Source organism: Lolium perenne, chromosome 5 (genome assembly GCF_019359855.2).
Source record: "Lolium perenne isolate Kyuss_39 chromosome 5, Kyuss_2.0, whole genome shotgun sequence".
Classification (NCBI taxonomy): domain Eukaryota; kingdom Viridiplantae; phylum Streptophyta; class Magnoliopsida; order Poales; family Poaceae; genus Lolium; species Lolium perenne.
The window spans coordinates 6,398,598-6,542,776 of NC_067248.2; the positions used below are offsets into that span (position 1 = coordinate 6,398,598).

Below are 144,179 nucleotides of genomic sequence, written 5' to 3' on the forward strand. Positions count from 1 at the left end.
CCACTATTATCGGATGCGCCGAAAAATAGTGCCGCAGTTTTCTTGCAGTTGTAATCACTCCATATGCTAGCTTCTGGTACTGTGGGTACCGCTGTTTTGATGGCGATAAAACTTCACTGATGAAATATACCGGCCTCTGTACTCCATGGAGTTTTCCTTCTTCTTCTCTTTCGACTACAATTGCTGTGCTGACCACCTGAGGCGTAGCTGCGATGTACAACAATAAAGGTTCCTTCTCCTTAGGCGCCACCAGGATTGGTGGTGTCGAGATTGTGCGCTTGAGATCCTCGAAAGCTCTGTCTGCTTCTTCGTTCCATTGAAACTTCTCTCCTTGCTTGATCAAAGCGTAAAACGGCAACGCCTTTTCTCCCAACCTTGCGATGAATCTGCTTAAAGCTGCGACTCGCCCAGTTAACTGTTGTATTTCTTTCAACTTTGTTGGCTTCCTCATTGTTACGATAGCTTGAATTTTCTCTGGATTAGCTTCGATTCCTCTTGCCGAAACTAAGAACCCGAGAAGTTCTCCCGCAGGAACGCCAAAGGAGCACTTTGTCGGGTTCAGCTTTAGGCAAAACTTGTCGAGGTTGTCAAAAGTTTCCTTTAAGTCCTCGATCAATGTTGATCCTTCTTTTGTTGTTATGACGATATCGTCGATGTATACTTGTACATTTTTCCCAATCTGTGTTGCAAGACACTTCTGCATCATCCGCTGATATGTTGCTCCCGCGTTTTTCAAACCAAAGGGCATTGTTTTGTAGCAAAACACGCCATAAGGTGTTATGAATGCTGTCTTTACCTCATCCTCTTCTTTTAGTCTGATCTGGTTGTAACCAGAATATGCATCCAGGAAGGAAAGACGTTCACATCCTGCCGTGGAGTCGATAATTTGATCGATCCTTGGGAGGGGAAAGTGATCCTTTGGACAATGTTTATTGAGACACGTGAAGTCGACGCACATGCGAAGGACTTTCGTGTGTTTCTTCGGGACCAGCACTGGGTTAGCTACCCACGTGGCCTCTGTGTGCAGCTCTTTGATGAATCCAGCTTCTCTGAGTCGATTAATCTCTGACAGCATAGCTTTGCGGTTTGGTTCCGAAAAACGCCGCAAAGGTTGTTTAATTGGTCTCGCTATTGGATCCAGGCTTAGGTGGTGCTCGGCAAGTTCCCTGGGTACTCCTGGCATGTCAGCTGGACACCATGCGAAGATTTTCCAGTGCTCACGGAGGAACTCGACGAGCGCGCTTTCCTATGCGAGATCCATGTCTGCTGCGATGGACGTCGTTTTCTTTGGATCTGTCGGGTGAATCTGCACCTCCTTAGAATTCTTGGTAGTGTTAAAGGTTGGCTCCCTGTGTGGCCTTCCTACATCTGGTAACACATCATAATCAGTTGTTAGCTTTGACTCCATATATTCTGCCTGCATCCCGAAGGTTTCTGATAGTCGATGAAAATCCTTGTCGCATTTATCAGCTAACGCAAAACTGCCCTTGACTGTAATTGGTCCCTTAGGTCCAGGTAACCTCCATAATAAGTACGTGTAGTGTGGTACCGCCATAAACCTGGCGTATGCTGGTCGTCCCAATAAGGCGTGGTATTGCGACGGGAAATCCACAACTTCGAACTCCAGCTTTTCTATTCTGTAATTTTCTCGGGTTCCAAACTGAACGTCGAGATTGATCTTTCCCAACGGATAACTCGGCTTCTCTGGCGTGATACCATGGAAACGTGTGTCCGTAGATTTTAAGTTTGCCAAGGATATGTTCATCTTCCTTAATGTATCTGCATACATAAGATTTAGACTGCTGCCTCCATCTATGAACACTCGAGATACGTCGAATCCTGCGATTACTGCTGGTAAGATAAGTGCTGATTGCCCTGGTCGAGGAACTTGCTGCGGGTGGTCCGCTATTGTGAAGCCAATGTCCTGTCCCGACCAATTTAGGTACTCAATCGTTGGTGGAGGCATCTTCTCTGCCATGAACACTTGTCGCGAGATTACTTTCTGAGCCCTGTTAGACGGCCTAGCTTTCTGAATCATCGAGACCGCACCGTTGGAATTGGGGTCGACATACGGAGGTGGGTGTGGTGTTGCCGCTATTCTGAGCTGGTGCCGATTTTCGTCCGTAATTGCGGGAGGAGGTGGTAGGTGGATCTCACTCCTTGGTCCTTGAGGATTTCTACTTGCTGCTTGAGCATTGGCTTGTCCTGCGAACCTCAACATTGCTTGAAAATTTCGACAATCCTTCTGCAGGTGTCCTGACTGCCTCTTCCCGTTATTGTCAAGATAGAAATGCATCTGACATGGCCCGTTCATCATATCCTCGGGAGATATATATGGTCTCTGGAACCTCGGTCCACTATTTTGCCTGTTATTTCGGGAATCATCTCTGTTGTCGCCTCGTTGCTCGTTGCTTCTTTGATAGTCATCTCTATTGCTTCCTCCACTGTTTCCTCGAAAACCAGCCGATATTTGGCCAGGAGCATCATAACTCGAGAACTGTCGAGGAAAACGTCGTCTATTTTGAAAATTGCGACTACGGTCCTCCTCTGGTGACCTGTGCCGCTTATTGTGAACAGCATCCTCTCTGTCTGCCCACCTGTTTGCTATCTCCATTAATGCTGATACTGTCTTTGGGTTGGTTCTTCCCAAATCTTCGACGAAATCTCCACGTCGAATTCCTGCCACGAACGCATCTATTGCTCTCTCGTCAGATATGTTCTCTGCCGAGTTTTTAATGATGTTCCACCTCTGGATATACTTTCTCATTGATTCATCATGCTTTTGTCGACACGCCCTCAGCTCTTCTAGCGATGCGGGTTTTTTACAGGTGGATCAGAAATTCTTGACGAATACGTCTTCAAAGCTCTCCCAGCTGTCGATGGAACCCGAAGGAAGCTTCTTTATCCAAGATCGTGCGGCTCCACTCAGGTGTACTTGAATGCTTTGCATGGCCGTTGCTCTGGTGCCGCCTATCAGTTTCACCGTCTCGAGATAATCAACCAACCAATCCTCGGGATCTTGCAGACCATCGAATTTCTTGAAGTTATCGGGTAACTTAAACCCTGAGGGGACTCGAGTTTTCCGGACCCTCCTTGTAAAGCATGGTAACCCGCACATATCTTCGTCATCTATCTCCGGAGATTGTCGATGTTCCCTTCTATTTTGTCGTGCTCTGTCCACCCTTGCTTGTGCTGCTATGTCTCTTGCTCCGCTTGTCCTCTCTGGACCTGGTGCTGCCGCAGTAGGTCGTGGACTATTTTGCCTTGCTGATCCTTCGGGAGGCGAATTTATAAACGCCGTTCCCATGGCTCCAACTCCTGCCATGGCCATATTGTACAATGCTTCCCTTGGATCTCCGGGAGGTGGTTTGGATGCAAGGATAAAGGCTTGCGTCGCCATGTACCCAGCTTCTGGCGTCTTAGGGATAATGTTCCCCCTCGTGTCTATCGACATAAAGGACATGTCGAGGTTTTGAACTAAATTTTCCCTCTCAGCTTCAGGTATGTTGTTTAGTCGAGACCTTGCCCTGTTGCGAGCTTCCCTGTGATTACTTCCCGAAGTACCTGACTGTCGACTCAGCTCCGCTCTTCGCCTACTTGATGCTGATGCCGCTTCTTGCCTCCTGTCCAATGCAATCTTCTGTTTCTCGAGTTCTCGCCTGACACGTGCAAGCCTATATTGATACGCTTGTAACTCCTCAGGTGTCGCTATTACGGTCATAGGCTCTGTACCATTGATAGCTCTTTCGACTCGATCCCATACTACCTGCGGAAGTCGCACCATCTCTCGCGTCCCCGTGCCGATATATTTTGTTCCTAATCCTCGCGTGAGATCTGCAGGATCGACGTACGGATTTCCCGCATCGTCGAAGTTCTCTGATGTCTCCTGTTCGCGACTTGTTTCTCCAATGGCGTAGATCTGATGATATTTTGGACTCTGAACTTTGTCGGGTTTGGTGACACCATCATAGAGATTGGTGAAGACCTTTCCAACAATGGTAGATTCATCGATGAAGTTGAAGCTGCCTATGTTGCTCGAGTCATCGCTTATATCGGAGTCCGCGGATGACTCAAAGGACATGTCGCTGAAGATCTTGGCGAGTTTTTCGCTTGTCCTGGTGCTGATGAAGCGTGGCGATGAAGTTTCCTCATCGCCTGACTCGATTGATAATGTCGAGCTCGAAAAATCGGGATTGATCGTCGTTAATCCCGACGAGATCGGAATCTCGAGACGATATGCTCCTTCCTTCTCGACGCGGAAGTAGAACTTTCCGAACTTCATCTCCATGGGCTCCTCCAGATACGCATATGCATCCAAACGGGAGGGCGGGTGAGGAATAAAATCGACTAGACCAGTTTCGATCTGTTTACCTCTGTCCATCGCGTTGCTTGCAGTTGACGAAGTCGACGATCTTGAACGTGCCATCGAGATCAGCTCCTTGACACCTCTAATTCCCACAGACGGCGCCAATTGACAAGGGATTAACTTATCAATGCCTACAGATTGTAGACTAGGGTTTAGTTGGAAGTAGAGGGCAAGTAGATCTCGAAGGTTTCGGCCGAAAAGTACTCGACGACGTAAAAACTAGGGTTGCGTGAAACAATGAATCGATCCTTTCTTTGTCCCTCGACTCCCCCTTATATAGGAGGCGGAGCCGAGGGTTTCGTAATACACAAGTTACAGAGTCCGGGAGGGTTTCTAACCCGTCCCGTAAAATTACAAGTCTATATTTCCTAATACAACTCTAGCTTTCCTTAACACTATCTTGGGCTTCCGAACTTTATATTCTTCGAGTCATGGGCCTTCAGTAAACCCCGGGTACCACCTTTGGCAGGCCCATTGGGGATGCCTATGTCACCCGGGTAGGTCATGCATCGAATAGTGGAACCAAACTTTCATGACGAAGTTTCTCTTTGATGCTCGGTCGTATGTCAATGTCCCGTGATGCCACGAGTGGTGCAAATCATCCACAAGTGGTTGCATTAAGACACTCAAATTATTCCCTGGATATTCAGGCCCTGGAAGGATCATCGACAAGAATATGTTCTTCCTTTGCATTACGACTCTAGGAGGGAGATTGAGCGGAATAACAAACACGGGCCAGCAGCTGTACGAGGCAGTCGACATACCATATGGGTTGAATCCATCGGTTGCTATCGCAATTCTAACATTCCGAGCCTCACTGGCCTCATTTGGGTGCTTTTCATCGAAGTGCTTCCATGATTGACCATCAGATGGATGTACCATGGGTACCCGTTTGAACTCGTCCTCCAATCTTTTCCCGGTCTTATGCCATGTCATCTGTTTGGCAGTCTCCTCGAACATGTAAAGCCGCTGGATTCTTTTGATGAACGGGAGATAACGAAGAATCTTCATGGCTACTTTTGTCTGCCTCTTCTGACCATTGCCTACATCTACCTCATGATACCTAGAGGCCCCACACTTGGCACAGTACTTGTCATCCGCATAGTCTTTCCAAAACAGAAGGCAATGTTTTGGACAGACATCATACGTTACATAATCCATTTTCAGTGCTTTCAAGATTTTCTTCGTTTCGTACATGGTCTTAGGCAAGCAATGATCTTCAGGCAACATGTTACCTACTGTGTTTAGAGTCTTTTCAAAGGATGCTCGGGTACTCTCAAACATGCACTTGTCGGCTAGCAACTGCGTGATGCCATCAAGCTGAGACATTTTTGCACCTGGGTATAGAGGCCTCCTAGCTGAGGCCATCATATCAATGAAGGCCCTCGCGGTTGGCTCAGGTTCCTCCTCTGGAAGTTCCTCCGGTTCAGGCGGTTCCTCCTGTTCAGGCGGTTCCTTCGGTTCAGACTGTTCGTCCCATGGTAAATCTGGCATGTCAGCATCCCGAAGATCATCTAGCAAGTTTAACATCCCATCGTTATCATTGCCATCGATCCGCTGCTGCATCACCTCACCTCTGTCACGTTCGTGCCGAGAAAAGTCGACCGGCGGGTCGTAGTCACGCATATACCCATTCCACCAAAGGTGTTTAGTCATCTCTACCATGTCCTTAGGATGACGCCTCCTGCAGACACTGCAAGGGCAACGGGGACGAACGACCCCCTTCGAACCACGAGCTAACTCCTTCACTAAGAAATTGGTCTTCCATTTCCAGTCATCTATCACTTGAGTCGAACTAACACGGCCACTGTACATCCACTCATTATCAGCCATCCTGCTTTATTGCGAGACAAACAACAAATAGTAGCATGAAATTGAATGCATCATATTTTTATTTTTCTACCGGCGAAAACGCATGCATTAACCTACATCTCTACTAGGTGGGCTCCTAGCAGCCGCCGGACCCGTAGTTGGGTACGTTTTCCACGTTCTGCTCGGGTGCGAGACAGAATTTCGGCAGCACCTCCCCGCTGCTCTCCCGATACACGTCTCGGCAAAAAGCCGAGAGGATGTGCATCCGGAGAAAAACAGGGAGGCGCTGACGAAATCCTGTCTCGCACCCGAGCAGAACGTGGAAAACGTACCCAACTACGGGTCCGGCGACTGTCCCGTAAATGCCACAAGCGTTACGGTTCAAAATATGCTGACCACTAATGCATATTTATCCGCGTAACGCTTGCGGACGAGAATTGACACCTAGGTTACGCGACTTGACGGAGAAATTAAATCTAGTGACATAAAAAATGCGGAGGGGGAGTCGGTAATTCAGCTCACCCTCGGCTGTAGAGGAAGTAGTCGAACAACCGGCGATGTCGACGGCCGTAGAGATGCGCCACAAGATCCGGGGTTGTCACGCGGGGTGCTCACTTCAGGGCCTAGTTAAAATAATAAAAATTTGTCAATGCAAATTCATCAATTGATAAAACAAATGAATTTCTAATTCAATTTTCATTTCAATTTCATTAACATTTCAATTTACAAATTTATAAACCTAATTCCTACAACTAAAAAGCTAAAAAAAATGGAGCAAGCAGGGGGTTGGGGCGCTTACCATGGCGGGAGGAGGGCCGGCCGAGGGGCGAGGCAGCCGGCGGGTGAGGGAGGCCGGGGCGGCGAGGGGGCCGGCGGTTGAGGGAGGCGGGGCGGCGAGGGGGCCAGCGGGTGAGGGAGCTGCGGGGCGGGCGGCGCGCGCAGTGGCCGGGAGGGGGACGGCGCGCGGCGGCCGGGAGGGGTAGGTGCCGGCGGGCGACGCGGGTGGCGGCGGGTGCCGGGCGGCGCGGCGGCCGGGAGGGGGACGGCGGCGGCGCGGGGGGCAGGGCGCGGGCGCGGGATGTGGAGGAGATGTGGCGTGTGTGGAGGAGATGGGCCCGGTCGGCACAGTTATGTGGCGATACTGTGCCGACGGCCACGGCTGTGCCGACGGTGACCGTCGGTACAACTAGAATTTTTTTTATTTTTTTCATTTTTTAAAAATAAATATTGTCTCTATTTACTGCAAATAATAAGAATAGATTATCACACATGGAAATTTTTTTTAAGTTCTATATTCCCGCCCTTTCACCCTAACCCTAACCCTAAACTGTAACCCTAAGTGTAGGAACCCCATGTCCGAGAAGCCGGACACACCTGGGGGGGTAGCCTTGGTTATAAAACCATCTCAAATCAATTTTGTGCATGCCATGTGGACACACACAAGTTTTGGGGCCATTCCCACCCTCCGAGGGTCGATTTCTGACGAAACCCTAGTTGTGTTGACCACGCGGTCTACCCCTTTGACTGCATCCCAGCGGGGGTTCCCTGGTAGGCATATGCCTCCATTTGAGCTTGGTTAGGTCATAGGTACAAGTGGTGACAAGGATCATCCCATATGATCTCAAGTTTCTCTCCGGTTCACCTCCGAGGGAGTTCCCCCTATACATCCAGAATCTGCCTAAGTGTACGAACCCCATGTCCGAGAAGCCGGACACACCTGGGGGGGGGGGTTAGCCTTGGTTATAAAACCAGCTCAAATCAATTTTGTGCATGCCATGTGGACACACGCAAGTTTTGGGGCCATTCCCACCCTCCGAGGCTCGATTTCTAAAGAAACCCTAGTTCTGTTGACCGCGCAGTCTACCCCTTTGACTGCATCCCAGCGGGGGTCCCCCGATGGGCATATGCCTCCATTTGAGCTTGGTTAGGTCATAGGTACATGTGGTAACAAGGATCACCCCATATGATCTCAAGTTTCTCTCCGGTTCACCTCCGAGGGAGTTCCCCCTATACATCCAGAATCTGCCTAAGTGTAGGAACCCCATGTCCGATAAGCCGGACACACCTGGGGGGTAGCCTTGGATATAAAACCATCTCAAATCACTCTCCGATCCTCGATTTCTGGGAAAACCCTAGACCGGGGTCCCGGCGGGGGATCTATACCGCCCTTATACATATATAGGTTTCCCGCAAAGGGGTTCGCCAAAATAGCAGTGAGGAAGAAATAAACAAATAAAAATGATTGTGATTAACAATTATATGGGTAATAATTATCTTTGTACTAAAAGAATGTAAAAATAAAAAAGGTGCATAAGTTGTGCCGACGGCCATAGTTGTGCCGTGGGTAGCCGTCGGCACAACAGGAGAGGGGGCCCAGCAGTCAGTTGCTGTGCCGACGGTTGTAGTTGTGCCGTGGGCTACCGTCGGCACTGCCTGGACGGCGCCGTGACATCCTAACGGCTGGGCCCGCCTGTCAGTTCGTGTGCCGACGGTTTCCACTGTGCCGACGGTGGCCTTCGGGCTCCACCTAGCTGTGCCGACGGCCGCCTTTGCGCCGAGGGTGACCGTCGGTGTACCGTGCGTTGTGCCGACGGCCGTGCTGTGCCGACGGTGAGTTCCGTCGCCGGTAGTTGGAGGCCTCTGTGCTGACGGTCCCGACATTTGGCCGTCGGCACATCGTCTGGCCGTCGGCACACGCCGTCTCTCCCGTAGTGTGTGGCTATCAGTTTCCTGATTCGTAGACGCGCCCTATAGCTAGTAACTCCCCTTGAGGTTGAGTTTGTACCTGATCATAGATTTGCGCTGTCCGAGTACGGCGAGAACCCATGATGCTGATGACAGCGATGTTGTACCATAAATTGTAATGTTGCAACATGCCCATGGCATGTTGATTATCCGGAAGGCACACATAAATCTGCTATGATAAAACTCATGAGATCTAATCACCTGTTTCTTAATAAACAAGTAAATTACACTACCTCTGACCTTTAAGTTATCAGCAACCTTTGCTTGATCATCAGAATTTCTGACCAAACTCGCCGACGTCAGGACTCTTGTGGTCAACTCACTGCAGCCTATAACTATGCCTGTGCAAGCGAAAAACCTTTTATCTCCTACAAAAGAAAAATTGAGACCATTGTAGTTAGCCACGGAATATGAAAAAGAATACAGGTCAAGAAGTGATGATATTATATACTCGGTACCACTGAATGAAGCCAGTGCGACAACATTCTGAGACACATCCGAATCAACTTCTTCTGTGAGTTTACTCCAGACATCTTCATCAAATTCATCTTCAAAATTACACAGCAAACGCATGCCACCTGGTTACAGAAACAAGGTGCGGTAGTTAAGGCAGTGCTGGATATATAGAGTAGTGAACTGAAAGTGTGTGCAGCAAAATAAAGTAACCAGCACAAGGAGAATAAACAACTCACAATCATTCAAAATTGGGAAGGGATAACCTCTGGATCTTATCATATTCCTAGCAGCCTCCTTAGATACTGGTGCAACAAGGTGGATTGTTTGATCACCCATATTTATATGCGTAACTAATAGCAATCGGGAAAACTGAGAGCAGGGACTTACTGTCATCACCACCAGCCGGCCAACTAGGACCAGGGAATAAACGTCTGAAACGGTCTTCTGGGGCTGGTGCCACAAGGTAAAGCTATTAGTAACTACTCCATATATGTATTACCAGTGATAGATAAGTACAATTATAAGTGGTAGGTCCAACCTAATCGGCCTTCGGGATCACAGTAATGACATGCGGACTGTTTGTTCTTTTCCATCCTTGAGCTGCCTACAGTTGAAAAGACGAGAGAGAGAGAGAGAGAGAGGAGTAAGCAGAATTCAAAACAGTAAAAAGTGCTGTGCAGTACAGGACATGGTTATATTCCTAAATTGCATGTCCATGTATTTAGTATTAACAAACTAACACAGACCAATGCAACCATTAAACTAGTTAATTGTGCATCATCGGAAAACAAAAATACAAGCGTAAGTTGTAATTTTATCATTATGGTGATGGGTTTCCAGATAGTTCACAGTTTAGCAGTACTTCAGGAGTGAGTGTGCTCTTCTCACCTTTTAAACAGGACATATCAGATGGGGACCTTTTTTTCAACTTGATTGCTTTTCCTTTAATTTTATATCTTTTCATGGGGACCTCTAATGGCGAGAAAATTCTACGTGTACGATCAGCTGATCTAGCCCTCCTGCGGAATCCAGTGAACTCATATGAGTAAATCCAGAAAGTGTGCAAACTAAAATGATAAATAGGGACTGCCAAAGACAAAAAAAATAAAAATAAGAGGGTGGAGTCAGATACTAAATGTGTACTTGTGCCTCCTGTGCCAATAGTGAAAACGGGGTCAGGAAAATCACAGATGACATCACAAAAAGGCCTAATTAAATTAAAATTCCCTTTTCCTAAGCATTTTTTAGGCAACTTGAGACTATGTGTAGCCCATAAGTGCATGGAGTACGGAGGGCATACCTTTCGGCACATGCTTTCTGAAACTCAGCCACGAATTCCAGCATTGTACTCCTTGGTATAAAAGGAGAGTTTCCTTCTTTAGCATGACAGTTCAATCCAGCAAAGTTCCCAAGAGAATCAACGAGGAGTCCTTCAGCCTTTGTCTAGAAAAAGAATGAAGTCAGGCTCAGACAAGGGAGAAAAAAAACAGTGATGCTGAACGAGGTTTGCATAACTGAAGAAGGAGAGTAACGTTTGCTGCGACAAAATATGAATTTTGGTGCATAAAATGGTATACTGAGTCATTTATATCAATTATTTATTTGCACCATGTGTAGAAGTAAAAGAGAAATCAACAATGCACCATAGAAATTTCACATGTTGAGATCACAACCTCTTGGCCAAAAGCACCCAATGGATCGCCACCCAACATCATCCCAGCGGTGGCCATTAATTTTCCTGAGGTGAAGCAGCGCCCAATAGCAACCACTTGACTGCGAGGATCATTCTGCTGCTGGTGATCTAAACATGCTGCACGAACACAACCAGCTTCTGGCAAGACACTGACAACAGCAAGATTGTATGACGAGTCATGGGATATCAAAAGTCCATCGACAACCTGATTGTCTGGAAGACGCACTTTAATCTGCAATGACGAAGCGAGACAACACGTAGCGATCAGCTGAATGATTTAACATTAATCTTAAAATAGGCAATCGATAGATATTCCAGAAAATTTGGCGGTACCGACCGTCATGTTGTAATTGATCCTTCTACCAGCATCACCAGATCTAAACATGCTTAACGAAACCATTAGAAGTGCTCTACGGTTAGTGTGATCGAAAACTATGCCCGTGCACACAGGATGTACGGAACCACCTGCAGACAAGAAGGTAATCTCTATAAACATGGAGTATATATTTACACGGAGTGATGAGATAAAAGTAGCGCAGAAGGTAGCTCTAGATGTGTATAAGTAAGCACCCTCGTTGAACGGAGCAAGGGATACGACGCTTTTATCCCACTTTGAGGCGACTTGTTCATGACCAGAATCACTTGATGATAACTCCTCTTGTTGTTCTTCTTCTTCATCAGGGTTGGGCAGATGCAGATCTCCTAGTCCAGGGAGCATTGTACACAACACAAAGGCAGGCGGGGTTATAAAGATGTACAAATTGTGCAGGAAATTATCAGGGGAGAAGTGGCAGAAACAATGGCTCGCTCACCTCCATTATCTGTGCCGAGTTTCGGCTTTCTGTTCGGGGAAACACATCTCTCGGACTGCATCTCTGCAACCTAGGGCAAAAACAAACCAGTATGCACAAACTTAGCCGACTGAAGGCAGCGACGAACGAACCCAGAAACGGTGCGCGCGCAGAAGGAACAATCAGAAGCACACGGATTCGGACCATAAGCGCATACTGTAACCAGATCCGTACCTGATCCTGATGACGGCGGCTTCAGGGAAGGGTTTGGGAACAACGTACGTTTTCGTTTCCTGGTTTCCGACCTCACCGATCGGGACCAACAACTATTCCGCGGATCAATCGTCGCAGTCTCGCGGATCTTTTTTTTTCTTCTAAGAGGACTATTTCGTCTTTTCTCTTTCTTGTGTTTCTTGAAGGAGTTTCTTTTTTTTTATAAAAAGAAAATATTAATATGGTGAACATATCAATTGCACCTAGATTATGCAACAACGCAATATCCTAAAGGTAGCACAGATACACACACAGCCGAAAAAAGAAGGAAGAAACTAAAAAAGAAAAAGTTCTGCTATAGTGAACACAAACACCGGCATAGCAAACACCTGAATTTCAAGTTTACCAAAAGCGACGTCTCCAAAAAAAAAACAATGCACAAATACCGTCCGTCGTTCGATCAGAGATCTTAGGTTTTCACTCTGAAGCAAGTCTCCGCTCTTAAAACAATATCTTTAATAAAAGCATTGCCAAGCACAACCAGTTAAAGCCATGAAAGATAGGACATTGAACTTCTCCTGTGTTGATGCTCCCACTCGCATGCCGCTATGCAGCCCGAAACACCAAGCAAGTTCACCATCGACGCAAAACCTCGAACCACCATCACTATTCTTCAAAACTCGGCTTACATGCCATTATCCGCTTCTCACTTCGCCATAGAACCAAAAAAGACGTGTCCCACGATGACATCAGATAGCAGAGCTTCGCGCTACTCCCTCCTGAAACCAGGCTGCAAGAAAAAAAACATGGGAGCGCACGACCAAATCCAATCCGATCTAGCAATCTCCAGGAAGGAGTCGCCCAAGGGAGTTCGCCGGCGAAGTCTTGTGGAACTCAACATTCCAGCCAGATCAAGTAGGAGGAGCATCTAGTGGATCTTCGTGTTGGCGCGATTGGAACCCTAGGACCCCGTTCCTCCCGTGTTGACCCCCCTCTCCCATGTTGCTCCCGCGAACGACCGGGAGAGAACCCTAGCACCGCCGCCTAGACCCCCTTCCTCCGCTCTCCCCCCTCGCCACCGCCAAATGGCGCGACTGGGATAAGCCCGGCCGGCCTTGGCGGCGGCGGGGATTTCTCACCTCCTCAAGCGTCCGGGTCCAGCGTGGGTCGGCGTCATCTCTTTGGGGCATTGCGCGACCTCGACCTCCCATGGTGACGCGGGCAGAAGCAAGCAACATCGTGGGCTGCGCGACGGCGATGCGGCCCCTCCATGGTTGGCGGTGGCTGGCCTTGGCGGGAGGCGGGGGCCGGGGGCGGCCGCCTCTCCAACGCGGGTTGAGGTGGCCCGGCTAGGCTCGGCCAGTGGCGCGGTGCCCCGGTGGCTAGCGATGGTGAGCCTCGACTTGGCGGCGATCCGGCACATCCAGGTGACCATGGTGGCGAGGGGCTGCTGCTGGCAGCGGGGGTGCCGTGGTGGTTGAGTGCGGCCGGCGGCGCCGTCCCACCCAGATCTGGGCCCCTTGGGCGGGCCACCTCAACACGGTGGCGGCGTCCTTGGTGGATGGAGGAGCGGGTACTAATGCAGGGATGGCGGTCACAGTGGTGTGCCTGCTACAATGCGGCGGTGGGACTTTACGGGCCCAATTTTGGGCTCGACCGGGCTGGATGACCTGGTGTGTCCCCGCTGTTGCATTCGGTCGGCTACTGCCGTCGATGGTGGAGGTCGTTCCCTCCCGCGCGCTATTGTGCTGCCGCCCCTAGCTTGTGTTCCTTTTTCTCCGTCTTATCGGCCTCACAACGTGTGTCACGGCGAGATGACGATGGTGATTCTAATACCGTGGTGGCGTGTGCTGGTGGGTGGCAAGATTGGTGGAGCGCTCCAAATCGTTTGGGAGTGTGGTTTTTTGGGGTTCGGGAGAAATCCTTGCCGGCTTGGCACCGACTCGGTGGCGCTTGTGGGTATCGCAGTCCTTCCTGAAGGGCATTGGGCGTACCTCTTCCCACCTTCCGTTGCGTACCGGGGGGAACCCTAGGTCCTATCCAGGAAGCAACGTCGTCATCGTCGATTTCCTTCTTGGAGGTGCTGCTTGGTACGCAGCGCCTCGGAGTGCTAGGAGCGTGGTGGAAATCCTTTGAAGGGCGCAGGGGTTGCGAGTCATCTTTGTTTTCGTCGAACCACCAATGTCGGCTTTGCTTTGCTTTTCTCTTCATTTTCTTTTTTGTTTCGTTTGGGCGTGATGTGATGTTTGCACCAGCAGTGAACTCGATGTTGTTTCGGTCAGTTGCTATATTAATTTAGCGGAACGAAAGCCTGTTTCGAGGAGGAAACTAGGTTTTAGTTGCCTTCTCCTCAGTCGGTGGTGTTGGAAACTAGGTTGTGAACACTTGTTCTTTCTTTTGTTTCAGCTTTAATACTTTGTAAGTGTGTCGAGTTTTTAATTGGTCATACTTTCCATCTGTACTTGTCTGGAATACACTATGAGCCTACAAATAGTTCAAGAACCAATGCACACAAAAAGCGAGGACTAAAATAGAAAATAGTAGTGCGCCAAGGTTTTAATTGGTCATACTCCTTTTATTCGTAAATATTTGTGGAACCTTAAGATTCCTCTTAAAATTAAAATTTTCATGTAGTTCCTTAATAACAAGGTTCTTCTTACCAAAGACAATTTGGCTAAGCGTAATTGGAATGGGTGTCAAAACTGTTGCTTTTGTGATTCCAATGAAACAGTTGAACATCTTTTTCTTCATTGTCCTTTTGCTCAAATTGTTTGGCGCATGGTGTACTTCTCCTGTAATATTCCACCACCGTCTAATATTACCAATATGTTTGGTAATTGGTTGAATTGAGTAAATAAATTGGATAAAGCTAGGATTCGTATTAGCGTTTCTGCTTTATGTTAGGCTATTGGACAAGCAGGAATGATATTGTTTTTAACAAGTAAAAGGGAACTGATTTTTTGCAGGTTATTCGAAGGGCTACGCATTGGATCCAGCTTTGGGCTTTGCTCCTCCCGGAGGATCAGCGGGAGGATATGGCTACTGGATGCACTCGGCTGCTCATGGTTACTCAGGACTTCTTTTTCCAGGCTATGGGTGGCGTCATATTAATAGACTTGAGAATGTTTAGCTTCTTGTTGCTTCTCATTTTCTTCTGGTTGATTTTTGTCTCACCCTTAGCTGATTCGTGATTGTAATAAATGATTGATACTTTGGTACTTTTTAAATAAATGAAATAGCCGTGTGCATCTATTGATGCAGAGGTTCGGGTGCAGCTCCCATATAAAAAAACATAGTGGTGCATCATTGATAAAAAGTTTAGGACTTCTTTTGCATTGCACAATCTATTCATTTTCATCAGGAGGACTGGAGCTTGGGAGCTATAATAAGTTTATGTACACATGGGTGTAATTGGTATCTTCAAGATATTAATATATTTTCTTTGTCGAAAAATATGCTATCTTTTTCTGTTAGCATGCGCATCTCATTAATTGGAGCCAAGTATTCAACTGTGGGAACACTCAGAATCCAAATAAAAAATATCTACTTGATAAGGGATTGAAGAAGTGTTTATACAATCATGCACTTTTCTCCAACCGAGCAAAACCCTTATCCATTAATTGCTTAACGGAAATAATCAGCTCATTACAAAATAAAATAGTGGATATGAAAGAAATATATAATCATGTAATATAAGGGCATAGCTGTATACAAAATGTCGGGACTTGTCAATTCATATTTCAACCAATGAAGAAAACCTGGCACTTCTATATGTAGGTTCTGACAGAACTAAACCAAACCAAATACTGTATAACAAAAGGACCAACTCTCGTTGAACCACTGCTTTGATTATACTGAATAACTGAACTTTTATATCCATGTTATGATGGAACAAAACGAAAATTTATTTGAACATGTTAAACTTGTTGACTTCCACCCTCAGAACTGGCTTCATATGGGTGATGCCAAAACTTGTTCAGAACTGGCCAGGTAGCTTTACTCAGATCAACAATTCCATCTAGAGCTTTGCACACAAAAAAGCAAGGAGTAAAATAGAAAATAGTGGTGCACCAAAGCTTGTTTTTGCAACTCACAAAAAATTTCCTTTTTCCACACAAAAGTTGCAGGTGTATATAGTGTTGCACCATTGAATAAAAAAAAATGAACTTGTTTTGCACTGCACAATCTATTATTTTTCACTCAGGAGGACTAGAGCATGGGAAGTATTAAGGAGTTTTAGTACACATATATGCTTTTTTTTTCTATTACCATACGCATCTCATGAACTAAAGCCAAGTATCCAACTATGCAAACACTCAAATCCAAATAAGAGATCTACTTGATAAATGATTTAAGAAGTGTTTATAATCATGTACTGTAAGAGCTTAGACATATAAAAAAATGTCAGGACTCATATTTCAACCAAGTAAAAAATTGTTAATCTTATATCTAGGTTCTCATGGAACTAATGTAATAACAAGAGAAACTCTTGCTGAGCAGATACTTTGATTATACCCCATAACTGCACTTTTATATCCAAGTTCCGATTGAACAGAACTAAAATCTAGTTGAACATGTTAGCCTTGTTGACATCCACCCTCGGAACTGGCTCCATATTGGGTATCAGATAGATTTATTTGATTATCTGAATAAATCTATATGCCAAAACTTGTTCAGAACGTATCAGCTAGATTTATTCAGATCAGCAATTCCATCTAGAGCTTTGCTTATCAGTAGTTCAGTACACATCAATATACGCAACTGTTCTTTTCCCTTGCTAGTTCCATTGAGTAAGTTCTCAGTTGACAAACTGGTGTGATCCTGGCATATTGCTACTTCTTAGTGTAGGCAGCGGGCTTTCATTGGTCTTTCATTGATGTATTTCTTAAATATTTTTTCCCCAGGCGCGTACAGCATCAGCAGGCAACATAATCAGATCCATCAGTTTTCAAAATAAAATGCAAGACATATAAAGTTTGTAAGTCATGATTCATTGTTCCACAGGAGTATACAATAAGGTTGTATTAACAAACTTAAGGTATGGACTAATTTGGTAGTATACACCATTGTAACTTAGCAACCAAAAAGATGTTGAAAAAAAGTTTCTTCCCTTTATGTTATTATTCTTTCCATTTAACTCTTGCCAAATTATGGTGAAGTATTAATGTGCAAAGACACAATTACCCTGAGAAATGTTAATCTGTCTCCTTACCATACAGAATGTAATAGTTCATCCTAGCCATTCAATCAATATAAATGGACGATCAAGAATAATTTGGGAGCATCTTAAATTTCTCGTTTGTAAAACTACAGAATTTGTTGGGACCAAACACATCACAGTATTTAAAGCTACAGTTTATCAAATATCACAAAAAAACTTATTTGAGTAAAATACATCCAACATCTAGATACTGAAGAAATATCCAAGGAAAGAAATGCCTGCATTCTGAAAAACTGTACAACTTACTTGTTGATTTACTGGTTTTGGTAGGTGCTTCGCTTGAGGTGGGCAGTAGTCCATGGGATCCCAGCTCTTCTTTCCTGGAGGCACAAGTTTCTCATCCCATGTGACAAAGTAGAGATCCCCATCAAGATCACTTCCTGATGCTTCATTGGGATGTGGCCTCTCACCAGTTTTTGGGAAGACCAAGCAATCAACCAGGTGATGCAGCTCAGGCACGTCGACTGCTTCGAGGATCCGGACATCTCCTGGATGAAGGCATGGGTTCTTTGCTACTACCACCGTACCAACTACAATTTTCTGTTCGCTTTTGTTTGCTGAGGAGAATCTTGAGCCGTGCTTGACAAAACATTGATCAAGCGATGGAGCTGAGACCCGAATAAAGCACTGCCCTTGTTCAAGGACCCCAAGCTCATCAAGGCAGCCCATCAGCCACCTACTCTTTGGCACAAAGATCCTTGTTTTTTCTAGCAGATCCAGCAACTGTGCTGACCTTATAGCCAAAAGCATTGCTCTCAAGTGTGGCTCACTTTGAGGACCAAATCCAGCACTTAGCATCAGAGCCGCAGTGTTCCCATTTTCTGCACTAGAGGTTGTCACAACCTCAAAGGCAACATCGCTATCTGACAGAATCTTGTTGAGATTACAAAGCATAGACTCCTGAATTTGTGAAAAGATATCATCTGAGACATGCAAGGATGACAGCAACACTATAATCTGGCGGTTCAAGAATCCTGGCTGGAATTTTGTCCAGCCGACCACCTCCAAAACAGAATGGCTAGATTCAAACTTCCTCATACTTGGCCTTAGGGAAAGTCGTATCCCATCGCCTTGTCCTTGCCACACTGCTATAACACCCTTGAAGCCAGCATATCTTATCTGGTAAGCTGATGGGGAACTACCCGTGGTAAGAGAAGCCGTTGGGGCTCCCCGGTGGATGCAAATTTTAGCCTGGGGAGGCTCATTTTCCCAGCGGCGAGTCCAGGATGGATGAAAAATTTGGACAAATGCCGGCGAATTCAGGAAAACAAGACGAAATTCGTTCAAACATAGACGAAATTTAGAGATATTTAACATATATAGGCGAGTTCATACATATGAAGGCCGAATTCGTAATATATTTGAATTCGGCCACAGGGAAACAAAAACTAAAATTTAAAAACGGCGATCTACATGCCGAAATGGCGGTAGAAGGCCGTGTAGTCGCCGCCGTCATCGTTATCGCTGGAGTTGCCGGCGTCCTCGGGCGGCGGCGCCTCGTACCAACGGCTTGAACCCTGGCCAGGGTCGCCGCGTGGCGGCGTCGGCCGATAGAGCTCGTCGTCGCTGCTCTCCTCGAGCTTGATGAGCGGCACGGGCATGACGGTCGGTGTGGCGCGGACGGCGCAGCGCCGTGCGGCCGCCAGGTCCAGTAGGCGTCTCTGCTGCTCCGCCTCCTGCCGCTCCCAGTCCCGCCTGGACCAGTCGAGCGCGGCATCCATGGGGAGGGCTGTAAGCCCCAGGAGTAGGAAAACCCAGAGCGCGCAGGTACGAGGGGTTTATGTGCATGAGGTCACTACAAGGGACCGTGAGGTCGCCTCGCATTCCCAAGCTTATGGGTAGGCCAAGCAACAGCTCGACACGCCCATGCACACAACACCCACCTCATAGGCTCACGTTAGGCTTTCCAAGCCTGAGTGCTTCACCTTCCTGTGCACTTCACACATACACGCACGGTGCACAGGATACAAGGGTAGAATACAGATTCAATATCACAACATGACCATCTACGACACAAAAGATGGAAATAAAGTTCATATATAGCAACGCTCTACTGAGCAAGATCCAAATGACACTCAAAAGGGAAACATATCCCAACAGTACATCATACATAAAGATAGCAAATAGTCTGGGTACAGACAAGATCCAAATTGGACTAAGAGTCCTGAAGATAACCAAGCGGGATCCATAACCAACTAGCCACAGGCTGCTGCCTTAGGAACGATCCTGCTACGCAACGAAGTCGTCGTCCGTGAACTCGACAAAGTAGCCTCCTACGTACTGCTCATCATCTGTCGTACCTGTTTGTCGAAAAGCGGGTTCCGGAAAAAGAGAGAGAAAAACGAGGGTAAGTACCAAATGGCACGTACTTGCGAGACAAGACCAGCTATGCTTGCTGGGGGGCGGTATAAACTTCGCCCGGCTATATGTGGAGTTTAGCGGCAGCAAAGCAACTAACCAATAGAGACACGCTACAACATTCGTCTATCAGAGAAGATGAGAGAGCGCATAAGCTAGCAGTTCTATACTCTGCAAACATAACCCAGCCATTGCGATCCCTCTTAGCCAAGAGGTACTAACAAGGCACTCACACAGTTGACAATTTTATTCCATATCCGTTGTAGTAGTACTAACTTACTACGCAGATTATTAGCAAGTTATTAGCGGCAAGATTAGGTGTAAGTTGTTCTATGATCGAGTTAAACAGCTCCAAGTCGTCCATAACCGCGGACACGGCTTTCCGAAAAGATATACCCTGCAGGGGTGCACTACTGTTCCCATACACGCACGCTCTATCCTCCACCCAGGCGAAGGAAGGATATCACGACAAGACCGTTCCCAGTTCTGCAAGAAAGTCTAGGGGGGCCACCCAACTAAGCTACCCGTATCGAAGTCCGGCCATACTCCGAAGCGGACTCAGGGTTTGCGTCGGCGGCTAGGCGTGCAAACCACACGCTTCGCTAAACGTCCCGCAAGGTACAGTACAGAATATAAACACCCGAAGGCAACAGGAAGTAAACACCCGAAGGCAACAGTAAGTAAAACATGGCATACATGGCATAGGCAAATAAAACCAAGGTTGTGGCCCCCTTTTCAACAGACTTGAGAAAAGGTAATGGGTGATGGGGGATCCCGATAAAATCTCCCGCGAGTGGTTAGTGCGCTCAGCCTTAGAACAGATAACAAGAACTCGGGTCCTAGGGGACATTAGCGAGACAAATATCCGATGCTTTCGCAAAGGGGCTCACAGATGCCTCTGCAATATTATTATCCCTTATCAATTTTAGTTGTAGCAAAAGTTATCAACATCATTTTCAAAAGGTGTTACATGTGTCAACTTCCCAACAAGATATCCCGAACATTTCGAGACATCAACAAGACCCTAAACTCGCCTACAACTCGCAAAGCTGGCAAACAACAAACAATAGGTAGGGCGAGGAGGTGTAACTCGGATATATAGGTAACATGTGGAATAGGACACGTGACACAACAGAATCGCAACATAGGGATAGCAATAGATCAATAGAGCATGAAAATGTAAAATAGGTGAAGAGGTGGGCTCGCCTGTCAGATCAGGGGTAGCAGCACAGGCACGATCCTCCTGGGGGTGCTCGTACTCCTGCTCGTACTGCTCTGCGTCGGCGTCTACTCGAGAAGAACCAAATAACACATACAAGGAAGATATAGCACAAATCAATACAAGTAGATGCAATGCGCAATATGATGCATGATGACATGGCAAGATGATACGTGCAAGCCAAATTTAAGTGGGGTGCTCATAATTCGCATGAAATGATAAACACCCTCACATAACAACTTAGTTCATATTGCAATTTTACTTTGGACAATTCAGAGATGATGCCAATGATGCATGGTGATGCAAGGTTTGAATTCCTCTCACTTTTCTGATGCATTTAGACATAAAATTTGCCAAAATTGGAGTTATAGATTTTGAGTTATGAATTATGCATAAATTAGCAATTTGGTTTCAGATTTTAAATATGTCCAAATTTTAATTATTCAAAACCCAAAACAAACTTCATATTTGGAAAGTACATAATTTGCTGATCAATTTGGATATATAGTTTGTCAGATTTGGAATTCAAAAAGTGCCTAAATAAAAGGTTTGAAATATAGGCAGATTGCATTTCATAAAATAGCAAAAGGAATTGAATTTTTGAAATCTGGAAAGATTTTGGGTGGGAGAAGTTTTTCACACGGGTGGAGCTAGCCACTGACGCTTACAGGTGGGACCCTGACCACGTCAGCGTGCCTGCGTGGCGAAGGCAAAAAGGTTTGGTTTAAACGCGCGCGGGGGATCGAACCTTGGCGGCGCGGAAGAGGGACGTTGCTTGCTGCCACTGAGCTGCTGATCGAGTTTTGTCAGAAAACAGGCTTCACGTAAGATATGGTGTATCGCGGAGTTTAACTGAATATTGACACTCGAAACTGAAATTTGACAGTTGCAGTTACTGTTGAATGATTTCTGCACAGATTTTAAAGCAACGAGATCGAGGAAACTGAGCAGATCTAGATGATGTTCTTGGCAGGTTGAGAAAGATGGATGTGCCAAGTTTCGTAAGAGACAGGTTTGAGGGGTTCTGGTGCACCGTGGCGACGGAGGGAGCTCGCCGGATTTGTGTCAACGAAACGGAGAAAACTGACAGAAACTGGAAAACATGCTCTGGTGTCATCTTTGGAAGACGATGGCGAGGTCGTTACTACTCGGTTTGGGACGATACAAGGATCAACAGAAAGCTCAAGACATGGTGCATCTGGAGGTACAAAGATCTCGTGCTGGAACGGCTTGTGTCGCCGGTGATACGCCGGAGAAAAAGGTACCGCGGCGGTGACGGGGTGGCGAGATCTGCTCACGACACGACCTTGTCTCGACGTGGGCGTCGCGTGCAAGCTTCGTCTTGAGATGGTGTCAACCGCAAAGATGTAGCCCGCAGTGCCGTGCATCGACTGAAGCCAGTAGATGGTGATGAGGTGGACTGTGGCGCCGTCGAGGTTCGTCGGAAACCGGTGACCGTGACACAGACTAAAAAGGATCCCTTTTCCTTCGTTTTCATCCCGATCTCGCTGGATCTCTTCTCACGTACAACGATGCAGGGCATGTAAGGATGAGGTGATAAGGTGTGCTCACCCTGTGGCTCGTCGAGGAGGAAAAGAAGCAGAGGGGGTCGCCGGCGTAGAGGAAGAAGAGGAGGCCGGGGTAGTCGACGGCGCAGACGTGGATGGAGAAGAGCAGATCTTGGCGATCCAGCCACAGTGAAGTAGACGTCGAGGAAGAGGAGGTCACGAGGGTTCCGTTCCATGCCTCAGGTTACCTCGATGGAGTTCATGGCGGCGGCGGCGACGAGGTGTAGACGGCGGTGATGGCTCGGTAGGTTTTGTGGAGGAGCTAAGAGGGTGGCGGCGCTGCTGTTTTGGAAGGAGGGAGAAGGGCTAGGGTTGGAGCAGGTGGCTCGGTGCTTTAAGGGGAAGAGGAGGACCATGGGATGGAGAAGGTGGCGACGTGGAGGTCAGAGCGTCGCCATGCCCGATATGTGCAAGGTCTCCGACGTGGAAAGAGAGAGGGCGTGGTTCACGCATGCCGCTTCGGTGAGAAGGGGAAGTGGGCTCTGGTGGGCTGCCGCGGTGGAGAAAGAAGTTGGGCCAGCAGGTGGGCTGCTGCGGGGCTTAGGAGGGGAAAAAGAAGATGGGCTCCGGCTAGATTTAGTTAGGTTAGGGTTTTAGATTAGGTTTCTTTTATTTTTCTTTCTCTCTTCTTTTTATTTTATGTTTTTAACCAATTCAAAATAGTTTGAGAGAAGAGAGGAAACAAAAAGAAGTATTTGAAAAAGAGGAGATTTACAAGATGAAACAAAACTATGTCACAAGAAATGACAATGAAAAGAAGTAGTAAATAAAAGAGGAGAAAATAGGCATAGAGCTTTAAGAGGAAGAAAATTGCATTATTTCATGTGCAAAAGCCATTTGGTGTAATCTTAACAAAATTAATCCAACCATTTGATAAGGAGCATCTCCAACTCAAATTAGATTGGCCTTGCAAGATAGAAGAGGTCTGAGAGATCTAGGGTTGACTCCAATTTTAGAAAATTTGGCCATGACCCTTTTGTATTGTGTTATTAGAGGGAGATGGTTGGCTTGTGCCTTTCTTGGAACATCACAAGAGGGAGAAGGATGAACCAAGATAGAGGAAGAGATGAAGAACAACAAGCAAACAAAAGAAAACCAAGAATCAAATGCAATACATAAAAGCCAAGGTGGTTATATGCATGAATGCAACATGATGACATGAACAAAAGCAAGAAAAGGTAAAAAGGAACTAGGTATTACTCTTGGGATGTTACAAACGCCCCCCCTTGAAGGAATCACGCCCCGAGATTCTCAGGAAGAAGAGAAAAAGGACGGGTACTCGGAACGGAGTTGATCTTCCCGCTCCCAAGTTGCTTCTTTATCGGAATGGTGCGACCACTGCACCTTGAGGAACTTGACAGAGTTGTTGCGAGTTCGACGTTCAGCTTCATCAAGAATCCGAACGGGATGCTCTTTGTAGGAGAGGTCTTCTTGGAGGTCGATGGACTCGTGATCAATTGCACGGCCCGGATCCTTGAAGCACTTCTTGAGCTGTGACACGTGGAAGACATCGTGCACTTTTGAGAGCTTCTCAGGAAGTTCAAGGAGGTAAGCGACTTCACCACGCTTTGCTAGAACTTTGAAGGGTCCAATGTATCTTGGTGCCAGCTTGCCTTTGATACCAAAACGATGTGTGCCCCTCATTGGAGTAACACGGAGGTAAGCTTGATCTCCAGGTTGATAGATCATATCACGGTGCTTGCTGTCATAATAGCTTTTCTGCCGAGATTGTGCTATCTTCAGATTGTCACGAATGATTCGCACCTTTTCTTCAGCCTCGTTGATAACATCGGGGCCAAAGATTTGCCTTTCACCAGTCTCAGACCAGTTTAGAGGTGTTCTGCATTTGCGACCATAGAGAGCTTCGAAAGGTGCCATGCCCAAACTGGCTTGATAGCTGTTGTTGTAAGAGAACTCAGCGAATGGAAGGCATTCTTCCCATTTCATGCCGAAGGAGATAACACAGGCACGGAGCATGTCCTCAAGAATCTGATTGACTCTTTCGACTTGCCCACTCGTTTGTGGATGGTAAGCTGTGCTGAAGAGCAGATTAGTTCCCATAGCTTTTTGAAAGCTTGCCCAAAACCTGGAAGTGAAGATACTTCCGCGATCAGAGCTTATTTCCAAGGGAACACCATGAAGAGAAACAATCTTTGCTGTGTAGAGCTCAGCCAACTGACTAGCAGATATTGTCTCTTTGACAGGAAGGAAATGAGCAACCTTGGAAAGACGGTCGATCACCACGAAGATAGCGTCATTGCCTTTGCGAGTCTTTGGAAAACCAGTTACGAAGTCCATCTCAATCTTATCCCATTTCCACTCAGGAATTTTCAGTGGTTGGAGGACACCGGCAAGTCTCTGATGTTCTGCTTTGACACGGCGACAGACATCACATTCTGCCACGTAACGAGCAACATCCCTTTTCATCCTAGTCCACCAATAGGTATACTTGATATCGAGATACATCTTTGTGCTTCCAGGATGTATAGAAAGAGAGTGTCGTGAGCTTCTTTGAGAATGAGGTTTCTCAGATCTGGGTCGTTCGGAACAACAAAACGACCTTGGAAGAACAGACTCCTTGATCGTCGATAGAGAAGGACTTGTACTTGGGCTTGTGCATATTCTCTTTGATGTTCTTGCTGCAAATATCTCGCAACTGTCCTTTTCGGATCTTATCTTCAAGAGTCTGCGTGATCACCAAGTTTGCAAGGTAGCCTTGGGGAACGAGCTCAACATTCAATTTCCTGAATTCTTCATAAAGAGCAGGTTGACTTTCTTGAATCATGAGGTTGTTGCAATAGGATTTGCGACTAAGGGCGACAGCCATGACATTAGCTTTGCCTGGAGTGTAGCTGATAGACAGATCAAAGTCCTTGATGGTTTCCATCCATCTCGTTTGACGGAGGTTCAAGTTGGGTTGTGTGAAGATGTATTTGAGACTCTTGTGGTCGGTGAAGATCTCACATTTGTTGCCCAACAAGTATTGGCGCCATGTTATTAAAGCATGTAACACGGCTGCAAGCTCGAGATCATGTGTGGGATAGTTGAGTTCATGCTTTTTCAACTGACGAGAAGCATACACCACAACTTGACGTTCTTGCATGAGGACATCACCCAGTCCATGAAGAGAGGCATCACAGAATATCTGGAAAGGTTTAGAAGTATCTGGAAGAACAAGGATAGGTGTGGAAGTGAGCTTCTGCTTGAGGAGGTCAAAGCTTTCTTGACATTGAGGAGACCAAAGGAACTTCTTGTCTTTCTTCAGGAGATCGGTAAGAGGTTTGGCGATCTTGGAGAAATTCTCAACGAAGCGGCGGCAGTAACTTGCCAAACCGAGGAAACTTCTCACTTGCTTGACATTCTTCGGAGGAAGCCATTCAACGATCACCTTGACGGTTTCAGGATTGACAGCGATGCCTTTTCCGGAAATGACATGGCCAAGATAGACGACTTGAGGAAGCCAGAATTCACATTTGGAGAACTTGGCATAAAGACGATGTTCACGAAGCTTCATGAGGATGAGGCGAAGATGCTCTTCATGCTCCTCATTGGACTTGGAGTAGACAAGGATATCATCGAGATAGACTACCACAAACTTGTCGAGGTATTCCATGAAAATGTAGTTCATCAACCGAGAGAAAGTGGCAGGAGCATTAGTGAGGCCAAAAGACATGACGGTGTATTCATAGAGACCATAACGAGTTTTGAAGGCTGTCTTGGGTACATCCTCTTTGCGGATTTTGATTTGGTGATAACCGCTTCTCAAATCCATCTTAGAGAACACAGTTGCACCCGCAAGCTGATCAAAGAGCTCATTAATGCGAGGAAGAGGATATGTATTCTTGATCGTTTTCTCATTGAGAGGGCGGTAGTCAACCACCAATCGATCAGTTTTATCCTTTTTCTTCACGAAGATGGTAGGACATTGACATAGGCATCCCCAATGGGCCTGCCGAAGATGGTACCCGGGGTTTACTGAAGGCCCACGACTCGAAGAATATAAAGATCGGAAGCCCAAGATAGTATTAAGGAAAGCTAGAGTTGTATTATGAAAAACATACTTGTAATCTTGCGGGACGAGTTAGAAACCTTCCCGGACTCTGTAACTTGTGTATTACGAATCCCTCGGCTCCACCTCCTATATAAGGGGGAGTCGAGGGACAAAGAGAGGATCGATTCATTGTTTCACGTAACCCTAGTTTTCATAATCGTCGAGTACTTTTCGGCTGAAACCTTCGAGATCTACTTGCCCTCTACTTCCAACTAAACCCTAGTCTACAATCCGTAGGCATTGATAAGTTAATCCCTTGTCAATTGGCGCCGTCTGTGGGAATTAGAGGTGTCAAGGAGCTGATCTCGATGGCACGTTCAAGATCGTCGACTTCGTCAACTGCAAGCAACGCGATGAACAGAGGTAAACAGATCGAAACTGGTTTAGTCCATTTTATTCCTCACCCGCCCTCCCGTTTGGATGCATATGCGTATCTGGAGGAGCCCATGGAGATGACGTTCGGAAAGTTCTACTTCCGCGTCGAGAAGGAAGGAGCATATCGTCTCGAAATTCCGATCTCATCGGGATTAGCAGCGGTCGATCCCGATTTTTCGAGCTCGACATTGTCAATCGAGTCAGGCGACGAGGAAACTTCATCGCCACGCTTCATCAGCACCAGGGCAAGCGAAAAACTCACCAAGATCTTCAGCGACATGTCCTTTGAGTCATCCGCGGACTCCGATATAAGCGATGACTCGAGCAACATAGGCAGCTTCAACTTCATCGACGAATCCACCATTGTTGGAAAGGTCTTCACCAATCTCTATGATGGTGTCACCAAACCCGACAAAATTCAGAGTCCAAAATATCATCAGATCTACGCTATTGGAGAAACAAGTCGCGAACAGGAGACATCAGAGAACTTCGACGATGCGGGAAATCCGTACGTCGATCCTGCAGATCTCACGCGAGGTCTAGGAACAAAATATATCGGCACGGGGACACGAGAGATGGTACGATTTCCGCAGGCAGTATGGGATCGAGTCGCAAGAGCTATTAATGGTACAGAGCCGATAACCATAACAGCGACACCTGAGGAGTTACAAGCGTATCAATATAGGCTTGCACGTACTGTAGAGCTTGAGAAACAAAAGATCGAGCTGGACAGAGACAGAAGCAGCTTCTGCATCAAGCAGGCGAAGAGCGGAGCTGAGTCGACAATCAGGCACTCCGGGAAGCAATCACAGGGAAGCTCGCAACAGGGCAAGATCTCGACTGCAAAATATACCTGAGGCAGATAGGGAGAATCTGGTTCAAAATCTCGACATGTCCTTTATGTCGATAGACACGAGGGGTAATATTATCCCTAAGACACCAGAAGCTGGGTACATGGCGACGCAAGCTTTCATTCTTGCATCCAAGCCACCTCCCGGAGATCCAAGAGAAGCATTGTACAATATGGCCATGGCAGGAGTTGGAGCCATGGGGACGGCGTTTATAAATTCGCCTCCCGAAGGACCCGCAAGGCAAAATAGTCCACGACCCACTGCAGTAGTACAAGGTCCCGAAAGAACGAGTGGAGCACGAGACACAGCAGCACAAGCACGGGTGGATAGAGCACGACAAAATAGAAGGGAACATCGACATTACCCAGAGATAGATGACGAGGATATGTGCGGGTTACCGTGCTTCACAAGGAGGGTCCGGAAGACTCGAGTTCCTTCAGGGTTTAAGTTACCCGATAATTTCAAAAAATTCGATGGCTTGCAAGATCCCGAGGATTGGTTAGTTGATTACCTCGAGACGGTGAAGCTGATAGGCGGAACCAGAGCAACAGCCATGTAGAGCATTCAAGTACACCTGAGCGGAGCCGCAAGATCTTGGATAAAGAAGCTTCCTCCGGGTTCCATCGACAGCTGGGAAAGCTTTGAGGATGTTTTCGTCAAGAATTTCCAATCCACCTGCAAAAAACCGGCGTCGTTAGAAGAGCTGAGGGCGTGTAGACAAAGGCATGATGAATCAATGAGAAAATACATCCAGAGGTGGAACATCATTAAAAACTCGGCAGAGAACATATCTGACGAGAGAGCAATAGACGCGTTCGTGGCAGGAATTCGACGAGGAGATTTTGTCGAAGACTTGGGGAGAACCAACCCGAGGACAGTATCAGCATTAATGGAGATAGCAAACAGGTGGGCAGATGGAGAAGATGCTGTTCACAATAAACGGCACAGGTCACCAGAGGAGGACCGTAGTCGAAATTTTCAAAATATGCGACGTTTTCCTCGGCAGTATTCAAGTTATGATGCTCCTGGCCAAATATCGGCTGGTTTTCGAGGAAATACTGGAGGAAACAATAGAGATGAATACCAAAGGAGCAGCGAGCAGCGAGGCGACAATAGAGATGATTCCCGAAATAACAGGCAAAATAGTGGACCAAGGTTCCAGAGACCATATGTATCTCCTGAGGATATGATGAACGGGCCATGTCAGATGCATTTCTATCTCGACAATAATGGGAAGAGGCAATCAGGACATCTGCAGAAGGATTGTCGGAACTTTCAAGCAATGTTGAGGTTTGCAGGGCAAGCCAATGCTCAGGCAGCAAGTAGGAATCCCCAGGGACCTAGGAGTGAGATCCACCTACCACCTCCTCCCGCAATTACGGACGAAAATCGGCACCAGCTCAGAATAGCGGCAGCACCACACCCACCTCCATATGTCGACCCCAACTCCAACGGTGCGGTCTCGATGATTCAGAAAGCTAGGCCATCTAACAGGGCTCAGAAAGTAATCTCGCGACAAGTGTTCATGGCAGAGAAGATGCCTCCACCAACGATTGAGTACCTAAATTGGTCCGGACAGGACATTGGCTTCACAATAGCGGATCACCCGCAGCAAGTTCCTCGACCAGGGCAATCAGCACTTATCTTACCAGCAGTAATCGCAGGATTCGACGTATCTCGAGTATTCATAGATGGAGGCAGTAGTCTAAACCTTATGTATGCAGATACATTAAGGAAGATGAACATATCCCTGGCAAACTTAAAACCTACGGACACACGTTTCCATGGTATCACGCCAGAGAAGCCGAGTTATCCGCTGGGGAAGATCAATCTCGACGTTCAGTTTGGAACCCGAGAAAATTACAGAATAGAAAGGCTGGAGTTCGAAGTTGTGGATTTCCCGTCGCAATACCACGCCTTATTGGGACGACCAGCATATGCCAGGTTTATGGCGGTACCACACTACACGTACTTATTATGGAGGTTACCTGGACCTAAGGGACCAATTACAGTCAAAGGCAGTTTTGCGTTAGCTGATAAATGCGACAAGGATTTTCATCGACTATCAGAAACCTTCGGGATGCAGGCAGAATATATGGAGTCAAAGCTAACAACTGATTATGATGTGTTACCAGATGTAGGAAGGCCACTCAGGGAGCCAACCTTTAACACTACCAAGAATTCTAAGGAGGTGCAGATTCACCCGACAGATCCAATGAAAACGACGTCCATTGCAACAGACATGGATCTCGCATAGGAAAGCGCGCTCGTCGAGTTCCTCCGTGAGCACTGGAAAATCTTCGCATGGTGCCAGCTGACATGCCAGGAGTACCCAGGGAACTCGCCGAGCACCACCTAAGCTTGGATCCAATAGCGAGACCAATTAAACAACCTTTACGGCGTTTTTCGGAACCAAACCGCAAAGCTATGCTGTCAGAAATTAATCGACTCAGAGAAGCGGGATTCATCAAAGAGCTGCATACAGAGGCCACGTGGGTAGCTAACCCAGTGTTGGTCCCGAAGAAAAACACGAAAGTCCTTCGCATGTGCGTCGACTTCACGTGTCTCAATAAACATTGTCCAAAGGATCACTTTCCCCTCCCAAGGATCGATCAAATTATCGACTCCACGGCAGGATGTGAACGTCTTTCCTTCCTGGATGCATATTCTGGTTATAACCAGATCAGACTAAAAGAAGAGGATGAGGTCAAGACAGCGTTCATAACACCTTATGGCGTGTTTTGCTACAAAACAATGCCCTTTGGTTTGAAAAACGCGGGAGCAACATATTAGCGGATGATGCAGAAGTGTCTCGCAACACAGATTGGGAAAAACGTACAAGTATACATCGACGATATCGTCATAAAAAACAAAAGAGGGATCAACATTGATCGAGTACTTAAAGGAAACTTTTGACAACCTCGACAAGTTTTGCCTCAAGCTGAACCCGACAAAGTGCTCCTTTGGCGTTCCTGCGGGAGAACTTCTCGGGTTCTTAGTTTCAGCAAGAGGAATCGAAGCCAATCCAGAGAAAATTCAAGCTATTGTAACAATGAGGAAGCCAACAAAGTTGAAAGAAATACAACAATTAACTGGGCGAGTCGCAGCTTTAAGCAGATTCGTCGCCAGGCAGGGAGAAAAGGCGTTGCCGTTTTACGCTTTGATCAAGCAAGGAGAGAAGTTTCAATGGAACGAAGAGGCAGACAGAGCTTTCGAGGATCTCAAGCGCACAATCTCGACACCACCAATCCTAGTGGCGCCTAAGGAGAAGGAACCTTTATTGTTGTACATCGCAGCTACGCCTCAGGTGGTCAGCACAGCACTTGTAGTCGAAAGAGAAGAAGAAGGAAAACTCCATGGAGTACAGAGGCCGGTATATTTCATCAGTGAAGTTTTATCGCCATCAAAACAGCGGTACCCACAGTACCAGAAGCTAGCATATGGAGTGTTTACAACCGCAAGAAAACTGCGGCACTATTTTTCGGCGCATCCGATAATAGTGGTCAATGAGGCGCCCTTATCCAATATATTAAACAATCCAGAAGCTACGGGTCGTGTCTCCCTTTGGGGAATAGAACTTTCCCCTCGGGACATCACGTACGAAAAAAGAAAAGCAATAAAGTCGCAAATTTTACCAGACTTCATCGCAGAGTGGATGGAGTTACAAAATACGGGACCCCCGGATTTATCGAGAACTTGGACTATGAACTTCGACGGGTCCAAGAGATTGGAAGGAGCTGGAGCAGGCGTGATACTAATATCACCTGAAGGCGACAAATTAAAATATGTCTTACGGATGACGTTCCCAAACGCGTCTAACAATGAGGCAGAATACGAAGCTCTTATACACGGGATGAAGATGGTGAAGGCTTGTGGCGCAACTCGACTAAAAATATTCGGTGACTCGCAATTGGTGGCTCAGCAAGTCATGAATCAATGTGATGCAGTCAATGATAGTATGATAGCATACAAAGAAGTATACAACGAGCTAGAGAAGCTGTTTGATGGATGCGAGGTAAATCACATCAGCAGGCTGAGCAATGATGAAGCCGATGTTCTTGCAAACATCGGGTCGCAGTGTCTCGCGATTCCACCAGGCGTATTCTGGGAGGAGATAACTGAGAGATCTACAAAGTCGAAGAAGCCAAAAAAGAAGGAGAAGGACAAGAAACCCTCGGGGGCTACAAAAGAAGCACCAGAAGAAGAAGAGGAACAGGACCTAGTAATGATGGTACAAATTCCATGGATGCAAGCGTATATATCATACATCCTACGAAAAGAAATACCCGACGATCCAGTTGAAGCAAGGCGAGTTATCAGACGTTCTAAAGCCTTTACTGTGGTCAAAGGGGAGCTGTACAAACGAAGTATTTCGGGAGTGTTACAAAGGTGCGTCACACCCGAAGAAGGAAGGATGATCCTGAAGGATGTACATGAAGGAATATGTGGTCATCATGCCAGCAGTTGGGCTATAGCAGCCAAGGTTTTCAGGGCAGGATTTTATTGGTTGACAGCAATCGAGGACGCAAAAGAAATAGTTCGTACTTGCGACGCGTGCCAGAGATTTGCCGCAAAACCTCACTCTCCGGCAGCAGAATTGATGCCAATACCGTTGTCTTGGCCCTTTGCTCAGTGGGGTCTCGATATGGTGGGAAAATTACACAAAGCTTCGCCAGGAGGATACGAGTACATGCTCGTCGCTGTCGACAAATTCACAAAGTGGATAGAAGCGAAGCCGATAAATTCGCCGGACGGAGCGTCTGTCGTTAAGTTCGTGAAAAGTATCGTTTTCAGATTTGGAGTACCTCATAGCATCGTCACGGACAATGGTAGTAACTTCACATCCAAGGAATTCAAGGCATATTGTGCAGAGGTAGGCATCAAACTACACTTTGCATCAGTTGCGCACCCGCAGACCAATGGACAAGTCGAGAAAGCCAATGGTATCATCTGTAATGGTATCAAGAAGCGTCTGTTAGCACCATTGGAGAAAGCTAGACATGCTTGGCCAGACGAGTTGCCCAGTGTGTTATGGAGTATTCGAACAACACCAAATACAGCGACACAGGAAACTCCGTTTTTCCTGGTCCATGGAGCTGAGGCAGTATTGCCAATAGAAATAGAGCACGATTCTCCAAGAGTAACGGAATATGACGAAGAAGCTTCAAGACAAGCACTGGAGGATGATGTCGATGCACTTGATGAAGCTCGAGATGAAGTGTTATCACGGGTCACCAAGTATCAGCAAGACCTGAAAAACTACCACAGTCGACGTTTGCGACCAAGATCCTTTCAGGTGGGCGACTTAGTTCTTCGGCTCACACAAAAAAGCCATGAAAAACTCGAGTCGCCATGGCTTGGCCCTTACATCGTCACAGAAGTAATCGAAGGAGGAGCATACAGGATAAAGGACAAGAAGACAGGGGTTGCTGAGCAAAACCCCTGGAACGTGGCGCAACTCAGGCGGTTCTACGCTTAGAGTCGAAATATAGTTCCTCCTTTGTAAAAATACAATGTACTGAAACGCCCGCGAGCTTTCAGACGCACTCTTTTCCTTTTCAGGGCACCGAGTGGGGCTGGAAAGGTTTTTAATGAGGCGGGCTCGCGGTGCTGCAATATAGTAAAGATAGTGGAGATACACCCTTTTTCTTCGACAAGCTCGGGGGCTCGCGCCCAGAAGTTACAATATATATATATATACATTGCTGAAAAGTACAACTCGCAAAAAATATTTTGCCTTGGTGCAAAGCACCTCGCAAATCAATGAAGATACAAAATAGTGATCAACAAAAAGCTCGGGGGCTCATACCAGCAAATACAATATACTCAGTAAAAAAATATTTGCCTTGGTTTAACCTCGCAAACACAATAAAGAAAATCGCCACCGAAACACTCGGGGGCTGGGAAAAATATATATATCTTTGTTTTACAACATATATACAGCAAGTTACAGCTCCTTTCGACAAAGAAGTTATCTACCGAAGAAATAAATTTAGTCATGTCCTAATAGATCGTCAATGTTGATTTTGTCTTCTTCGGCAGAGGCACCCAGAAAATCGGCATAATGGCCGTCTGCAAAAAAGTCGGCATCCATTCGAAGAAGATCACCAATTATTTCTTCAGCCACTGGTGTAACTACTGCATCAATTCTATCGACACCTACCCTCCGTCGCCTCAGCCTGGTATGAACTTTTTCAACCACCTTGGTCATATCAAGTTTTGAGTGGCAGATCTGAAGCATGATAAGGGCAAACCTGGCACCAGCTATTAGTTGAGCTCTTACAAAACCATGGATTTTGTGCGAGTCCTTAAACTTGTCCATCAGCTCAGGAAGGGTCTTAGGCTGAATATTACGGGGAAACATGGAGTTGTAAATCATGGACAACGTCTTGGTACAGAATTCGAGGAATTCACGAACTTGGCATGAGCGGTCTTGAAATCTGACGATTTGTCGGGTGCGTTCAGGAGTAGCCCAAAAAAGTACGCCATGGTCAAGTCCCAGGTTAATAAGATAATTTGATCTTGTGTCAACTCGTTGATCTTCGGCATCAGCGTCTAAAAAGGGACCTATTTGGCGACAGTACACCAGTTAAAGGCAGAAAACAGGCAAAGAAAAAAGAGGAAGGTTAAGTTTGAGGAACATACCCGCCATTTCCAGGCTTGCTTCAGACATCAGTTCAAGCATATGATTCTCTCGGCGCGTAGCTTCAGCAGCCTCAGCAATTGCAGTTTCCTTCAACGCTATGGCTTCTTGAGTTTGTTGAACAGCTCGTTTTTCATTCTCAGATGATTTTCGAGACTGTTCCATTATCGCGAGAACTTGTTTTTTCGTCGACTGTAGTTGTTGATGGAGATCGTCCAAGTCTTCATTATGTGCAGCACTCGAAGAACCTCCAATAAATTCGACAGCGGAGGACCTTTTCGAGCAAGACACAGCAGGCAAAGCAGCCGAGGAAGGCACCGCGGTATAGTTGTCAAAAATTAACTGGAGAGAAATATTTCGATATCAATAACTCGACAACATAGCTTTTCATTAAATAAAGACATATATTTGCATGGCTGTTACAAAGAAAAGTTCCTATTGAACTAATGGGGTAGTTGTCGCCAAAGCTATTGTGGCGACAGCATCAAAAGAAAAGCAAAACAAAAAAGAAAGACAAGGTGGTCTACTTGACCTCCGGCTTCGATGAACTAGGAGCCGGAGTTGGCTTGAATCCAAGGAAAGAAAGGATTTTCTTCGAGTTTGGCTTGGCAGCCTTGATCAAAGATTGCCATCTCTTCGTCTCCATCTTCTGCACATCGCCAACTTTGGCCCAGTCGACGTCTTGTTGACTGTCAGCAACCAAGGCGATGGTGCCTTCAACGCCAATCTTCAAACCTTCTTGTCGAAGACCGTGCCCAAGATCTTCTTGAGAATTGAAGCACTTGGCCAGAGCAGCAAATGTTTTGGGTTCTTCTTTCTTCGAGAAGAAGTATGGAAAAAGCCGCGACATGCCCGAGTCAGCATCAGCAATGCCTTGGCGTGCCTCATCTCCATGAATCTCGAGGAGGGAGAGCGCGTCGAGAAGGCGATCACCTTCAGGATTGTCGAGCTCATAATCTTGATGCGTCCTCCCTGATAACTCAACATACAGCTTGTCAAAAAAGCACGCCAAGAAAAGCGTGGGTACTCGAAGAACAAGAAATGGTTAGAGCACTTACTAACAAAACGTCGACTCTGTGACTCTAAGTGAGAGATAATCTCTTCCTCGCGGGTGGTTTGCTGAGTGATGTTTTCACTCAAAGAGGTTTCCGCGTTGTGAAGTCTTTTTCGAAGATCTTCAACAACGGCGGCATTTGATTCAGCCTTCTTGCGAGCTTTTTCGCTTTGCTCCAATTTAAGAGCAAGAGCATCAGCGAGTTTGTTGGCTTCCGCAAGATTGGCTGGAAAAACAACCGACAGTAACAACTGTCATGACAAAAAATATGATGGAGAGTATTCAACCAAAGAAAGCAGCAAAAATAGTATCTTCAAGTTTGTTCGCATGATCACGGTACCCGACAAATTGGGTACCAAGACGGATAAACTCCTTCATCAAAGGCTGAAGAGAGAGCCAAAGAAAGAAAAATCAATATAGTGCGCGAAAGTTCGACAGCGACAAGCGAAAAGGATGCAAAACACAAAAGCGATCCGAAAAATATCGGAACAAAAAAGTAGAAAGGGAAACTTACATCATCCAGTGAAGGAGTCGTGGAATCACCAATTACTTGGGTGGGTTCCTTGGCTGGCTCAATCCTAGCTCTCTTCGGCGAAGAGGCACGGGGGCTCACAACTGGAGCAGTGAGCTCGATGTCTTGATGATGAGTCGAGGTTTTATCCCCATCAGATTGAGCCTCAGAGATAACCAAAGTACGAGACGTACTCGTTCGAGCAGTCACGTCAATGGGGGGATTTTCATCCTCATCACCACTACAATAAACAGGCAATAATATAAGAGACAACATAGACAAAATATCGGGAGCAAACAACAACGAGCAACAGAGAACTTACGAGCTGACAAGGGCATCCTCGTAAGGGTTGAAATTTGTCCTTTCTTCAGTAGGAACAACTTCTTCGGCAGGAGGTGCGTCGGCTTTGGAGGTGCCAGAATCGACAATTTCATCCCTTTTTCTTTTGTTCCCTGGAGAAACAGCAGAAGGAAGGGAACGAGTCGACTCGCTGGCTTCAGATTCAACTTCTCTTTCAGAGGAAGCCGCAGATTTGTGAGAATCCGCGACTTCATTTTCAGGGCGAGAAGTACCCTGGTTGTCGTCAGTGACAACAGCCTGTTCTTCGACTTCTCCATCTTCAGGAAGAGGAGGAAGAGAAGCTAGAATTGGATGATTCTACAAAGGCAAGAAATGTCGACAAGAAAGTTATGCAGGGGACATCAGCAAAAATAGCAGTCGACAAATAGTAAAATAATCGGGAAGACAAAAAAGTCGAGAGGACAAAATACTAGTTGGAGAAAATACCTTGGGGAGAGGGTTGGAGACACTATATGGCTCCACACGGCAGGAAGATGGAATAGGATCTTTCTTGCTGAGCGATGAAATTCTTCGGATAAGTTTCTCCAAGTCCTTTATAGAAAGGTCTTTGGAGAGCCTGTTAGCATCTTTTTCGCCAGCATACGTCCAAAGGGGATTTTTGCGAGCCTGCAGAGGCTGCACCCTAATCCTAAGGAAATAAGCTGTGATTTGGATACCCGACAATTCCTTGCCGCGGGTATTCTGAAGCTCATGGATACGAGACATTAGCGCCTCTGTCGCTGTTTTCTCTTCTTCGGTAGCTTCAGCGTCCCAGGAACGGCGGCGAAGAATCTTGGCGCTTCCATCAAAAGGAGCTATGTTGTACTCCACCGAGTTAGCGCTTTCTTCGCGCACATAGAGCCATCTTTTGCGCCACCCTTGGACGGAGTCGGGGAATTTGACGTCAAAGTACTCGACGTCAGGGCGAACGCAAATAACAACACCACCTATGTTGTAGGCGATGTTGTGGGAGCCATTACGGCGGAGGCAGAAGATGCGCTTCCACAGAGCCCAGTTAGGAGGGACTCCGAGGAAGCATTCACAAAGAGTAATGAAAATTGCGACATGGAGGATGGAGTTGGGAGTCAGCTGATGCAGCTGCACCCCATAAACAAAGAGAAGACCGCGGAGGAAATCGTGAATGGGGGTAGAAAGGCCGCGAATGAGGTGGTCGACGAAACTGACCCGATACTCGATCGGAGGCGAGGGATAGCTTTCTTCGCTGGGGAAGCGCAGCGCGTCCTTCGTCTTCATGAGCCCGAGCTTCTTCATCAAGTTCAGGTCTTGGTTGGAGATTTTGGATCTCTCCCACTCCAGATCTTCCGCCGCCATCTTCGATTCAGGAGTGTTGTGGCGAGTGAGCCGCGCGCGTGGTGGCATTAACAATGGCGAAAGCACAACGTGCGAGTGTGGCTGAGCTCAGGAAGTATTGGGCGCAATGGGGATTTTTGCAGAGGAGAAGCAGAGGTGCGGCACAGGCGAAAGTATGAACGGAGGAAGAAGAAGACCTTATATAGAGAATTGGCGAAGCAGCGCACCGTTGGATGAAGTAATTTTGCGGTGGATGTGGCACACGTGGCTAAGGGGTAAAAGAGTATTTTGACTATAAGGGAACGGAACAGATGCCACAGTGCGTGCGCCAGGAAAAGCGGAGGACGTGGGTCCCCCACTTGCACGATGTGTTAAATTGATGAGGATTCTGGGCCCGCAAGACAGAGAGGGAGCAGTACTCGCGTTTTCCCGATACAGTGGTCGTGGCTATCGTCAGTAGTGACGTCACATTGATTAAAGGAAAAATCTCGGCAGTGAAGATTAAGGAAATTGGCGGCAGGAAAAAATTATCGATTATTTCGAGAGCCTTTGATCAAATACAAGTTTTTGCCCAAATGCTCGGGGGCTACTTTGGAAAAAAGAAAAATTCGAGTATGACAAAATAGAAATTGCGAGAGCCTATGATCAAACGCAAGCATTTGTTCATAGCCTCGGGGGCTACTCCCATCGGGAGCGCTGGTCGCGCACCCGATAGATGTGAAAAGCTCGAGAAAGAATGACAATATAGCGGCATAAAGCGTTGAGCCTACAACCAAGCACAAGTCCTTGGCTGTAGCCTCGGGGGCTACTCCCATCGGGAACGCTTTTCGCGTGCCCGATGAAATTATAAAAAGAAGTGAGCATATTTCGAGTTATGCAAATAACTCTGCATATACTCCCATCGGGAAGGCAAGATAAGTCATCCGTGACTCGATAAAATGTGCTATTCCAACAGCCGAAAAAGCACTCGGCAATATATTCTCAGAGCGCCAAAGTCGCGAATAAATCTCTGAATGCCGCAAAACTTTGCGAAGGTAAGACCCCAGATCCATTCTGAGCGGCGTGGCACCGTCTCTGACGTCGGTTCGCTACTTTTTTCCGTATCAACAGATACGAAGAAAAATCCTAACGGACGCGTTAGGTACCCGATAAAATATGACTGGGGCTCGACAGAATGGTAAGACCTTAAGCGGCGCCTGTCGAGTTAACACCAGTATCCCGAGATCATGTCCAGGGACGTGATCTTGAAGTAGGTTTTTGCGGATTGCCACTAGAGCAGTTAACTAGTACCTGATCCGTCAGATGAACTAGCCCCAACTACCATTATCCCTGTACAATATAAAATTGCGTATCCAGAGATATGTGATAAGCTTGGCAAAGATATCGAATGCTTATAAAATTGGAGATTTTTCCTGATTCTTCGATTCAAGCAAAATCTCGGGGGCTACTGACATAGGCATCCCCAATGGGCCTGCCGAAGATGGTACCCGGGGTTTACTGAAGGCCCGCGACTCGAAGAATATAAAGATCGGAAGCCCAAGATAGTATTAAGGAAAGCTAGAGTTGTATTATGAAAAACATACTTGTAATCTTGCGGGACGAGTTAGAAACCTTCCCGGACTCTGTAACTTGTGTATTACGAATCCCTCGGCTCCACCTCCTATATAAGGGGGAGTCGAGGGACAAAGAGAGGATCGATTCATTGTTTCACGTAACCCTAGTTTTCATAATCGTCGAGTACTTTTCGGCTGAAACCTTCGAGATCTACTTGCCCTCTACTTCCAACTAAACCCTAGTCTACAATCCGTAGGCATTGATAAGTTAATCCCTTGTCAGACATCCCCATGGAGAAGTGCTTGGCTGAATGAAACCAAGTTTTTGCAACTCATCAAGCTGCTTCTTGAGTTCAGCCAACTCATTTGGACCCATTTTGTATGGCCGCTTTGAGATAGGAGCTGTTCCAGGTTCTAGTTCAATGACGAACTCAACAGCCCTGTCAGGTGGCATACCTGGAAGTTCTTCAGGAAAGACATCAGGAAAGTCGCAAACCACCGGTATAGACTCAAGCTCCGGAAGAGAACTATGATTCAAAGCAAAGAGCTGAACGGAAGGAGTTTGAGAAGGTGTGTATGTCAAGGTTCCTGACGAAGTAGGAAGAGAAACTGAATGTTCGGCGCAATCAATGACAACTTTGTTGGCCTTCAACCAATCCATGCCAAGGATAACATTGATCTCTGAATTTACAAGAACTATCAAGGAGGCGAGAAAGATATGGCTTCCAATTTGAATTTGGTTACCATGGCTTATCTTCAAAGATATCATTTGTCCTCCGGGAGAGTGAACCAAGAGATTTGATGGTAAGATTTCCATAGGAAACTCGTTGCTTTGAGCAAAACTATCAGATACAAAAGATAGAGAAGCTCCTGTATCGAACAGTACTTTTGCAGGAATAGAGTTAACGAGCAAAGTACCAAGCACGACGTCGGTAGCTTGTTCAGCTTGCTCGATGTTGAGGTTGTTGACGCGAGCAGCCCTCGGACCTTGCCTGGTGTTGTTGTTGAAGGCACGGCCCGGAGCTGGTGCACGAACCATCGCTTGTGTCGGAGTAGAGCGAGGTGGTGGTGGAGGCAGCTTCTGAGGGCAGAAGGTAGATATGTGCCCTGCCTGGCCACACTTGTAGCACGTGGGGTCGGCACGTGGACCCATCGGCCTTGGTCCACCATATGCAGGCCTTGGCGGAGGTTGGTAGGTCCTCTGCGTTAGCTGCGGGGTGGGAGGGCGGGGAGCATACCCAGCGTGTGCGGCGCGGGGAGCATACCCAGCTTGTGCAGCTTGTCTTGGCGGTGCGGGATAAGGAACCCACAGCCTGCGCTTCTGAGGTGGCGCTGATGAAGAAGCACCAACCTCTCGAGTATGCTTGCGCGACTCCTCGAACGCAAGCCTACCCGACTCTTCCTTGACAGCAGTGTTGACAAGCTTGTCGAAGGTTTCCACCGTGACATGAGTGAGCGCGTACTTGAGTGCCGGCTTGAGGCCATTACGGAACCTCTTCTACTTCTTGGCATCAGTAGACACTTCTTCACCACCATAGCGAGCCAGCTTAGCGAACTCGATGCTATACGCCATCACGTCTTTGTTGCCTTGAACGAGACTAAGGAATTTCTCCTTCATCCTGTCCATGAGCCCTTCAGGAATGTGGTGGCTCCTGAAAGCTTCCCTGAATTCTTCCCATGTGACATCAGGCGCATTGGCGGGACGCATCTCAAGAAAGTTCTCCCACCATGCGGCGGACCCTCCTGTCAGTAGGTGAGTCGCAAACCGCACCTTGTCTTCTGGGGCGACTCCCGCTGTGTTGAGCATGCGGTTGACATCGCGCACCCAATCATCTGCATCCAGCGGTTCAGGAGTAGAGTCGAATGATCGCGGGTTCAGCTGCAGGAAGTCCCGGATCATCACTCGGCCATAGCCTTGACGAGCTTGATCGAAGTTGTGCTGGGTTTGCTGCATCTGACCCAACAGCTGAGTCATATGCAACAGGGTTGGTCCCAGCTCAGGGGGTGGTGGAGGTCTAACCATCCTGTTGAGGGAAAACATTAAGACGGTTGAAACAACATATGACAACATAGCTTAACAACAAGGATTCAAGACCAGATAACACATCGATCCATAGAATTCATCAAGGTACACCATACATGGTTCAAGTACACATGAGATCCATACAACCGGATACAATGATGGAACAACTACAACCAACACAAGGATACAAAGATAGCAAATCTAACACATCCACTCAACCCATGGGTTGGTAGTCACCACGATGCCTGTTGGTACGGCGGCGACCACGACTGTGCTGATCCACGGGAAGATGGAGCCTCGGAGTGTACAAAGAGTGAGCCTCAGGACCCTGCTCTCCGTACAGAAGTGGCCCTCGGTGGTGTGGGTCGACCGAGAGAAGCTGCCCACGGTCAGGAACGTACCCTCCAACATCTGAAGGAGCACAACTGGGAGGAAACTGCACACTCTGCGGGTAGGAGGGGTGCGACGGCTGAGGAGTGGTATAAGCTGCCAAGTGCTGTCGTGTGCACCAGAGCTGCTCAGTGACGAAGTCCAGCTCGTGGAGAAGAGCCTGAGTAAAACGGTCCTGGCACTGCACGAACTGAGCTGTCATGAACAGGCGGCTGTTCTCTTGCTCCGGGTCAGCGTACCCACCAGTGTGGTACCTCGCCTGCGTAACACGAACCCCAGACAGAACGTAGCAGTACGGAGACCTCTCGAAGCAAGTGTAGGTGGAGCGCATCATAATGACCATGCAGTACGCTGCTCTCTGCACAGCCATCTCGACAGAGCTCGCTGTGGCCTCAGCAAAGTGCTCCGGGAAGTAGCGGAGGTCATCAGCAGGCACGTGGACCTCAGCTCTGTAGCGGTGCTGCTGGTCTTCCCGAGGAATCTCGGTCACTCGATACTCAGGGTACCAGACGTAGCCCAAGTAGCTGAGCATCTCGCGTAGTAGCACCGGAAAACCACGGGTGTCCTCGCACTGGGTCATACAGACGATCTGTTGATACGCCATCTGCATGAGGATATCGGAAAGAAGTCAGGCACCGGAACAAGGAAGTGGTCAAGATATCAACAGAACAACAGAGAGAAGACATGTTAGCATGAAAATACCAACATGGCAAAGGAACAGATTATATGTGGAGATTGACAACGGATGATAATGAAGCAACCATAGTACAAGAACATTTTCAAAAACACTTTTCCCTATGGCACTACGGTTACCCAGAACACGTCCAAACCTAGGTGAAACAAGATAAGAACAGAGTAAAACCGTTACACTTCCTTACCAGAGGGAGGGTGGGTGGGGTAAGAAATAAAAGCAGAATTCCTACTCTCGCGCATAAAGTTTTCCTATATAGTTACCAAAATATGAGTTTCTAGACACAACTTCGTCCGCTGCAAGGGCTCCTAAAGGCAGTCCTGCTCTGATACCAAGTCTGTAAGCCCCAGGAGTAGGAAAACCCAGAGCGCGCAGGTACGAGGGGTTTATGTGCATGAGGTCACTACAAGGGACCGTGAGGTCGCCTCGCATTCCCAAGCTTATGGGTAGGCCAAGCAACAGCTCGACACGCCCATGCACACAACACCCACCTCATAGGCTCACGTTAGGCTTTCCAAGCCTGAGTGCTTCACCTTCCTGTGCACTTCACACATACACGCATGGTGCACAGGATACAAGGGTAGAATACAGATTCAATATCACAACATGACCATCTACGACACAAAAGATGGAAATAAAGTTCATATATAGCAACGCTCTACTGAGCAAGATCCAAATGACACTCAAAAGGGAAACATATCCCAACAGTACATCATACATAAAGATAGCAAATAGTGCGAGTACGTACAAGATCCAAATTGGACTAAGAGTCCTGAAGATAACCAAGCGGGATCCATAACCAACAAGCCACAGGCTGCTGCCTTAGGAACGATCCTGCTACGCAACGAAGTCGTCGTCCGTGAACTCGACAAAGTAGCGTCCTGCGTACTGCTCATCATCTGTCGTACCTGTTTGTCGAAAAGCGGGTTCCGGAAAAAGAGAGAGAAAAATGAGGGTAAGTACCAAATGGCACGTACTTGCGAGACAAGATCAGCTATGCTTGCTGGGGGGCGGTATAAACTTCGCCCGGCTATATGTGGAGTTTAGCGGTAGCAAAGCAACTAACCAATAGAGACACGCTACAACATTCGTCTATCAGAGAAGATGAGAGAGCGCATAAGCTAGCAGTTCTATACTCTGCAAACATAACCCAGCCATTGCGATCCCCCTTAGCCAAGAGGTACTAACAAGGCACTCACACAGTTGACAATTTTATTCCATATCCGTTGTAGTAGTACTAACTTACTACGCAGATTATTAGCAAGTTATTAGCGGCAAGATTAGGTGTAAGTTGTTCTATGATCGAGTTAAACAGCTCCAAGTCGTCCATAACCGCGGACACGGCTTTCCGAAAAGATATACCCTGCAGGGGTGCACTACTGTTCCCATACACGCACGCTCTATCCTCCAACCAGGCGAAGGAAGGATATCACGACAAGACCGTTCCCAGTTCTGCAAGAAAGTCTAGGGGGGCCACCCAACTAAGCTACCCGTATCGAAGTCCAGCCGTACTCCGAAGCGGACTCAGGGTTTGCGTCGGCGGCTAGGCGTGCAAACCACACGCTTCGCTAAACGTCCCGCAAGGTACAGTACAGAATATAAACACCCGAAGGCAACAGGAAGTAAACACCCGAAGGCAACAGTAAGTAAAACATGGCATACATGACATAGGCAAATAAAACCAAGGTTGTGGCCCCCTTTTCAACAGACTTGAGAAAAGGTAATGGGTGATGGGGGATCCCGATAAAATCTCCCGCGAGTGGTTAGTGCGCTCAGCCTTAGAACAGATAACAAGAACTCGGGTCCTAGGGGACATTAGCGAGACAAAAATCCGATGCTTTCGCAAAGGGGCTCACAGATGCCTCTGCAATATTATTATCCCTTATCAATTTTAGTTGTAGCAAAAGTTATCAACATCATTTTCAAAAGGTGTTACATGTGTCAACTTCCCAACAAGATATCCCGAACATTTCAAGACATCAACAAGACCCTAAACTCGCCTACGACTCGCAAAGCTGGCAAACAACAAACAATAGGTAGGGCGAGGAGGTGTAACTCGGATATATAGGTAACAGGTGGAATAGGACACGTGACACAACAGAATCGCAACATAGGGATAGCAATAGATCAATAGAGCATGAAAATGTAAAATAGGTGAAGAGGTGGGCTCGCCTGTCAGATCAGGGGTAGCAGCACATGCACGATCCTCCTGGGGGTGCTCGTACTCCTGCTCGTACTGCTCTGCGTCGGCGTCTACTCGAGAAGAACCAAATAACACATACAAGGAAGATATAGCACAAATCAATACAAGTAGATGCAATGCGCAATATGATGCATGATGACATGGCAAGATGATACGTGCAAGCCAAATTTAAGTGGGGTGCTCATAATTCGCATGAAATGATAAACACCCTCACATAACAACTTAGTTCATATTGCAATTTTACTTTGGACAATTCAGAGATGATGCCAATGATGCATGGTGATGCAAGGTTTGAATTCCTCTCACTTTTCTGATGCATTTAGACATAAAATTTGCCAAAATTGGAGTTATAGATTTTGAGTTATGAATTATGCATAAATTAGCAATTTGGTTTCAGATTTTAAATATGTCCAAATTTTAATTATTCAAAACCCAAAACAAACTTCATATTTGGAAAGTACATAATTTGCTGATCATTGGATATATAGTTTGTCAGATTTGGAATTCAAAAAGTGCCTAAATAAAAGGTTTGAAATATAGGCAGATTGCATTTCATAAAATAGCAAAAGGAATTGAATTTTTGAAATCTGGAAAGATTTTGGGCGGGAGAAGTTTTTCACACGGGTGGAGCTAGCCACTGACGCTTACAGGTGGGACCCTGGCCACGTCAGCGTGCCTGCGTGGCGAAGGCAAAAAGGTTTGGTTTAAACGCGCGCGGGGGATCGAACCTTGGCGGCGCGGAAGAGGGACGTTGCTTGCTGCCACTGAGCTGCTGATCGAGTTTTGTCTGAAAACAGGCTTCACGTAAGATATGGTGTATCGCGGAGTTTAACTGAATATTGACACTCGAAACTGAAATTTGACAGTTGCAGTTACTGTTGAATGATTTCTGCACAGATTTTAAAGCAACGAGATCGAGGAAACTGAGCAGATCTAGATGATGTTCTTGGCAGGTTGAGAAAAACGCCGCAAAGGTTGTTTAATTGGTCTCGCTATTGGATCCAGGCTTAGGTGGTGCTCGGCAAGTTCCCTGGGTACTCCTGGCATGTCAGCTGGACACCATGCGAAGATTTTCCAGTGCTCACGGAGGAACTCGACGAGCGCGCTTTCCTATGCGAGATCCATGTCTGCTGCGATGGACGTCGTTTTCTTTGGATCTGTCGGGTGAATCTGCACCTCCTTAGAATTCTTGGTAGTGTTAAAGGTTGGCTCCCTGTGTGGCCTTCCTACATCTGGTAACACATCATAATCAGTTGTTAGCTTTGACTCCATATATTCTGCCTGCATCCCGAAGGTTTCTGATAGTCGATGAAAATCCTTGTCGCATTTATCAGCTAACGCAAAACTGCCCTTGACTGTAATTGGTCCCTTAGGTCCAGGTAACCTCCATAATAAGTACGTGTAGTGTGGTACCGCCATAAACCTGACGTATGCTGGTCGTCCCAATAAGGCGTGGTATTGCGACGGGAAATCCACAACTTCGAACTCCAGATTTTCTATTCTGTAATTTTCTCGGGTTCCAAACTGAACGTCGAGATTGATCTTTCCCAACGGATAACTCGGCTTCTCTGGCGTGATACCATGGAAACGTGTGTCCGTAGGTTTTAAGTTTGCCAAGGATATGTTCATCTTCCTTAATGTATCTGCATACATAAGATTTAGACTGCTGCCTCCATCTATGAACACTCGAGATACGTCGAATCCTGCGATTACTGCTGGTAAGATAAGTGCTGATTGCCCTGGTCGAGGAACTTGCTGCGGGTGGTCCGCTATTGTGAAGCCAATGTCCTGTCCCGACCAATTTAGGTACTCAATCGTTGGTGGAGGCATCTTCTCTGCCATGAACACTTGTCGCGAGATTACTTTCTGAGCCCTGTTAGACGGCCTAGCTTTCTGAATCATCGAGACCGCACCGTTGGAATTGGGGTCGACATACGGAGGTGGGTGTGGTGCTGCCGCTATTCTGAGCTGGTGCCGATTTTCGTCCGTAATTGCGGGAGGAGGTGGTAGGTGGATCTCAGTCCTTGGTCCTTGAGGATTTCTACTTGCTGCTTGAGCATTGGCTTGCCCTGCGAACCTCAACATTGCTTGAAAATTTCGACAATCCTTCTGCAGGTGTCCTGACTGCCTCTTCCCGTTATTGTCAAGATAGAAATGCATCTGACATGGCCCGTTCATCATATCCTCGGGAGATATATATGGTCTCTGGAACCTCGGTCCACTATTTTGCCTGTTATTTCGGGAATCATCTCTGTTGTCGCCTCGTTGCTCGTTGCTTCTTTGATAGTCATCTCTATTGCTTCCTCCACTGTTTCCTCGAAAACCAGCCGATATTTGGCCAGGAGCATCATAACTCGAGAACTGTCGAGGAAAACGTCGTCTATTTTGAAAATTGCGACTACGGTCCTCCTCTGGTGACCTGTGCCGCTTATTGTGAACAGCATCCTCTCTGTCTGCCCACCTGTTTGCTATCTCCATTAATGCTGATACTGTCTTTGGGTTGGTTCTTCCCAAATCTTCGACGAAATCTCCACGTCGAATTCCTGCCACGAACGCATCTATTGCTCTCTCGTCAGATATGTTCTCTGCCGAGTTTTTAATGATGTTCCACCTCTGGATATACTTTCTCATTGATTCATCATGCTTTTTTCGACACGCCCTCAGCTCTTCTAGCGATGCGGGTTTTTTACAGGTGGATCAGAAATTCTTGACGAATACGTCTTCAAAGCTCTCCCAGCTGTCGATGGAACCCGAAGGAAGCTTCTTTATCCAAGATCGTGCGGCTCCACTCAGGTGTACTTGAATGCTTTGCATGGCCGTTGCTCTGGTGCCGCCTATCAGTTTCACCGTCTCGAGATAATCAACCAACCAATCCTCGGGATCTTGCAGACCATCGAATTTCTTGAAGTTATCGGGTAACTTAAACCCTGAGGGGACTCGAGTTTTCCGGACCCTCCTTGTAAAGCATGGTAACCCGCACATATCTTCGTCATCTATCTCCGGAGATTGTCGATGTTCCCTTCTATTTTGTCGTGCTCTGTCCACCCTTGCTTGTGCTGCTATGTCTCTTGCTCCGCTTGTCCTCTCTGGACCTGGTGCTGCCGCAGTAGGTCGTGGACTATTTTGCCTTGCTGATCCTTCGGGAGGCGAATTTATAAACGCCGTTCCCATGGCTCCAACTCCTGCCATGGCCATATTGTACAATGCTTCCCTTGGATCTCCGGGAGGTGGTTTGGATGCGAGGATAAAGGCTTGCGTCGCCATGTACCCAGCTTCTGGCGTCTTAGGGATAATGTTCCCCCTCGTGTCTATCGACATAAAGGACATGTCGAGGTTTTGAACTAAATTTTCCCTCTCAGCTTCAGGTATGTTGTTTAGTCGAGACCTTGCCCTGTTGCGAGCTTCCCTGTGATTACTTCCCGAAGTACCTGACTGTCGACTCAGCTCCGCTCTTCGCCTACTTGATGCTGATGCCGCATCTTGCCTCCTGTCCAATGCAATCTTCTGTTTCTCGAGTTCTCGCCTGACACGTGCAAGCCTATATTGATACGCTTGTAACTCCTCAGGTGTCGCTATTATGGTCATAGGCTCTGTACCATTGATAGCTCTTTCGACTCGATCCCATACTACCTGCGGAAGTCGCACCATCTCTCGCGTCCCCGTGCCGATATATTTTGTTCCTAATCCTCGCGTGAGATCTGCAGGATCGACGTACGGATTTCCCGCATCGTCGAAGTTCTCTGATGTCTCCTGTTCGCGACTTGTTTCTCCAATGGCGTAGATCTGATGATATTTTGGACTCTGAACTTTGTCGGGTTTGGTGACACCATCATAGAGATTGGTGAAGACCTTTCCAACAATGGTAGATTCGTCGATGAAGTTGAAGCTGCCTATGTTGCTCGAGTCATCGCTTATATCGGAGTCCGCGGATGACTCAAAGGACATGTCGCTGAAGATCTTGGCGAGTTTTTCGCTTGTCCTGGTGCTGATGAAGCGTGGCGATGAAGTTTCCTCATCGCCTGACTCGATTGATAATGTCGAGCTCGAAAAATCGGGATTGACTGCTGCTAATCCCGACGAGATCGGAATCTCGAGACGATATGCTCCTTCCTTCTCGACGCGGAAGTAGAACTTTCCGAACTTCATCTCCATGGGCTCCTCCAGATACGCATATGCATCCAAACGGGAGGGCGGGTGAGGAATAAAATCGACTAGACCAGTTTCGATCTGTTTACCTCTGTCCATCGCGTTGCTTGCAGTTGACGAAGTCGACGATCTTGAACGTGCCATCGAGATCAGCTCCTTGACACCTCTAATTCCCACAGACGGCGCCAATTGACAAGGGATTAACTTATCAATGCCTACAGATTGTAGACTAGGGTTTAGTTGGAAGTAGAGGGCAAGTAGATCTCGAAGGTTTCGGCCGAAAAGTACTCGACGACGTAAAAACTAGGGTTGCGTGAAACAATGAATCGATCCTTTCTTTGTCCCTCGACTCCCCCTTATATAGGAGGCGGAGCCGAGGGTTTCGTAATACACAAGTTACAGAGTCCGGGAGGGTTTCTAACCCGTCCCGTAAAATTACAAGTCTATATTTCCTAATACAACTCTAGCTTTCCTTAACACTATCTTGGGCTTCCGAACTTTATATTCTTCGAGTCATGGGCCTTCAGTAAACCCCGGGTACCACCTTTGGCAGGCCCATTGGGGATGCCTATGTCACCCGGGTAGGTCATGCATCGAATAGTGGAACCAAACTTTCATGACGAAGTTTCTCTTTGATGCTCGGTCGTATGTCAATGTCCCGTGATGCCACGAGTGGTGCAAATCATCCACAAGTGGTTGCATTAAGACACTCAAATTATTCCCTGGATATTCAGGCCCTGGAAGGATCATCGACAAGAATATGTTCTTCCTTTGCATTACGACTCTAGGAGGGAGATTGAGCGGAATAACAAACACGGGCCAGCAGCTGTACGAGGCAGTCGACATACCATATGGGTTGAATCCATCGGTTGCTATCGCAATTCTAACATTCCGAGCCTCACTGGCCTCATTTGGGTGCTTTTCATCGAAGTGCTTCCATGATTGACCATCAGATGGATGTACCATGGGTACCCGTTTGAACTCGTCCTCCAATCTTTTCCCGGTCTTATGCCATGTCATCTGTTTGGCAGTCTCCTCGAACATGTAAAGCCGCTGGATTCTTTTGATGAACGGGAGATAACGAAGAATCTTCATGGCTACTTTTGTCTGCCTCTTCTGACCATTGCCTACATCTACCTCATGATACCTAGAGGCCCCACACTTGGCACAGTACTTGTCATCCGCATAGTCTTTCCAAAACAGAAGGCAATGTTTTGGACAGACATCATACGTTACATAATCCATTTTCAGTGCTTTCAAGATTTTCTTCGTTTCGTACATGGTCTTAGGCAAGCAATGATCTTCAGGCAACATGTTACCTACTGTGTTTAGAGTCTTTTCAAAGGATGCTCGGGTACTCTCAAACATGCACTTGTCGGCTAGCAACTGCGTGATGCCATCAAGCTGAGACATTTTTGCACCTGGGTATAGAGGCCTCCTAGCTGAGGCCATCATATCAATGAAGGCCCTCGCGGTTGGCTCAGGTTCCTCCTCTGGAAGTTCCTCCGGTTCAGGCGGTTCCTCCTGTTCAGGCGGTTCCTTCGGTTCAGACTGTTCGTCCCATGGTAAATCTGGCATGTCAGCATCCCGAAGATCATCTAGCAAGTTTAACATCCCATCGTTATCATTGCCATCGATCCGCTGCTGCATCACCTCACCTCTGTCACGTTCGTGCCGAGAAAAGTCGACCGGCGGGTCGTAGTCACGCATATACCCATTCCACCAAAGGTGTTTAGTCATCTCTACCATGTCCTTAGGATGACGCCTCCTGCAGACACTGCAAGGGCAACGGGGACGAACGACCCCCTTCGAACCACGAGCTAACTCCTTCACTAAGAAATTGGTCTTCCATTTCCAGTCATCTATCACTTGAGTCGAACTAACACGGCCACTGTACATCCACTCATTATCAGCCATCCTGCTTTATTGCGAGACAAACAACAAATAGTAGCATGAAATTGAATGCATCATATTTTTATTTTTCTACCGGTGAACGCATGCATTAACCTACATCTCTACTAGGTGGGCTCCTAGCAGCCGCCGGACCCGTAGTTGGGTACGTTTTCCACGTTCTGCTCGGGTGCGAGACAGAATTTCGGCAGCACCTCCCCGCTGCTCTCCCGATACACGTCTCGGCAAAAAGCCGAGAGGATGTGCATCCGGAGAAAAACAGGGAGGCGCTGACGAAATCCTGTCTCGCACCCGAGCAGAACGTGGAAAACGTACCCAACTACGGGGTCCGGCGACTGTCCCGTAAATGCCACAAGCGTTACGGTTCAAAATATGCTGACCACTAATGCATATTTATCCGCGTAACGCTTGCGGACGAGAATTGACACCTAGGTTACGCGACTTGACGGAGAAATTAAATCTAGTGACATAAAAAATGCGGAGGGGGAGTCGGTAATTCAGCTCACCCTCGGCTGTAGAGGAAGTAGTCGAACAACCGGCGATGTCGACGGCCGTAGAGATGCGCCACAAGATCCGGGGTTGTCACGCGGGGTGCTCACTTCAGGGCCTAGTTAAAATAATAAAAATTTGTCAATGCAAATTCATCAATTGATAAAACAAATGAATTTCTAATTCAATTTTCATTTCAATTTCATTAACATTTCAATTTACAAATTTATAAACCTAATTCCTACAACTAAAAAGCTAAAAAAAATGGAGCAAGCAGGGGGTTGGGGCGCTTACCATGGCGGGAGGAGGGCCGGCCGAGGGGCGAGGCAGCCGGCGGGTGAGGGAGGCCGGGGCGGCGAGGGGGCCGGCGGTTGAGGGAGGCGGGGCGGCGAGGGGGCCAGCGGGTGAGGAGCTGCGGGGCGGGGCGGCGCGCGATGGCCGGGAGGGGACGGCGGCGCGCGGCCGGGAGAGGTAGGTGCTGGCGGGCGACGCGGGTGGCGGCGGAGTCTTTGGCGCGGCGGCCGGGAGGGGACGACGGCGGCGCGGGGGGCAGGGCGCGGGCGCGGGATGTGGAGGAGATGTGGCGTGTGTGGAGGAGATGGGCCCGGTCGGCACAGTTATGTGGCGATACTGTGCCGACGGCCACGGCTGTGCCGACGGTGACCGTCGGTACAACTAGAATTTTTTTTATTTTTTTCATTTTTTAAAAATAAATATTGTCTCTATTTACTGCAAATAATAAGAATAGATTATCACACATGGAAAATTTTTTTAAGTTCTATATTCCCGCCCTTTCACCCTAACCCTAACCCTAAACTGTAACCCTAAGTGTAGGAACCCCATGTCCGAGAAGCCGGACACACCTGGGGGGTAGCCTTGGTTATAAAACCATCTCAAATCAATTTTGTGCATGCCATGTGGACACACACAAGTTTTGGGGCCATTCCCACCCTCCGAGGGTCGATTTCTGACGAAACCCTAGTTGTGTTGACCACGCGGTCTACCCCTTTGACTGCATCCCAGCGGGGGTCCCCTGGTAGGCATATGCCTCCATTTGAGCTTGGTTAGGTCATAGGTACAAGTGGTGACAAGGATCATCCCATATGATCTCAAGTTTCTCTCCGGTTCACCTCCGAGGGAGTTCCCCCTATACATCCAGAATCTGCCTAAGTGTACGAACCCCATGTCCGAGAAGCCGGACACACCTGGGGGGGGGGGTTAGCCTTGGTTATAAAACCAGCTCAAATCAATTTTGTGCATGCCATGTGGACACACGCAAGTTTTGGGGCCATTCCCACCCTCCGAGGCTCGATTTCTAAAGAAACCCTAGTTCTGTTGACCGCGCAGTCTACCCCTTTGACTGCATCCCAGCGGGGGTCCCCCGATGGGCATATGCCTCCATTTGAGCTTGGTTAGGTCATAGGTACATGTGGTAACAAGGATCACCCCATATGATCTCAAGTTTCTCTCCGGTTCACCTCCGAGGGAGTTCCCCCTATACATCCAGAATCTGCCTAAGTGTAGGAACCCCATGTCCGATAAGCCGGACACACCTGGGGGGTAGCCTTGGATATAAAACCATCTCAAATCACTCTCCGATCCTCGATTTCTGGGAAAACCCTAGACCGGGGTCCCGGCGGGGGATCTATACCGCCCTTATACATATATAGGTTTCCCGCAAAGGGGTTCGCCAAAATAGCAGTGAGGAAGAAATAAACAAATAAAAATGATTGTGATTAACAATTATATGGGTAATAATTATCTTTGTACTAAAAGAATGTAAAAATAAAAAAGGTGCATAAGTTGTGCCGACGGCCATAGTTGTGCCGTGGGTAGCCGTCGGCACAACAGGAGAGGGGGCCCAGCAGTCAGTTGCTGTGCCGACGGTTGTAGTTGTGCCGTGGGCTACCGTCGGCACTGCCTGGACGGCGCCGTGACATCCTAACGGCTGGGCCCGCCTGTCAGTTCGTGTGCCGACGGTTTCACTGTGCCGACGGTGGCCTTCGGGCTCCACCTAGCTGTGCCGACGGCCGCCTTTGCGCCGAGGGTGACCGTCGGTGTACCGTGCGTTGTGCCGACGGCCGTGCTGTGCCGACGGTGAGTTCCGTCGCCGGTAGTTGGAGGCCTCTGTGCTGACGGTCCCGACATTTGGCCGTCGGCACATCGTCTGGCCGTCGGCACACGCCGTCTCTCCTGTAGTGTGTGGCTATCAGTTTCCTGATTCGTAGACGCGCCCTATAGCTAGTAACTCCCCTTGAGGTTGAGTTTGTACCTGATCATAGATTTGCGCTGTCCGAGTACGGCGAGAACCCATGATGCTGATGACAGCGATGTTGTACCATAAATTGTAATGTTGCAACATGCCCATGGCATGTTGATTATCCGGAAGGCACACATAAATCTGCTATGATAAAACTCATGAGATCTAATCACCTGTTTCTTAATAAACAAGTAAATTACACTACCTCTGACCTTTAAGTTATCAGCAACCTTTGCTTGATCATCAGAATTTCTGACCAAACTCGCCGACGTCAGGACTCTTGTGGTCAACTCACTGCAGCCTATAACTATGCCTGTGCAAGCGAAAAACCTTTTATCTCCTACAAAAGAAAAATTGAGACCATTGTAGTTAGCCACGGAATATGAAAAAGAATACAGGTCAAGAAGTGATGATATTATATACTCGGTACCACTGAATGAAGCCAGTGCGACAACATTCTGAGACACATCCGAATCAACTTCTTCTGTGAGTTTACTCCAGACATCTTCATCAAATTCATCTTCAAAATTACACAGCAAACGCATGCCACCTGGTTACAGAAACAAGGTGCGGTAGTTAAGGCAGTGCTGGATATATAGAGTAGTGAACTGAAAGTGTGTGCAGCAAAATAAAGTAACCAGCACAAGGAGAATAAACAACTCACAATCATTCAAAATTGGGAAGGGATAACCTCTGGATCTTATCATATTCCTAGCAGCCTCCTTAGATACTGGTGCAACAAGGTGGATTGTTTGATCACCCATATTTATATGCGTAACTAATAGCAATCGGGAAAACTGAGAGCAGGGACTTACTGTCATCACCACCAGCCGGCCAACTAGGACCAGGGAATAAACGTCTGAAACGGTCTTCTGGGGCTGGTGCCACAAGGTAAAGCTATTAGTAACTACTCCATATATGTATTACCAGTGATAGATAAGTACAATTATAAGTGGTAGGTCCAACCTAATCGGCCTTCGGGATCACAGTAATGACATGCGGACTGTTTGTTCTTTTCCATCCTTGAGCTGCCTACAGTTGAAAAGACGAGAGAGAGAGAGAGAGAGGAGTAAGCAGAATTCAAAACAGTAAAAAGTGCTGTGCAGTACAGGACATGGTTATATTCCTAAATTGCATGTCCATGTATTTAGTATTAACAAACTAACACAGACCAATGCAACCATTAAACTAGTTAATTGTGCATCATCGGAAAACAAAAATACAAGCGTAAGTTGTAATTTTATCATTATGGTGATGGGTTTCCAGATAGTTCACAGTTTAGCAGTACTTCAGGAGTGAGTGTGCTCTTCTCACCTTTTAAACAGGACATATCAGATGGGGACCTTTTTTTCAACTTGATTGCTTTTCCTTTAATTTTATATCTTTTCATGGGGACCTCTAATGGCGAGAAAATTCTACGTGTACGATCAGCTGATCTAGCCCTCCTGCGGAATCCAGTGAACTCATATGAGTAAATCCAGAAAGTGTGCAAACTAAAATGATAAATAGGGACTGCCAAAGACAAAAAAAATAAAAATAAGAGGGTGGAGTCAGATACTAAATGTGTACTTGTGCCTCCTGTGCCAATAGTGAAAACGGGGTCAGGAAAATCACAGATGACATCACAAAAAGGCCTAATTAAATTAAAATTCCCTTTTCCTAAGCATTTTTTAGGCAACTTGAGACTATGTGTAGCCCATAAGTGCATGGAGTACGGAGGGCATACCTTTCGGCACATGCTTTCTGAAACTCAGCCACGAATTCCAGCATTGTACTCCTTGGTATAAAAGGAGAGTTTCCTTCTTTAGCATGACAGTTCAATCCAGCAAAGTTCCCAAGAGAATCAACGAGGAGTCCTTCAGCCTTTGTCTAGAAAAAGAATGAAGTCAGGCTCAGACAAGGGAGAAAAAAAACAGTGATGCTGAACGAGGTTTGCATAACTGAAGAAGGAGAGTAACGTTTGCTGCGACAAAATATGAATTTTGGTGCATAAAATGGTATACTGAGTCATTTATATCAATTATTTATTTGCACCATGTGTAGAAGTAAAAGAGAAATCAACAATGCACCATAGAAATTTCACATGTTGAGATCACAACCTCTTGGCCAAAAGCACCCAATGGATCGCCACCCAACATCATCCCAGCGGTGGCCATTAATTTTCCTGAGGTGAAGCAGCGCCCAATAGCAACCACTTGACTGCGAGGATCATTCTGCTGCTGGTGATCTAAACATGCTGCACGAACACAACCAGCTTCTGGCAAGACACTGACAACAGCAAGATTGTATGACGAGTCATGGGATATCAAAAGTCCATCGACAACCTGATTGTCTGGAAGACGCACTTTAATCTGCAATGACGAAGCGAGACAACACGTAGCGATCAGCTGAATGATTTAACATTAATCTTAAAATAGGCAATCGATAGATATTCCAGAAAATTTGGCGGTACCGACCGTCATGTTGTAATTGATCCTTCTACCAGCATCACCAGATCTAAACATGCTTAACGAAACCATTAGAAGTGCTCTACGGTTAGTGTGATCGAAAACTATGCCCGTGCACACAGGATGTACGGAACCACCTGCAGACAAGAAGGTAATCTCTATAAACATGGAGTATATATTTACACGGAGTGATGAGATAAAAGTAGCGCAGAAGGTAGCTCTAGATGTGTATAAGTAAGCACCCTCGTTGAACGGAGCAAGGGATACGACGCTTTTATCCCACTTTGAGGCGACTTGTTCATGACCAGAATCACTTGATGATAACTCCTCTTGTTGTTCTTCTTCTTCATCAGGGTTGGGCAGATGCAGATCTCCTAGTCCAGGGAGCATTGTACACAACACAAAGGCAGGCGGGGTTATAAAGATGTACAAATTGTGCAGGAAATTATCAGGGGAGAAGTGGCAGAAACAATGGCTCGCTCACCTCCATTATCTGTGCCGAGTTTCGGCTTTCTGTTCGGGGAAACACATCTCTCGGACTGCATCTCTGCAACCTAGGGCAAAAACAAACCAGTATGCACAAACTTAGCCGACTGAAGGCAGCGACGAACGAACCCAGAAACGGTGCGCGCGCAGAAGGAACAATCAGAAGCACACGGATTCGGACCATAAGCGCATACTGTAACCAGATCCGTACCTGATCCTGATGACGGCGGCTTCAGGGAAGGGTTTGGGAACAACGTACGTTTTCGTTTCCTGGTTTCCGACCTCACCGATCGGGACCAACAACTATTCCGCGGATCAATCGTCGCAGTCTCGCGGATCTTTTTTTTTCTTCTAAGAGGACTATTTCGTCTTTTCTCTTTCTTGTGTTTCTTGAAGGAGTTTCTTTTTTTTTATAAAAAGAAAATATTAATATGGTGAACATATCAATTGCACCTAGATTATGCAACAACGCAATATCCTAAAGGTAGCACAGATACACACACAGCCGAAAAAAGAAGGAAGAAACTAAAAAAGAAAAAGTTCTGCTATAGTGAACACAAACACCGGCATAGCAAACACCTGAATTTCAAGTTTACCAAAAGCGACGTCTCCAAAAAAAAAAACAATGCACAAATACCGTCCGTCGTTCGATCAGAGATCTTAGGTTTTCACTCTGAAGCAAGTCTCCGCTCTTAAAACAATATCTTTAATAAAAGCATTGCCAAGCACAACCAGTTAAAGCCATGAAAGATAGGACATTGAACTTCTCCTGTGTTGATGCTCCCACTCGCATGCCGCTATGCAGCCCGAAACACCAAGCAAGTTCACCATCGACGCAAAACCTCGAACCACCATCACTATTCTTCAAAACTCGGCTTACATGCCATTATCCGCTTCTCACTTCGCCATAGAACCAAAAAAGACGTGTCCCACGATGACATCAGATAGCAGAGCTTCGCGCTACTCCCTCCTGAAACCAGGCTGCAAGAAAAAAAACATGGGAGCGCACGACCAAATCCAATCCGATCTAGCAATCTCCAGGAAGGAGTCGCCCAAGGGAGTTCGCCGGCGAAGTCTTGTGGAACTCAACATTCCAGCCAGATCAAGTAGGAGGAGCATCTAGTGGATCTTCGTGTTGGCGCGATTGGAACCCTAGGACCCCGTTCCTCCCGTGTTGACCCCCCTCTCCCATGTTGCTCCCGCGAACGACCGGGAGAGAACCCTAGCACCGCCGCCTAGACCCCCTTCCTCCGCTCTCCCCCCTCGCCACCGCCAAATGGCGCGACTGGGATAAGCCCGGCCGGCCTTGGCGGCGGCGGGGATTTCTCACCTCCTCAAGCGTCCGGGTCCAGCGTGGGTCGGCGTCATCTCTTTGGGGCATTGCGCGACCTCGACCTCCCATGGTGACGCGGGCAGAAGCAAGCAACATCGTGGGCTGCGCGACGGCGATGCGGCCCCTCCATGGTTGGCGGTGGCTGGCCTTGGCGGGAGGCGGGGGCCGGGGGCGGCCGCCTCTCCAACGCGGGTTGAGGTGGCCCGGCTAGGCTCGGCCAGTGGCGCGGTGCCCCGGTGGCTAGCGATGGTGAGCCTCGACTTGGCGGCAGTCCGGCACATCCAGGTGACCATGGTGGCGAGGGGCTGCTGCTTGGCAGCGGGGGTGCCGTGGTGGTTGAGTGCGGCCGGCGGCGCCGTCCCACCCCAGATCTGGGCCCCTTGGGCGGGCCACCTCAACACGGTGGCGGCGTCCCTTGGTGGATGGAGGAGCGGGTACTAATGCAGGGATGGCGGTCACAGTGGTGTGCCTGCTACAATGCGGCGGTGGGACTTTACGGGCCCAATTTTGGGCTCGACCGGGCTGGATGACCTGGTGTGTCCCCGCTGTTGCATTCGGTCGGCTACTGCCGTCGATGGTGGAGGTCGTTCCCTCCCGCGCGCTATTGTGCTGCCGCCCCTAGCTTGTGTTCCTTTTTCTCCGTCTTATCGGCCTCACAACGTGTGTCACGGCGAGATGACGATGGTGATTCTAATACCGTGGTGGCGTGTGCTGGTGGGTGGCAAGATTGGTGGAGCGCTCCAAATCGTTTGGGAGTGTGGTTTTTTGGGGTTCAGGAGAAATCCTTGCCGGCTTGGCACCGACTCGGTGGCGCTTGTGGGTATCGCAGTCCTTCCTGAAGGGCATTGGGCGTACCTCTTCCCACCTTCCGTTGCGTACCGGGGGGAACCCTAGGTCCTATCCAGGAAGCAACGTCGTCATCGTCGATTTCCTTCTTGGAGGTGCTGCTTGGTACGCAGCGCCTCGGAGTGCTAGGAGCGTGGTGGAAATCCTTTGAAGGGCGCAGGGGTTGCGAGTCATCTTTGTTTTCGTCGAACCACCAATGTCGGCTTTGCTTTGCTTTTCTCTTCATTTTCTTTTTTGTTTCGTTTGGGCGTGATGTGATGTTTGCACCAGCAGTGAACTCGATGTTGTTTCGGTCAGTTGCTATATTAATTTAGCGGAACGAAAGCCTGTTTCGAGGAGGAAACTAGGTTTTAGTTGCCTTCTCCTCAGTCGGTGGTGTTGGAAACTAGGTTGTGAACACTTGTTCTTTCTTTTGTTTCAGCTTTAATACTTTGTAAGTGTGTCGAGTTTTTAATTGGTCATACTTTCCATCTGTACTTGTCTGGAATACACTATGAGCCTACAAATAGTTCAAGAACCAATGCACACAAAAAGCGAGGACTAAAATAGAAAATAGTAGTGCGCCAAGGTTTTAATTGGTCATACTCCTTTTATTCGTAAATATTTGTGGAACCTTAAGATTCCTCTTAAAATTAAAATTTTCATGTAGTTCCTTAATAACAAGGTTCTTCTTACCAAAGACAATTTGGCTAAGCGTAATTGGAATGGGTGTCAAAACTGTTGCTTTTGTGATTCCAATGAAACAGTTGAACATCTTTTTCTTCATTGTCCTTTTGCTCAAATTGTTTGGCGCATGGTGTACTTCTCCTGTAATATTCCACCACCGTCTAATATTACCAATATGTTTGGTAATTGGTTGAATTGAGTAAATAAATTGGATAAAGCTAGGATTCGTATTAGCGTTTCTGCTTTATGTTAGGCTATTGGACAAGCAGGAATGATATTGTTTTTAACAAGTAAAAGGGAACTGATTTTTTGCAGGTTATTCGAAGGGCTACGCATTGGATCCAGCTTTGGGCTTTGCTCCTCCCGGAGGATCAGCGGGAGGATATGGCTACTGGATGCACTCGGCTGCTCATGGTTACTCAGGACTTCTTTTTCCAGGCTATGGGTGGCGTCATATTAATAGACTTGAGAATGTTTAGCTTCTTGTTGCTTCTCATTTTCTTCTGGTTGATTTTTGTCTCACCCTTAGCTGATTCGTGATTGTAATAAATGATTGATACTTTGGTACTTTTTAAATAAATGAAATAGCCGTGTGCATCTATTGATGCAGAGGTTCGGGTGCAGCTCCCATATAAAAAAACATAGTGGTGCATCATTGATAAAAAGTTTAGGACTTCTTTTGCATTGCACAATCTATTCATTTTCATCAGGAGGACTGGAGCTTGGGAGCTATAATAAGTTTATGTACACATGGGTGTAATTGGTATCTTCAAGATATTAATATATTTTCTTTGTCGAAAAATATGCTATCTTTTTCTGTTAGCATGCGCATCTCATTAATTGGAGCCAAGTATTCAACTGTGGGAACACTCAGAATCCAAATAAAAAATATCTACTTGATAAGGGATTGAAGAAGTGTTTATACAATCATGCACTTTTCTCCAACCGAGCAAAACCCTTATCCATTAATTGCTTAACGGAAATAATCAGCTCATTACAAAATAAAATAGTGGATATGAAAGAAATATATAATCATGTAATATAAGGGCATAGCTGTATACAAAATGTCAGGACTTGTCAATTCATATTTCAACCAATGAAGAAAACCTGGCACTTCTATATGTAGGTTCTGACAGAACTAAACCAAACCAAATACTGTATAACAAAAGGACCAACTCTCGTTGAACCACTGCTTTGATTATACTGAATAACTGAACTTTTATATCCATGTTATGATGGAACAAAACGAAAATTTATTTGAACATGTTAAACTTGTTGACTTCCACCCTCAGAACTGGCTTCATATGGGTGATGCCAAAACTTGTTCAGAACTGGCCAGGTAGCTTTACTCAGATCAACAATTCCATCTAGAGCTTTGCACACAAAAAAGCAAGGAGTAAAATAGAAAATAGTGGTGCACCAAAGCTTGTTTTTGCAACTCACAAAAATTTCCTTTTTCCACACAAAAGTTGCAGGTGTATATAGTGTTGCACCATTGAATAAAAAAAAATGAACTTGTTTTGCACTGCACAATCTATTATTTTTCACTCAGGAGGACTAGAGCATGGGAAGTATTAAGGAGTTTTAGTACACATATATGCTTTTTTTTTCTATTACCATACGCATCTCATGAACTAAAGCCAAGTATCCAACTATGCAAACACTCAAATCCAAATAAGAGATCTACTTGATAAAGGATTTAAGAAGTGTTTATAATCATGTACTGTAAGAGCTTAGACATATAAAAAAATGTCAGGACTCATATTTCAACCAAGTAAAAAATTGTTAATCTTATATCTAGGTTCTCATGGAACTAATGTAATAACAAGAGAAACTCTTGCTGAGCAGATACTTTGATTATACCCCATAACTGCACTTTTATATCCAAGTTCCGATTGAACAGAACTAAAATCTAGTTGAACATGTTAGCCTTGTTGACATCCACCCTCGGAACTGGCTCCATATTGGGTATCAGATAGATTTATTTGATTATCTGAATAAATCTATATGCCAAAACTTGTTCAGAACGTATCAGCTAGATTTATTCAGATCAGCAATTCCATCTAGAGCTTTGCTTATCAGTAGTTCAGTACACATCAATATACGCAACTGTTCTTTTCCCTTGCTAGTTCCATTGAGTAAGTTCTCAGTTGACAAACTGGTGTGATCCTGGCATATTGCTACTTCTTAGTGTAGGCAGCGGGCTTTCATTGGTCTTTCATTGATGTATTTCTTAAATATTTTTTCCCCAGGCGCGTACAGCATCAGCAGGCAACATAATCAGATCCATCAGTTTTCAAAATAAAATGCAAGACATATAAAGTTTGTAAGTCATGATTCATTGTTCCACAGGAGTATACAATAAGGTTGTATTAACAAACTTAAGGTATGGACTAATTTGGTAGTATACACCATTGTAACTTAGCAACCAAAAAGATGTTGAAAAAAAGTTTCTTCCCTTTATGTTATTATTCTTTCCATTTAACTCTTGCCAAATTATGGTGAAGTATTAATGTGCAAAGACACAATTACCCTGAGAAATGTTAATCTGTCTCCTTACCATACAGAATGTAATAGTTCATCCTAGCCATTCAATCAATATAAATGGACGATCAAGAATAATTTGGGAGCATCTTAAATTTCTCGTTTGTAAAACTACAGAATTTGTTGGGACCAAACACATCACAGTATTTAAAGCTACAGTTTATCAAATATCACAAAAAAACTTATTTGAGTAAAATACATCCAACATCTAGATACTGAAGAAATATCCAAGGAAAGAAATGCCTGCATTCTGAAAAACTGTACAACTTACTTGTTGATTTACTGGTTTTGGTAGGTGCTTCGCTTGAGGTGGGCAGTAGTCCATGGGATCCCAGCTCTTCTTTCCTGGAGGCACAAGTTTCTCATCCCATGTGACAAAGTAGAGATCCCCATCAAGATCACTTCCTGATGCTTCATTGGGATGTGGCCTCTCACCAGTTTTTGGGAAGACCAAGCAATCAACCAGGTGATGCAGCTCAGGCACGTCGACTGCTTCGAGGATCCGGACATCTCCTGGATGAAGGCATGGGTTCTTTGCTACTACCACCGTACCAACTACAATTTTCTGTTCGCTTTTGTTTGCTGAGGAGAATCTTGAGCCGTGCTTGACAAAACATTGATCAAGCGATGGAGCTGAGACCCGAATAAAGCACTGCCCTTGTTCAAGGACCCCAAGCTCATCAAGGCAGCCCATCAGCCACCTACTCTTTGGCACAAAGATCCTTGTTTTTTCTAGCAGATCCAGCAACTGTGCTGACCTTATAGCCAAAAGCATTGCTCTCAAGTGTGGCTCACTTTGAGGACCAAATCCAGCACTTAGCATCAGAGCCGCAGTGTTCCCATTTTCTGCACTAGAGGTTGTCACAACCTCAAAGGCAACATCGCTATCTGACAGAATCTTGTTGAGATTACAAAGCATAGACTCCTGAATTTGTGAAAAGATATCATCTGAGACATGCAAGGATGACAGCAACACTATAATCTGGCGGTTCAAGAATCCTGGCTGGAATTTTGTCCAGCCGACCACCTCCAAAACAGAATGGCTAGATTCAAACTTCCTCATACTTGGCCTTAGGGAAAGTCGTATCCCATCGCCTTGTCCTTGCCACACTGCTATAACACCCTTGAAGCCAGCATATCTTATCTGGTAAGCTGATGGGGAACTACCCGTGGTAAGAGAAGCCGTTGGGGCTCCCCGGTGGATGCAAATTTTAGCCTGGGGAGGCTCATTTTCCCAGCGGCGAGTCCAGGATGGATGAAAAATTTGGACAAATGCCGGCGAATTCAGGAAAACAAGACGAAATTCGTTCAAACATAGACGAAATTTAGAGATATTTAACATATATAGGCGAGTTCATACATATGAAGGCCGAATTCGTAATATATTTGAATTCGGCCACAGGGAAACAAAAACTAAAATTTAAAAACGGCGATCTACATGCCGAAATGGCGGTAGAAGGCCGTGTAGTCGCCGCCGTCATCGTTATCGCTGGAGTTGCCGGCGTCCTCGGGCGGCGGCGCCTCGTACCAACGGCTTGAACCCTGGCCAGGGTCGCCGCGTGGCGGCGTCGGCCGATAGAGCTCGTCGTCGCTGCTCTCCTCGAGCTTGATGAGCGGCACGGGCATGACGGTCGGTGCGGTGGTCGGTGCGGCGGTCGGTGTGGCGCGGACGACGCAGCGCCGTGCGGCCGCCAGGTCCAGTAGGCGTCTCTGCTGCTCCGCCTCCTGCCGCTCCCAGTCCCGCCTGGACCAGTCGAGCGCGGCATCCATGGGGAGGGCTGTAAGCCCCAGGAGTAGGAAAACCCAGAGCGCGCAGGTACGAGGGGTTTATGTGCATGAGGTCACTACAAGGGACCGTGAGGTCGCCTCGCATTCCCAAGCTTATGGGTAGGCCAAGCAACAGCTCGACACGCCCATGCACACAACACCCACCTCATAGGCTCACGTTAGGCTTTCCAAGCCTGAGTGCTTCACCTTCCTGTGCACTTCACACATACACGCACGGTGCACAGGATACAAGGGTAGAATACAGATTCAATATCACAACATGACCATCTACGACACAAAAGATGGAAATAAAGTTCATATATAGCAACGCTCTACTGAGCAAGATCCAAATGACACTCAAAAGGGAAACATATCCCAACAGTACATCATACATAAGGATAGCAAATAGTCTGGGTACAGACAAGATCCAAATTGGACTAAGAGTCCTGAAGATAACCAAGCGGGATCCATAACCAACTAGCCACAGGCTGCTGCCTTAGGAACGATCCTGCTACGCAACGAAGTCGTCGTCCGTGAACTCGACAAAGTAGCCTCCTACGTACTGCTCATCATCTGTCGTACCTGTTTGTCGAAAAGCGGGTTCCGGAAAAAGAGAGAGAAAAACGAGGGTAAGTACCAAATGGCACGTACTTGCGAGACAAGACCAGCTATGCTTGCTGGGGGGCGGTATAAACTTCGCCCGGCTATATGTGGAGTTTAGCGGCAGCAAAGCAACTAACCAATAGAGACACGCTACAACATTCGTCTATCAGAGAAGATGAGAGAGCGCATAAGCTAGCAGTTCTATACTCTGCAAACATAACCCAGCCATTGCGATCCCTCTTAGCCAAGAGGTACTAACAAGGCACTCACACAGTTGACAATTTTATTCCATATCCGTTGTAGTAGTACTAACTTACTACGCAGATTATTAGCAAGTTATTAGCGGCAAGATTAGGTGTAAGTTGTTCTATGATCGAGTTAAACAGCTCCAAGTCGTCCATAACCGCGGACACGGCTTTCCGAAAAGATATACCCTGCAGGGGTGCACTACTGTTCCCATACACGCACGCTCTATCCTCCAACCAGGCGAAGGAAGGATATCATGACAAGACCGTTCCCAGTTCTGCAAGAAAGTCTAGGGGGGCCACCCAACTAAGCTACCCGTATCGAAGTCCGGCCATACTCCGAAGCGGACTCAGGGTTTGCGTCGGCGGCTAGGCGTGCAAACCACACGCTTCGCTAAACGTCCCGCAAGGTACAGTACAGAATATAAACACCCGAAGGCAACAGGAAGTAAACACCCGAAGGCAACAGTAAGTAAAACATGGCATACATGGCATAGGCAAATAAAACCAAGGTTGTGGCCCCCTTTTCAACAGACTTGAGAAAAGGTAATGGGTGATGGGGGATCCCGATAAAATCTCCCGCGAGTGGTTAGTGCGCTCAGCCTTAGAACAGATAACAAGAACTCGGGTCCTAGGGGACATTAGCGAGACAAATATCCGATGCTTTCGCAAAGGGGCTCACAGATGCCTCTGCAATATTATTATCCCTTATCAATTTTAGTTGTAGCAAAAGTTATCAACATCATTTTCAAAAGGTGTTACATGTGTCAACTTCCCAACAAGATATCCCGAACATTTCGAGACATCAACAAGACCCTAAACTCGCCTACAACTCGCAAAGCTGGCAAACAACAAACAATAGGTAGGGCGAGGAGGTGTAACTCGGATATATAGGTAACATGTGGAATAGGACACGTGACACAATAGAATCGCAACATAGGGATAGCAATAGATCAATAGAGCATGAAAATGTAAAATAGGTGAAGAGGTGGGCTCGCCTGTCAGATCAGGGGTAGCAGCACAGGCACGATCCTCCTGGGGGTGCTCGTACTCCTGCTCGTACTGCTCTGCGTCGGCGTCTACTCGAGAAGAACCAAATAACACATACAAGGAAGATATAGCACAAATCAATACAAGTAGATGCAATGCGCAATATGATGCATGATGACATGGCAAGATGATACGTGCAAGCCAAATTTAAGTGGGGTGCTCATAATTCGCATGAAATGATAAACACCCTCACATAACAACTTAGTTCATATTGCAATTTTACTTTGGACAATTCAGAGATGATGCCAATGATGCATGGTGATGCAAGGTTTGAATTCCTCTCACTTTTCTGATGCATTTAGACATAAAATTTGCCAAAATTGGAGTTATAGATTTTGAGTTATGAATTATGCATAAATTAGCAATTTGGTTTCAGATTTTAAATATGTCCAAATTTTAATTATTCAAAACCCAAAACAAACTTCATATTTGGAAAGTACATAATTTGCTGATCAATTTGGATATATAGTTTGTCAGATTTGGAATTCAAAAAGTGCCTAAATAAAAGGTTTGAAATATAGGCAGATTGCATTTCATAAAATAGCAAAAGGAATTGAATTTTTGAAATCTGGAAAGATTTTGGGTGGGAGAAGTTTTTCACACGGGTGGAGCTAGCCACTGACGCTTACAGGTGGGACCCTGACCACGTCAGCGTGCCTGCGTGGCGAAGGCAAAAAGGTTTGGTTTAAACGCGCGCGCGGGGGATCGAACCTTGGCGGCGCGGAAGAGGGACGTTGCTTGCTGCCACTGAGCTGCTGATCGAGTTTTGTCAGAAAACAGGCTTCACGTAAGATATGGTGTATCGCGGAGTTTAACTGAATATTGACACTCGAAACTGAAATTTGACAGTTGCAGTTACTGTTGAATGATTTCTGCACAGATTTTAAAGCAACGAGATCGAGGAAACTGAGCAGATCTAGATGATGTTCTTGGCAGGTTGAGAAAGATGGATGTGCCAAGTTTCGTAAGAGACAGGTTTGAGGGGTTCTGGTGCACCGTGGCGACGGAGGGAGCTCGCCGGATTTGTGTCAACGAAACGGAGAAAACTGACAGAAACTGGAAAACATGCTCTGGTGTCATCTTTGGAAGACGATGGCGAGGTCGTTACTACTCGGTTTGGGACGATACAAGGATCAACAGAAAGCTCAAGACATGGTGCATCTGGAGGTACAAAGATCTCGTGCTGGAACGGCTTGTGTCGCCGGTGATACGCCGGAGAAAAAGGTACCGCGGCGGTGACGGGGTGGCGAGATCTGCTCACGACACGACCTTGTCTCGACGTGGGCGTCGCGTGCAAGCTTCGTCTTGAGATGGTGTCAACCGCAAAGATGTAGCCCGCAGTGCCGTGCATCGACTGAAGCCAGTAGATGGTGATGAGGTGGACTGTGGCGCCGTCGAGGTTCGTCGGAAACCGGTGACCGTGACACAGACTAAAAAGGATCCCTTTTCCTTCGTTTTCATCCCGATCTCGCTGGATCTCTTCTCACGTACAACGATGCAGGGCATGTAAGGATGAGGTGATAAGGTGTGCTCACCCTGTGGCTCGTCGAGGAGGAAAAGAAGCAGAGGGGGTCGCCGGCGTAGAGGAAGAAGAGGAGGCCGGGAGTGATCGACGGCGCAGACGTGGATGGAGAAGAGCAGATCTTGGCGATCCAGCCACAGTGAAGTAGACGTCGAGGAAGAGGAGGTCACGAGGGTTCCGTTCCATGCCTCAGGTTACCTCGATGGAGTTCATGGCGGCGGCGGCGACGAGGTGTAGACGGCGGTGATGGCTCGGTAGGTTTTGTGGAGGAGCTAAGAGGGTGGCGGCGCTGCTGTTTTGGAAGGAGGGAGAAGGGCTAGGGTTGGAGTAGGTGGCTCGGTGCTTTAAGGGGAAGAGGAGGACCATGGGATGGAGAAGGTGGCGACGTGGAGGTCAGAGCGTCGCCATGCCCGATATGTGCAAGGTCTCCGACGTGGAAAGAGAGAGGGCGTGGTTCACGCATGCCGCTTCGGTGAGAAGGGGAAGTGGGCTCTGGTGGGCTGCCGCGGTGGAGAAAGAAGTTGGGCCAGCAGGTGGGCTGCTGCGGGGCTTAGGAGGGGAAAAAGAAGATGGGCTCCGGCTAGATTTAGTTAGGTTAGGGTTTTAGATTAGGTTTCTTTTATTTTTCTTTCTCTCTTCTTTTTATTTTATGTTTTTAACCAATTCAAAATAGTTTGAGAGAAGAGAGGAAACAAAAAGAAGTATTTGAAAAAGAGGAGATTTACAAGATGAAACAAAACTATGTCACAAGAAATGACAATGAAAAGAAGTAGTAAATAAAAGAGGAGAAAATAGGCATAGAGCTTTAAGAGGAAGAAAATTGCATTATTTCATGTGCAAAAGCCATTTGGTGTAATCTTAACAAAATTAATCCAACCATTTGATAAGGAGCATCTCCAACTCAAATTAGATTGGCCTTGCAAGATAGAAGAGGTCTGAGAGATCTAGGGTTGACTCCAATTTTAGAAAATTTGGCCATGACCCTTTTGTATTGTGTTATTAGAGGGAGATGGTTGGCTTGTGCCTTTCTTGGAACATCACAAGAGGGAGAAGGATGAACCAAGATAGAGGAAGAGATGAAGAACAACAAGCAAACAAAAGAAAACCAAGAATCAAATGCAATACATAAAAGCCAAGGTGGTTATATGCATGAATGCAACATGATGACATGAACAAAAGCAAGAAAAGGTAAAAAGGAACTAGGTATTACTCTTGGGATGTTACAAACGCCCCCCCTTGAAGGAATCACGCCCCGAGATTCTCAGGAAGAAGAGAAAAAGGACGGGTACTCGGAACGGAGTTGATCTTCCCGCTCCCAAGTTGCTTCTTTATCGGAATGGTGCGACCACTGCACCTTGAGGAACTTGACAGAGTTGTTGCGAGTTCGACGTTCAGCTTCATCAAGAATCCGAACGGGATGCTCTTTGTAGGAGAGGTCTTCTTGGAGGTCGATGGACTCGTGATCAACTGCACGGCCCGGATCCTTGAAGCACTTCTTGAGCTGTGACACGTGGAAGACATCGTGCACTTTTGAGAGCTTCTCAGGAAGTTCAAGGAGGTAAGCGACTTCACCACGCTTTGCTAGAACTTTGAAGGGTCCAATGTATCTTGGTGCCAGCTTGCCTTTGATACCAAAACGATGTGTGCCCCTCATTGGAGTAACACGGAGGTAAGCTTGATCTCCAGGTTGATAGATCATATCACGGTGCTTGCTGTCATAATAGCTTTTCTGCCGAGATTGTGCTATCTTCAGATTGTCACGAATGATTCGCACCTTTTCTTCAGCCTCGTTGATAACATCGGGGCCAAAGATTTGCCTTTCACCAGTCTCAGACCAGTTTAGAGGTGTTCTGCATTTGCGACCATAGAGAGCTTCGAAAGGTGCCATGCCCAAACTGGCTTGATAGCTGTTGTTGTAAGAGAACTCAGCGAATGGAAGGCATTCTTCCCATTTCATGCCGAAGGAGATAACACAAGGCACGGAGCATGTCCTCAAGAATCTGATTGACTCTTTCGACTTGCCCACTCGTTTGTGGATGGTAAGCTGTGCTGAAGAGCAGATTAGTTCCCATAGCTTTTTGAAAGCTTGCCCAAAACCTGGAAGTGAAGATACTTCCGCGATCAGAGCTTATTTCCAAGGGAACACCATGAAGAGAAACAATCTTTGCTGTGTAGAGCTCAGCCAACTGACTAGCAGATATTGTCTCTTTGACAGGAAGGAAATGAGCAACCTTGGAAAGACGGTCGATCACCACGAAGATAGCGTCATTGCCTTTGCGAGTCTTTGGAAAACCAGTTCTGAAGTCCATCTCAATCTTATCCCATTTCCACTCAGGAATTTTCAGTGGTTGGAGGACACCGGCAAGTCTCTGATGTTCTGCTTTGACACGGCGACAGACATCACATTCTGCCACGTAACGAGCAACATCCCTTTTCATCCTAGTCCACCAATAGGTAGACTTGATATCGAGATACATCTTTGTGCTTCCAGGATGTATAGAAAGAGAGTGTCGTGAGCTTCTTTGAGAATGAGGTTTCTCAGATCTGGGTCGTTCGGAACAACAAAACGACCTTGGAAGAACAGACTCCTTGATCGTCGATAGAGAAGGACTTGTACTTGGGCTTGTGCATATTCTCTTTGATGTTCTTGCTGCAAATATCTCGCAACTGTCCTTTTCGGATCTTATCTTCAAGAGTCTGCGTGATCACCAAGTTTGCAAGGTAGCCTTGGGGAACGAGCTCAACATTCAATTTCCTGAATTCTTCATAAAGAGCAGGTTGACTTTCTTGAATCATGAGGTTGTTGCAATAGGATTTGCGACTAAGGGCGCTTGACCATGACATTAGCTTTGCCTGGAGTGTAGCTGATAGACAGATCAAAGTCCTTGATGGTTTCCATCCATCTCGTTTGACGGAGGTTCAAGTTGGGTTGTGTGAAGATGTATTTGAGACTCTTGTGGTCGGTGAAGATCTCACATTTGTTGCCCAACAAGTATTGGCGCCATGTTATTAAAGCATGTAACACGGCTGCAAGCTCGAGATCATGTGTGGGATAGTTGAGTTCATGCTTTTTCAACTGACGAGAAGCATACACCACAACTTGACGTTCTTGCATGAGGACATCACCCAGTCCATGAAGAGAGGCATCACAGAATATCTGGAAAGGTTTAGAAGTATCTGGAAGAACAAGGATAGGTGTGGAAGTGAGCTTCTGCTTGAGGAGGTCAAAGCTTTCTTGACATTGAGGAGACCAAAGGAACTTCTTGTCTTTCTTCAGGAGATCGGTAAGAGGTTTGGCGATCTTGGAGAAATTCTCAACGAAGCGGCGGCAGTAACTTGCCAAACCGAGGAAACTTCTCACTTGCTTGACATTCTTCGGAGGAAGCCATTCAACGATCACCTTGACGGTTTCAGGATTGACAGCGATGCCTTTTCCGGAAATGACATGGCCAAGATAGACGACTTGAGGAAGCCAGAATTCACATTTGGAGAACTTGGCATAAAGACGATGTTCACGAAGCTTCATGAGGATGAGGCGAAGATGCTCTTCATGCTCCTCATTGGACTTGGAGTAGACAAGGATATCATCGAGATAGACTACCACAAACTTGTCGAGGTATTCCATGAAAATGTAGTTCATCAACCGAGAGAAAGTGGCAGGAGCATTAGTGAGGCCAAAAGACATGACGGTGTATTCATAGAGACCATAACGAGTTTTGAAGGCTGTCTTGGGTACATCCTCTTTGCGGATTTTGATTTGGTGATAACCGCTTCTCAAATCCATCTTAGAGAACACAGTTGCACCCGCAAGCTGATCAAAGAGCTCATTAATGCGAGGAAGAGGATATGTATTCTTGATCGTTTTCTCATTGAGAGGGCGGTAGTCAACCACCAATCGATCAGTTTTATCCTTTTTCTTCACGAAGATGGTAGGACATTGACATAGGCATCCCCAATGGGCCTGCCGAAGATGGTACCCGGGGTTTACTGAAGGCCCACGACTCGAAGAATATAAAGATCGGAAGCCCAAGATAGTATTAAGGAAAGCTAGAGTTGTATTATGAAAAACATACTTGTAATCTTGCGGGACGAGTTAGAAACCTTCCCGGACTCTGTAACTTGTGTATTACGAATCCCTCGGCTCCACCTCCTATATAAGGGGGAGTCGAGGGACAAAGAGAGGATCGATTCATTGTTTCACGTAACCCTAGTTTTCATAATCGTCGAGTACTTTTCGGCTGAAACCTTCGAGATCTACTTGCCCTCTACTTCCAACTAAACCCTAGTCTACAATCCGTAGGCATTGATAAGTTAATCCCTTGTCAATTGGCGCCGTCTGTGGGAATTAGAGGTGTCAAGGAGCTGATCTCGATGGCACGTTCAAGATCGTCGACTTCGTCAACTGCAAGCAACGCGATGAACAGAGGTAAACAGATCGAAACTGGTTTAGTCCATTTTATTCCTCACCCGCCCTCCCGTTTGGATGCATATGCGTATCTGGAGGAGCCCATGGAGATGACGTTCGGAAAGTTCTACTTCCGCGTCGAGAAGGAAGGAGCATATCGTCTCGAAATTCCGATCTCATCGGGATTAGCAGCGGTCGATCCCGATTTTTCGAGCTCGACATTGTCAATCGAGTCAGGCGACGAGGAAACTTCATCGCCACGCTTCATCAGCACCAGGGCAAGCGAAAAACTCACCAAGATCTTCAGCGACATGTCCTTTGAGTCATCCGCGGACTCCGATATAAGCGATGACTCGAGCAACATAGGCAGCTTCAACTTCATCGACGAATCCACCATTGTTGGAAAGGTCTTCACCAATCTCTATGATGGTGTCACCAAACCCGACAAAATTCAGAGTCCAAAATATCATCAGATCTACGCTATTGGAGAAACAAGTCGCGAACAGGAGACATCAGAGAACTTCGACGATGCGGGAAATCCGTACGTCGATCCTGCAGATCTCACGCGAGGTCTAGGAACAAAATATATCGGCACGGGGACACGAGAGATGGTACGATTTCCGCGAGCGGTATGGGATCGAGTCGCAAGAGCTATTAATGGTACAGAGCCGATAACCATAACAGCGACACCTGAGGAGTTACAAGCGTATCAATATAGGCTTGCACGTACCAGGCGAGAGCTTGAGAAACAAAAGATCGAGCTGGACAGGAGACAGGAAGCAGCTTCTGCATCAAGCAGGCGAAGAGCGGAGCTGAGTCGACAATCAGGCACTCCGGGAAGCAATCACAGGGAAGCTCGCAACAGGGCAAGATCTCGACTGCAAAATATACCTGAGGCAGATAGGGAGAATCTGGTTCAAAATCTCGACATGTCCTTTATGTCGATAGACACGAGGGGTAATATTATCCCTAAGACACCAGAAGCTGGGTACATGGCGACGCAAGCTTTCATTCTTGCATCCAAGCCACCTCCCGGAGATCCAAGAGAAGCATTGTACAATATGGCCATGGCAGGAGTTGGAGCCATGGGGACGGCGTTTATAAATTCGCCTCCCGAAGGACCCGCAAGGCAAAATAGTCCACGACCCACTGCAGTAGTACAAGGTCCCGAAAGAACGAGTGGAGCACGAGACACAGCAGCACAAGCACGGGTGGATAGAGCACGACAAAATAGAAGGGAACATCGACATTACCCAGAGATAGATGACGAGGATATGTGCGGGTTACCGTGCTTCACAAGGAGGGTCCGGAAGACTCGAGTTCCTTCAGGGTTTAAGTTACCCGATAATTTCAAAAAATTCGATGGCTTGCAAGATCCCGAGGATTGGTTAGTTGATTACCTCGAGACGGTGAAGCTGATAGGCGGAACCAGAGCAACAGCCATGTAGAGCATTCAAGTACACCTGAGCGGAGCCGCAAGATCTTGGATAAAGAAGCTTCCTCCGGGTTCCATCGACAGCTGGGAAAGCTTTGAGGATGTTTTCGTCAAGAATTTCCAATCCACCTGCAAAAAACCGGCGTCGTTAGAAGAGCTGAGGGCGTGTAGACAAAAGCATGATGAATCAATGAGAAAATACATCCAGAGGTGGAACATCATTAAAAACTCGGCAGAGAACATATCTGACGAGAGAGCAATAGACGCGTTCGTGGTAGGAATTCGACGAGGAGATTTTGTCGAAGACTTGGGGAGAACCAACCCGAGGACAGTATCAGCATTAATGGAGATAGCAAACAGGTGGGCAGATGGAGAAGATGCTGTTCACAATAAACGGCACAGGTCACCAGAGGAGGACCGTAGTCGAAATTTTCAAAATATGCGACGTTTTCCTCGGCAGTATTCAAGTTATGATGCTCCTGGCCAAATATCGGCTGGTTTTCGAGGAAATACTGGAGGAAACAATAGAGATGAATACCAAAGGAGCAGCGAGCAGCGAGGCGACAATAGAGATGATTCCCGAAATAACAGGCAAAATAGTGGACCAAGGTTCCAGAGACCATATGTATCTCCTGAGGATATGATGAACGGGCCATGTCAGATGCATTTCTATCTCGACAATAATGGGAAGAGGCAATCAGGACATCTGCAGAAGGATTGTCGGAACTTTCAAGCAATGTTGAGGTTTGCAGGGCAAGCCAATGCTCAGGCAGCAAGTAGGAATCCCCAGGGACCTAGGAGTGAGATCCACCTACCACCTCCTCCCGCAATTACGGACGAAAATCGGCACCAGCTCAGAATAGCGGCAGCACCACACCCACCTCCATATGTCGACCCCAACTCCAACGGTGCGGTCTCGATGATTCAGAAAGCTAGGCCATCTAACAGGGCTCAGAAAGTAATCTCGCGACAAGTGTTCATGGCAGAGAAGATGCCTCCACCAACGATTGAGTACCTAAATTGGTCCGGACAGGACATTGGCTTCACAATAGCGGATCACCCGCAGCAAGTTCCTCGACCAGGGCAATCAGCACTTATCTTACCAGCAGTAATCGCAGGATTCGACGTATCTCGAGTATTCATAGATGGAGGCGATAGTCTAAACCTTATGTATGCGGATACATTAAGGAAGATGAACATATCCCTGGCAAACTTAAAACCTACGGACACACGTTTCCATGGTATCACGCCGAGAGAAGCCGAGTTATCCGGCCAGGGAAGATCAATCTCGACGTTCAGTTTGGAACCCGAGAAAATTACAGAATAGAAAGGCTGGAGTTCGAAGTTGTGGATTTCCCGTCGCAATACCACGCCTTATTGGGACGACCAGCATATGCCAGGTTTATGGCGGTACCACACTACACGTACTTATTATGGAGGTTACCTGGACCTAAGGGACCAATTACGATCAAAAGCGTTTTGCGTTAGGCGATAAATGCGACAAGGATTTTCATCGACTATCAGAAACCTTCGGGATGCGGGCGAGAATATATGGAGTCAAAGCTAACAACTGATTATGATGTGTTACCAGATGTAGGAAGGCCACTCAGGGAGCCAACCTTTAACACTACCAAGAATTCTAAGGAGGTGCAGATTCACCCGACAGATCCAAAGAAAACGACGTCCATTGCAACAGACATGGATCTCGCATAGGAAAGCGCGCTCGTCGAGTTCCTCCGTGAGCACTGGAAAATCTTCGCATGGTGCCAGCTGACATGCCAGGAGTACCCAGGGAACTCGCCGAGCACCACCTAAGCTTGGATCCAATAGCGAGACCAATTAAACAACCTTTACGGCGTTTTTCGGAACCAAACCGCAAAGCTATCTTTGTCGAAATTAATCGACTCAGAGAAGCGGGATTCATCAAAGAGCTGCATACAGAGGCCACGTGGGTAGCTAACCCAGTGTTGGTCCCGAAGAAAAACACGAAAGTCCTTCGCATGTGCGTCGACTTCACGTGTCTCAATAAACATTGTCCAAAGGATCACTTTCCCCTCCCAAGGATCGATCAAATTATCGACTCCACGGCAGGATGTGAACGTCTTTCCTTCCTGGATGCATATTCTGGTTATAACCAGATCAGACTAAAAGAAGAGGATGAGGTCAAGACAGCGTTCATAACACCTTATGGCGTGTTTTGCTACAAAACAATGCCCTTTGGTTTGAAAAACGCGGGAGCAACATATTAGCGGATGATGCAGAAGTGTCTCGCAACACAGATTGGGAAAAACGTACAAGTATACATCGACGATATCGTCATAACAACAAAAGAGGGATCAACATTGATCGAGTACTTAAAGGAAACTTTTGACAACCTCGACAAGTTTTGCCTCAAGCTGAACCCGACAAAGTGCTCCTTTGGCGTTCCTGCGGGAGAACTTCTCGGGTTCTTAGTTTCAGCAAGAGGAATCGAAGCCAATCCAGAGAAAATTCAAGCTATTGTAACAATGAGGAAGCCAACAAAGTTGAAAGAAATACAACAATTAAGCGGGCGAGTCGCAGCTTTAAGCAGATTCGTCGCGGGCGAGGAGAAAAGGCGTTGCCGTTTTACGCTTTGATCAAGCAAGGAGAGAAGTTTCAATGGAACGAAGAGGCAGACAGAGCTTTCGAGGATCTCAAGCGCACAATCTCGACACCACCAATCCTAGTGGCGCCTAAGGAGAAGGAACCTTTATTGTTGTACATCGCAGCTACGCCTCAGGTGGTCGACAAGACTTGTAGTCGAAAGAGAAGAAGAAGGAAAACTCCATGGAGTACAGAGGCCGGTATATTTCATCAATGAAGTTTTATCGCCATCAAAACAGCGGTACCCACAGTACCAGAAGCTAGCATATGGAGTGTTTACAACCGCAAGAAAACTGCGGCACTATTTTTCGGCGCATCCGATAATAGTGGTCAATGAGGCGCCCTTATCCAATATATTAAACAATCCAGAAGCTACGGGTCGTGTCTCCCTTTGGGGAATAGAACTTTCCCCTCGGGACATCACGTACGAAAAAAGAAAAGCAATAAAGTCGCAAATTTTACCAGACTTCATCGCAGAGTGGATGGAGTTACAAAATACGGGACCCCCGGATTTATCGAGAACTTGGACTATGAACTTCGACGGGTCCAAGAGATTGGAAGGAGCTGGAGCAGGCGTGATACTAATATCACCTGAAGGCGACAAATTAAAATATGTCTTACGGATGACGTTCCCAAACGCGTCTAACAATGAGGCAGAATACGAAGCTCTTATACACGGGATGAAGATGGTGAAGGCTTGTGGCGCAACTCGACTAAAAATATTCGGTGACTCGCAATTGGTGGCTCAGCAAGTCATGAATCAATGTGATGCAGTCAATGATAGTATGATAGCATACAAAGAAGTATACAACGAGCTAGAGAAGGCTGTTTGATGGATGCGAGGTAAATCACATCAGCGGTGAGCAATGATGAAGCCGATGTTCTTGCAAACATCGGGTCGCAGTGTCTCGCGATTCCACCAGGCGTATTCTGGGAGGAGATAACTGAGAGATCTACAAAGTCGAAGAAGCCAAAAAAGAAGGAGAAGGACAAGAAACCCTCGGGGGCTACAAAAGAAGCACCAGAAGAAGAAGAGGAACAGGACCTAGTAATGATGGTACAAATTCCATGGATGCAAGCGTATATATCATACATCCTACGAAAAGAAATACCCGACGATCCAGTTGAAGCAAGGCGAGTTATCAGACGTTCTAAAGCCTTTTTGTGGTCAAAGGGGAGCTGTACAAACGAAGTATTTGGAGTGTTACAAAGGTGCGTCACCCGAAGAAGGAAGGATGATCCTGAAGGATGTACATGAAGGAATATGTGGTCATCATGCCAGCAGTCGGGCTATAGCAGCCAAGGTTTTCAGGGCAGGATTTTATTGGTTGACAGCAATCGAGGACGCAAAAGAAATAGTTCGTACTTGCGACGCGTGCCAGAGATTTGCCGCAAAACCTCACTCTCCGGCGGCGGGAATTGATGCCAATACCGTTGTCTTGGCCCTTTGCTCGGTGGGGTCTCGATATGGTGGGAAAATTACACAAAGCTTCGCCAGGAGGATACGAGTACATGCTCGTCGCTGTCGACAAATTCACAAAGTGGATAGAAGCGAAGCCGATAAATTCGCCGGACGGAGCGTACGTCGTTAAGTTCGTGAAAAGTATCGTTTTCAGATTTGGAGTACCTCATAGCATCGTCACGGACAATGGTAGTAACTTCACATCCAAGGAATTCAAGGCATATTGTGCGAGAGGTAGGCATCAAACTACACTTTGCATCAGTTGCGCACCCGCAGACCAATGGACAAGTCGAGAAAGCCAATGGTATCATCTGTAATGGTATCAAGAAGCGTCTGTTAGCACCATTGGAGAAAGCTAGACATGCTTGGCCAGACGAGTTGCCCAGTGTGTTATGGAGTATTCGAACAACACCAAATACAGCGACACAGGAAACTCCGTTTTTCCTGGTCCATGGAGCTGAGGCAGTATTGCCAATAGAAATAGAGCACGATTCTCCAAGAGTAACGGAATATGACGAAGAAGCTTCAAGACAAGCACTGGAGGATGATGTCGATGCACTTGATGAAGCTCGAGATGAAGTGTTATCACGGGTCACCAAGTATCGACAAGACACGAAAAACTACCACGGTCGACGTTTGCGACCAAGATCCTTTCAGTGGGCGACTTAGTTCTTCGGCTCACACAAAAAAGCCATGAAAAACTCGAAGTCGCCATGGCTTGGCCCTTACATCGTCACGAAGTAATCGAAGGAGGAGCATACGGGATAAAGGACAAGAAGACAGGGGTTGCTGAGCAAAACCCCTGGAACGTGGCGCAACTCAGGCGGTTCTACGCTTAGAGTCGAAATATAGTTCCTCCTTTGTAAAAATACAATGTACTGAAACGCCCGCGAGCTTTCAGACGCACTCTTTTCCTTTTCAGGGCACCGAGTGGGGCTGGAAAGGTTTTTAATGAGGCGGGCTCGTGGTCTTTACAATATAGTAAAGATAGTGGAGATACACCCTTTTTCTTCGACAAGCTCGGGGCTCGCGCCCGAAGTTACAATATATATATATATACATTGCTGAAAAGTACAACTCGCAAAAAATATTTTGCCTTGGTGCAAAGCACCTCGCAAATCAATGAAGATACAAAATAGTGATCAACAAAAAGCTCGGGGGCTCATACCAGCAAATACAATATACTCAGTAAAAAAATATTTGCCTTGGTTTAACCTCGCAAACACAATAAAGAAAATCGCCACCGAAACACTCGGGGGCTGGGAAAAATATATATATCTTTGTTTTACAACATATATACAGCAAGTTACAGCTCCTTTCGACAAAGAAGTTATCTACCGAAGAAATAAATTTAGTCATGTCCTAATAGATCGTCAATGTTGATTTTGTCTTCTTCGGCAGAGGCACCCAGAAAATCGGCATAATGGCCGTCTGCAAAAAAGTCGGCATCCATTCGAAGAAGATCACCAATTATTTCTTCAGCCACTGGTGTAACTACTGCATCAATTCTATCGACACCTACCCTCCGTCGCCTCAGCCTGGTATGAACTTTTTCAACCACCTTGGTCATATCAAGTTTTGAGTGGCAGATCTGAAGCATGATAAGGGCAAACCTGGCACCAGCTATTAGTTGAGCTCTTACAAAACCATGGATTTTGTGCGAGTCCTTAAACTTGTCCATCAGCTCAGGAAGGGTCTTAGGCTGAATATTACGGGGAAACATGGAGTTGTAAATCATGGACAACGTCTTGGTACAGAATTCGAGGAATTCACGAACTTGGCATGAGCGGTCTTGAAATCTGACGATTTGTCGGGTGCGTTCAGGAGTAGCCCAAAAAAGTACGCCATGGTCAAGTCCCAGGTTAATAAGATAATTTGATCTTGTGTCAACTCGTTGATCTTCGGCATCAGCGTCTAAAAAGGGACCTATTTGGCGACAGTACACCAGTTAAAGGCAGAAAACAGGCAAAGAAAAAAGAGGAAGGTTAAGTTTGAGGAACATACCCGCCATTTCCAGGCTTGCTTCAGACATCAGTTCAAGCATATGATTCTCTCGGCGCGTAGCTTCAGCAGCCTCAGCAATTGCAGTTTCCTTCAACGCTATGGCTTCTTGAGTTTGTTGAACAACTCGTTTTTCATTCTCAGATGATTTTCGAGACTGTTCCATTATCGCGAGAACTTGTTTTTAAAGTTAGAAATTTGTAGTTGTTGATGGAGATCGTCCAAGTCTTCATTATGTGCAAGACTCGAAGAACCTCCAATAAATTCGACAGCGGAGGACCTTTTCGAGCAAGACACAGCAGGCAAAGCAGCCGAGGAAGGCACCGCGGTATAGTTGTCAAAAATTAACTGGAGAGAAATATTTCGATATCAATAACTCGACAACATAGCTTTTCATTAAATAAAGACATATATTTGCATGGCTGTTACAAAGAAAAGTTCCTATTGAACTAATGGGGTAGTTGTCGCCAAAGCTATTGTGGCGACAGCATCAAAAGAAAAGCAAAACAAAAAAGAAAGACAAGGTGGTCTACTTGACCTCCGGCTTCGATGAACTAGGAGCCGGAGTTGGCTTGAATCCAAGGAAAGAAAGGATTTTCTTCGAGTTTGGCTTGGCAGCCTTGATCAAAGATTGCCATCTCTTCGTCTCCATCTTCTGCACATCGCCAACTTTGGCCCAGTCGACGTCTTGTTGACTGTCAGCAACCAAGGCGATGGTGCCTTCAACGCCAATCTTCAAACCTTCTTGTCGAAGACCGTGCCCAAGATCTTCTTGAGAATTGAAGCACTTGGCCAGAGCAGCAAATGTTTTGGGTTCTTCTTTCTTCGAGAAGAAGTATGGAAAAAGCCGCGACATGCCCGAGTCAGCATCAGCAATGCCTTGGCGTGCCTCATCTCCATGAATCTCGAGGAGGAGAGAGCGCGTCGAGAAGGCGATCACCTTCAGGATTGTCGAGCTCATAATCTTGATGCGTCCTCCCTGATAACTCAACATACAGCTTGTCAAAAAAGCACGCCAAGAAAAGCGTGGGTACTCGAAGAACAAGAAATGGTTAGAGCACTTACTAACAAAACGTCGACTCTGTGACTCTAAGTGAGAGATAATCTCTTCCTCGCGGGTGGTTTGCTGAGTGATGTTTTCACTCAAAGAGGTTTCCGCGTTGTGAAGTCTTTTTCGAAGATCTTCAACAACGGCGGCATTTGATTCAGCCTTCTTGCGAGCTTTTTCGCTTTGCTCCAATTTAAGAGCAAGAGCATCAGCGAGTTTGTTGGCTTCCGCAAGATTGGCTGGAAAAACCGACAGTAACAACTGTCATGACAAAAAATATGATGGAGAGTATTCAACCAAAGAAAGCAGCAAAAATAGTATCTTCAAGTTTGTTCGCATGATCACGGTACCCGACAAATTGGGTACCAAGACGGATAAACTCCTTCATCAAAGGCTGAAGAGAGAGCCAAAGAAAGAAAAATCAATATAGTGCGCGAAAGTTCGACAGCGACAAGCGAAAAGGATGCAAAACACAAAAGCGATCCGAAAAATATCGGAACAAAAAAGTAGAAAGGGAAACTTACATCATCCAGTGAAGGAGTCGTGGAATCACCAATTACTTGGGTGGGTTCCTTGGCTGGCTCAATCCTAGCTCTCTTCGGCGAAGAGGCACGGGGGCTCACAACTGGAGCAGTGAGCTCGATGTCTTGATGATGAGTCGAGGTTTTATCCCCATCAGATTGAGCCTCAGAGATAACCAAAGTACGAGGCATTGCTACGTTCGAAAGCAGATCACGTCAATGGGGGGATTTTCATCCTCATCACCACTACAATAAACAGGCAATAATATAAGAGACAACATAGACAAAATATCGGGAGCAAACAACAACGAGCAACAGAGAACTTACGAGCTGACAAGGGCATCCTCGTAAGGGTTGAAATTTGTCCTTTCTTCAGTAGGAACAACTTCTTCGGCAGGAGGTGCGTCGGCTTTGGAGGTGCCAGAATCGACAATTTCATCCCTTTTTCTTTTGTTCCCTGGAGAAACAGCAGAAGGAAGGGAACGAGTCGACTCGCTGGCTTCAGATTCAACTTCTCTTTCAGAGGAAGCCGCAGATTTGTGAGAATCCGCGACTTCATTTTCAGGGCGAGAAGTACCCTGGTTGTCGTCAGTGACAACAGCCTGTTCTTCGACTTCTCCATCTTCAGGAAGAGGAGGAAGAGAAGCTAGAATTGGATGATTCTACAAAGGCAAGAAATGTCGACAAGAAAGTTATGCAGGGGACATCAGCAAAAATAGCAGTCGACAAATAGTAAAATAATCGGGAAGACAAAAAGTCGAGAGGACAAAATACTAGTTGGAGAAAATACCTTGGGGAGAGGGTTGGAGACACTATATGGCTCCACACGGCAGGAAGATGGAATAGGATCTTTCTTGCTGAGCGATGAAATTCTTCGGATAAGTTTCTCCAAGTCCTTTATAGAAAGGTCTTTGGAGAGCCTGTTAGCATCTTTTTCGCCAAAGATACGTCCAAAGGGGATTTTTGCGAGCTGCGCAGAGGCTGCACCCTAATCCTAAGGAAATAAGCTGTGATTTGGATACCCGACAATTCCTTGCCGCGGGTATTCTGAAGCTCATGGATACGAGACATTAGCGCCTCTGTCGCTGTTTTCTCTTCTTCGGTAGCTTCAGCGTCCCAGGAACGGCGGCGAAGAATCTTGGCGCTTCCATCAAAAGGAGCTATGTTGTACTCCACCGAGTTAGCGCTTTCTTCGCGCACATAGAGCCATCTTTTGCGCCACCCTTGGACGGAGTCGGGAATTTGACGTCAAAGTACTCGACGTCGGGGCGAGCAAATAACAACACCACCTATGTTGTAGGCGATGTTGTGGGAGCCATTACGGCGGAGGCGGAAGATGCGCTTCCACAGAGCCCAGTTAGGAGGGACTCCGAGGAAGCATTCACAAAGAGTAATGAAAATTGCGACATGGAGGATGGAGTTGGGAGTCAGCTGATGCAGCTGCACCCCATAAACAAAGAGAAGACCGCGGAGGAAATCGTGAATGGGGGTAGAAAGGCCGCGAATGAGGTGGTCGACGAAACTGACCCGATACTCGATCGGAGGCGAGGGATAGCTTTCTTCTCGGCGGGGAAGCGCAGCGCGTCCTTCGTCTTCATGAGCCCGAGCTTCTTCATCAAGTTCAGGTCTTGGTTGGAGATTTTGGATCTCTCCCACTCCTGCATCTTCCGCCGCCATCTTCGATTCAGGAGTGTTGTGGCGAGTGAGCCGCGCGCGTGGTGGCATTAACAATGGCGAAAGCACAACGTGCGAGTGTGGCTGAGCTCAGGAAGTATTGGGCGCAATGGGGATTTTTGCAGAGGAGAAGCAGAGGTGCGGCACAGGCGAAAGTATGAACGGAGGAAGAAGAAGACCTTATATAGAGAATTGGCGAAGCAGCGCACCGTTGGATGAAGTAATTTTGCGGTGGATGTGGCACACGTGGCTAAGGGGTAAAAGAGTATTTTGACTATAAGGGAACGGAACAGATGCCACAGTGCGTGCGCCAGGAAAAGCGGAGGACGTGGGTCCCCCACTTGCACGATGTGTTAAATTGATGAGGATTACAGGCCCGCAAGACGAGAGAGGAGCGATGCTCGCGTTTTCCCGATACAGTGGTCGTGGCTATCGTCAGTAGTGACGTCACATTGATTAAAGGAAAAATCTCGGCAGTGAAGATTAAGGAAATTGGCGGCAGGAAAAAATTATCGATTATTTCGAGAGCCTTTGATCAAATACAAGTTTTTGCCCAAATGCTCGGGGGCTACTTTGGAAAAAAGAAAAATTCGAGTATGACAAAATAGAAATTGCGAGAGCCTATGATCAAACGCAAGCATTTGTTCATAGCCTCGGGGGCTACTCCCATCGGGAGCGCTGGTCGCGCACCCGATAGATGTGAAAAGCTCGAGAAAGAATGACAATATAGCGGCATAAAGCGTTGAGCCTACAACCAAGCACAAGTCCTTGGCTGTAGCCTCGGGGGCTACTCCCATCGGGAACGCTTTTCGCGTGCCCGATGAAATTATAAAAAGAAGTGAGCATATTTCGAGTTATGCAAATAACTCTGCATATACTCCCATCGGGAAGGCAAGATAAGTCATCCGTGACTCGATAAAATGTGCTATTCCAACAGCCGAAAAAGCACTCGACAATATATTCTCAGAGCGCCAAAGTCGCGAATAAATCTCTGAATGCCGCAAAACTTTGCGAAGGTAAGACCCCAGATCCATTCTGAGCGGCGTGGCACCGTCTCTGACGTCGGTTCGCTACTTTTTTCCGTATCAACAGATACGAAGAAAAATCCTAACGGACGCGTTAGGTACCCGATAAAAATATATGACCGGGCTCGACGAATGGTAAGACCTTAAGCGGCGCCTGTCGAGTTAACACCAGTATCCCGAGATCATGTCCGGGGACGTGATCTTGAAGTAGGTTTTTGCGGATTGCCACTAGAGCAGTTAACTAGTACCTGATCCGTCAGATGAACTAGCCCCAACTACCATTATCCCTGTACAATATAAAATTGCGTATCCAGAGATATGTGATAAGCTTGGCAAAGATATCGAATGCTTATAAAATTGGAGATTTTTCCTGATTCTTCGATTCAAGCAAAATCTCGGGGGCTACTGACATAGGCATCCCCAATGGGCCTGCCGAAGATGGTACCCGGGGTTTACTGAAGGCCCGCGACTCGAAGAATATAAAGATCGGAAGCCCAAGATAGTATTAAGGAAAGCTAGAGTTGTATTATGAAAAACATACTTGTAATCTTGCGGGACGAGTTAGAAACCTTCCCGGACTCTGTAACTTGTGTATTACGAATCCCTCGGCTCCACCTCCTATATAAGGGGGAGTCGAGGGACAAAGAGAGGATCGATTCATTGTTTCACGTAACCCTAGTTTTCATAATCGTCGAGTACTTTTCGGCTGAAACCTTCGAGATCTACTTGCCCTCTACTTCCAACTAAACCCTAGTCTACAATCCGTAGGCATTGATAAGTTAATCCCTTGTCAGACATCCCCATGGAGAAGTGCTTGGCTGAATGAAACCAAGTTTTTGCAACTCATCAAGCTGCTTCTTGAGTTCAGCCAACTCATTTGGACCCATTTTGTATGGCCGCTTTGAGATAGGAGCTGTTCCAGGTTCTAGTTCAATGACGAACTCAACAGCCCTGTCAGGTGGCATACCTGGAAGTTCTTCAGGAAAGACATCAGGAAAGTCGCAAACCACCGGTATAGACTCAAGCTCCGGAAGAGAACTAGGATTCAAAGCAAAGAGCTGAACGGAAGGAGTTTGAGAAGGTGTGTATGTCAAGGTTCCTGACGAAGTAGGAAGAGAAACTGAATGTTCGGCGCAATCAATGACAACTTTGTTGGCCTTCAACCAATCCATGCCAAGGATAACATTGATCTCTGAATTTACAAGAACTATCAAGGAGGCGAGAAAGATATGGCTTCCAATTTGAATTTGGTTACCATGGCTTATCTTCAAAGATATCATTTGTCCTCCGGGAGAGTGAACCAAGAGATTTGATGGTAAGATTTCCATAGGAAACTCGTTGCTTTGAGCAAAACTATCAGATACAAAAGATAGAGAAGCTCCTGTATCGAACAGTACTTTTGCAGGAATAGAGTTAACGAGCAAAGTACCAAGCACGACGTCGGTAGCTTGTTCAGCTTGCTCGATGTTGAGGTTGTTGACGCGAGCAGCCCTCGGACCTTGCCTGGTGTTGTTGTTGAAGGCACGGCCCGGAGCTGGTGCACGAACCATCGCTTGTGTCGGAGTAGAGCGAGGTGGTGGTGGAGGCAGCTTCTGAGGGCAGAAGGTAGATATGTGCCCTGCCTGGCCACACTTGTAGCACGTGGGGTCGGCACGTGGACCCATCGGCCTTGGTCCACCATATGCAGGCCTTGGCGGAGGTTGGTAGGTCCTCTGCGTTAGCTGCGGGGTGGAGGGCGGGCAGCATACCCAGCGTGTGCGGCGCGGGGAGCATACCCAGCTTGTGCAGCTTGTCTTGGCGGTGCGGGATAAGGAACCCACAGCCTGCGCTTCTGAGGTGGCGCTGATGAAGAAGCACCAACCTCTCGAGTATGCTTGCGCGACTCCTCGAACGCAAGCCTACCCGACTCTTCCTTGATGGCAGTGTTGACAAGCTTGTCGAAGGTTTCCACCGTGACATGAGTGAGCGCGTACTTGAGTGCCGGCTTGAGGCCATTACGGAACCTCTTCTACTTCTTGGCATCAGTAGACACTTCTTCACCACCATAGCGAGCCAGCTTAGCGAACTCGATGCTATACGCCATCACGTCTTTGTTGCCTTGAACGAGACTAAGGAATTTCTCCTTCATCCTGTCCATGAGCCCTTCAGGAATGTGGTGGCTCCTGAAAGCTTCCCTGAATTCTTCCCATGTGACATCAGGCGCATTGGCGGGACGCATCTCAAGAAAGTTCTCCCACCATGCGGCGGACCCTCCTGTCAGTAGGTGAGTCGCAAACCGCACCTTGTCTTCTGGGGCGACTCCCGCTGTGTTGAGCATGCGGTTGACATCGCGCACCCAATCATCTGCATCCAGCGGTTCAGGAGTAGAGTCGAATGATCGCGGGTTCAGCTGCAGGAAGTCCCGGATCATCACTCGGCCATAGCCTTGACGAGCTTGATCGAAGTTGTCTTGGGTTTGTCTTGCATCGACCCAACAGCTGAGTCATATGCAACAGGGTTGGTCCCAGCTCAGGGGGTGGTGGAGGTCTAACCATCCTGTTGAGGGAAAACATTAAGACGGTTGAAACAACATATGACAACATAGCTTAACAACAAGGATTCAAGACCAGATAACACATCGATCCATAGAATTCATCAAGGTACACCATACATGGTTCAAGTACACATGAGATCCATACAACCGGATACAATGATGGAACAACTACAACCAACACAAGGATACAAAGATAGCAAATCTAACACATCCACTCAACCCATGGGTTGGTAGTCACCACGATGCCTGTTGGTACGGCGGCGACCACGACTGTGCTGATCCACGGGAAGATGGAGCCTCGGAGTGTACAAAGAGTGAGCCTCAGGACCCTGCTCTCCGTACAGAAGTGGCCCTCGGTGGTGTGGGTCGACCGAGAGAAGCTGCCCACGGTCAGGAACGTACCCTCCAACATCTGAAGGAGCACAACTGGGAGGAAACTGCACACTCTGCGGGTAGGAGGGGTGCGACGGCTGAGGAGTGGTATAAGCTGCCAAGTGCTTTGTCGTGTGCACCAGCTGCTCAGTGACGAAGTCCAGCTCGTGGAGAAGAGCCTGAGTAAAACGGTCCTGGCACTGCACGAACTGAGCTGTCATGAACAGGCGGCTGTTCTCTTGCTCCGGGTCAGCGTACCCACCAGTGTGGTACCTCGCCTGCGTAACACGAACCCCAGACGGAACGTAGCAGTACGGAGACCTCTCGAAGCAAGTGTAGGTGGAGCGCATCATAATGACCATGCAGTACGCTGCTCTCTGCACAGCCATCTCGACAGAGCTCGCTGTGGCCTCAGCAAAGTGCTCCGGGAAGTAGCGGAGGTCATCAGCAGGCACGTGGACCTCAGCTCTGTAGCGGTGCTGCTGGTCTTCCCGAGGAATCTCGGTCACTCGATACTCAGGGTACCAGACGTAGCCCAAGTAGCTGAGCATCTCGCGTAGTAGCACCGGAAAACCATGGGTGTCCTCGCACTGGGTCATACTGAGACGATCCGTTGATACGCCATCTGCATGAGGATATCGGAAAGAAGTCAGGCACCGGAACAAGGAAGTGGTCAAGATATCAACAGAACAACAGAGAGAAGACATGTTAGCATGAAAATACCAACATGGCAAAGGAACAGATTATATGTGGAGATTGACAACGGATGATAATGAAGCAACCATAGTACAAGAACATTTTCAAAAACACTTTTCCCTATGGCACTACGGTTACCCAGAACACGTCCAAACCTAGGTGAAACAAGATAAGAACAGAGTAAAACCGTTACACTTCCTTACCAGAGGGAGGGTGGGTGGGGTAAGAAATAAAAGCAGAATTCCTACTCTCGCGCATAAAGTTTTCCTATATAGTTACCAAAATATGAGTTTCTAGACACAACTTCGTCCGCTGCAAGGGCTCCTAAAGGCAGTCCTGCTCTGATACCAAGTCTGTAAGCCCCAGGAGTAGGAAAACCCAGAGCGCGCAGGTACGAGGGGTTTATGTGCATGAGGTCACTACAAGGGACCGTGAGGTCGCCTCGCATTCCCAAGCTTATGGGTAGGCCAAGCAACAGCTCGACACGCCCATGCACACAACACCCACCTCATAGGCTCACGTTAGGCTTTCCAAGCCTGAGTGCTTCACCTTCCTGTGCACTTCACACATACACGCATGGTGCACAGGATACAAGGGTAGAATACAGATTCAATATCACAACATGACCATCTACGACACAAAAGATGGAAATAAAGTTCATATATAGCAACGCTCTACTGAGCAAGATCCAAATGACACTCAAAAGGGAAACATATCCCAACAGTACATCATACATAAAGATAGCAAATAGTCTGGGTACAGACAAGATCCAAATTGGACTAAGAGTCCTGAAGATAACCAAGCGGGGTCCATAACCAACAAGCCACAGGCTGCTGCCTTAGGAACGATCCTGCTACGCAACGAAGTCGTCGTCCGTGAACTCGACAAAGTAGCGTCCTGCGTACTGCTCATCATCTGTCGTACCTGTTTGTCGAAAAGCGGGTTCCGGAAAAAGAGAGAGAAAAACGAGGGTAAGTACCAAATGGCACGTACTTGCGAGACAAGATCAGCTATGCTTGCTGGGGGGCGGTATAAACTTCGCCCGGCTATATGTGGAGTTTAGCGGTAGCAAAGCAACTAACCAATAGAGACACGCTACAACATTCGTCTATCAGAGAAGATGAGAGAGCGCATAAGCTAGCAGTTCTATACTCTGCAAACATAACCCAGCCATTGCGATCCCCCTTAGCCAAGAGGTACTAACAAGGCACTCACACAGTTGACAATTTTATTCCATATCCGTTGTAGTAGTACTAACTTACTACGCAGATTATTAGCAAGTTATTAGCGGCAAGATTAGGTGTAAGTTGTTCTATGATCGAGTTAAACAGCTCCAAGTCGTCCATAACCGCGGACACGGCTTTCCGAAAAGATATACCCTGCAGGGGTGCACTACTGTTCCCATACACGCACGCTCTATCCTCCAACCAGGCGAAGGAAGGATATCACGACAAGACCGTTCCCAGTTCTGCAAGAAAGTCTAGGGGGGCCACCCAACTAAGCTACCCGTATCGAAGTCCAGCCGTACTCCGAAGCGGACTCAGGGTTTGCGTCGGCGGCTAGGCGTGCAAACCACACGCTTCGCTAAACGTCCCGCAAGGTACGGTCTGAATATAAACACCCGAAGGCAACAGGAAGTAAACACCCGAAGGCAACAGTAAGTAAAACATGGCATACATGACATAGGCAAATAAAACCAAGGTTGTGGCCCCCTTTTCAACAGACTTGAGAAAAGGTAATGGGTGATGGGGGATCCCGATAAAATCTCCCGCGAGTGGTTAGTGCGCTCAGCCTTAGAGCAGAGATAACAAGAACTCGGGTCCTAGGGGACATTAGCGAGACAAAAATCCGATGCTTTCGCAAAGGCTCACAGATGCCTCTGCAATATTATTATCCCTTATCAATTTTAGTTGTAGCAAAAGTTATCAACATCATTTTCAAAAGGTGTTACATGTGTCAACTTCCCAACAAGATATCCCGAACATTTCAAGACATCAACAAGACCCTAAACTCGCCTACGACTCGCAAAGCTGGCAAACAACAAACAATAGGTAGGGCGAGGAGGTGTAACTCGGATATATAGGTAACAGGTGGAATAGGACACGTGACACAACAGAATCGCAACATAGGGATAGCAATAGATCAATAGAGCATGAAAATGTAAAATAGGTGAAGAGGTGGGCTCGCCTGTCAGATCAGGGGTAGCAGCACATGCACGATCCTCCTGGGGGTGCTCGTACTCCTGCTCGTACTGCTCTGCGTCGGCGTCTACTCGAGAAGAACCAAATAACACATACAAGGAAGATATAGCACAAATCAATACAAGTAGATGCAATGCGCAATATGATGCATGATGACATGGCAAGATGATACGTGCAAGCCAAATTTAAGTGGGGTGCTCATAATTCGCATGAAATGATAAACACCCTCACATAACAACTTAGTTCATATTGCAATTTTACTTTGGACAATTCAGAGATGATGCCAATGATGCATGGTGATGCAAGGTTTGAATTCCTCTCACTTTTCTGATGCATTTAGACATAAAATTTGCCAAAATTGGAGTTATAGATTTTGAGTTATGAATTATGCATAAATTAGCAATTTGGTTTCAGATTTTAAATATGTCCAAATTTTAATTATTCAAAACCCAAAACAAACTTCATATTTGGAAAGTACATAATTTGCTGATCATTGGATATATAGTTTGTCAGATTTGGAATTCAAAAAGTGCCTAAATAAAAGGTTTGAAATATAGGCAGATTGCATTTCATAAAATAGCAAAAGGAATTGAATTTTTGAAATCTGGAAAGATTTTGGGCGGGAGAAGTTTTTCACACGGGTGGAGCTAGCCACTGACGCTTGGTGGGACCCTGGCCACGTCAGCGTGCCTGCGTGGCGAAGGCAAAAAGGTTTGGTTTAAACGCGCGCGGGGGATCGAACCTTGGCGGCGCGGAAGAGGGACGTTGCTTGCTGCCACTGAGCTGCTGATCGAGTTTTGTCTGAAAACAGGCTTCACGTAAGATATGGTGTATCGCGGAGTTTAACTGAATATTGACACTCGAAACTGAAATTTGACAGTTGCAGTTACTGTTGAATGATTTCTGCACAGATTTTAAAGCAACGAGATCGAGGAAACTGAGCAGATCTAGATGATGTTCTTGGCAGGTTGAGAAAGATGGATGTGCCAAGTTTCGTAAGAGACAGGTTTGAGGGGTTCTGGTGCACCGTGGCGAAGGAGGGAGCTCGCCGGAGTTGTGTCAACGAAACGGAGAAAACTGACAGAAACTGGAAAACATGCTCTCGTGTCATCTTTGGAAGACGATGGCGAGGTCGTTACTACTCGGTTTGGGACGATACAAGGATCAACAGAAAGCTCAAGACATGGTGCATCTGGAGGTACAAAGATCTCGTGCTGGAACGGCTTGTGTCGCCGGTGATACGCCGGAGAAAAAGGTACCGCGGCGGTGACGGGGTGGCGAGATCTGCTCACGGCACGACCTTGTCTCGACGTGGGCGTCGCGTGCAAGCTTCGTCTTGAGATGGTGTCAACCGCAAAGATGTAGCCCGCAGTGCCGTGCATCGACTGAAGCCAGTAGATGGTGATGAGGTGGACTGTGGCGCCGTCGAGGTTCATCGGAAACCGGTGACCGTGACACAGACTAAAAAGGATCCCTTTTCCTTCGTTTTCATCCCGATCTCGCTGGATCTCTTCTCACGTACAACGATGCAGGGCATGTAAGGATGAGGTGATAAGGTGTGCTCACCCTGGGGCTCGTCGAGGAGGAAAAGAAGCAGAGGGGGTCGCCGGCGTAGAGGAAGAAGAGGAGGCCGGGGTAGTCGACGGCGCAGACGTGGATGGAGAAGAGCAGATCTTGGCGATCCAGCCACAGTGAAGTAGACGTCTAGGAAGAGGAGGTCACGAGGGTTCCGTTCCACGCCTCAGGTTACCTCGATGGAGTTCATGGCGGCGGCGGCGACGAGGTGTAGACGGCGGTGATGGCTCGGTAGGTTTTGTGGAGGAGCTAAGAGGGTGGCGGCGCTGCTGTTTTGGGAAGGAGGGAGAAGGGCTAGGGTTGGAGCAGGTGGCTCGGTGCTTTAAGGGGAAGAGGAGGACCATGGGATGGAGAAGGTGGCGACGTGGAGGTCAGAGCGTCGCCATGCCCGATATGTGCAAGGTCTCCGACGTGGAAAGAGAGAGGGCGTGGTTCACGCATGCCGCTTCGGTGAGAAGGGGAAGTGGGCTCTGGTGGGCTGCCGCGGTGGAGAAAGAAGTTGGGCCAGCAGGTGGGCTGCTGCGGGGCTTAGGAGGGGAAAAAGAAGATGGGCTCCGGCTAGATTTAGTTAGGTTAGGGTTTTAGATTAGGTTTCTTTTATTTTTCTTTCTCTCTTCTTTTTATTTTATGTTTTTAACCAATTCAAAATAGTTTGAGAGAAGAGAGGAAACAAAAAGAAGTATTTGAAAAAGAGGAGATTTACAAGATGAAACAAAACTATGTCACAAGAAATGACAATGAAAAGAAGTAGTAAATAAAAGAGGAGAAAATAGGCATAGAGCTTTAAGAGGAAGAAAATTGCATTATTTCATGTGCAAAAGCCATTTGGTGTAATCTTAACAAAATTAATCCAACCATTTGATAAGGAGCATCTCCAACTCAAATTAGATTGGCCTTGCAAGATAGAAGATGTCTGAGAGATCTAGGGTTGACTCCAATTTTAGAAAATTTGGCCATGACCCTTTTGTATTGTGTTATTAGAGGGAGATGGTTGGCTTGTGCCTTTCTTGGAACATCACAAGAGGGAGAAGGATGAACCAAGATAGAGGAAGAGATGAAGAACAACAAGCAAACAAAAGAAAACCAAGAATCAAATGCAATACATAAAAGCCAAGGTGGTTATATGCATGAATGCAACATGATGACATGAACAAAAGCAAGAAAAGGTAAAAAGGAACTAGGTATTACTCTTGGGATGTTACAAGGGCATTGTCGGCGGGGACGAGGTCGTTCAGCGACCTGGCGATCGCCTCGGCCCGCTTGGCCTCCTCCTCGGCGAGCTGGGACGCGGCGGCGGCCGCTGCAGCGTCCTTCTTCGAGGTCTTCCTCTTGCGGCCGCGCGAGGGAGACGACGAGCGGTGCCCCCTGGTCGTGGATGACGAGGGCGCCGCTGCTGCGCCCTCTGGTCGGCGGTGGAGAGGCCGGCTCCTTCTTGACGACGGATGGCGTCGCTGGTGGAGGAGCCGACCCGCCGGACCTGGACGCCGACCTCGACCCAGACGACGAGGAGGGCGGCGCCATCCATTGCCGCGTCCACGAGCTACCGTGCCGGCGCGACAAGGTAGGCGCCACCGGCGGCGGCATCCCCAGTACGGGGGAGTTGCCACCCTCGATGTGCGCGAGCACGTTCTCGAGGGTGCGGTTAGGCCCGCTCCACCAGCGGCGGCGGCCGGCGGCATTGTTTCGCGCAGGAGGAGGGGGAGGGCCGTCGTAGGAGGCGAGTTCCCGCTCGTACCTTTGCCGGAAGAACTCCGTCCAGGCGTCGTAGTTTTCCGGGAAGAAGCGTTCCTCCTCGCGCTGCTCGTCACTGAGGGTGACGAGCACCGCGTCGATCTCCGCCTCCAGGGCGGCACGACCGATTGGCGGCGGCGGGATCGGGACGCCACCCGCGCTCAGGCGCCAGCCTCCGGGCGCGCGGAAGTCCGGTGGCGCGGGGTAGCCCGCCGCGTGCAGTAGCCTCCCCTCCCATTGGTGGAGAGAGCGACGGCCGAAGCCGTTGTTCGCTACGCCGTCTGTCAACACCCGGATTTTTAAGTCCAGATGCCTGTTATGCCATACATCGCAATCCCAGGAATATTGTTGTTGCGAGACATAACAGTTGAATATCATAAGTCATTATTTATTACATACCATAGTCGTCTTACAAATTCAGATCACATGATCCATATTACACAAATAGTTGATCTATTGATCAACGAACACAAAGTTCATAGCGGAAGCGTAAACAGAAATGGACTCTCTAGTCCACAGGCCAACGTCTGACGTCAGAAGATTCCCTAGTTGTCGTAGACATCTTGGTTGCCGTCATCTTGATAGTTCTGCTCCTCTTCATAGTCTGGCCATTTGAATAGCCAGGGACACAGCCGTGAGTACTTTAAAGTATTCGCAAACTAATACTAGTGTAAGTACTACCAATTTTAGTAATGGGGTGCTAAGCTCTAGGTTTCTTTGCATAAAGCCAATTTTATTTCATAAGCATTTAATAAAGGACTCTCCAAATGCTAACTAACTCACGGGGGAACATTAGTGTCATTCCCACGACTTAGCTGTGATTCAAAAATCAAGTCAACCTTCAAATCATCAACCCTTTTTCAAGAAAACTTCTGACACAGGAACAGTATGGCCTTTCCAACCGTCCGTAACCGTGGACACGGCTATTCGAATAGGTTTACACTCTGCAGAGGTTGCACACTTGTGCCACAACATTTGATTACATCCGTCAGGGATAACCCTGAATAATCGTAACTCAGTACGCGGATCATCAACCATAACCTTTCACTTACATACCCTAGTATAGGCACCTCTCCCCATGAGCTTGGCCTCCCAGTGAAGACCAACTGTCAACCTGGGAACTGCACAGGGCTTGGCCGTACAATTCACCTCGATTCACATCCTTTCTCAACAACGGAGGCAGCCTCGGCATAACCCCTATGATGCTTGTTCAGAGGGAACCCATACTAAGATGTATAAACTTCTAGGTAAGCCCTACCCATAATCAGGTATTGTGGGGGTACTCAAAAATTGGAAAGGTATCGCATTCAAACCAATATCAGTTTTATCAAAAATCACTATCTTCTCTTGATCATATTCACCTTCAAAAATCATTCAATGGAAATGAATCATCATTCCAAGGTTTCAAATTCAAACCTAAGTCACCTGTTCCCATCTAGAGTAGCCACTTTTATTTGTTAGCACTAGCAACTAGTCTTGATGAGTGCTACTTAACTCATAAGCTTCTTAGGCTAAGTTTGATACTCTTGTACTACTCTATACTTAGACCAAAGTTAACTATAAAAGTAAGCCTTAAATAACAAAAGTAAAACCTTGTAGGGATAAAACTTGGGATTGGATCATGAAACATAAAAAAAAGTATGTGAATGTGCCTTGCCCTGATAGGGCTTTGCACTTTGCAAGAATATTAGCTTGCCTTGGTTGGTGTACTGATCAAAGTGGTCTTCTTCTCCTTGGAAGTATGCCTCCTCCTCCTCTTGATACTCTTCCGTACTAGCGTCTAAAATACGAATACGGGGTACACAATCATCATACCAAACTTAAGTACTCGACTAAGCACACTCATGATTCACACTATTTAAACTAACATCACACCTTGCTATTAAGTTGGTGGTGGGGTTTTCTCAATACTTAAGAAAATAATTTCCTCTCATACTAAATTAGGTGTTACTTTTAATTACTTAGAGAAATAATTTCCTCTCATTATCTTCTTAAGATTTAAATTCTCTCATGAATAATATATGACCTAGGTTGACCAAAGTCAACCTCTTCATACTTATCATTTAAGAAAATGATTTAATTGAGGTGAAACACCTCATACAATTTAATCCTATCATGGTAAAGATTTAATATCATCAACAATTCATATGAGACCTATATGACCAGAGTCTCTACCTCATTTTGAATTGTTCATGACAAGATTTAAATGAGAGAAAAACTCCCATGTGATTTTTAAATAGTTTTGGACAATAACTTTGACTAGAAATAGCCATATAGTCCTTTAATTCAACTAGGCCATGATCATTCAAAGTAAGCATGGCATATTTTTGCAGAAACAATTAGTGCAAGTGAAATGTGATTTATAGGAGTTGGAATCAACTCAAAAGCATTTTTGGTTGATTTTTAATAATTTTTCTAAGGCAGAAAAGTCCCTGCCTTGTTTATTTTCTCACTTTAATTCTATAAAAAAAATTGAGGTGAGGCCAGTGGGGTTGGATAGAGCTTTTCACAAGCTTTCCAAATATATAAAATTTGTAAAATTTGGCTAGGTAGATTTGGCCCTATTAAATTTTGAAAAAGAAACCAGCAATGAAATTTGGAATTAAATAAAAATTCGAATTTGAATTTAAACGGCTGGCGGGAAAAAGATGGGCCGGCCCAGCTGCACGCTGGCGCGAGTGGGCCGCCTGCCAGGTGGGGGCCACATGTCAGCGCGTTTGATTCAGCGAAACGGTACGCTCAGTGTGAACCGCACGATTAGAAGGGGATCGCACGGCTGGGGTTCGTCGTCGTCGACGACGAGAGGGGGACGTACTGGCGGCGGCGGTAGGGGGTTGGCGAGCGCGTCGGAGCTCCGGCGATCGTCGGAGGAGGGCGCCGCGTCGTTGTCGTCGATGAGGAAGCGCACAGAAGCGATGGCGTCGTCGAGGGGACGGCCTCCTTCTCCGGCGAGCTTTGGGTGCGGCGGCGGCGATGATCAAGCAATTGGAGCAATGGGGTGGCTAATCCATGCAATTGAGGTGGCGAGGAGTGCTGTGAGGCTGAGAGGAAGAAGTTTGCGTGCTCAAATCAGTGGGAGAGGCCCTCCTTTTATAGGGGCGAGGGGTGGCCGTGGCGCTCGGCTAGGGTCGCCGTCGTCGTCGTTGTTCCAGGGCGGCGAAGGGGCAAGTGATGGGCGTGGCGTGTTCCTGGTGCACTGGCGAAGCTGACGCGCGTGATCGTGGCGCGGCAGGGGCTCTGTGGCGATGGGAAGCTTGACGGGAAGGGGCATGGCCGTGGCGGGTCTCGTCGACGGTGACGACGACCACAGCGTTCCCGCGGCCAAGTGGGCATGTCCTGGCGTCTCCTGGTGGCGTGGCGCAGCTGCTGGCAAGCGGAGAGGGGTCGGGGTGACGCAGGTGAGCGGGGCGACGTTACGCTCTGGCGCGCTCTGGTGACGCGATCGTGCACGCTCCGGCGCGTTCGTGCTCGTCTGGGCGCGTTGCGTTCGGGTTCGTGCGTGTGTCTCATTCGTCGACTAAGGTGTCTAGCACGCTCAGGGGAGTGAGAGGAATGTGGAGGACACGGTGGTGCACGGTGGAGAGGCCAGGGGAGAGGAATGGCATGGTGAGGTCCAAGTGGCCGGCATGGTGATGGTTTTGGCCATGGTGGCCAAGTGGGGGTGGTGCAGGGGCTTGGCACAGTGGCCTAGGGGTGCAGGGGTGCAGGGGTGACCAAGGATGACCAAAGTCCAAGTTGAAAATCTCAGCATGGGCACAAGTTAATTCCATGCCCGCAAGGTGCTCGACCAAATGGCCGAAAGAAAAATATTTTCGAAATTTTGACTGAATTTTGGTGGGTTGTAAACATTTATTATTTGAAGTGGAATGGTGTTGGTTTGGGTCAATTTGGAAAAGATTTGAAGAATTTCAAATTTGAGATAATCTAGATTTCATTCCCGGGTCCCATCTTGGCACATCATTTCTGGTCAACATAGTCAACTCCAGCTTTGATGGTCAACACCAACATTGTTCACCTTCACTTGGTCTTGGATGAGGTAGTCTTAGTTGACCAAGTCTGGTTTAGGATTTGAGAGAATAAGAGGTGCAAAGTAGGGAAGAAAATAAAATGGTGACATATGACCATTATCATATGTGTTTGAAATTTGAAATTTCCTTTGATTTGAATCTGGTTTCTTTTATGCCTTTGTGTTTGTTTTTGTTTTATATGAGTTTTAGAAACCATAGGGCAAGCAATGGTGGCCTCATATGAAGATTTGCAAAAATTGCTCTTATGTGTAAGGGAGAGATTTTGGAATTATTTTCCAAATCTTTTGGTTTTCTCATTTTAGGGTTTTGTGATCTTTATTTAGGGTTTAGCAGCAAGTGATCAACATGTCAACACTCATCCTGGCAATTGCACAAAAGAAAAATCACAAATATGCATGAAACTATATGTGGCACTAAAGGCATAGTAAAATTTTTTGTTTGTTGCAAACTTTGAGTAATTGAAAACTCTCTCTTGTTCTTCTTATTCAAAAGTTGGGATGTTACAAACCCTTCCCTCTTACAAAAGATCTCGTCCCGAGATCTAAAGAAAATTAGGTACTAAAGAGATCTGGGTATTCCTTCTTCATGTCCTCTTCGCGCTCCCAAGTGGCTTCTTCTTCTGTGTGATGGCTCCACTGGATCTTCAGGAACTTGATACTCCTAGTGCGGGTGGTCCTGAAAGCTTCTTCAAGGATGCGTATAGGCACTTCACGGTATGTCAAGTCCTTGTTGATATCAATAGCTCTGTGGTCGATGTTCTTGAACACGTCGGTCTTCTCCGGCACTTCTAGGCACTTTCGAAGTAGTGAGATGTGAAACACATTGTGCACCGCGGACATTTCTTCCGGTAGTTCAAGTTGATATGAAACTTCTCCTCGGCGACTCAGAACTTTGAAGGGTCCGACATATCTAGGGGCGAGCTTTCCTCTGAGTTGGAATCTCTGCATTCCTTTGAGGGGTGAGACCTTGAGATACACAAAATCTCCGATTTCGAATGTCATCTCTCGGCGTCTCTTGTCGGCGTAGCTCTTCTGTCTTGACTGGGCGGTCTTGAGGTAATCACGGATCTTGTGCACCTTCTCTTCGGCTTCTCGAAGAACATCCGGGCCGAAGACTTGGCTATCTCCGACTTCCGACCAGTTCAAAGGGGTACGGCACTTTCTTCCGTACAGGGCTTCAAAGGGGGCCATCTGTAAGCTGGCTTGATAACTGTTGTTGTAGGAGAATTCTGCATAAGGTAGGCAGTCTTCCCATTTGGATCCATACTCTAGCACACAGGCTCTCAACATATCTTCTAGTATCTGGTTGACCCTCTCGGTCTGTCCGTCAGTCTGCGGATGATAAGCTGTGCTGAAATTCAGACGGGTTCCTAGCCCTTCATGCACTTTCTGCCAGAATCTTGAGGTGAATTGGGATCCTCTATCTGACACAATTGACTTTGGGGTTCCATGCAGGGCGACGATTCTGGAGATATATAACTCAGCTAACTTGGGGCCTTGATAGGTGGTCTTGACAGGGATAAAATGGGCGACCTTAGTCAATCTATCGACTACTACCCAAATGGAATCATTTCCTCTGCTAGATTTGGGCAATCCAGTGATAAAGTCCATTCCTACTGAATCCCACTTCCATTCCGGAATCTGTAACGGTTGCAACAATCCTGCGGGTCGCTGGTGTTCTGCCTTGACTCTCTGACAGATATCACACTTGGCGATGTAGCTTCCAATCTCTCGCTTCATTCCATGCCACCAGAATTGTTCTTTCAAATCTTGATACATCTTGGTTCCACCGGGATGAATGGAATATAGGGTGTCGTGAGCTTCCTTCAGAATGACTTGCTTCAACTCTGAATCTGATGGTACACAAAGGCGTCCGTTGTACCAAAGAACTCCTTCTTCATCAATGGTGAATCCAGGTGCTTTTCCTGCAGCTATCTGACTCTTGATTCCGTCAATGCTGGTATTTCCCTTCTGGGCTTCCTTTATCTGACTCATCAAAGTGGGTTGGAGCTCAATGCTGGCTAAGAATCCTTCGCTCACTAGCTCTAGTCTGAACTGTTCACACTCTTGATACAGGCTGGGTTGTTCTATTGCGAGCATGGAGTTCAACTGGCACGGCAGTCTGCTCAAAGCATCCGCTACCACATTGGCCTTGCCGGGGTGGTAGTGAATCTCCATGTCGTAATCCTTGATTAATTCTATCCATCTGCGCTGCCTCATATTCAGCTCCTTCTGGGTGAAAATATACTTCAAGCTCTTGTGATCGGAATATATCTCGCATCGATTACCCATGAGGTAATGACGCCAAACTTTCAGGGCTAAGACTACGGCTGCTAATTCCAAGTCATGAGTTGGGTAGTTCTGCTCATGTTGCTTCAGTTGCCTTGACAGATATGATATCACCTTGCCTTCTTGCATCAACACACATCCAAGACCAATCTTGGATGCATCACAATAGACGTCGAATGGCTTAGTGATATCGGGCATGATCAGGATTGGGGCTGTGGTCAATCTTCTCTTGAGCTGCTGAAAACTCTCTTCACATTTATCAGTCCATTCAAACTTCTTATCCTTCTTCAACAGTTGGGTCATTGGTCTAGCTATGCTTGAAAAGCCTTCCACAAATCTGCGGTAATATCCGGCTAATCCAAGAAAAGCGCGGACCTCGGTCTGAGTGGTTGGGGCTTGCCATTCGGTAACGGTCTTGATCTTAGCGGGGTCTACGGAAATACCTCCGGCAGACAGGATGTGTCCCAGGAATCCGACTTCCTTCAGCCAAAACTCACATTTGCTAAACTTGGCATACAACTGATGCTGTCTAAGGGTTTCTAGGATAATCTCCAAATGTTGCTCATGTTCTTCTTCGGATTTGGAGTAGATAAGAATGTCGTCGATGAAGACAACGACAAATTTATCCAAGAAGTCCATAAAGATCTTATTCATGAGATTCATGAAATAAGCAGGGGCATTGGTCAATCCAAAGGACATGACATTGTACTCGTACAATCCATATCGGGTGGTAAAGGCAGTCTTAGGGATATCGGTGGCACGGATCTTCAGTTGGTGATATCCGGTCCTAAGATCAATTTTAGAGAATACTTTGGCACCGGCCAGCTGGTCGAACAGGTCTTCTATCTTTGGCAGGGGGTACTTGTTCTTGATGGTGACATCGTTAAGCTTACGGTAATCCGTACATAAACGAGTGGCACCATCCTTCTTATCCACAAACAAAACTGGGGATCTCCAGGGCGAGGCACTTGGTTGGATCAAACCTTTGGCTAGCATATCATCCAGTTGCTTCTTCAGTTCGACTAACTCTGCGGGGTTCATGCTATAGGCTCTCTGGGCTATAGGTCCGGTTCCAGGGATTAACTCAATGATAAACTCGATATCCCGATCTGGGGGCATACCAGGTAAATCATCAGGAAACACATCAGGGTATCGACAGACGACCCTGATCTGATCCAAGGTTGGCGGGGCTATACTCTGGTTACAGGTAAACTTTCTGGGCAGCCTTTCAGATACATGTTCTATTAATATTCCCGTGCTACTAGTCATGGTGATGGCCTTCTTGGCACAATCAATTAATCCATGATGTTTTGACATCCAATCCATACCCAGTACTACTTCCAAACCTTTTGTTCCTAGAACAATCAAATTTGCATAAAAATCTACTTCATGCATTCTGATAGGCACATCTTTGCAAATTTTTCTAGCTTTTGTAGTCGAACCCGGTATTTGGACTATCATGACATGCTTCAAACTGATTGGTTGAATTTTACTTGTGCATGCAAAGTCTTCAGTGACAAATGAATGTGATGCCCCGGAATCAAACAACACTCTTGCTGGTATTGAGTTAACAGAGAACATACCCAGCACCACGTCTGGTGCTTCCTGGGCTTCATCGGCGTTCATGTGGTAGAGGCGGCCGTTGCGGTTGTTGGGGTTGTTGGGGGTGAACTTCTTGCCGGTGGAGACACGGCGTTGCTGTTGAGCAGGTGCAGCGGCGGTGGCGGCATTCTTGGCTAACCTTTTGGGGCACTCATTGGAGTAGTGTCCCACGACTCCACACTCGTAACAAGTGATGGTGGACTTGTCCTTGGGGGTGACGGGGATGGCGTTGCTCCCAGTCCTCGGAGCTGTGTTGGTGTTGCTGTTGTTGTTGTTGTTGTTGGGGGCTCTTGGCGGAGCGCGGTTGAAGTTGTTGTTGTTGTTGTAGTTGCTGTTGTTGTTGTGGTGGCCTCCTGTCCTGGGGTGTCCTCCACTCCGGTTCTGAAAACCCGGACGTGAAGTCTGCATCTGGGGTTTGTTGTTCCTTGGGGCAAAACCTCCGCTGGAGCTGGGGCGATACTTCTGAGGGTTGCTGGGCCCACTTTGGTGCATCATGCGGCGTTTGCGGTTCTCGTTGGCTTGGTGAAGTTTGCCTTCCATCTGAATGGCAGAATCCACCAGGGCTTCAAGGTCGGCAAAGGGGATATTGACCAAGACTGTCTGCATCTCATCATGCAGACCATTCAGAAACCTTTCCTTCCTTTTCTCGGTGGTGTCAGTTTCATCGGGGGCGTACCTTGACAGGGTAAGGAACCTGTCGCGGTATTCTACCACCGACATCCGGCCTTGCTTTAATTCACGGAATTCATCCCTCATCTTCTTTATCAGACCCGGGGGTACGTGATACTTGCTGAACTTGAGCTTGAAATCTGCCCAAGTCATCATCTGTCCGGCGTTCATAGCACGGGTGCTTGTCCACCAGGCTCTGGCTGGTCCGGCTAGGTAATGGGTGGCGAACAAGACTTGTTCTGCAGGTTCGACTCCCGCAACTTCCAGATTGTTCTCCATTGTCTGGAGCCAGTCATCTGCATCGAGAGGCTCTTCCGTTTTGCTGAAAATAGGGGGATTGGTGTTTTGAAAGTTCTTGAGTTTTGATCCTGGGTGATCATGGTTTCCATGGCCTTGATTGTTCTGAGCTAGCTGCTGGAGTGCTGCAAGATTGGCCTGTCTTTCGGCTCTTTCAGCTTCTCTATCATCCATCAAAGTCTGCAGCAGTTGCATCATGGCCTCTTGACTTGCGCTACGAGTTGGAGGGGCCATCTGAACATGGAAATAGATCATGAGATGAGAGGGGAAATTTCTATGGCTTATTTTGGGTTGAGTGCAAAAGAAATTTTAAAACTTGAATTCTTTGGATGGTAACATAAACACGCATTCATTCATTCAAACATCACATATTACAAGCTAACACCTTCATGGTTTTAAGAACCCTTTACTCGTGCTACGATACAAAGGACGGGATACAAACTCACACCTACGCAAGTGATCGAGTGGTACTTCTACTCATCATCCATATCTATCGGGATGAAGTCATCCACTCCAGCTTCCATGAACTCATAGCCCTCCTCATAGGGGTAGAAGGCCAGGTCTTCATCGTCTTCCTCCTCAAAGTCATCGTCATTGCTCACGTAGGAGTATCCATCTCCCTGGATGTCTTCTCCTTCTCCTTCTCCTTCCAAGTCCTTCAGTTGGTTCTCCTGGGCCTGGACAGTCTCCTTCAGTGAAGCTATCTTCGTGCGGAGGCGAGCGATGGTGTAGTCCTTCTTCGCATTCTGACGGCGAAGAGTCTTGCGTTCCTGGGCAAGGATCTTGATGGTCTCAGTCTGCTGTGCCTGCTGGAGGTAGGTGTGGTTGGCGTAAGCGCGGGAGTTGTCCAGCTCCGTGCGGGTCTCGCACAGCATGAAGTCAAGGTGCTCCACATGGTACTTCACCTCGGGGTGAGGTGATAGATCCATCGGGGCTCCCATGGAGTCATGCCTTGCCAGGTGGACGAAGCGGGTTCCTCGGATCTGGGGCAAGTTCTGCCCACACAGACGAGCAAGTGCTTCCTGCATGGCGCGAGCTAGTCCGTCTGCCCAATTGTTCTCCCTCAAGGAGAACTGGATCCTCTCGGACATGGGTGGCTCCAGCTTCCCTCGTAGGTCAGCGATGATGATCCACTGCAGTTGCCCTCCCAGCTGATCGTGGACTTGTCCTCCAAAGAACTCCGGGCGCGGGCGTTCGAGATACTCAACCAAGTCCTTCAGGTCTTTCTCAAAGACCAGGCTTCCTCCATTGCCCAGCTGGTAGAAGTTGGTCTGGGTGAACTGTTCCATCTGTAGATGAATTGGATAAGTAAGTTAGAGATGTGTAAGTGTATCAAAATTTTATGTAGAAAAGCAAGGTGAAGCATGAATTTCCTCCTTTGATAAAAGTCTTCAGGGTAAGAGAGTGAATAAGTTTTTCGTAAATATTCCCTTCATTTGTTTTTGAAACTAAGTTTTCAGACGTCCATTCTAACTAGGGTCTCCTAAGGCCAAACAATGGCTTTGATACCAACTTGTCAACACCCGGATTTTTAAGTCCAGATGCCTGTTATGCCATACATCGCAATCCCAGGAATATTGTTGTTGCGAGACATAACAGTTGAATATCATAAGTCATTATTTATTACATACCATAGTCGTCTTACAAATTCAGATCACATGATCCATATTACACAAATAGTTGATCTATTGATCAACGAACACAAAGTTCATAGCGGAAGCGTAAACAGAAATGGACTCTCTAGTCCACAGGCCAACGTCTGACGTCAGAAGATTCCCTAGTTGTCGTAGACATCTTGGTTGCCGTCATCTTGATAGTTCTGCTCCTCTTCATAGTCTGGCCATTTGAATAGCCAGGGACACAGCCGTGAGTACTTTAAAGTATTCGCAAACTAATACTAGTGTAAGTACTACCAATTTTAGTAATGGGGTGCTAAGCTCTAGGTTTCTTTGCATAAAGCCAATTTTATTTCATAAGCATTTAATAAAGGACTCTCCAAATGCTAACTAACTCACGGGGGAACATTAGTGTCATTCCCACGACTTAGCTGTGATTCAAAAATCAAGTCAACCTTCAAATCATCAACCCTTTTTCAAGAAAACTTCTGACACAGGAACAGTATGGCCTTTCCAACCGTCCGTAACCGTGGACACGGCTATTCGAATAGGTTTACACTCTGCAGAGGTTGCACACTTGTGCCACAACATTTGATTACATCCGTCAGGGATAACCCTGAATAATCGTAACTCAGTACGCGGATCATCAACCATAACCTTTCACTTACATACCCTAGTATAGGCACCTCTCCCCATGAGCTTGGCCTCCCAGTGAAGACCAACTGTCAGCACAGGAACTGCACAGGGCTTGGCCGTACAATTCACCTCGATTCACATCCTTTCTCAACAACGGAGGCAGCCTCGGCATAACCCCTATGATGCTTGTTCAGAGGGAACCCATACTAAGATGTATAAACTTCTAGGTAAGCCCTACCCATAATCAGGTATTGTGGGGGTACTCAAAAATTGGAAAGGTATCGCATTCAAACCAATATCAGTTTTATCAAAAATCACTATCTTCTCTTGATCATATTCACCTTCAAAAATCATTCAATGGAAATGAATCATCATTCCAAGGTTTCAAATTCAAACCTAAGTCACCTGTTCCCATCTAGAGTAGCCACTTTTATTAGTTAGCACTAGCAACTAGTCTTGATGAGTGCTACTTAACTCATAAGCTTCTTAGGCTAAGTTTGATACTCTTGTACTACTCTATACTTAGACCAAAGTTAACTATAAAAGTAAGCCTTAAATAACAAAAGTAAAACCTTGTAGGGATAAAACTTGGGATTGGATCATGAAACATAAAAAAAAGTATGTGAATGTGCCTTGCCCTGATAGGGCTTTGCACTTTGCAAGAATATTAGCTTGCCTTGGTTGGTGTACTGATCAAAGTGGTCTTCTTCTCCTTGGAAGTATGCCTCCTCCTCCTCTTGATACTCTTCCGTACTAGCGTCTAAAATACGAATACGGGTACACAATCATCATACCAAACTTAAGTACTCGACTAAGCACACTCATGATTCACACTATTTAAACTAACATCACACCTTGCTATTAAGTTGGTGGTGGGGTTTTCTCAATACTTAAGAAAATAATTTCCTCTCATACTAAATTAGGTGTTACTTTTAATTACTTAGAGAAATAATTTCCTCTCATTATCTTCTTAAGATTTAAATTCTCTCATGAATAATATATGACCTAGGTTGACCAAAGTCAACCTCTTCATACTTATCATTTAAGAAAATGATTTAATTGAGGTGAAACACCTCATACAATTTAATCCTATCATGGTAAAGATTTAATATCATCAACAATTCATATGAGACCTATATGACCAGAGTCTCTACCTCATTTTGAATTGTTCATGACAAGATTTAAATGAGAGAAAAACTCCCATGTGATTTTTAAATAGTTTTGGACAATAACTTTGACTAGAAATAGCCATATAGTCCTTTAATTCAACTAGGCCATGATCATTCAAAGTAAGCATGGCATATTTTTGCAGAAACAATTAGTGCAAGTGAAATGTGATTTATAGGAGTTGGAATCAACTCAAAAGCATTTTTGGTTGATTTTTAATAATTTTTCTAAGGCAGAAAAGTCCCTGCCTTGTTTATTTTCTCACTTTAATTCTATAAAAAAAATTGAGGTGAGGCCAGTGGGGTTGGATAGAGCTTTTCACAAGCTTTCCAAATATATAAAATTTGTAAAATTTGGCTAGGTAGATTTGGCCCTATTAAATTTTGAAAAAGAAACCAGCAATGAAATTTGGAATTAAATAAAAATTCGAATTTGAATTTAAACGGCTGGCGGGAAAAAGATGGGCCGGCCCAGCTGCACGCTGGCGCGAGTGGGCCGCCTGCCAGGTGGGGGCCACATGTCAGCGCGTTTGATTCAGCGAAACGGTACGCTCAGTGTGAACCGCACGATTAGAAGGGGATCGCACGGCTGGGGTTCGTCGTCGTCGACGACGAGAGGGGGACGTACTGGCGGCGGCGGTAGGGGGTTGGCGAGCGCGTCGGAGCTCCGGCGATCGTCGGAGGAGGGCGCCGCGTCGTTGTCGTCGATGAGGAAGCGCCTGGAAGCAGTGGCGTCGTCAGGGACGGCCTCCTTCTCCGGCGAGCTTTGGGTACTGGCGGCGGCGATGATCAAGCAATTGGAGCAGTGGGGTGGCTAATCCATGCAATTGAGGTGGCGAGGAGTGCTGTGAGGCTGAGAGGAAGAAGTTTGCGTGCTCAAATCAGTGGGAGAGGCCCTCCTTTTATAGGGGCGAGGGGTGGCCGTGGCGCTCGGCTAGGGTCGCCGTCGTCGTCGTTGTTCCAGGGCGGCGAAGGGGCAAGTGATGGGCGTGGCGTGTTCCTGGTGCACTGGCGAAGCTGACGCGCGTGATCGTGGCGCGGCAGGGGCTCTGTGGCGATGGGAAGCTTGACGGGAAGGGGCATGGCCGTGGCGGGTCTCGTCGACGGTGACGACGACCACAGCGTTCCCGCGGCCAAGTGGGCATGTCCTAGCGTCTCCTGGTGGCGTGGCGCAGCTGCTGGCAAGCGGAGAGGGGTCGGGGTGACGCAGGTGAGCGGGGCGACGTTACGCTCTGGCGCGCTCTGGTGACGCGATCGTGCACGCTCCGGCGCGTTCGTGCTCGTCTGGGCGCGTTGCGTTCGGGTTCGTGCGTGTGTCTCATTCGTCGACTAAGGTGTCTAGCACGCTCAGGGGAGTGAGAGGAATGTGGAGGACACGGTGGTGCACGGTGGAGAGGCCAGGGGAGAGGAATGGCATGGTGAGGTCCAAGTGGCCGGCATGGTGATGGTTTTGGCCATGGTGGCCAAGTGGGGGTGGTGCAGGGGCTTGGCACAGTGGCCTAGGGGTGCAGGGGTGCAGGGGTGACCAAGGATGACCAAAGTCCAAGTTGAAAATCTCAGCATGGGCACAAGTTAATTCCATGCCCGCAAGGTGCTCGACCAAATGGCCGAAAGAAAAATATTTTCGAAATTTTGACTGAATTTTGGTGGGTTGTAAACATTTATTATTTGAAGTGGAATGGTGTTGGTTTGGGTCAATTTGGAAAAGATTTGAAGAATTTCAAATTTGAGATAATCTAGATTTCATTCCCGGGTCCCATCTTGGCACATCATTTCTGGTCAACATAGTCAACTCCAGCTTTGATGGTCAACACCAACATTGTTCACCTTCACTTGGTCTTGGATGAGGTAGTCTTAGTTGACCAAGTCTGGTTTAGGATTTGAGAGAATAAGAGGTGCAAAGTAGGGAAGAAAATAAAATGGTGACATATGACCATTATCATATGTGTTTGAAATTTGAAATTTCCTTTGATTTGAATCTGGTTTCTTTTATGCCTTTGTGTTTGTTTTTGTTTTATATGAGTTTTAGAAACCATAGGGCAAGCAATGGTGGCCTCATATGAAGATTTGCAAAAATTGCTCTTATGTGTAAGGGAGAGATTTTGGAATTATTTTCCAAATCTTTTGGTTTTCTCATTTTAGGGTTTTGTGATCTTTATTTAGGGTTTAGCAGCAAGTGATCAACATGTCAACACTCATCCTGGCAATTGCACAAAAGAAAAATCACAAATATGCATGAAACTATATGTGGCACTAAAGGCATAGTAAAATTTTTTGTTTGTTGCAAACTTTGAGTAATTGAAAACTCTCTCTTGTTCTTCTTATTCAAAAGTTGGGATGTTACAAACCCTTCCCTCTTACAAAAGATCTCGTCCCGAGATCTAAAGAAAATTAGGTACTAAAGAGATCTGGGTATTCCTTCTTCATGTCCTCTTCGCGCTCCCAAGTGGCTTCTTCTTCTGTGTGATGGCTCCACTGGATCTTCAGGAACTTGATACTCCTAGTGCGGGTGGTCCTGAAAGCTTCTTCAAGGATGCGTATAGGCACTTCACGGTATGTCAAGTCCTTGTTGATATCAATAGCTCTGTGGTCGATGTTCTTGAACACGTCGGTCTTCTCCGGCACTTCTAGGCACTTCTAGGCACTTGCGGCCGGCGGCATTGTTTCGCGCGGGAGGAGGGGGAGGGCCGTCGTAGGAGGCGAGTTCTCGCTCGTACCTTTGCCGGAAGAACTCCGTCCAGGCGTCGTAGTTTTCCGGGAAGAAGCGTTCCTCCTCGCGCTGCTCGTCACTGAGGGTGACGAGCACCGCGTCGATCTCCGCCTCCAGGGCGGCACGACCGATTGGCGGCGGCGGGATCGGGACGCCACCCGCGCTCAGGCGCCAGCCTCCGAGCGCGCGGAAGTCCGGTGGCGCGGGGTAGCCCGCCGCGTGCAGTAGCCTCCCCTCCCATTGGTGGAGAGAGCGACGGCCGAAGCCGTTGTTCGCTACGCCGTCGCCGAAGTTCGCCATTGTTCGCTCGTTCGCTCGATGAGATTGGGGAGAGAGGTGGTGAGAATAGGGAGACAGTGTGGTGAATACGGCCAGTCGCGGTAGTTCCACGATAAATAGAGGGCGACGCGCGTGAAACCGAGGCGACGGCATTAACTCGCCGCGTGGAAGCTAAGCGTCCAGCGAAGACTGACCGGCGGCAGGCTTTTACAGCGCGTGGAAGACGATGCGATGAGGACGACGATCGACCTTTTTCGCCGACAAGTCCGGGCCACCAGCCGCGCGGGAAGTTTTCTCGGCGTTTCCCGCGCTTTCGTTTCGTCCGGACTCCCCGAGCGCTCCCCGGGGGATCGGGGATGACCTGAGCTCCCGGATGGATGAAAACCTAAATCCGGACAAAAACGAGGATCTGGAGGCACGACTAGACCGTTTTCGTCCATCCGGATGCAAAAAAGGGGTCCTGGGGGCCTTCCCGGGGAGACGGCTGGAGATGCGCTAAGCGGCAGCCTCTCAGGCGATTTCCATTGACCTTGTCAATTCCATCAGAGAACGTATAACCATTCCGCTCAATCTCCTCAAGATTGTCATCAACCTCATGTGGTTTCACCGTTACAGTGGCGTATGTAGATGAGAAGCACTGGCCCATTCGAGCCGTATGCTTGGCTACGTTCTTGCTCGTGAAGCGTCCCATCCAATTCCTAATGCCATATACCATTGTATCCGTGTCCTCGGCGAAGAACCAAGCTGACCAATCCCTTAGCTGGTTGGATGAGAATGCAAGAAATGAGTACTTCCTCCCACACAAGTGGAAACCTTGTGTGAGAAACGTCTTGACATGCTCGAACACTGATGTTCTCTGCCGGAATGAGTTTGACATCAACTCCTTGACGATTGGCGCCGCATAGAAATTGAGCGCATTGTTTTTCAGCGGCTGCATCCCCTCATCCATAAAAGTGACCCTCAAGAATCTATCTGCCACCTCGTAATAATGCCGTAACACACGGTTTGAGAGCTCTACCTGTGGTGGCAAACAATAAGCTCTGGTCGGCGTGATCACTAGTCGCCGCACCTCCACACTGGCATCCCCAACCTTACCACTGCGGAGAAGCCGGGGGACCCTATCATGCGCCTTGGTTAACCTTTGGCATGCATCGGACACCGGCAACCTGTCCCCCCAAAAATCCTTTAACGCAGCCACATTGACATGATCATCTCTTCCCCTGAGCAAATTGAGGAACTCGGGAGTGAGCTGGTACTCATCAATAATTCCCTTGTGCACCAAAGCAGTTACTAGGAATAAAACTGGAAAACTAAGGCCCTCGGCATGGGGTGATGCTGTAAAGAGAAGAAGAGGTCTGGCATTGGCTCCCCAAACTGTGGCTCATCATGTACCTTGAGGAGACCCCGCCTCAGCTGCTCGATCACCACCACCCTCTGTTCCTTGAGGTATGCAAGGGCGCGGTCCATCTTTGTGAATTTTCGTGGCGCGATCTTGATTCTGTAGATTAAGGCTGGACACGAGCCAGCTCGGGCTGGGCTCGGTCCGAGCCATGCTTTGGGGTCCGAGCCATGCTTTGGGCGTGGTCCAAAAACTCGGCCCGCATGTCCAGCCTTACTGTAGATTCAGCAGCGCCCAATGGCACCGCTTGGGGTGATGTCGCAGGTCCGTATCCACGGATCATCGTCATCCAGCATGTCAAATGGCACCAGCTCATAGATGTCATCCTGGGCCGTTCGGTAGTAGACGAGTGGCGCGGCCGACAGCCGGAGGAGCAATGCGCAGTCGCTCCGGAAAACCCTGACCTCGGCGATGTCACGCACGGAGAACTCGAGCTTCACGTCGCAGCGCACGACGGCCACCCCGCGGTACTCGGCGGACGTGAAGGCTGTGTCGCGGCAGCAGGAGTCGAGCGGGTCGACCATGAACTCGAGCCCTTGGGCCGGCCCGCGCCAGGCGGCGAGGAAGGTGTCGAGCGCGGGGAGCGCGCCAATCTCCAGGCCTGCGCCGGGGAAACGGAACGGCTGGATGCTGTGGCGGAGGGAGCTGTGCAGCGCGGTGGCGACGCGCAGGGGCTTCCCGGCGAGCAGAAGCTCGGATCTCCCCGCTGCGACGCTGGCGCGGCGCGCGGCCTCCGGGCGCGCGAAGTGCACGAACGCGTGCGGGCACGGCGGCGGTGGCGCGGCCGCCGCGGCAGTCGTGGTGGGATGGAGGAGGGCGGGGTCCAGGAGTTCTTGATGCGGCATCGCCAGACCTGGCCGGCCTCGTGCTCGAGCAACTTGGCGATTTGGCGCGCGGAGACGCTGCCGTCGAAGCCGCCGAGGCTCACCTGGGTCGCCACAAGGTCGAGCGGCGCCGGCGGTAGGACGGACGCGCCGTCGCCCATGGCGGTCGAGGAGTGGGGTTTCGCGGAGAGGAAAATGGGCTGGGGTTCTGTCAACTGCGTGCTATATACTCAACCCATTTGGCAGATTTGAAATGGGAATTTTTACTACACGTCGTGGACGTTTTTACTGCCACTCTCTCGGGCAAGTGCAGGCGGTGGAGGTTTTTACTACATGTCATGGACGTTTTTACTACCGCTCTCTCGGAAGGTCATGGAAGTTTTTACTACAGATCGTGGGTGTTTTTACTACCGCTCTCTCGGGCAGGTGCAGGTCGTGGAAGTTTTTACTACACGTCGTAGGCAGTTTTACTATCGCTCTCTCGGGCAGATGCAGGTTGTGGAAATTTTTATTATAGGTCGTGGGTGCTTTTACTACCGCTCTCTCGCGCAGGTGCAGGTCGTGGAAGTTTTTACTACAGGTCATCGGCGTTTTTACTACCGCTCTCTCGCGCATGTGCAGGTCGTGGAAGTTTTTACTACAGGTCGTGGGCGTTTTTACTACCGCTCTCTCGGGCAGGTGCAGGCCGTGGAAGTTTTTACTACAGGCCGTGGGCATTTTTACTACCGCTCTCTCGGGCAGGTGCAAGTCGTGGATGTTTTTACTACAGGCCATGGGCGTTTTTACTACCTCTCTCTAGGGCAGGTGCAGGTCGTGGAAGTTTTTACTACAGGTCGTGGGCGTTTTTACTACCGGTCTCTCGGGCAGGTGCAGGTCGTGGAAGTTTTTACTACTACCGCTCTTTCAGGTAGGTGCAGATCGTGGAAGTTTTTACTACATGTCGTGGGCATTTTTACTACCGCTCTCTCGGGCAGGTGCAGGTCGTGGACGTTTTTACTACAGGTTGTGGGTGTTTTTACTACCGCTCTGTCAGACAGGTGCAAGTCGTGGAAGTTTTTACTACAGGTCGTGAGCGTTTTTACTACCGCTCTCTCGAGCAGGCGCGAGTCGTGGAAGTTTTTACTACAGGTCGTGGACGTTTTTACTACCGTTCTGTCGGGCAGGTTTGGAGACTGACAACTGCATACCCTGGCCGGTCCAAAAAAGTCTTCGAGAGAGGCTACACAAAGCATGCAACTGACAAGCCTGTGTGCCATCAATTCCAAGAGCGTAGCGCCCTTCACTTCACGTACATACATCTCGTCCCACGTGGCATGCGCAACAAAATTTAACCAAACTTCAAATTTCATTCATTCGTTATTATAAATATGAATAAAATTCAATTAAATACATGCCTGCAATTTTTTCACAAATACAAACGAAATTTTAACTAAACCCTACCTATGGCCTGAGCTGGCGTGATGGAAATACTCGTACACCTTGTCGTAGTCCTCGTTGGTGGGCTCCTCCATCGGCAACTCCTTCTGCTCCTCCTCCTCCTCCTCCTCCTCCTCCTCCTCCTCCAAAACGCCGCTTGGGTATACCGACTACTCGCCTCGGCGCAGCTTGTCCCCTCGTTGACCATGAGGTCCACGAGGTTGCCCATGTCTTCCGCCGACTAGATGAGGCCGATGGAGAGCGGGGCGCTCATGGCGTCTCGGGGTGCCTCTACCAACGAGTTCGCTACTGCCCATGCCAGCCCCGGCTCTTCTTCAGGGTTGTCAATGACACGCACTGAGTCCACATGTCGCCGATACTCATGCTCGAGGGTGGGGCGCGAACGATGGCGGGGGCAGGCTCCTTCTTCACCTCCGGCTTCTCCTTCTTCGACTGGTAGAAGCAGAGGTAGCTGCTAGGCGGGGACGGCGGCGCCATGTCGTGGATAACGATGCCACCCTCATGGGATTCGCAACATAGAAAAAGTTAACTACGAGATGCAAATGAATTCAAGATCAAATCTAGAAAAGAGCCAAGATCCAAGATCCAATCTATGAAGATGCAAGCAGAGAGAGAGAGAGAGAGAGAGAGAGATTGAAATCTACATACCGTTGTACAGGGCCGCTGCCATGGTGGGGATGGAAGGCGACGGCGAAACAAGCAGCCATGATGGATAGGGCCGCTGCCATGGTGGGGATGGCGGTACCACCTCTGCCTCCGCTCCACTACATCCCGCCGCGTGGAGCGGGCACCAAAGGCAACGTCCCATCTGTCTTGATTCTTGCTGGGTTGCCAAGACTTCGACCCGTTCCTTGGGTTCAACCCTCAAACCTTCACCGCCGGCTACCTCCACATGCTTGCGTCCTCGCCTGAGCTCCACTGCACTCTCTTCAACGGCGGTGGGCCTCCTCCTCAACCCGGCTACCAGCATTTCACCGCGAGCAACAACGAACAGGGCACGCACGGGCCGTTCGGCAGAAGGCACAGGGGTGAACGAGGTTTACCCGGATTTAGAGCTCCAAAGGATAAACCCTATGCGCTTCTTGTTGTTTGTATTGATGATAAGATTACAATGTCGTCGAGATTGGATGTCACCTAGCGAAACTAGGGTGTACGTTGCGAGAGTAGTGTTTCTGTATTACTTAGCCTTGCATGGAGGCCTTTCCTACCTTTAAATAGGAGGCTAGGTCTTAGGTGCCATGTTATTCGAGTCGTACACAAATTAGTATCCCCCTTATATGAGCTTTACTTGTTAGATTTGTCTTGCTCCTTGGCTTCGGGAATCTTGTGAGAGATGTTTTCTTTCTTGTGCTTCGTGGGCCTCCAGTTGGATAGAACCAGGTATGCCCATATCAGTAGCCCCCAAGTGTCTATGGGAGTCAAAGGCTCGAGTAGAGACTTGAGCAAACTCAATATTTAGTGCAGCCTATGAATGTATCAAGTGTTAATATGAGCATAGAAATTCATCAGGTCAATGCTTGATGCATTCTTAAGTCATAGGGATATTGGTTAACGTGCCTGGTACAACCAACAGATCATGCCCAGCTAATTGCTCCAGGAAAAAAACAACGCAACCTACTCAAACTCTGGTCCCCGGACTCGAGTTCGGTATAAGCTAGGTGTAACTCGACTCGTGCCGCGAAGGTCTTACAGAATCGAGCTCCCGCCGATGTAAAGGGTACAACGCATCCGTCGGAATTTTCCATCATGTTGTTGGCACGGTAAGCAACCGGTAGAGCGCCGCGGAGGCGAAACCCAGATATGTTCTTGCAACTGATGCGATCTAGGAAGTCGAGGGATTATAGACAACTTCGCACTCGATGTTTTGATTATGTGTAGAATACCAAGCTTATGTGCAGTCATATGAGAATGAGTTTCTACATTTGTAGAGTAAGTCATCTCGTTTGTGAAGTCATTTATTTTTATCGGGTGCGCGTCCAGCGCTCCTGATGGGAGTAGCCCCCGAGTCTATGGGCAAGTGCTTGCAGTTATGCATATACTCAAGCATATAGCACTCAAAGAAGGGCTCGGCTCTAATTCTCAGCACCCGAGGAGGGACTCGACTCAAGTTTAAGACACTCGAGGAAAGAACTCGATTTCAGCTTATGGCACTTGAGTAAGAACTCGACTCAAGCTTACAACACTTGAGGTGAAACTCGTCTCAAGATTGCGGTGGAATCCCATGATATCAATGCATACTTGTGTACTGCCCTGCCCTGCGGAGTTGATGGGATATGACCTTTGTGGAACCTTGTCACAATGGTTATTTTCACATGCAATTATTGGGTTGATTTGACCACACAAGACACGCAGAAGACAGAGCATATCGTGCGGTGACCCCTCAATTTTTGGAGGGGTATGATTAATGCCAGACGATTCATTTCTGTGTTGACATGTCTTTCCATAGATGTAATGGTATGGAACGTCCAAGATAGATTCAATGGTGCTCCTTATCTTGCCAAATCTTCATGTCTTCTCTTCCTCCTTCGCATGTTACTTCTTCAAGAAAGAAACGTAGCTTTAGGTGTTCCCTGTCGGATCTTTGTCATGGATGGAGATCGTACCCTTCCTAGCGTTACTAATCCTCTGGTAGCGCCAGTGAAGCGCGGTCGTGGTCGACCTCATGGGAGCAAGAACAAGCCCAAGATCATTCCTCCTCCTCTTGATGTGGAGATCGTGAAAAGGCGCGGCCGCGGCCGTCCTCATGGTGACAGGAAGCAGCCCACATCTGTTGTTGGTGTTGCACTTGGGGAAGAAGCTGCACCAGAGTGCGGCTTTACTTCTCCTCCAGAAGTTCATCTAGTGGAAAGCTCCGTCGCCAGGCTAGATCCTGCGGCATTTCTCATCCCTCCACCAGGTTTCATTCCAAGGGAGATTCCTTCCAACTCTCCTGGCTTCGAGTTCTTATATTTTGTGTGGGAAGAGACCTTGGAACGTCTAAAGCTTCCTAGCAAGTTCGTCAAGGCCATTGTTGGGCAAGATTCTGGCTACGCTTTTCCGAGAGAATCAAGCGCCGGCCAGAAGACATGGAGGATGACAACATATTTCGATAGAGAAGGGTACCTGTTCTTCACTGACGGCAGGCAGGAGTTCGCCTTGTTCTACAAAATCGAGCCAGGCTTCCTTCTGACATTCCATTGTCGCAGTGCACCTAGAACTTCACTGTTAAGATCTTCGACGACCTTATGTGTCGCCATTTTTATTTTCCTGTGGAGGAGTAGCATGCATATCCATGGTCTCCTTGTCGACACGGATCTCGTCAAACTCAAGTGCGGACTTCTCCATCGTCTCCTTGTCGATGCGCATCTCGACAACCTCGAGTGTCGACTTCTCCATCATCTCCTTGTCGATGTGGATCTTGTAGACCTTGATCTCTTAATGTTTCAGAGCCATCTTATCTTCTTAGATAGTATAAACCTTTTGCTTTTTGGAATCTATAATAGGCTCTTTGATGTAATAGACATTTTATGCTTCTTTGATTCTGGATGAATTAAAAAAAATCAATCCTGCTCTTATGCCTCAAGTGCTCCTGATGGGACGTTTTTATGTGATTGCCTATGAAAGTTTTGTAGTTTATTTGCAGTGTTGTGTTACTCTTGTAACTTGAAAATTTGTCTGAAGCTTATGAAGTTTTTGATTGCTGCTACCAACATATTGCCACCATGCAAAACTCTTTTGTTAGTCTGATATCTCTGATTTATATTCCTTATCGACTTGACCGTTGAATTGCAACTGATTCGATGTTAAGAAGGATTTTGATCATCGGACAAAATCAGCTACTCGAGTTTTCATGCTATAGGGTAAAGGGCACATAGTCGAACTGAATATGTAAGCTTAAGAAAATGCACCCCCGAGTATCGGGTATGTATTTAAAGGAAAGGTAAGCTCATAATGGAGGAACATTTTTCTTTATTGATTAGAGCGTTGCTCATACATTTGTAGACTAAGTAGCCCTTCTTGTGAAATAAATGAACATATAACTTTCAAGCATAGTATCGCTGAAGTTGTGCAACATTCCATGGATTGGAGGACTTGAGTCTTGTCTTGATATTCTTGAGTTGATAAGCCCCGCCAGGGTATGACCTTTGAGATAACAAATGGTCCTTCTCAAGGTGACTCGAATTTTAAGTGTCCTTCCTGTTTGGCGTGCATCACAAGATCTCCTTTAGAGAACGGTCTAGGTCGAAGTCTACAGCTGTGATAGTTGTGCAAATCCTGCTGATATACAGCAGTGCAACCAAGAGCAATGTCCTGAGTTTCATCAGGGACATCAACATCATCTTTGAGTGCGGTTGATGATCAACCCTCCCCGTAAGCGGTTACGCTAGGTGCATTGTATCGTACCTCTGATGGGAGCACAACCTCAACGCTGTGTACCATAAAGAAGGGTGTAAAGGTGGTTGACCTGTTCGGGGTTGTATGCAAACTCCATAAGGCAGAGGGTAATTCTTCTGACTAGGCACCTGCTAGCTGCTGCTCGCTCTAGAGGCCGTAATAGCCTTTTGTTGATGCCACTGCAGACGAGGCCTGTCAGGGGATAACCCGGGTATACCAAACTTGGTGATTAAATGGATTCAAAGTATAGTATACACATCAATATACAAGGAAGAAGTGCTATAAGGAGAAAAAATCCTAATCTGGGCCGACATAGGGAAAAATCGGCCAGGTTGAACTCCAATCTGGCTAAGCATCAGACTAGAAAACCGACTTTGGGACTCCATCCAACATAGGCCCAAAGTTGGCATCGGCCTATGTTGGATTCCCTAACCCGGATGGGCTAATTTACCTCTAGAGGCCCAAGCCGGCTTACCCTAGTCAAAACCGAGTTCATTCCCACCTGGGCCAACTTCGCCCACCCGGCATGCCCTGCTTCTTCACAATTCGGCCTGCCCCAGGCCGACTCCGGCGCCACCAGGATGAGTGCCCCCGCGTGCAGCTGGGGCGACTGGCACTCGCGCCGCCCGGGCCAACCGCGCCCCCTCCTTGGCTGGTTGTGGCCTCGCGGTTCGGCTCTGACCTCCCTCCTCGCTGGGCTAGCTCCCGCTCGCTCCAGCTGGGCCAAGTCCGGGCAATCGCTGGTTTCGGCTGGAGCATGCTGCGACGCCCTCGGTCGGTCGCTCGGTCGCCCTGTGGCCGGATTTTCCCTAGCCGCCCGTGCCTGCCCCTGGCCAGCGGCCACCACTCGCTCCAACCACCATGGTCGGCTCCAGCTCCTTCCAAGGATGAGATCATTGACCAGGAAAATGATGCCGGGAACTAGGACGTGCATCATGTACCCCTGCCAAGGGTACAATCATGATAGAGACAGGACAAAGAAACATGCTCTCCTGCCATGGCTACAGTAGTGTGCTGTTGATAAATGGTAGTCATGTATCAGTCACTGTAGCTATCAGGAACAGTCTGGTTAGACCCCAGTAGTCACACCCATTAGTGCTCGTGGGCCCCATGTCCGCTGGGTGCCAGCCTATATAAGGCACACCAGGGAACCCACGCGAGGCCAGTCCTTTCAGGCCTCATTCACCCCTGCGAGCTCTCTATCGCTCAGTTCCCATTAGCTTCTTCTTCCTTAGGATATACAACTCAAGGAGCACCATTGTAACTCTCATATACAACTCATATATTGTTAGATATGCAGGATTAGGGTTTCTACCTCATCACGGGGGCCCTAAACCTGTGTACATCGGTGTTCATATGTGTGCGCTTGCTTGCGCATCATCCCTCCTTGGATCCTCTGGCCCCAACTCAAGCCTACCCATGACATTGTCTGTTCACCACGAAGACAAGGCCGTTGGATTTTTCACCTTGACCATTACTCTGAGGGTGTGCTACCAATCCATAATTGACTTGGATTCCCATCTCCTTGCAATAATCTTGAAAATATTTTGATGTGAAGTCAGAACTGTTGTCGATGATGATACCATGACACTAGTAGGAAAAAGCCTACTGCTGGCATGTCGAATTTGGCTATCAGTCGCGGGTGGAGGCCCACGACTGGTACCTCGCATGTGGTATCAGTTACTAGTCGCATGCCCACCCGACACATGACTAGTAATGCTTGTACCGGTCGCGTGCTACCTCGGCACGCTGCCAGTATGTTTACTGGTAGTGCACCCAGCGGCACGCGACTAGTAACCCGCATGCCGCAAGTACCTATTTCTTCTTGCCTTTGCCCCTCACTTATACATGTATAATATGCAGACATATATGCACAAGCAGTAGCAGATACACACAATTAGCCAAATGACCAAATCATTACACTACAAAGCCAAACAAGTGACCAATTCATTACATTATATTGAGCACAATAGCCAAGTGACCTAATCAATACATTGCATATACTACAATTGATAATGGTCAACACTTGCATGATACGTAATGAACAAGATCTACACTACACACCCGGGGGCGCCTCCTCGATCCGCATCTGGCTCCGCGGGTGGGTAATGAACAACGACTCCGTCAGAATCTCTTGGGTTGTGGTACTCACCATCAGGTGAGGAGAAGGCGTCCCGCTGTTTGTAGCAGAAGAAGGTGTCCCCGTATAAATTATCCAAGTAGAAATAACACTTAGTCTCTGGCTCCATCCCAAAGCGCTCTATCATCTCTATCCAACAAACCCCGTGAAAATAGGTTCGGTTTGCCTCATTGGTGACTTCAACAACGAAGGCCGTCTCCGGTTTGGAAAGTGTTTCCTGTTGGACGACCACTTCAAACATTCCCAGTTGGTTAATGTTTGTATGTACATGTTCCATGAAGTCACGTCTTGCGCTAGACGGGTTATCCTAAACACAATTACGGAAGAAACAACAATTAGATCAAAGATAGAAGTTAATGCAACTATATATACGAAAAACTAACTAATTGGACTAAAACATACCGACATGGTTTTATTGTCCTTCTAAACAGGATGAAAAACTTTTTGTCTATTCACTTATATTGTCCACAATTTGCGCAAGAGTCCATTTGCTGCATAACGGTTGGGTTATGTTAATAATTATCGATTTATAGCATACAAATCTATAGCATACACATAATAGAGATTTAAAATGAACTTCAAACAAGGTCTCATATTTATATTGGACCCAAAAACCGTAGAGATGAGGTGAGCGAGCCAAGTACGATGCACAAGATTTGTATTTGTGTACATGACAAGGTTCGCTCACACCACCCTACGATCACTGCCAAAAAAATTTAATCATCAGCCATTACAAATATAGCATACAATATATAGCATACAAATCTATATAGCATACAAATACATATAGCATACTATAGGAGAAATTCAATTCAACACATACAAATCTATTTATCTAGCATACAAATCTATATCATATAAATATATAGCATGCTATAGCATACTAATCTATATAGCTAGCATACAAACGGAAATTTGAAATGAAACCTGGTCGAGATGATCCTGCTATCTTGGCCGATTGCTTAATGCGATAATCTGTTGCTTGCAATTTTATACTGGAAGGGGTTTGGACGATAATCGGAAGGTGGATTATTAGTCATAGACGCAGTTGGATTACAGTCTATGTATTATGTTGTAATGCCTAAATGAATCTCATAGTAATCATCTTGTCATGTATGGTCTTTATTCTGTCAATTGCCCAGCTGTAATTTGTTCACCCAGCATGTTATTTATCTTTATGGAGAGACAACTCTAGTGAACTGTGGACCCCGGTCCTTTCTTTTACACTGATAGAATCATCCTATTTTGTTTACTTACTGCAAGCATTGTTCTCTTTAATTCCACTGCAAACAAACATCTTTTTCCACACTATACGGTTAATCCTTTGTTTTCAGCAAAGCCGGTGAGATTGACAACCTCACTGTAAGTTGGGGCAAAGTATTTTGGTTGTGTTGTGTGCAGGTTCCACGTTGTTGCTGACACCGGTAGTGCGCCCTGCCACAAGTCAGCTAGCAACACCTTCAGAAGTCACTCCTTTCTCCTACTGGTCGATTAAACCTTGGTTTCTTACTGAGGGAAAACTTGCTATTGTGCTCATCATACCTCCCTCTTGGGGTTCCCCAACGGTGTGCAACTGCGCAACATCAAGCTCTTTTTCTGGCGCCATTGCCGGGGATCGAAGAAAAAGTTACACCATAGAGATTGCCAACTCCCACGCCAACTGCAAGCTCTTTTTCTGACGACGTTGCCGGGGGGAAAGAGGATTTCTGCAAGGGGAATCTCTCATCTCCAATCTCTTTACTTTGTTATTGTTTTTCTTAGTTTATTTTATTTTGTCTTGTTTGCTTCATTATATTAAAAACACAAAACAAATTAGTTTCTATTATAGCTTTTATTTCTGTTGCTCTGTTTTAATTTTGCTAAAATGGGTACTCCTGAAAACACTAAGTTGTGTGACTTTACTAGCACAAACAACAATGATTTTATTTGTACACCTATTGCTCCACCTGCTCCTAAAGCAGCCTTCTATGAAATTAAACCTGCTTTGTTAAATCTTGTTATGAAAGACTAATTTTCTGGTGTTAGTACTGATGATGCTGCTTCTCACCTTAATAATTTTGTTGAACTTTGTGAGATGCAAAAGTATAAGGATGTAGATGGTGACATTATAAAACTGAAATTGTTTCCTTTCTCTTTGAGATGGAGAGCTAAAGATTGGTTGCTATCTTTGCCTAGAAATAGTATAGATTCTTGGGTTAAATGCAAAGATGCTTTCATTGGAAAATATTATCCTCCTGCTAAGATTATATCCTTGAGAAGTGACATAATGAAATTTAGACAATTTGATAATGAACATGTTGCTCAAGCTTGGGAAAGAATGAAATCTTTGGTAAAGAATTGTCCCACTCTTGGACTGACTACTTGGATGATCATCCAAACTTTTTATGCAGGATTGAATTTTTCTTCAAGAAATCTTCTGGATTCAGTTGCTGGAGGTACATTTATGTCCATTACTTTGGGGCTGCAACAAAACTCCTTGATGATATGATGATAAATTATTCTGAATGGCACACCGAGAGGGCTCCACAAGGTAAGAAGGTAAATTTTGTTGAATAAACCTCCTCCTTGTGTGATAAGATTGATACCATTATGTCTATGCTTGTTAATGGTAAAGCTCATGTTGATCCGAATAATGTTCCTTTAGCTTATTTGGTTGCTCAAGAAGAGCATGTTGATGTGAACTTCATTAAAAGCAATAATTTCAACAACAATGCTTATAGGAATAATTTTGGTAGTAACAATTATAGGCCATATCCTTCTAATAATGGTAATGCTTATGGCAATTTTTATGGTAATTCCTACAACAACAATAGAAGTGCACCCTCTGATCTTGAAGTCATGCTTAAGGACTTTATTAGTAAACAAACTGCTTTTAATAAATCTGTTGAGGAAAAGTTTGGCAAAATTGATGTTCTTGCTTCTAAAGTTGATAGCCTTGCTCTTGATGTTGAATTTCTTAAATTAAAGTTTATGCCTCATGATGTTAAAGAAAGCAAAACTTTGAATGCCATTCAAGTTAGAATTCATGACAATGTTAGGATGTTGGCGGAATTGCATGCTAGGTGGGAAAGAGGAGATGAAATTGCTAGAAATAATAATTTGACTAAAGTTTGTACCATTACCACCACTAGTAATGCTGAAGTCTCAAATGATAGCAAACCTCCTACTATTAATGGTAAAATAATTGGTGTAGGAAAAGTTCCCACTCCTTCTACAAAATTGCCTAGAACCACTGAAACTATTTCTGATAAGAGTGCTGAAATTTTCGAAGTATGGGAGACAATAATCCTTTTACCTTTGATAATAATGACTTTAATTTTGATGATTGCAATATCTCTAAAGTAATTAAGTTCTTACAAAAGCTTGCTAGAAGTCCTAATGCTAGGGCTATAAATATGGCTTTTACGAAACTTATTACAAATGCTCTCATGCAATTTAGAGAGGAGAAATTAAAACGTGAAGCTTCTATTCCTAGGAAGTTAGAAGATGGTTGGGAGCCCATCATTAAGATGAGAGTAGATGACTTTGATTGTAATGCTTTATGTGATCTTGGTGCGAGCATTTCTGTTATGCCTAGAAAAATCTATGATATGCTTGATTTGCCACAGTTGGAACAATGTTATTTGGATGTTCATCTTGCTGATGTTGCTAAAAAGAAACCTTTGGGGAGAGTTAATAATGTTCTTATTATGGTTAATAATAACTTTGTCCCCGTTGATTTTGTTGTTTGGATATTGAATGCAATGCTTCTTGTCCTATTATTTTGGGAAGACCTTTTCTTAGAACTGTTGGTGCTGCTATTGATATGAGAGATGGGATTATTAAATATCAATTCCCACTCAAGAAAGGTATGGAACACTTCCCTAGAAAAAGAAAGAAGTCACCTTTTGATTCTATTATTAGGAGAATTTATGATGTTGTTGCTTCTTCACTTGAAAATACTTGATGCTAGCTCTTTTTCTGCGCCTAGCTGAAAGGCGTTAAAGAAAAGCACTATTGGGAGATAACCCATGTTTATTTCTGTAAATTTTTTTGTTGAGTCTTGGAAGTTATTACCTCTGTATTTGACGAGGGATTAACTCGTCAATGCCTACAGATTGTAGACTTAGGGTTTCGTAAGAAGTAGAGGGCAAGTAGATCTCGAAGGTTCAGCCGAACAAAGATGCTCAACTCAAGATTATGGTGGCTAGGGTTACAATGATTTCGATCCTTTCTTCCTCCCTCAGCTTCCCCTTTATATAGGAGGTGAAGCCGAGGATTTTCTTGTCGTACAAGTTACAAACTGTTCGAGCTGTGTTGGGCCTTTCCTATATTGCTACAAGTTTCCTATTACAACTCTACTTTCCTAACCCGAAGATCCTTGACCTTCTGGGTCTCCAAAGCTTCGGGTCCATGGGCTTCATGCTTTCTTATAGAGCCAGGGTACTTTATCCGGCATGCCTGTTAGGCATACCTATGTTAGTAGCCCCCGAGATTTTGCTTGAATCGTAGAGTCGAGTAAAATCTCCATCGCAGAGTCGAGTAAAATCTTCATCGTATGTCTACTTTTCGAGGCGTAATGAATTTTTTTACTTAACGTCTATTTTGTACAGGGATAATGGTAAATGAGGCTGGTTCATCTGACGGATCAGGTACCAGTTAATTGCTCTCGTGGCAAACCCGCATAAACCTGCTTCAAGCCCAAGTCCCTGGACTCAAACCTGGGATACTGGCGTAATTCGACACGCGCCGCTTCAGGACTTATCGTGAATCGAATTCCAGCTTTATTTTATTGAGTACCCAACGCGTCCGTCAGGATTTTTCTTCACATCTGTTGATGCGGATAAAGTGAGAGAGCGCATTCATGTGCGATGCCATGCCACACAGGACGGATCCTGGGGAATTATCTTCGCGTACTCTTTTTCGAGTCACGGCATTCAGATTTTCTACCGCGGCGAACGCGCTCTGAGAATATATTGTCGATTGCCTTTGTGCGGCTGTTGGAATTCTTCATTTTTTCGAGTTGACATGTTAAACAATATTTTGACCTCCCGATAGGAGTACATGACGAGTTATATGTAACTCGAAGATGTACTAAAAAGTTCTTCAACTTCAGCTCTATATTGACTTGTTATTTTGCTTCTCCTTCTTTTCTCTCTTCATTTCATCGGGTGCGCGACCAGCGCTCCCGATGGGAGTAGCCCCCGAGGCTACAGCCGAGTGTTTGCACTTGGTTGTAGGCTCAACTTCTGTTATTTAACCAACTCTATATTTTTACCACTATCACATCGTCTTATCAGAAGTACATTCAATACTTCTGATAAGAGTAGCCCCCGAGCGTATGAACAGGTGCTTGCATCTGGACATAAGCTCCCGAAGTTTGCTTCTAACTATGCATTGCTCCAGCAACTCGAAGATTTTTCAACACCGTGACGTCGATGCTGACGAGGGCCATGTGTGGCCACGTTGGGAAGACACGACTGCTGGTAGACCACTGTTTTGTGGGTCCACAATTTCTGCTCGTCCCCCACGCCGCGCAAGTGGGACGCGCACGTCCTCCGATATTCCCGGCACGCGCGCAGTAACTTCCTCCTGTCGAAAATAAAATGTAAAAACTTTTACCGCACAACCACGTGTAGGGTCCAGGATCTTCTCCTTTTCATCCAACGGTTGAGCCTCATCGTCTTCCGGCTATAAATTCTTACCCTATGTCTCATTTTTCCCCTTCGCTGCGCCGCACACTCATTCGCTCCTGCCTCTATCCTTCTTCTTCCTCGAGCACCTCCTGCGCCCATCTTCCTCTTCCTCTCTCTGCTCCGCCGCATCTCCACCATGCCTCCGCGAACCAAGCTCTGCAAGAACGTTGCTCCCGGCACCGGCGAGCGCGTGGAGAAGGAATAGATCTCCGAATGGGACAGATCTAAGATCTCATCGCAGGACAAGCGGATGCTCAAGAGCCTGGGCCTGTTCAACAAGGAAGCTATGCAGATGCCAGGGGATGAAAGTACCCCTCGCCCTCTGTCGTTGCCTATTCGACGGTACTCCAGAGGAGGGATCCTCATGGAGGGAAGAAGAAGTAGGGGCCATTGGGCGGAGAGTCCTCGGAACGGTGGTACGCGATTTACCCAGCTTCGGAACACCTGCTCGATGACATGGCCTATTGCTGCTTGTCTGGAATTATCTGGGCGCTTTCGCGTTGTTACAACGAGTTGTGGTTGTGCCTCTAGGGCTCCCGGAATCCGGCTTATAAAGGTGCCAGGATCTAGGGTTTACACGGAGAGTCCTAGCCGGAATACAAGATGCCTATCTACGGAATATTACATTGCCGTGCACGCCAAGGATCCGCCTTTCCTTATACGCCGTACTGGATCCGGCTACCCCTGGTGGGCCTGGCCGGATCCGACTTCCAGAGTAGGTCGGTGGATCCGGCTCCTTGTTCCTGGGCTGGACTTCCTCCATCTTGATCAATAGCAACTGGGCCGCCCGATGGGCCATATGCCACCATCACCATCTGTGGGCCACCCGGGCTTGCCGGATCTAGCCACTGTCAATGGTACACCCATGAAGTATACCCACAACAGTAGCCCCCAGAGTTCTCCAAGGTTCACCTTTCCTTTCCGTCTTGCTCGATCCACCTTCATGTCTAGCAATCTTTCCGGAAACCTAGGGAAACTTGAAGAACTCTGACTTCATGAAACTTCCTTTTCTAGCTTGCATGCCGGAAAAAACCTTCATCCCGTGGGACTTCATCCATCGACCTCATTGTTACAATGAGTCTCCAGGTTAATACCCTGCAGAGATAAGAGCTTATCAACTGAAACTCTTACCCGGAACCTCGAAGGGTTCTAACGGTTCTGCCAATCTTGGCGCCATTTTCGGGTAATTCGAATGCTAATTTGATCCTTAGCCATTTTTACCGCTAGGGTTTTCGACACGTGTCCATCATCCAACGGTGCGACGCTTGTGTTCCGACCACAGGATGCGGAGCACGAATCTCATCCCTAGCCTATAAATATCACCACCGCACACTCATAATCACCATTCTCCCCCTGATTCACCTCTCCTCCGAGCGCCGCCACCGATCTTCATCTGCCGCCGTTCCGGAGTCTGCCGGAGCTTCGCCGGAGTCAGCGCCGCCGCATCGTGTTCTTCATGTTCTTAACTTCAGCGAGCCACCGCAGCAAAACCTCGCCGCCGGCGACTCCGACCACCGCAACATCCATCTCCGGTAAGTATTCCGGCCTCGAGCTTTTCATCGGCGTTGGTAGGGATGATCTATGAGTAGCAGTGGTTCCGGCTAAACTTAGCTTCCATTCAATGTAGATGTATTCATCTACTCCGCCTCCCTCGCAGTCGGAGCCGATCGCGGCTACGCCCATCTCTTCCGCCCCTCCACCATTCGTCCCAGTCCAGCTGGATCCTGCCAGAGGATCCGACAAATCCATCGAAGGAGCCAGCTCTAACCCGGCGGAATTAACCGGAAAGGAGCAGATGGAAAAGAAGGTGGAAGAGGTAGCCGCCAAAAAATCTAAGGCCCGCTCTTGCGAAGGCGAAGTCAAAGGGCAATGGTGGCCCTGCACCACCACCGAGGACGAGCTCCACAGCTTTGAGGCGGAAGGATTCCTGAAACCCGGATCCTGGAGAGTGGTTTCGGGTGCCCTAAGCCCGGCGCCCGAAGCCGGAGAATGGGTGCTGACAAGGGCGCTGGTGGAGCGCGGATTTTCACAACCTCCGAGCGATTTCTTCTCGGAAATCCTCGAGGCTTACAAGCTTCAACCCCACAACATCTCACCAAACAGCGTCCTCGCCATCGCCAACCACGTCGCCCTCTGCGAGGGTCATCTCCGGGTAAAACCTGACTTGGCCCTCTTTCAATTCTTTTTCTCCATCAAGAAGGAGACCGTCCCGCAGACTTCCTCGCTCGCCACCTGCGGGAGCATCACCTTCAAGATCCGCCCCGGCCGCGTCTACCCTCACACGGATCGTCATGAGTCCGTGAGGTACTGGTCTGGGGGGTTCTTTTATGTGAAGGACGTCTCGGATCCGGCCAGCCCCAAGACTCTGCCGGCATTCAAGGATGGACCCGCCAGCGAGACCCCCGCCTGGACTACTTGCTCGCACATCTCTGAGTCACCAGAGTTGGTGAGGATGGTTAGGCGGATCTGCAAGCTGACGGAGTTCGGCTTGTCGTGGAAGGATCTGACGCTTTCTTGGTTTACCAAGCGGATCCAACCCCTCCAGCACCGTGAACGTTTGATGTATGAATACATCGGCCGCAACGACACCATGCGCGCCACTAAGGACAACCTTTCTTCTGACGCCCTGGACAAGCGGCTCCAGGTTATGATCAAGATTCCGCGTGACGTTCACTCTCACGCGTGTCAATTTGACATATACACGGAGGGTGCCGGCACTGCGGTAAGTTTTCCGACTGATCATCATTTCCCTTTTTATGCCTGCAAATTTGCCTAAGGACTTTATCTTGTGTGTACAGCTCGACTCCCTCGACGAGAAGGATCTTGGGACCTTTACCCGGGTCCCGCACACCGGCACGTCTAACCCGGAAGCCGCATCTGACGCGGAAATTCCTGAAGGCGCTCCTCCTGCAAAACGGAAGATAGGGCGCAGCTTCCGGGTCGGCGGCCAAACGCGCGCGTGAAGCCCCCAGCGCCGCGGCCACCAAGAAACTTGAGAAGGAAAAACAACGTCTCAAGGAAATCGACACCGACAAAAGCGCACAGGGCGGCATCGAGAGGTTCTTCAACAAGCCTGGGAAACAACTCAATTTCCGACTGACTTCTTTCCAACTTATCTCAAAATTTTACTAAGTGCCATGCTCTTTTATCATGCAGCAAAATTGCCGGAAATAAGCCCCAGAAGAAGAAACTCAAGCCCTCGCCTACCTCCATGCCAATCACTCCAGAAGTGGAAGTCCCGCCAAAGCCTTCATCCTCTGCAGCTCAGGATCCGAAGAACCTCATCAATCTTGGTGATATTCCGACACCCACTCCGGATTCCGGCAAAGGCGCTTCCTCCTCCAAACCTCCGCCTGAAGAACCTGAAGCAACCGGGGCTGAAGTTACGGCTAATGATGCCACAAAGAAATTAAAGCTAAGCGGTGCTACTGGTACGCCCCAAACGCACCCACACTTGTTTCCGGTTCTCCGTAAAGCTCCTCTACACCAGCGCCACATGGAAATGACAAACTTGATGAACGAAGTGTTGGGGGAGGCGGATACAGAACAGCAGCAACTGGCCACTTTGGAGGACAATCTCTGTATTTTCTTTGCGAAGCACAAAGCCGTGCGCCAGGTAATATTAGCCCCCGAGCATTGGTTTGTATATTTCCGAGTAAAATTTGCAAGCCGATGCTTCAACTGTATTATCTTGTTTGGATTATTGGCGGAAACTTGAAATTTCCTAGCACAAGAAGAGTTTTAACTTCGCGTCCAGCCCCCCAGATTTTAAATTTCTAGCTAACCAATCCTACTTGCTTCACAGAACACCCGCCAGCTGCACGAAGACCTGCGCAAGCTAGTGGTGAAGCAGAAGGCGGAGATTGAACGGCTGAACAAGAAGGAGGAGGAGGACCAACAGGCGATCATACTCCTCGAGACTCGCTTGAAAAACAACGAGGGTATGTCTCCGCCCTACTATAGGTTTCCTCCACGTACTCTGTGTTGTTTGAATATGTCTTTTTTACTTTGAACTCGCTTTCCACCTTACAGAATTGCTTGCCAACCGCCCCTCCATCGACGAAATCTCCGCCAAGCTTGAAGTTTTGGAAACCGAGCACGAGTCTCTCCAGCGACCCCTCAAGGAGTCTCACGAACGTGAGACTAAACTCAAAAAGGAGCTAGAGGAGAAGCACGCTCAAGCGATGACGGAGGTGGCCGAGAAGCTCAAGAATAGCCACAACAAAGTTAAGACTCTGGCGTCTAAGCTTAAGGCTGCTGAGGCGGAGGCGACGAACGTCGACGAGCTAATCTTCCGTAAGGACTTCACGTCTCCGGCATGTATATTGTACTCTCGTCTTCCCAACCCGGTATCTAATCACATAATAATTTGTGTATATCAGCGTTGCTAGGATTTGTGTGGAAGAAGGACGCTGGCATCTCCCAGACTGAAACATATGAAGAAGCCAGGAACTCCATCAAGGACCTTATTGAAGCTTGTTGGAACATTGCTCGGAAGCTGTCCCTAAAGAGGGCCCGCACCACAGTCATTGATACGATGACAAAGCTGATGAATATGGTGCCGGAGCTGATCGCGGACTGGCAAGAGTCATCTGCTCGCGGAGCTGCCGCCACTGCTTTGGCCATGTGCAAAGCACACTTTCCTGCCATGGACTTTGCCATGATCGCACGCGGAGTCCCAAAGTCTACCAACATCAAGCAAGCCATCGCGGAAACCCAAGGCTATGACACGCTTTTTGCCGAGCGAGTAGATCACTCATCATGGTACAAGAAGCATGACCTTCCGGCTGGTTTTACCAACGATGAAGAAGAAACCGAGGCAGAAGGCTCCGGGTCCAGCGCGCATCAGTCGGGCGAAGAATCTGACGACGGTTCCGCCAAGGACAGCACCTATCAAGCCTCTGATGACAAGCCGGAGTCTTCAGAGTGATTCCTGAAAAAACATTGAGCCGCATCATTTTGGCCGCTTCGAGGGTTTGTAATAAAACTCAAGTATTTGAAGTAGTTAGGACGAAACAAATGCAAGCCGTGGGCGGAATGAACTTATCCTGCAATCCATTTAAATTATATATGCATGTTTCGTTGTTTGGAAAGCAAGTGCTAGTTTCTAAGTTTTCCGGCTTGCTTATTTGACCTTCCACGAGCCGGAAGACCTTTAGCCGGAAACGCTCGCCGTCGGCGACGAAGCCCAATGGCAATCCGTCAATACCCGCGGAAACAAGCCCCCAACCAAGGTGCCGGAAGTCGCTACTAGGAATCCATAAGTTCGCAACGAAAAAACTCATCCACCAGAAAACTTAAGCTCACGTCCTAATGGACGATTTTGAAAATCACAACTTTTATACACACCTAGGCGGAAACATCCAGCTCTGCGGTTTTAGTCGGAAAACATACACGATCCAAAAATGAACAAGTAAAGGAGGTAAAAGACTCATAGAGTGAACCATATGCTTTATTTCATCGATCATGTATCATAACTATTACAAAGTATGTAATGCAAAAATTGCGAAGTGTGGAAATGACGTAGCTGTGCTATATTCCAAGGACGGCCTGTTTCATCGTAAACGTCACCCTGATCCTCCCTCTTGCGTTTCCGATGCCAATTGGCAGGTCTATCCTTTAGCTCGCGGATATCAATGAGGTAGTAAGATCCATTGTGCAGCACTTTGCTGACGACAAAAGGTCCTTCCCATGGAGATTGCAACTTATGCTCTTTCACCTGTCGAAGGCGGAGGACCAAGTCACCTTCCTTAAACGAGCGGTTCCGAACTCGACGGCTATGATAGCGTCGGAGTTTCTGCTGGTAGATGGTGGAACATTGATCAGCTAGGTTCCGAGCTTCTTCGAGCAGGTCCACAGATAGCTGTCGAGCCTCGTCAGCAGTTTCTTCATTGTAGGCGGAAACTCGCGGGGAATTATGGATGATGTCGGAGGGCAACACATCTTCAGATCCGCATACTAGGAAGAAAGACGTAAATCCAGTTGACCTGTTAGGGGTAGTTCGTAAACTCCACAGAACAAAATCCAACTCCTCAGCCCAAGCTCCGGCTGCTCGCTGCAGCGGTTCTTCAAGGCGACGTTTGATTCCGGCTAGTATGAGGCCGTTGGCTCGCTCGACCTGCCCGTTAGATTGTGGGTGAGCCACAGAGGCGAGGTCAAACCGGATCCCTACGTCATTGCAATAATCCTTCAATTCTCCCTGCGCGAAGTTCGTGTCGTTGTCTGTGATGAGGCTATGTGGGATGCCGTATCTCACTACGAGGCTGCAAACAAATTTTAGTGCCGTAGCACCATCGGCTTTTCTCACTGGCTTTGCCTCGATCCACTTACTGAACTTGTCAATAGCGACCAAGAGGTACTCAAAACCGCCAGGAGATGATTTCCTCAGTTTTCCGACCATGTCAAGACCCCAGACCGCAAACGGCCAAGTGATAGGGATGGTCTTCAGCTCCTGAGCTGGAGCATTTGGTTGCGTAGCATAGTACTGGCAACCACGGCAGGTTTTGACTATCTTTTCAGCATCTTCTTTAGCTGTTAGCCAGAAAAAACCTTGCCAGAAAGCTTTTGCCACGAGGGACCTGGGAGCGGCGTGATGCTCCCAATCACCAGTGTGGATCTCTCTCATAATTTCGATGCCATCTTGATTTGACACACACTTCATAAAAATCCCATTGGCACTTCGTTTATAGAGCTGTCCATCAATTATTGTGTAGGACCTTGCTCGTCTGATGACTTGTCGCGTGAGGACTTCGTCCTCCGGCAGCTTCTGGTCGATGAGGTAGTCCAGGTAAGGCTTGGTCCAGGCCGGAATGATAACCATCACCTCCTTAGCCGGAGACACTGCCACTTCTGGGTTTTCCGGGTTAGCGCCCTTTACTGAGGGTGTCCGTAGGTGCTCAAGGAAAATTCCAGGCGGAATGGGTTTCCTGCCGGATCCAAGCTTGGACAGCATATCTGCCGCTGTGTTGTCGTCTCTCCTGGCGTACTTGACTTCGCATCCGAGGAAGCACTTGGCGATCTCGTCAACTTCATCTCTATAAGCCGCCATAACGGAGTTTCTGGCGTTCCAGGTTCCAGCTACTTGTTGTGCCACCAGGTCGGAATCTCCGCACCATATGATGTGCTTGATCCCAATTTCCTTAGCGATGCGCAGTCCGTGTAGTAGAGCCTCATATCCCGCCATGTTATTTGTAGCTTCGAAGTGAATCTGCAGAACGTACTGCAGTTCTTCTCCGGTAGGTGACTTCAGGGTAACTCCAGCTCCCGCGCCTTGGTGCTGCTTGGATCCGTCAAAGTGCATGACCCAAGCTTCAGGTTCCGGCACAGGTGTGCCCTCTGACGATTCAGTCCAATCGACGAAAAAATCTGCCAAAATCTGAGATTTGATTGAAGTTCTGGATTTGTAGTTGATGTCGAAGGCGGAAAATTCTATTCCCCACTTCGCTACGCGCCCTGTTGTGTCGGAGTTGTTGATGATGGTTGACAATGGAGCTTTGCTCACAACTGTCATAGGATGCTCTTGAAAGTAGTGTCTCAGCTTCCAGCTACCTAGGAATACTCCATAGGCTAGCTTCTGAAAGTGAGGGTATCTTTGCTTGGATTCCGTCAGGACCTCGCTAATGTAATAGACTGGTCTTTGGACTCCGTATTCATGACCTTCATCCTATCGCTCCACCACGATGACGAGACTGATAACCTTGTTGGAAGCTGCCAGGTAGAAGAGCATAGGCTCTGACTCTTCCGGAGCCGCCAAGATAGGTGGGGAGGAGAGAATATCTTTCAACCCCTGAAGTGCTGCGTCTGCTGCGTTGTCCCAGACAAATTTGCCTGTTTTCTTCAACAGCTTGTACAAAGGTAGTGCCTTCTCGCCAAGACGGCTAACAAATCTACTAATTGTAGCAACGCAGCCAGTTAATCGTTGCACATCTTTGAGACAAGTTGGCCTTTTTATGTTTAGGATAGCCTTGATTTTCTCCGGGTTTACTTCAATGCCTCTGTGAGATACAATGAAGCCTAGGAGTTTTCCAGCTGGTACGCCAAAGACGCACTTTAGCGGATTCAACATCATCTTGTACCGTCGGAGATTTTCAAAGGTTTCCTTGAGGTCGCTGATCAAGTCGGATCCTTTCCGGGTCATGACCGCGATGTCGTCGACGTAAGCGTGCACGTTCCGGCCAATTTGGTCCTTCAGGCACCGCTGCATCGTACGCTGGTAGGTGGCACCTGCATTTTTCAAACCAAAAGGCATGGTGACATAGCAGTAAGCGCCAAAGGGTGTGATGAACGAGGTCGCCTTTTGGTCGGACTTCTTCATCCGGATCTGATGATACCCGGAATATGCATCAAGAAAACACAGAAGTTCCGCCCCTGCCATCGAATCAATGACTTGGTCAATGCGCGGCAAAGGGAACGGATCCTTCAGACAATGCTTATTCAAGCCGGAGTAATCGATGCACATTCTTAGTATTTCAGAATTCTTTTTGGGTACAAGGACGGGGTTTGCGACCCAATCAGTATGGATAACTTCTACTACAAATCCTGCCTCTAGTAACTTTGCTAATTCCATCCCTATGGCGCGGCGCTTCTTATCTCTAAAGTGTCGCATAGCTTGCTTCACCGGTTTTGCACCCGGATTTATATTGAGGTAGTGCTCGGCGAGTTCCCTTGGTACTCCGGACATGTCAGAGGGTTGCCATGCGAAGATATCCATGTTAGCTCGCAGGAACTCGACAAGCGCGTCTTCCTATTTGGGGTCCAGGCCAGCTACGACAGACACTTGTTTGGTATTGTCGCCTTCCTTGAGGTCGACCTTCTTGGTGTCTATCGCGGCCTTGAACGAGGTCTTCTGGTCGGAGATCTGCTTCTTGGTGGTATGCATCTCATTCGGATCCACCGCGGCCCTGTAGCCTTGCAGCTCCTCTCCAGATAGTATGGATTCTGCAAAAGCGGCTTCGCCCTCCTCGCAGTCTCGAACTTTATTGTAGTCTCCGGATACGGTAATCATGCCGTTAGGACCCGGAATCTTGAGCTTATTGTAGATGTAGCACGCCCTTGCGTGAAACTTGTGGTAGGTGGGGCTGCCGAAAATGACATGGTAGGAGCTCTTGAAGGGCACAACTTCAAACGTGATCATCTCTTCGCGGAAATTGTTAACATCGCCGAAGGCCACGGGAAGTTTGATGCTGCCCAGAGAATTTGCCTTTTTACCCAGAACCACACCATGAAACTCCGTGGTGCTGTGCTTGAGCTGCTCCTTGGTAAGGTTCATCTTCTCCAGAGTCTCCAGGTACATGATGTTCAGGCTGGCTCCGCCGTCCATGAGGCACTTGGAGAAGTCATACCCGTCGATGCGGGGACTAACAACTGATGGGGATATGCCCTAGGGGGTGTGTCACCAGTCTCACTCGCTACGGAGAAGGAGGTCCAAGGAGAGTTCCAGTCGACACAGGCGAATGGGCCCCCGAGGCCTTGGTGCGACTGGGCCCCCAAGACCCCGGAGCGACTGGGCTAAAACCCTCAGGAGGGGCGACTGGGATGGAGGCCCAGGCGACTGAAGACGAAGATTGCTTGGATGAGGAGCAACGAATCCTGGATTAACAGCAACTGATATGATTCGGACTTATCTTCATGTAACCCTAGATCGGGGGTGTCCATATAAGCCCCCGAGCTAGACCCTAGAAGATATACGATCTGAGATACAATCTCCCCCGCATTGCTCTTGGCATAGCCGCCGACTGAGCCCCCCCATTGTAATTCTCCACTGAGCAATAAGATCTAGCAGGACGTAGGCCTTTTACTCTCCGGAGGGGCTAAACCTGGGTAAAACCGTGCGTCCTGTGCACCTCGCTCCGCAGATGGCTATGTCTCCTTGCTCCCGCATCAACGAAGTGCTACACCCTGTAGCACCTGCCGTGGTCACATCCACGACAGTGGCGCCCACCGTGGGGCATGGGACATCAGGCCTCCGAGCTGCGGCGAGGCCCTACTCGCCTGTCCGCCGGCCGGTTGCCTCTGGCAGGATGATCGCCACAGGCAACTTCTTCCACATCCAGCCGAGCACCTACCACCCGGCTCCGTCGCCCCTCTCCCACGCTTGGATGGTGCCGATCGGCACGATCAACCTCTTCATCGGGCTCGCCGGTGTCAGCGACCCCGCCGAGGTCCGCCCCGGCCAGCTGCACGACCCTTACGCGCCGGGGCAGCTCCTCACGGCCACTCTCCCTCTCTCCGACGAGGCGTACACCGAGGGCGAGTCGGCCCTGGAGGACGACGCCGATTCGGCGGCCGTGGCGTCGGCCGCCGGATCCATCGTCGCGGCGTCACTCGTGGACTCCATCACCCTAGTCTCCAACCCGAGCAACTACGAGGACAACTCCATCCTCCCCCTCTTCGACAGCGACTCGGAGTCCGACTCCGTTGACGCCCCGCAGTACCAGTATCCCACCGCCGTTTTCATGGCGACCGGCGATGAAGCGCCTCCTCCTCCACTCGATCCCTTTTCCACGCCCCTCCCTGCGACCGCGAACGCCACCGAGATCGAGGCACATCGGGCGGCCCTCGAGGCGCAGAGGAAGAAGGAGCTCGCCGAGCAGCAGAAATTCCGCCTCGAGCAGGATTCGGTGCGAGCCGTATCATAGTACCGCCAGCAGCGCAATCGCCTGCGCATGGATCGCGCTCGCGAGCAGGGCTTTCCCAGCGCTCGCCTCAACTTCGACGACCCGGACGGAGATGTCCGAGTCGGCCAAATCCAGAACCAGGGCGTCCCGGAGTCGAGCCGGGCCGCCGCCGGCCGAGTGGCGCATGGCGCGCCACCACCACCACCACCGCCACCACCTCCCCCGGGAGGCCGCACGGTTCCCCCCGTAGAAGTCGATGTCAACGGGCTGCCGTTACACTCATTGCCGGCAGACAACATCGTCGCAGCACAAGCGGCCCTCGCCAACCTTCCCGACATCGGCGAAGGCGCCCTCATCATCCAGCACGCCAAGGCCCTAGTCACCAAAGCCTTGGAGCAGCAGTTAGCTGCCCAGGACTCCCAGGGGCGGTTATACTCGCGCTCCTCCACCAGTCGCGCCGCATCCTCCGCAGCAGCGAACTGCGCAGTCGCCAACGCCAACAACTGCCCTCCACCGGCGCCCTGCGCCGCCCACTCGACCAACAATCTGGTTGAGCCGCGCCCCCCACGCGCGATGGTCCCTGCCAATGGGCAGCCAATCGACGCGCACACTCACATCGTCAACGACCAGGCATGGCACGCCCGCAATCGCCTGGACGAAAACTACAGAGGGGAACCGCCGCGCCAAAGCGCGTTCAACCGGGTCGGCCCAACATGCTTCGGCCCCATGATAAGAGGCGAGCCCTACCCTCAAGGGTTCAAGGGCCCCCGCGACATCGAGAAGTACGACACGCACATCGAACCCACGGTCTGGATCGACTCGTACACCATGGCGATGGGCATCAAAGGCTACATAGAGCTGCTCGCCGCCCGCTACCTGCCCCTCATGATGGATGGGCTGAATCGTCAATGGTTCAACACCCTCCCCCCAAACAGCATCGACTCGTGGGAGGAAGCCCACGCCACGTTCAACCAACACTTCGCCAGCGCATACACCCGCGCCACCACCATCGAGGACCTGGACCGCTGCATCCAAGGCCCCCGCGAATCGACTCATCGGTGGGTGCAGCGGTGGCAGGACATGTGGACGACGTCAAGCGGCATCAGCACCGACACGGCGATCTACTGCTTCCGGCGGTGCTGCCGGTACGAGCCACTCGGCGTCAAGCTCAGGCGCCACAGCCGCGACAGCATCTCCATGGCCGAGCTGTTCAACATCGCTCAGCGCTACACTGACGAGGACCACACAGTCGACTCAGACGACGAGTACGGCCAGCGGCGCAATCGCCGCCCCATCCGATCTGACACTCGCCGCGACGACTACCGCTTAAGCGCCCGCCCAAGCAACAGCAAGCGCCGCGCCGATGGCGGCAACACCGAGTTCGTCGCCAACGCCGACTACGGGCAGCGCGACCCGAAGTACTCCCGTCGCGACAACCGCGCCCCAAGGGAAGACCGTCCGCCAGGCAAGCGATTCGACGCGTACAGCTTGCTGGACGCACCGTGCATCTACCACAGCAGGGACGGAAAGCCCTCCGCGCACACGACTGCAAACTGCTTCTCCCTCAAGCAGATAGAGAAGGCCCGCCGCGCCAAGGAAAACAACGGCGGCGACCAGAACAAAGACCGCAACAAGGACCAGGACCTGCCCAAGGAGGACGGGTTCGGTCGCAGCGTCGGCTCCCTCCACACCTTCACCGGGGTCCGCGACCGCCGCGACAAGAAGGTCCTCACACGCGCCGTGGCCGTCAACGCTGGCTCAACTGGTCCGAGCAGTGCATCATGTGGAGTCGCGAAGATCACGCTCCATGCATCGAGTACCCAGGGGGAGTAGCCCTAATCGTCGAACCCAAGGTCGCCGAGTACTGGCTCCTAAAGACTCTGATGGATGGAGGGAGCTCCATCAACATCATGTACTACGGCACCTTTCGGCGGCTCGGACTGCCCGATTCGTGCCTCGAGACGACGAGCGTCACCTTCCACGGCATCATCCCCGGGAGGAAGGCCTTCCCAATCGGCAAGGTTACACTGCCGGTAACTTTCGGCACGCCGGCGAACTACCGCACCGAGCGGATCTCCTTCGAGGTGGTCAACTTCCGCAGCCCGTACCACTGCGTCCTCGGCCGCCAGGCGTTCGCCAAATTCATGGCCACACCCCACTATGCCTACAACATGATGAAGATGCCTGGGCCACGCGGTGTCATCACCGTCCGTGGCAACCCGGACCTCGCCCTGGAGTGCGAGGACAACGGCGCCAAGCTCGCCGACGCCATCATCGCCGCGGAACGCGACAACACCGCCGAACTCGCCAAGTACCCGGTCGACCACAACGACCCCGCCATCCTCGAGAAGCCAACGGAGCTCGACTCGTCCGCGGCGACCTTCCAGCCGACGACTGACACTCACCGAGTAGATTTGGTAGAGGGTGATTCGAGTAGGCAAGTTATCATTGGGACGGGCCTGTCCGCCCAATAGGAAAGCGCGCTCATCAAGTTCCTCCGTGAGAATCGAGATATCTTTGCATGGAAACCTTCTGATATGCCAGGTATCCCGAGAGAACTTGCTGAGCACAAACTCCACGTTGATCCCACCGCGCGTCCCAACAGACAAACGATGCGACCCGTAGGTGAAGAACGACGGCGCGCAATCGCCGAAGAGGTGAACCGGCTACTCGCCGCCGGCTTCATCATGGAAATCAAGCTCCCCAAGTGGCTGGCAAACCCAATCCTGGTGCTGAAGAAGAGCAAGACCTGGCGAATGTGTATAGACTACACAGGCCTCAATCGCGCCTACCCCAAGGACCTATTCGTCCTCCTACGAATCGATCAGATCATCGATGCAGTCACAGGCTCGGAGTCGCTATGCTTCCTCGACGCGTACTCCGGGTATAACCGGATCAAGATGGCGGTTGAAGACTAGGAAAAAATGGCGTTCATCACGCCACTCGGCGCCTACTGCTATACCCCCATGACCTTCAGCCTCAGAAACGCCGGAGCCACCTACCAGCGGTGCATGAACAGCTGCCTCGAGAGCCAAATCGGGCGCAATGTCCACGTGTACATCGACGACGTGGTGGTGAAGTCGGCTCGGCAGGACGACCTAGTTGCTGACCTCACTGAAACCTTCGCCAACCTTCGGCGCTACCAGATCAAGCTCAACCCCCTGAAGTGCACCTTCCGGGTCCCCTCGGGACAACTACTCGGCTACGTCGTTTCCAAGCGTGGCATCGAGCCCAACCCAGAAAAAACATCGGCGGTCATGCGCACCAAAAGACCCGCCTGTCTCCTCGACGCACAAAAGCTCGCCGGGCGAGTCGCAGCACTCAGTCGCTTCATACCTTGACTCGGCGACAAGGCCATGCCACTTTACCGCCTCCTGACGAAGTCTGATTCCTTCGAGTGGGCGGAAGAAGCACAAAAGGCCTTGGAAACCCTCAAAGACGCTCTGCAAAACGCACCCGTCCTCGCCGCTCCTCTACCCCAAGAAACCATGCTCCTCTACGTCGCCGCGTCCAATCGCGCCGTGAGCGCAGTCATGGTCGTCGAGCGCAAGGAAGAGGGAAAGGAGCAGCTCATACAGTGCCCAGTCTACTACATCAGCGAAGCCCTCACCGAGTCAAAGCAATGGTACCCGCACTACCAAAAGCTGGTCTACTCCGTGTTCAGGGCCCAGCGGCGACTGGCCCCCTACTTCCACGAGCACCCCATCAAGGTCGTCGCCTCAACGCCACTCGCCGACATCAACCTCAATCGCGACGCAACCGGTCGAGTCGCCAAGTGGGCAGTCGAGCTCGGCGTCCACAACATCACTTATGAGCCACGCCGTGCGGTCAAGTCCCAGGCGTTGGCTGATTTCTTCGTCGACTGGGAGGAAGCACAACAGCCAACCACCCCGGCGGACCTCAAGCATTGGATCCTCTACTTCGACGGCTCCAAGAACCTCGAAGGGGCGGGAGCAGGGATCGTCCTCATCTCACCAAAGGGCGACACTATGAGGTACGTCCTGTAGTTACAATTCGAGCCCTGCACCAACAACATGGCCGAGTACGAGGCACTCCTCCATGGCATGCGGATCGCCAAGGAGATGGGCGCAACAAGGCTGCGCTGCTTCGGCGACTCCGATCTCGTCGCCAGCCAAAATTCCGGCACCTGCGACGCCACCGACGCCAACATGATCGCCTACAAGCGGGCGGTCGACCAGGCCGGCGCCAGCTTCGCCGGGCACGTCGTCGAATGGGTCGACAGGCGCAAGAACGAGGAGGCCGACGCACTCTCCAGGCTTGGCTCCAAGCGACAACCACCCCCGCCGGGCATCTTCCTCGACATCCTCACCCACCCATCGGTGCGAGTACCCCGCGAGGTCGACATCACCGAGCCGCCCGCACCCGACTCCGTGCTAGTCGCAGTCGTCTCGGACGCTGGGGACTGGACGGAACCATACATCAAGTACCTCGAGCGGCAAGTCCTGCCCATGGATGAAACGGAGGCACGTATGATCATGCGCCGATGCAAGTCCTTCACCATCATCAACCAAGAGCTTTATAAGCGCAGCATCTCCGGAGTGTTTCAGCGGTGCGTCACCGCCGAAGAGGGATGCAAAATCCTGCGCGACATACACGCAGGGGACTGCGGCCATCACGCGGGCGCACGCTCGATAGTGGCTAAAGCCTTCAGGCACGGCTTCTACTGGCCAACGGCCCACGCCGACGCAGTTGAACTCGTCCGTGCGTGCGTCGGGTGCCAGAAATACGCGAGCCAGTCGCACATGCCAGGCTCAGCACTCAAGACCACCCCCCTCGCTTGGCCATTCTCCGTTTGGGGCATGGATATGGTGGGCAAGTTCAAAACAGCCCCCGGCGGGTACACCCACCTCCTCGTCGCCGTCGACAAGTTCTCAAAATGGGTAGAAGCAAAACCCATCAAGAAGTGCGACGGCAAAACTGCCATGAAGTTCCTGCGGGAATTGATCTACCGCTACGGATACCCGCACAACATCATCACCGACAACGGCACGAACTTCGCCAAAGGGGAGATGGTGGACTTCTGTGAAGAAAAGGGGATCCGACTCGACCACGCCTCAGTCGCGCACCCCGAGTCCAATGGGCAAGCAGAAAGAGCAAACCAGAGCATCCTCCATGGAATCAAGCCGCGACTGGAGGTGCCCTTGGAACGTGCGGCCGGATGCTGGGCGGAAGAGCTACCTTCTGTACTTTGGGGCATACGCACAACCCCAAATAGGTCAACGGGCTACACGCCCTTCTTCCTGGTGTACGGTGCCGAAGCAGTCATGCCCACCGACATCGACCACGACTCTCCACGCGTCGTCAACTACGAGAAGAAGAAAACGAGCTCGCCCGCCAAGACGGAGTCGACCTCCTCGACGAGGAGCGGGACCTCGCACTCTCCAGAACGGCCATATATCAGCAAGGCCTCCGGCGATATCACAGTCGCCGCGTCCGCATCCGATCCTTCCAGGAAGGCGACCTCGTCCTTCGGCTAATCCAGGACAAGAAAGACATGCACAAGCTGTCCCCACCATGGGAAGGGCCATTGGGCATCAGCCGCGTACTCGAAAACGACGCTTACTACCTCACGAATGTGCGCAAAGACGACAACGGCGAACCACTGACCAGAGAGGTCGAGTGCCCCTGGAACATCAATCTCCTTCACCGGTTTTACACCTAGTCGCCATGTAAGCAATAGTCGAACATCAATAAAAGATACTGTTTACTCCACTCGCATTCGCCGACCCCTACATATAACCGTGCATCGCACGAACATATCTCCCAAGTCGCCGATACGAGCTAGTCGCCAAGCCGCGCAGCTCAGGAACAGGGAGACTTTTGCTTGTTTCTACTGGTAGAGCAATCCACGAACAGCTAAGTAGCTCGGCTAACAAGGACGCGATGGGAAGCCAGTCGCAACACCAGGACTAGCCCACTCCCTGCTCCTTACGCCGTCAAGCGAAAACAGCGACTAGATCCTACAGTAGGGTCGTCCGCTCGACCAGCCCCCCGGGCCCTAGCAACCGACCAATGCTACGCTACACAGCATACAACCGCCCTCCCCTACCCTAGGACGGTGACTTGGAAAAGCTAAGTACTTCGACCGGGGACTCCGCAAAACGGACCCGCGGCTCGCCAAGGAAAAACGCCGAAACAAGAACCTCCTTCGGGGTCGCCATGCGACTGGCCCATCGGGCCACGACGAGCGGCGCGCTACAAAACAGCACACCCCAACCACCACTCTCCCCTCCTTTGAAGTAGCTATTCACACAATACGACTACGTACTGCGACAGGGGACTTCGCAAAACGAATACCCAGCTCGAACAGGAAAACAGTCACGACGATAGCCTTCATTGGGGTCGCCCAGCGACTGGTCCCTCGGACCATGGCGAGTAGGCTCGCTAATAAAAACAGCACCTCGAAACGAAATAGGAAACAAACATTCAACTAAACTTCGCCAGGCAAGGTAAATATGCTCCATACATACAATTGTTATTAACCAAAAGACCCCGCGAGTCGCTTCCGTAGACTCGCGGGAACAAAATATTTTATTACAGGAAAAGGGATTGCACTCCCCCACAAGGGCAAAGCTCCACTACTTGGAGGCACCAGCCTCGGGGTCGATCACCGGCTCCGCACCACCGTCGCCATGCAAGAACTTCGGTGTATACTCCACGACAGGGTACGTCGACAAGGTCTTCGCGGCAGCAGCATGGAACAAGCGCTCGACAGGGAAGTCCTTCGGCCCCTCACCGGATCCTTCTTTCTCAGCATCCTCCAGAGCCGTCTGGCTGGTGATATGCGTCTCCAGGTCCGCCGTCGCCAGCACACAATCAGCATACGGACGGACCAGGTTCATAAGGCGCAGCACCTCCGCGACGTCGAAGTCGCCGGTCTCGGACGGAAACCCCGCCGTCACTTCCTCCACATCAAACCCCTCGGAGTAGTGGGTGAGCACCATGCTCAGAGCCATGGTGATGCCCACCCGACACGACGAGCGGCGTAGCTAGTCCACCACCGCTGGAATGTCAGTGACGGCCTTGAAGACCGAAGCAGCATCACACGGGATCCGCTCCCGTGGGCTCAGGTACTGCAGCGCCGCCGGGATATCCCCCGCGCACTAAATAATGCGCGTCGTCGCGGTCTCAAGGCACTCGCGGGGGGTCGCCGTTTCCACGAACTCGCATGTCCCTGAAAGACAAAGAAAGAACAAAGAGGCAAGTCAGTACTCGTCAGAGGCTCCCCAAGTAGACTCGCCACGCTCGGGGACTGGCCCCCCAAGCGGACTCGCCACGCTCGGGGACTGGACCCCCAAGCGGACTCGCCACGCCCGGGGACTGGCCCCCCAAGCGGACTCCCCACGCCCGGGGACTAACTCCCCACGCTCGGGGACTGGCTCCCCAAGCGGAACTCGCCACGCTCGGGGACTGGCGACTTCAACAATCACCAACAACATGGACACTTACCAAGAAGCTGCCGCGACATTTCTCGGACAAATGCCTCGAAGCTAATCTTCTCCTTCTGAACCGCCAGGAGGGTCGCAGTTGAGGCCTTCTTCGCGGCAAGCTCCTCGGCATGTTTTTTCTCCAACGCTGCAAGCTGCTTTTTCACCGTGGTGGTCGCGGTGCGAGCCACGTCCCTCTCCTGCAGCGCTGCGGCAAGCTTGACCTGGTGCTCGGCGATGACGTCCTCCAGCTCCTTGCTCTTACCTTCAAGGACCTTGGTGAGGTCAGCAACCTCCGACTTCGCCCGCTTCGCCGCAGCCTCCCCCTCAGTCGCCCGGAAGTCGGCCTCCCTGTACAGCGACTCCTTCACGTAACCTTCGCGGGCTTCGGCGAGCGCCTTCTCACGCGCCTCTGCTACAAAGAAACGACTCTGAGGAATAGCCCAATTAGCAAAACAACAATCAAAGGCAATGGGGCAGGTCGCTTACTGCCGATGGCGATCAGGGCGCGATTCTTCTTCGCAGCCTCCTCCACCAGCGCAGTCAGATGCCCCACCTCGGCCTGAAAGGACAAAAATATACAGCAAGGTCAGTCGTCCGGTCCTAACAACGGAAAGACTCGACTTGCCCCTTCAGCCCAAGTCGACCCTCGGGGACTGGGGGGGACCGTACTACCCAACATACGATACTCACCTCATTGACTTCGCCAAGAGCCTCGTGTATCTCCGCGAATGACAAGGATGCGAGCGGCGGCTGGTGGGAGTTGCGTAGCTCGTCACCTGCCTCGGGAGCAGTATCGTGCAACACTGCCCCCGTCGACGGCGCTCCCTCCTTCGGTGCGAGAGGATCGTCGTGTCGAGCGGGGTCCCTTGCCGCTTTCATCCGCCGCTCCTTCAGCGGCGCCGCCGAGGAGCCGCCCTCCTTAGAGGCGACTCGCTCCTCGGAAACTGGAGGGGGAACGATTGGGCGCTCGCCCTCCGGACCCTTCCCTGACGCGGACCCCGCGGCCGTCTTCCTGGCCGCGGCCGCGGCCGCACTCGCCGAGGCTTCGGCTTCGGTGGCTGCCCCCGCCGCGCTGACCGTCTTCGTCTCCGTCGTCGCTTGCCCTTGCGACGACGCCATGTCCGCGGGGTCGGCCGCTGCCTTCTTCGCCCCGTCGGCCTTCTTCGCCTCGGCGGCCTTCTTTGCCTCGGCCGCCCTCATCGCCGCCACCCCGCGCGCGGCGGCGGGCTTCTGCAAGACCTTCGTTCTAGCCCTGCAAAGAACCATGGTTGGCTTTCAAACCCCCCATCAGACAACGACTAAACCAAGTAGTATTGGGCGTCGCTTACTTCACCATCGGGAGCGTCTTCACGCCAGGACCGACCCGCGCCCCGGCGTCGAGTGCAGCCTTGAGAGGTCGTTGGAGCGCTGTCGCGACTTCCAGGACGGTTTGGCGCAGTCGCTTGGGCTGCGGTTCGTCGGGCTCCACGGCGGGCACCTTCCCTTCCGGCGGGGAAGTCGTCTCTTCTCCTTCCTCCGCCACGCCTTCTTCAGGGGGGCTCTGCGACGAGGAAGTCGCTCCCTTCTTCGAGGCGCGAGGACGTCGAATGAAGTCCTGCGCCTCCGAGTCCGACTCCGTGCGGTCTCCGTCGTCCTCCTCCTCGTCTTCGTCGATCTCCTCGCCCTCGGTCATCTCCGGAGGCTCTTTTCCGGCGAGTGGGGGGAGGTGGTTAGAGATCTTTAGCCACTGCTGCATCACAACCAAGAAAGTAAATTAGCGACATCATCGAGCTCACCTACTCGTCGCAAGAAGAAACGGAATCGTCACATACCTTAGGCGCTGGCTTGTCCTCATAGAAGGGCTGTAGCTCGGCGTCGAATGTGGTGAACGTGGCCGTGGTGATCTTGGCGAGTGCCTTCCAGTACTCGTCCTCGGTCCACTCGGCCGCCGTGGAGCGAGTGCAGTCGTTCTGGCCCCGATACTCCCACATATAGTGGCCCCGACTCCGTAAGGGAATCAGGCGCCGGGCGAGCCAGCAGTTGTACATGTTGGCGGCGGTCAACCCTGCATCCTTCAGCGTTTGGATTGCCGACCGCATCGATTTCACCACCTCCTCCTGGTCGCGCGGCAGCGACCGCACATTGAGACGCCGGGGCTCTCTCGGCTCGGGCGAGTACTGGGTGATGTGGACTTCGCCCGCCCGAGTGTGTTCCGAGGCATAGAACCAGTACTTGCGCCACTGCGCTTGCGCCTTTTTCGGGAGCGCCATGTCGATGAAGGTTTCCCCGGACTTCACCTGGAAGGTGATCCCGCCGTTAGGGATGAGCGACTGGTCGCTCTTGCTCACCCGAGTTGCCCGCCCATGGAAGATTGACACCCACAACGGGAAGTAGGGCGGGCAACCCAGGTAGCACTTGCACAGCGCCACGAATAGTGCGATCTGCTGGACACTGTGCGGCCCTAGGTCGGAGATCTTGATGCTATAGAAGGCCAGGAGCTGCCGTAGGAAGTCGGAGGTGGGGAGCACGAAGCCGCGGTCGAGGAAGCTCATGAAGATCACGAACTCCCCAGGCCTCGGCAGCGGCTCCGTCTCGTTCGCCGCCGGAACCCTCCACCGCTTGTGTTTGAACTCGGGAATGATGCCGGCGGAGATGTACGGGATGAGGGCCTCCCGAGTTACATTGGACTTCGTCCACCCTTTGGCCGCCATTGTTGCAATTGGAGCTCAGGCACAGGGTGGATTGAGAACAAGAACAGAAAGAGATGGAGGAATGGAGAAGATAGGAGTGTAGCGGAGTGAGCAGCCCTAACCCGCAGTTCACCCTTTATACCTCCTCACTCGCCCGATTCAAGGAACGAGATCCACCATTCAATACCGTTCCGAAATCGCCGCCCAAAGATCAATGGCCGAGATTTGCGCCGGAGTTATTTGCGTG

General features: G+C 48.4%; 1 pseudogene; it reads right to left on the reverse strand.

Moving 5' to 3' along the window:
• Positions 1 to 54,793: 54,793 nt before the first annotated feature.
• Positions 54,794 to 109,731, reverse strand: LOC127303299 (probable RNA-dependent RNA polymerase SHL2; annotated as a pseudogene).
• Positions 109,732 to 144,179: the final 34,448 nt, after the last annotated feature.